The sequence below is a fragment of the Nelumbo lutea genome, chromosome 6 (genome assembly GCF_056320005.1).
Source record: "Nelumbo lutea isolate HS-2025 chromosome 6, American lotus-T2T, whole genome shotgun sequence".
Lineage (NCBI taxonomy): Eukaryota > Viridiplantae > Streptophyta > Magnoliopsida > Proteales > Nelumbonaceae > Nelumbo > Nelumbo lutea.
This window is the reverse complement of record NC_142689.1, coordinates 6,122,457-6,242,954: the sequence shown is the minus strand read 5'-3', so window position 1 is coordinate 6,242,954 and position 120,498 is coordinate 6,122,457. Positions and strand designations below refer to the sequence as shown.

Here is a 120,498-nt window from a genome sequence, read left to right as displayed (position 1 = left end):
ACCTCTCTATTAACAAAATACTAGAAAATGACCCTATACTAAGTACGGGGCTAGTATTTTTTGATAATTTTTATTTTGTTTAAATAAAATTTGTCTAACTTTTTATTATTATTTCTTTATTTCTTAAAGATTATTTGTATTATAATATTTAGTTAATTAATTATTATTGTTATTATTAAGTATTTAATTAATGATTTTATCATCATAATAATTATTATAATTAAAAGTTTTACTCTAAAAATTTAAAGATTAATCAAAATGTAATATTTACTTAATTATTTAATTAAAAGATTAATATTGGTAATGGTGATGATTATTTTCTTATATTTTTATTAATATTCAGTATTTAATTATTGAGTATTATTGTTATAATAGAATTTTTAACTACACTAAATTCTGGTAATTTAAAAACTTTAATGCACAATCAGTTTTTGAAGCTTACTATTTAGTTATAAAAAATTAAATTAAAAAAAATAAACTAATATGGGTCTTATGTCTTTGTACTTGACAATCTATTATGACCTATTTTATTTGAAACCCACTATTGATTTATGTTTTTTTAATTTGATTTAAGATATTAAATGAGATCTTATTGGTAAACAACAACCCACTTTATTTGGTATTTACTATTTATCTAATAAATCTATTTTGAGTTATTTATTTTTAAAAGTTAAATTAAGTTGATTCCTAAAAGTTAAATCAATTTTATAATTAATAAAGTATTTTCTTTGAAAAAAAATCATTTAAAAATAAATGTGGATTTATGGTAATCTTTTAATAGGTACCACAAGTTGTATTTAATAGACTATGGATAAATATGTGTTAAGCTAATAAATAATTGTATATTGAGAATGTTTAAGAGTGAAACTACCCACTTTTTGAATCCTATTTCTTGAATTAATAGGATACCACGTGTCTGAATGGTGGTAGTGGGTTGTGGGATTTAGCACCAACTTTCAAGAAAATGCCATGTGTCTAGCTTTCCAGAAAAACGAAAAGGCCACATGTTTGAATGGTGGGGGGTTGTAGCCTAGTAGTGGGTTATGAGCTTTAGTAGGAATTTTTCAGAAATTGCAACATGTCTAGTTTTCCAAAAAACGAGAAGGCCACTTGCTTGAATGGTGGTAGTTGGTTGTGGGTTTTAACAATAATTTCTTAGAAAAATTCCACGTGTCTAGATTTCTAGAAAAATGAAGAAGCCACATATCTGAATGGTAGGGGTTGTAGCTTAAAAAACCTTCCTTTAATATATATACTAGTGAATGACCCTGTGCTAAGTACGGGGAATCAGTAATGTTAAATTTATATTATTGAATCAATAACGTTAAATTTATATTTATTAATATTTTAAATGTTTATTAAAAAATTCATAAATATTTATTTCAAAGAATAGTTTTTCAATAATTATTAAAATATGGATAGTTTTCTTTTGTTATGATACATAGAGGGTTAATGATTAACCGAGATTGATAGAATTTAAGCAGAAGTGGTTATAGATAACCACTTTTGCATTTTTTTAGGAATGTATTGAGAATGGTGATAGTGGGTTACGGGCTTTAGCAGCAACCTCTCAAAAAATGTCACATGTCTAATTTTCCAGAAAAATGAGAAGGCCATGTGTCTGAATGGTGGAGAGTTGTAGCCTAGTACTGGGGTGTGGGCTTTAACAAGAATTTTTCAAAAATCCAACGTGCATAATTTTCTAGAAAATGAGAAAGCTATTTGCTTAAATGATAGTAGTGGATTGTGAGATGTAACAACTTCTCATAAAATGTCATGTCTAAATTTGAATTCCTTATCTATATATATATATATATATATATTAGATGTTTAAGGACTTATCTTGTTTTTACGGTTAAAAACATAGTATTCATAGAGGTATTTTAACTACGAAAATGAGACAGGTCCCTAAAATAAGGATTGCCAAATGTAGCATGATCTTAAAATCCAAAAATGCCAAAAGATTGAAAAGAGAGAGGAATGACAAAAAAAATACATGTTATATATTTTTCCATTATATAAAATATTATTGGGGCAATTTTTTTTTTTTGAAAAAACCCATCCTGACCCAAAATTATCGGGCCTGAACCTGAACCTTTGGGTCTAAACTCTAAAATCATGTCAAAACCCAATAAAAAATGGACCGACCCGAACCATGAACAGGTCTAATAACTCCAAAGCGATTAATCACCTCACCAACACGTCGGCTTCAAACTTCTGATCGATCTCATTCTTTTCTTCAATGAACTCCATTTCTACTTCTGGAAACCAGACAGCCGTTTCTAAATAAATAACCGAATAACTCTCAATAAGCTGGTCCAATCTTCAATGTGGTGGTTTAATCGGTCTGAAAAACCCAGGAATATTCTTTACACGTGGCAATGTTATTGGGTCCCCAAGGATATATTTATCTTTACCTTCCCCCACTCGATCTAGAAGGAAGCTCATTATTGTGCCATGTAGAGATAGATACTGCATTGAAGGCCCATTGGATAAGCAATATCTTAAAGCTTAAAGCCAGGTCTTGTTGTCGTGTCGATATCAGCCTACGCCCACATGATACAGAATTTATGCATTGAAATTGGAGACATACTTCCTTGTACAATTTTGCCCGAATGCAGCCTTCGAGACATTAATTTAAAATTTAGCAATTTGCAATTTTTCCTATACAACCGATATCACATTGGCGCCCCACACATCACATCCAAACCTTGCGATTTGAACGTGCAATTTTTCATTGCACGTTCAAATAAACGTAGGCCCCAATGTGTGGGGCGCGCAGATCGATGTGGATTCCATACAACTCCCCCTGTTTCTCCCGTGTAGAGACTAGAGATACATGCGATAGAATCTTCCAACAGGTAACATTAAGGAAAAGAAGACAACAAAATCAAAAGCGACGATACAGGAAAAACTTTGTTTGTACGTAAAAAAACAGCAAAGCCTTTGCAGCTGCAGTGAATCAGACATATCATAATGAGTGTGGATAAATTAGTATTTATACAACCAAAATTAGCTAAGACGTCATGTGTAGAGCAAGGTTTTTAAAATCGAACCGTATAATGAACCGATTAGGGATCCATTTTCGGGTCAAATAGTCCAACCATTGAATCAAACGGATGGTCCGTTCTAATAAAAAAATTTTAAAATTAAAATAGTTAAAACCGTTGGACAGTTCGAAAAGTTCGACTGCCCGGGTCAACGGTTTGTTGACCAAAGCAAAATAACAATTATGGGGTAAAACAAAATCGATCACCTGATCGGTCCCTGATTTTTCAGTCCAATCATCCAGTCTAATTTGGTTTTGAAAACCATGGTGTAGTGGCTCCCAAAATAGCCCAAGCTATTGATCTTAACATGAAATCTAGGCTAGGCCTTTCTGTATTTTGTTTGAAAGAAAAGGTAGGGAAAGGAAAGGAAAGGTAAATAACCCTACAAATCTCGTATAAGTTTTTCTTACCTTTCCCTACTTTTTCCTTCAAACCAAACACAACTTAAGATTAAGGGGGTGTTTTGTAGTATGGATGGGATCACGCCACACCACAGTCCATAGTTGTTCTTAACTATGAACAGAGTGTGTGGATTGGTCTAGTCCACAATTATTCTTAACTACAAAGTGATATATATCGATGATCATAAATGTCTAATTTGTACAATTTAGATGGTAAATAAATTGGAAAAATGCATCAACAATTGAATATTAACCAATAAATATTAATTTTAACAAAAATGGCAATGAAATAATTTAAAAATAAAATAATTATTAAAAAATGGAGCTTGCAGAGGTGTCGCTTGCAGAGGATAACCCGTGCTTGCAATGCTCAATGGTGGAAAAAGAGAAGCAACGGAGTAGGAGCAATGGAGTGTGGACTAACCACAAATACAAAAAATTGTTGTTATTAAGATTTTGGGGTGTGGATAGGGTCGATTTATGATATAATGTGGATACGACCAATCAAACAACATGTTCACCCCATTGCGTGGACCAAAATAGTCTATGACCAACCAAACAACATGTTCATCCCATGGCATGGACCAAAATAGTCCATCCACGAGATGAACTTGCTTCCGAACACCACCTAAAGCGGAGAATCATATGCAGCTTCACCAAGAAACTTGCTCCATATTCCCTTGGACATTTCTTACGAGTCATATTAAATGAAAAATAACCTTCCCTGAGATGGCTTGATCTAGGGAGAGTAAATTTTAATAAGTTTTAGGGTTCGGAAAAAAGAAAAGATGACTTGATCCGAAGCTTGCAAGTTGCAACACAACTTTTTTTTTTGTTTATCCTTTCCTTATTTTTTTGGGTTTTGCTCCTTTGAATCATGCGATGAACCTTGTTTAAAAAGTATGAACTTAACTTTATTTCAAGATATGCTAGGATTGATGCCTTTGGCATATATGGATAAAATGAATAACAATACCTCCACCATTGTTGGAGGAGAAAGCCAGAGAGATTTGCTTCAAATTTCTTAGTTAATTTCAAGATGACCATTCCTCAAGTCAGATCTTCTTAAAGATTATTCATGTTCGATGGAAGCTGCCGGAGAGTGAAGGGATTAAAACTTCAACGCGATAATTGATGCGATTGGTGGTAAGTAGGGAAATAGGTGAGTGCTCCATCAACATGGTAGAGGCTTGGGCAGCATTAGAAACGCATCAAGTAGCAAGGAAATTTCATAATCATAGGATTATCATTGAAGGAGTTTTCAGGATAGTTATCAACGGACTAAAAGGCCGGGAGGAACCTCCATGGAAGATCACACCTATTCTTAGTGAATGTTACGAGGTTTGTTGATGTTTTATTTAACTATTTGTTCCAAGCATGTGTTCAGAGAAGCAAATTGGGCTCTAGACTGTTGGCAAGGTTTGCACATTCATGCAGAGTGGCTAATTTGTTTCTTGATAATTAATAACTTGTCTGAATATATTTGTCTTTGTGATTCATGGGAAAAGTTAGCTCTGTATTGTGTAATATGTCATTTGTTCCCAATATATCAAAAAAATAAATACTTGATTATGTGTATAAGTACTAGTGGACATATGCATGTATGCATGTTGCATGTTTTTATATATATAACTATGAATCGATATATGTATATATGTATTTATATATGTATGTTCTATGTATACATATACCAATAATTTGAAAGTATAGAGGCAAAATTTGTGAAAAGCATGATGATATGTCCCCTTACCTATAATAATACTAAAACTGAATTTACCTCAACCCTTTGAGTCTAGATTCTAGAAAATAAAAACATTTGGCAAAAATAAATTGAGAAATCGAGCAGACAATTGTCAAGGTTAAGGGTTCTACAGCTTTGGATTGGGCTAAGTTGAGTAAGGGTTCCACAGCTTGGATCGAGTTAGTGTTGACCTTAACCCGACCAAGACAGCTGTCAAAATATTGACTGTTTTCAATGTGTTCATAAGGGTGTGCCTAGTAGATCTATTTTAACTCTCAAGTGATAGTTTTAAGATCCATTACAATGTTCCAACTGCCTTTTTTTTTCAAAGATCGAACTCCAACTGAAGTGCTAAGAAAATAATGTTTGACAATGACATAGTAACTAAGATCGTCATTTAATGGCTTATATGGTACGGTCAGTCCCCATCCCTTGATCCCTTTGTAATGTGTAAATATGTAAGACCAAATAAAATAATAATAATAATAATAATTATAATTACTATTACTATTACTATTACTATTACTATTACTATTACTATTACTATTACTATTACTATTACTATTACTATTACTATTACTATTACTATTACTATTACTATTACTATTACTATTACTATCACTATTACCACTACTATTATTTTTATTATTATTGGACAGTTTCTAAACATGTCATCTAATGATAAATTCTCGATCACCTGATTGCCCAAGCTGTGTACATGGACTATTTATGCTGAGGTTAAGAACACTACGAATCAGAGAAGTGTTTGGTATGGTGATGTTACAGAACTGTTTTCTGTTTTCACTTCCATGTAGATGCCACATATCCAACTAAAATGCTGTTTGGTTAGACTAAGCAAGTACACCATTTTGATATTTTCTGCTTTAAAGGGTATCATGAATCCTATGTGGCATCTATTGTTGTTTATACAGTATAAACAATAATAAATAATTAAACATCGAAAACCATAAAAAACACTTCACTCTACTGGTTTCCGATGCTTAAATCCAGGACAAACACAACACTTTTGCAACAAACACACTCGATAAGTCCTAAGGTACACAATGAAGACAATCCCCATCTCAACGAACTTTGCTTTATACTTCAATTTTATGCACCGCAGTTTATTTCAGAGTTCTCTTCAGCGAACAACTTCATTGACCCGATATGTGAAAACATGTACCACGTATGTGATCGAAACTCTGTATGTCAAATGATTTGATAAGAGAGAATCATCTATTCCTTTTGGCAATAGGTATTGGGATTCACATATGAATATTAAAGAAAACCCCACATTGAAAAGGAATGAGAGGTGAAAGGACTTATATGCAAGAATTGCCCATAACCCAATAACTTAAACTTTTGAGTTATTGGGTATATGAGCCCCTGGTTTTGATGACTTCCCTCAATGCATACATGTCAGTGGTATCAAAGCCGAAGGTTTGGTTAGCACAGATGCACATGTGATGGAAAAAGATTGTTAGAATTCATATACGAGTAATTGAAGAGAATCTCACATCGGAAAAAAATGAGAGGTGCAAGAAACTTATATAGAAAAATAACCCATAACCCAATAACTTAAGCTTTTGAGTTGTATGTGGTATCCCTCTCGTGTGTAAGTCCTATGCGTGTGTACATGTACGAGCCCTGGCCCTCACTGCATAACAGTAGGAGGCAGACGTTTTAAAATTTGAAGGATCTATAGCATGCATCTTACAAATAAAAGGGGCAGAATTGCAATATGAAATATGAAATCTTGAAAACAACCTGGAGGGATCAACTAGTTTATTGGGGCCACAAAATTCAGAAGACCAACAAAGGGACCCATAATGTAAAATTGGTAACAAGATTTTCTCATTGATTACTTTGGTAGCGCCTAAAAATATGCTACATCAATCCTGTATTCCCAATAAAAGACTAAAAAAGTACATGAAAGGGAAAGTTTTTCCAGTATCATAGTTGAACCACTCGGGATTTCATAGAATTGGAGCCACACCTCTATTATGAATTGAGAGATGTGTGGCTGCAATTCACGGCGGGTCTAGTGGGTAGAAAACGTGAGTAAGAAATCTGGGCTCTAGTCGAACTCACGAAAAAAACAGCCCAGCCCACTTTTTTAGTTTTTAATTACATTTTGGAAAAAACTGTGGCTGCACATGATTCACACGGTATACATGAACGAATGCCTCTCTCTCTCTCTCTCTCTCTCTCTGCCACTCTATACACTGACAATATCAAGAAAAAATAGAGGTGAAAAAATGGAAACGAAGAGATTGCATCGAACTATACCTGGTCAAACGAGTATCACCGTCATGACTGCCAAAACAGGTCTGGGTCGTTACTATACAATGAACGATCTTGTATCTCTAGATTAGCAACATGCCAATTGGTAAGTCGTGCCTGGATAAGTTTACAGAGAACAAGTCCAGTAGGAAGCATCCACCATCCACTTTCGTCCCTGCACCAACAGAAAACACGTGTGGAAACACATAAAAATGCTACTACAATTGCTAATATTATTAATTATTCCACCATGAAAGTGTCTAAATTTTAAAAACTTTTAGCAGATAAAAGATAAGCTCACATGTTAAAATTCCAGGGCTGAAAGTTTGGATGTCTTCTACTTGATGACGATTGAGTCTTGTAATGGACAAATCCGCAAACGAAGACAACCGCCTAATTTTACAACATATATTTGTAACCATAAGAAAATCTTGAAGAGCATATAGTGCTGCTTGTAAGAAAACTAAAGCGAAATCACCAAGTCAAGTGTGTACACGTGTACCAAGACAAAGACATGAGTAATGGATAAGAGGTTAATTAAAAGCAACTTACAACATTAAACAAGGATGAAATGTTCCACAAGGCATATACACGTCCAAGACCTGCTGATCGTCTTGAACCATGACTGAATAAAGCATTAATTCCAGCAGGAAACGGAAAAAGAATCCCCAGAGGAAGAAGAAGCAGGACCAGTAGGAAGTCCACCAGTGAAATAGAGTACAATTGAAGCAAAGTAAGCAACACTAAACTGAAATCTCCTAAAAGAAGTATTGATATGACCAAACCAACAAGATCCTGCAGCGACATAAACCCATGTTAAGAAAAGCTAACTTCAGGGCAAAGAATATATATAACTAAATCTTACAGGTACTCAATGATTGACCAAAATCATATGCAACGAAGAAGCTTATAATGCTGAATCATGAGAAATCTACCTGCTGGCCAACGGGTTTTGTATTATGTACTATAAATGAGAAGGGGTAAAATATATCTTTCCTCTCTTGAAGCATTTGTATGCTGTAAGTATTTAAAATCTTTCCATATAACCTTTTATGTATCATAATATTTTCACTACTCAAACAACTCGGGAAATTGTCTCTTTGGATGCTGTTTGCACTGCAAAATACAGATAAAGATTTTGAGCCAAATTCAATACATATGGGACCAACAACACATGTTAAAAGGAGTGTTAGAAGAAACTTCTACCGTGACTGTTGCTCAGTTCTCATTGCTCCATCTACAACTTCAGTAGATGCCATCTCAGATTCTTCTTCAATGGCATATACAAGAAGTCCAAACTGGCAATAACCACAAGTTGTAGCCTGAAACCATGCAAGATCAACACGCACACCATGGATGCTCAAAGCAGGATTGGCATGAGTTTCAAGCCAGCTGAGGACAGGTAAAAATGTTATCCTCAGGCGCCCATGGCGAACTAAGCGCAGGTGAGCATTCAGACCAGCCACCAGCCGATACCAAATTGTAGATGGGACAGACTGCATAGCAAATCAGAAATATTAAGAACAAATATCTTTTCCCACAGATAAAAAGTGAATGGAAGGAAATATATGACCAGCAGTTGGATACTAGATATCTGAACCCTAACTAAGGGTGCCCTCTATCAGTGTCAGAGAAAGAATAAGAAAATAAAGAAACAACTAAACAACCCACCTGACTCATAAGACTAGTCAGAACATTATCACTTTGAAGTGAGAAAGGAGCCATATAACTTCCATCACCCCCAAAAACTATGGGCATTGGAAATCTTTGATGAAGACGAGGAGGAAGATCAGTTCTCTTTTCATCTCCACCAAGAAAAAAGTCCACATATGCCAGCATTAAATCAGAAGTTGCAGCAACCTGCAGGCATAGAGATCAATTCCAGTAAAATGAGTTCACAATGACATCTTTAAGCATGTTCACCATCTTTCATTGGCATGTATAGAATTCCTAATCTCCTCTATACTCTTATAGTAACTACACAAACATTCCTCAATTTCCTATTTCAAAGAGGCCCTTTAGTTGGCTGTAACCAATGGTAATCAGACCTGTGTTTTTGTAAAAAAATAGCAGAAAAAAGGAGAAAAGAAAGAGAGAGCAATGGAAAAGAAGAGAAAAGACAGAGAGAATGAAGAAAAAAGGGGTGCATATTCTAATGGTTCTGCCACCCCAAAGAATTGCTATTTATATTAATCAAATAGAAGAGGTGAAAAGACAGGAATACCCCTGCTGCCTATATGAAAGAGAGGAACAAAACAAATAATAATAAATCAATAACAAATAAGAAACAAATAGTGGGACACTGGGACCACAAAGTAAATAGCCGTATCTCTACACCTTTCAATGAATTACAGTCCTTATGTCAAATTTCAAAGAACAGCAAAACCTATATCCAAACTGATTGGATAACCTGCATGTGCATGGCCAATGCCAAAAATCAGTCTCCAAAAGCTGACTGAACCAATTTGTAGAAATGCACCTGCAATACATTCCCTATCTCAAAGCAATTACTTGAGCAGTCTGAAATCAATTTCACCATCCCCTTCCAGAAGTCCACCCCAGGAGAATAATATTTTTCAAATTTCTCATTAAAAGCTAACCATCCATATTTCTTCCCTACTTGTATCCTTAAAGGTTATTCTTTTTCAAGTGCTACATCAATGTTCCAAAGGCTTCCTTAAAAGATGTTCCAAATTAAAGACTTTGGCCTAAAAATCCACTTCCACAAGGTTAAAAATATTTTCACTCTTCATCTAATCTAATGAAAATCCTATTTAACTAGGACCTAAGAAATATTCCTACATGTGATAGTACAAAGGTGATTAGCATTCCCCTAGAAGAGCCCTCCATGTAATTGAGTTTCCAAGAGCATCCGAGAATGAGATTATTATAATTGTACCTCTAAGTACTTCAACATCTAAACATGCTCAGACCCTGTTGCACCAATACAAAGAAAGGGCACATTTCTTTTGTTTCTTCTCTGGATCAGCAACACAATCAAAGAGGGTTTATTAATAGGAACAAAAACTCTTAAATTTGAAAAATCAGAAAAGGTGAAGAAGAATGAAACTGAGTTGCTCCCAGTAGGCTGTAATCAGGTCAGATGCAGATTGGGTCAAGCCACGAATAAATCCGATCCAATTATTGAAACTTCAAATTTGGATCCAATCCAAAATCCAATATATCAGACTCAGATCAGATTTGGATTGATTCTAAATCCACTTAGAGAAGATAATGCAGATCAGAATAACATATAGGTCCACGATCACAAGGACTACAAGAAAACAGGTTCTTGTGATAGACAAAGGTGGAAGCAGAAAGTGTACTAAATTTCCACTAGTTGATAAAATGAAAATGATGATAAATATTATGCTACAAGTCTGAAATAGTTCAACTATGCATGAACAGAATACAACAGAACAAGGATATATGTGGAATATAAATGAACATATTGTTTTGATAATATATTAAATAAATGCAAAAACAAAACATATAAAAAAAGCACGTAATCATAGTATTGTATTTGACATGTAAAGATGGGTTTAATGGAAAAATGCTATCAACCATGCACCATAGGAAGTTTGAACTGCATAAGGAAAAATTAGAAAGAGTTCTGCTACAATATCTGAAAAATAAGTCTAATTCCAAGATTTTTGTGGAAGAATACCTTAAGTCCTTCATAGAGAGCACGTGAACGGCAAGACCGTAAACAGGCATGATCATATTCTGATCGGACAAATTCACGCAGTTGTTGTACTTTCTTTTTACGGCGCCATTGCTGCCATGACCAGGCAAGGGGATATGCAAGAAGAGAAAGAATGCTATAAGCAGCTCCTTCCCACCACTGGTAAGCAGCCAGAGCATTAATGTCATCAACAAATCTGTTGAATGCATCTTCATATCTGCCATGACAGATAAGTAAAAGAGACTAGTTATTTAAATTAAAATGATATACTTGCTTGATATGTATATGGGAACAAAATCACTAAATTTACTCCCAATAGCAGAGAAAACATTCAAAGAAGATTGTTCAGCACGAAACATCTAATTGCATACTACCTATCAAGGACACTTACACAATCTCCATTACTTGTTCTGGAGGAGAGTGAGGAAGATGCCATGGTTCACTAAAAGTATTAGGGCCCATAAAATACATTCTGTGGACATGATTCTGGGATTCCTCAGCTCTATTAGTTTCCAGGACCTGAAAGATGTCAGAAAATAATCAGCTTGCAGATTATCTAGCAAAAGAAAGTTGTCACAAATTGAAAATGAAAAATAATAAATTCTGACGAAGTGTTAATAGTGAAAAGAAGATGATTGGAGGGAACACCTCATTCAATGACTCCAGGAAAGGGAATGAATGATTTATTTGAGAACCATGTTGAGTGGGAGCTGGGCCAGGCAATTCATCAGTGCCAACAAATTTCATTCGCGCAACACTGAGAACCAGAGCTAACAAGATAAGGAGACCCAAGAGAAGAAGACTAAAAAACCATGGACCACCAAAAGTGTAGACCAATTCTTCGAGAGCCGTGTAGCAGTGAGGCATGTGATATCTGTCAGATATGCATTTGTAGGGGCATGGAGTTTCAGAAACACCACCTATAGAAGAAAATGACTGATTTAAGAACAAATTTACTAAAAGAAGCAACTCAGAAATAAAAAAAAAAAAAAAACCAGTTCTGTACATAGCATTGCTCAGTAGAAAACAGAAATGTAGCTAAATTATAGAGTACATTGTTAACATTATATCATCCTTTCTTGTACTTAAAGATAGCAAGGGCACTTTTGTAATTTCAGTTCTAAAAAGCCTCTTATGAATAAAATGAGTGAGGCATGTGCCTCCTACTTATCCCAATTCTCTTCCTTTTCTTCTACACACCATCTACTCTTTGTTCTTTCTATTTGTAAGCCCTCTCTTTGTAAGTCCTTGCAGGTTAACAACCTGGTATCATGACACACCCACTGAAAGATTTCTACTTCTGACATATATTTTTCTCTCAAACCTGTTTAAAGAACAGACTGACATCACCATGTCATACATGTGGTGTCAGATCACAGATGCTGTACAGTCAGCATCTGAGAGGAAGAATATGAAGATTGCATATGATTTTTTAATGGAGAGAGCTGACTTCTGACATCACAATATCACATATATGGCATGGTGATGTCAGTCTGTTCTTCAAACAGGTTTGAGAAAAAAGTATAAGTAGAAATCTTTCAGTAGGTTGATCTTTGTAGATTGGTTTTGGAAAGAGTACTGCATATTTGTAGAGATACAAGAAATTTTTTCAGGTCAATCAGAGCAATACTAAATCTTTTAGAAGTGATTTTCCCTCCACATATTACCACTAACCATGAAAAATGCTTATACTTTGAATGTTAAGAAAAACCATATAGGAAAGTTTTTTTGAGAAAAAGTTAACTGATTATATTAAAAAAGAAGACAGGTACACGAGGAAATGTACACGCTACAGCTGAACCAACAAGAGGAAATTACAGGGGAGATTTCTTTCATTGTACATGATTTTCCTAAGGGTACCCGATTTAGCTAAACCACCAGCTGTAGTATTTAATTCTCTGGAAATCCAGATTAAATTTACAGTCATGGTGTTCAGAATATCTCTGGCTTTGGCCAAGTAATGAGCTAGTCTCCAAGGGCCTCCTCCCTCCTTCTCCCCTAACCATCTTATTGTATTTGCAGTCTCCTTTAATGGTTAGAGCAGACCAGCCCTTCTCTTTAGCAATTTGAAGACCTGAGTGCAGCCAGGATTTCTGCTTTTGAAGAATCAGCCACCCCGAATGGGCCACTATATGCCCATATGATGCTTTCCACACTCCCTCTAAAAACTCCACCAATTCCAGCAACTCCAGGGTTTCCCAAAGCACTGCCATCAAAATTTAGAGTCAGCTCTGATAACAATCTTGCAGGTGTAGTGTTTGCCCTGTTAGAAGGTCTTGGTGAAGAGAATAGAATTTCCCCCAGATTTCTTTCCAAACTATTCAGAGGTAAGCCTTTGAATTCTGCAGAAATGGAGACCCAAAGATTGCCCAGAAAAGTAATGTGAGAGAGTAAATCTTCAATAGATCTGGTTTTGTTTTCAAAGAGGCGGCTGTTTCTTTCTTCCCAAATACACCATAACACTGCTTGGGCAATTGTGCACCAGTAAAATTCCCCCTGCTTCCAAGACCACTGCCCCTCCATTGCCATAAGAGATCAATTAAGCTTTTAGGAAATACCCAGCTGTAGCATACAAGATTAAGGAAACAGTACCAGTTGACTCACCTTCTTTCAGACATAAAGGGCAAGCATTGGGGGAGATAAACAATTTTCCTTTGTTCTTCCAAATTGACAGGTACGAAGCAAGATTGGTAAGAAACAGATTTACTCAAACATAAAAAAATGACTACCAGGAAACCTTTGCACTTGTAGCAAAGATGAATTCATTTTGAATAGTTGATGTAGGATGTGAATGAATGGCCTTTGGTGAGAAACTTATGGCTGTTGATGACTGTAATGACTTCATGAAGGATCATGAAAAAAAAAAAAAAACAGTGAGAAAAAAAGATAGAGGAAAGACAGAATTACTCGAAGAATACCTAGAAGCACTCTAGGGCATGGGAATGACTCATCATAAGTAGCATAAGCAGGAGTTCAAATAAGCTACATTTTTTTTTGAGTCAATTCAAATAAACTACATTGATCCTTGTTTAAAACATCCATACATATTTAAAGACTGTAGACATAAGAATCCTAGGTCTCAAAAATATAAACTTAGTAAATTTCTACTATCCTATTTCAGCTCAAAGAAGACTTAATAACTCTTAAACTACTTATTTAATAACTCTGAAACTTTAAACACAAACCATCCATACTAGAAAAATCAGATCCTATCTTGGATCCCATGGAAATACATAGAAATTCTAAAAATTCCAATTTTGACTCTTCTCCTCCTGCATCAGTGGCTCTCTGGCCATTGTACTAGATAGATGTAAAAAATGTCTTCTTTAAATGCTGAACTTAAGAAAGAAGTTTACATATCAATGCCAATGGAGATTAAGTTGACTGGTAATAAAAAATGGATAAGCAGGTTGAGAAAGTCTATCTAGGGGCTCAAGTTTACTGATAAAAAAAACAAAACAAAAACAAAGGCTATCTATGGGCTCATGTTTACTGATCAAAAAAAAAAAAAAAAAAACCAAGAAAACAAAACAAAAACAAAGGCTATCTATGGGCTCAAACAATCTCCTAAATACATCCAGTAGGTGAAGTTATTCTTGCCAAGAAACTTGAAATCAAGGATTTGGGGCCTTTGACATACTTTCTATGACTTAAGGTTGCCAAATATAAAGCAGGTATTTTCTTTAACAATGCAAGTGCATTTTTTATCTCCTTTAGGAAACTAGGAAATTTGGTTCAAAACTAGGATATATGTGGAAATATGCAATTATATTCTGTAAAATGTTAAAAGAAGCATTTATACACTTTTCTAGACTATTATCTTCCATTTAAAGGCTTGCTATTGTGATGGCCTATAGACTTTAATAGACCATCATGTACTATAGCATGTCTTTAATAACATAAACTTAAACGTTTAGGATTAAGGGTTGAAATTTTGAAGATTACAAAAGATGCAATGACGCAATGCAAATAGTGATGACTGCAAGAATTTCAGGAATCCGAAGATGAAGATGAAGAAATAGAAGATGAAGACAAGCATTCTCCTCAACCTCAAGTACTCAACTCCTTATCTTCTTTTTTTTTTTCTTTTTCCCTTTATTTTTCATGGTTATTCACTGAGAGGAAAATAGGGATAGCATTGCATACCTGAACCGAGACGAGACTTGAAAGTGAGATGAGAGCAATTTCTTTAGAGTTTTAGATGTCTAGTATCCTGCTTCTTGTTCAAAGAAGGTATTTCGGTGCATGACTGAGGGTAGAAGCCACTCTTGTGCCTATTCGAGCCTGAAGTTATAGTTCTTCCAGCTTCATGTAAGTAAACTAAAAACTTCTTTTTTCCCGTTTAAACTCTCTCTTTCTCTTTTTGTTTGATATGAAATTTGATTCTCTATTTTCAAATATATGCTGAGTTGTTGACATTTGGATGAAATATTTCAAAATATTATACTTTTTTTTTGTTTTTTCTGAACAACATAGGCAACATTTACCAAAGTGATCAAAATATCAACTGACACTTTGTATTTTTTTAATTCAAGAGTTTATGCTAGTAGGTCTTGACATTGACATATTTTGGGCGACATTACTGAAATGTCGCAACATTTTAAACCATGATCTCATGAGGAAAATCTTCATGCCAGTCGTCCTTCAAGTACCTCTTAACCTTCTCCTTATGATATTGACCTTCCCATTGCTCTTTGTAGTAGGACTTATTCCAAGTACCCTATTTCCTTCTTCACTTCTAGGGATAGCAATTTTCCCCATAAAACCAGGGAAAATATTTTTTCCCCGAACCCAATGGTAAATTAGTAAAATATGCCTAGATTTAATATTGATTTTTAAAATATCTCAAAGTTTTCTCCAAATTCTTAAAATCTTAGGATCCCATAATCCATTTCTAAAGTACCCCCAAATTGCCATAATTCAATTCCTAAAATACCCCAAAATTCCCAGTCCTATTTAAAAAATATTCACAATTTAGATTATTTTTAGGTGGCTGCCTTGGGGTGGGGAAAATTCGGGGATTACCCGTCCCTGATGAGGAATGGCTGCCTCACCCCAAATCTGCCCCACCACCAGGGATGGGGTGGGGATGGGGAAGAGAATATTGACTATGGAGAAGGGATGGAGAGGGGGTATCCCTCCCTGATCCTGCCCTATTTCCATTTCTATTCACTTCCACAGCTCATTTGTCTCCTAGTTATCGTGCCTTCATTTTTAGTATTTGTAGTGTGTCTATCCCTAAATGTGTTATAGAGACTTTGGACTTGAATGGAGAAATGTTCCTTCATAAAAATCATACGTAGGACCTTGTTGATCTTCCAAAAGGAAAGATGCCTGTAGGTTGATGTTGAAGGTGAGTGTTTACAGTAAAGTGGGTATATTGAAAGGTATAAGGCGAGACTGGTAGGAAAGGGGTTCTCCAGACACATGGTGTCAATTATAATGAAACTTTTTCTTTGGTTGCCAAGATGAACTCTATCTAGGTGCTCTTATCCCTTGCTATCAATTTCTCCTAGCATCTTCATCAATTGGATGTGAAGAATGTGTTTTTGAATGGTAACCTTGATGAAGAAGTATATATGGTCCAACCTCTTGGATTTCAGGTGCAGGGCAGTGAGGATAAGGTCTTTTGTTTGAAGAAATACTTATATGGCCTAAAGCAATCCCTAGAGCATGGTTTGAAAGGTTCAACAATGTTGTCCAATAGGTTGGTTTTGTGCAGTGTCAAGCTAATCATACATTGTTTATGAAAAGAGGAGGTAAGCTGGTTGCTATTCTGATTGTGCATGTGGATAATATTGTGATTACAGGAAACTAGGAGGAAGAAAATCAAGAGTTGAAGAAGCCTCTGGCTTCACAGTTTAAAGTTAAAGATCTTGGACCTCTGAAATATTTCCTTGGTATTGAAGTTGCTCAATCTAACAAGGGTATCTTCATCTTCCAAAGGAAGTATATCCTTGGTTTGTTGAAGGATACTTGGAAATTAGGGTGTAAACCAACCGATTTTCCTATGGATCCAAGTCATAAACTTGGAAATTGTGAGGGTGAGACAGTTTCAGACATTCATTGGTATTAGAGACTCATTTGGGCCAAAGGAGTAATCTGGAAGAGAATGAGGAGGATCAAGTAATGGGTTAATAAGCAAGAAACCGCATAATCTGAGATCTCTCAACATAGTTCATGTGACAAAGGTATTTTCAAGACTAAAACTAGGCTTAGCAGGGGCAGGACCTACAAAAAAATACAAATGGGTTTATAGAAGGAAAAGAGTGAGAGGTAATGGGACTCCTGAAACTGGTCAAAGGAGGGTGGCATTGCAAGTTCAGTCATAGCCTCCCCCTACTATGAAGAATCAACAGGAAAACAAGGTGGGTGGCATTGATTCGGAATCTAGTGGAATCAAGATGCCACAGGATACTGTTGTTGTTGGAAAAGGCTCAAGTGATGCGGATATACAGAATTTAGTTGACAAAGAGGTGATGGTTGGGAAAATCTTGGGTCTGTATTTTTTGGGGTGGCAAAGAATTTTCCAGGAGGGCCTTTGAGAAATTTGAAAGAACGAAAAAGGAAGAGAAAGAGAAGAAGAAAGCTTTTAATCAAGGGAGCAAGGATTGGGATGAGGGTTACTCAAATCGGGAGGATGAGTTTATAGATGAAGACTGATGCGGGCTTCAGAAAGGCTCGCGTGTGGCTGGTTGGTGGTAGTTTTATTGGGTCTTGTAGTGGGCTTAATTGGGTTTTCCTTGGGTGTAAGCAATGGTTTTCTTAGGCCTTTGGGAGTTTAATGGAGCTGCTAAAAGGCTTGAGGTAATATCTTATCATCCTATGTTGTACTTATGCCTTTTTCTTTTATTTTAATGAATTTTTCTCTTTATTCTTCAAAACAAATATCTTTCCATGACTAGACTGGATATTGCTTTTTCTGTAGGTGTTCTGAGCCAGTAAATGCACTCACCTAGACCCACTAACTTCAACGCTACTAGAGGATTGTAGTTTACTTGAAAAAACACCTTGGTAGGGGTCTCCTCTTTACCAAGCATGGTCACACAAAGGTGAAGGTTATACTGATGCCAATTAGGCTGGTTTTATTGATGATAGGGGATCCACTACTGGTTACTGCACATTTGTAAGAGGAAATTTAGTCACTTGGAGTAAGGAACAAGTAGTGGTGGCAAAGTTAAGTGCGGTAGTTGAGTATAGAGCCATGTCTCAAGGAGTTGCTGAATTTTTGTGGTTGAAAAACGTCCTCACTGAGTTTGGCATGTGGAATTCAGATCCTATATCATTAAACTGTGATAACAAGGCTACAATCAGGATTGAGATTGATAAGCACTTCATACATGAAAGAGTGGAAAGGGGTGAAATTTGTATACCTTTTGTTAAATCAAGAGAACAAGGGGTGAACTTTGTATACCCTGCTCATTGAAGAGCAAGAGCTATGTGTCAAGTTGATGCATGATATCTACAACCCAACTTGAGGGGGAGTGTTGACGTGTTGTAAGGGGTGTTTTTATGAATATTTCAAGCATAGGGGGTTTCCTGTTATTTTCTTTTCTTCTAGGGATCACTCTATAATTATTTATATTTATCAATATATTAGGGTGAAATGGGAGTCATTACTAACCCGTTCAACTTTTCTCCCCATTCTGTATGTTGCCTTCTTTTGTTCTTCTCTTCCTCGAACTTCTCTTCTATCCTAGGTTATTCTATGACTGACTACAAAAAACAATGGCCATATTAAGGTGAAAGTGTAGATTAATGCTAAATAGGCTAGCTTAGTGGTTGGTAGGAAGTTCCTTTGTTGGTGGTAATCTAGTCACTTGGTTAGAAATCGGATTTAACCTCACAAAACTGATCTTCACACCCACCTCACAGCCCTCGCACCGGTGTATTGCGAACATCTCCCCTTGAATAAAATATACAAGTACAGAGATGTTTCTGTGTGTGGCTACAAGGGCTGTGGGTGTGAAGACCAATTTTGTGAGGAAATCCGAACTCACTTGGATAAGTAAAATGTAGTTAATGATGGTTCATTTTAGTGCTGAAGCTAAATATAGGGCAATGGCTCATAGGGCTTGTGAATTACTTTGGTTGAAGAGTTGGAATATCCAGACTTCTACATGAGTTGGAATATCCAGTTGTTAGTCTAATGAACTTATGTTATGATAATAAAGCTGCCATGTGTATAGCACATAATCCAGTCTAGCATGATAGAACCAAACACATTGAAGTTGACCAGCAATTTATTTAAGAGAAGGTTGCTTCAAAGAAAATTTGTCCACCTTTTGTGAAGACTGGTGATCACCAAGCTGAAATGTTGACTAAGGCAACTGATAAAACACAGCTGGAGGGGGTGTTAACAGTACTGAGTTTTACAATATTATTATAGCCCCTCCTTGTACTTAAAGCTATAAAGGATATTCTTTAAATTTCGGTTCTAATCAACCTGCTGTTAATAAAATGATAATGAAGCAAATGCCTCATACTTCTCTCAAATCTCTCTATTTTCTTCTTCACACCATCTGCTCTTCTTTCTTTCTATTTGTAAATCATAGTAGATTCACAAGTCATAAATAATGGAGAACAGTTGCCTCTTGAAGGATGTAAGTAATACGATGGGAAAACCATAAAATTTAATATTTCCAGGCAATCCATATTCAGTTGAAAACATTGTAAATTTTCCATTCAGTAAACAAAAGACATTAAAGCATAAATTTTTAGAGATACCTCGAACATTCATGTAGATGGCGCGATGTGGAAGTTCATATGGTGGGCACTGATGACAAAGAGTTTTATCAGACCCAACAACATTCTTAAAAGTGCCAGCCGGGCATTCCTGCAGTAACACAATTCACTTATCCTAAAAGAAATTTTGAGAAGAGATCCAAACTACACAAAAATATTTACTAGAAAGCTTCATATATGCTTTACCCTAACTTTTATCACCAACATAATCTGTTTATATCCTAACTGTTTTTATTGGTAGCATAAGTCCTGTTTGGGATTTCTATACTTCTAGGAAATAGATGCAAATAAAACAATCAAATAATGAGGAAAATAAATGCTGGCATAAATGCACACATTTAGTGGTACACAGGGAAGAATGTAACTTTCAATTCAATAATATTTCCAAAGATTAAGGGATACATAGGACTAGTAAATGTTCTGTATGGGTCACATAAATTCCAATGGCAATTTCCAGAATTCAGCTGGAGAAAACTAGAAGTCATGAATGTTGTCAAGAATGGATCAGACAGTTGAACCAGCAGATCAGTGACCCAGTGAGCTTTTCAAGTCTTAATTTTTTATGGTTTTCATGGCTGAAGGACTATATTTCCAGTTAAACTGGTAAAAATCCAGTGAGCTTTCCATTTTCCGACTGATCCAAGCCTGACAACACTGACCAATCCTGGAGTTATGAATTATCACAACCATAGTTTTTAAGGTGCCAAGGTGAGGCTAGGCAACAGGGGGCGCCTTGTCGCCTAGTTGCCTAGGCGATGGATTTTTTTTTTTAAGTAAAAACATATATCCAAGGGTAGTTCCCTAGGTTCCATAACCATCTTTCCTTAATAACTATCCATAATTTTCATAAAAGAAGTATAAATTTCACGTTTTAAGTTTAGAAAATCAACATTTAATGAGAAGAAAAGGAACGAAGGAAGAAAATTCAAAAAATATAGCAGCTGAACCCCTACTTTTGTTATAGGAAAAGAAGAAAAGAAAAGGGTGGAAGAAGAAGAAGATTTGTAAGAAGAAAATATGTTGATTAGACAAAATTTTAAGTTCTTCCCTTGCTTACTGGTTCAGGTTCTGAAATCTTTGAGGATTCAATCAAGGATCAAAACTTCAATATGATACGCCCGGTATTGGGTGTATTGTGTTGTATCTTTGGCGCCCCAAATCCAATACACATGTTTACAGGTGTTTCCGGGAACCCTTTTTTAAAATAATAATATATGTATATTTAAAAATGAAATTGAAAACCAAAGAAATAAAAAAATAGGGGGAGTATCTTTATAAGTACTGATACACCTCTGCCGATACACAGAGGTGTATCGATACTTTGAACCATGGGTTCAATACAGCAGTTAGAAATGTTTGTGTTGATTAAACCCTAACAAATAAGAAAATAATAAAAGGAAATTAGTACATAAACACATAAAATGAATATTCTAGTTTAATAATGCCTATTTTATAATGTCAAAAAATTAAAAATATAAAAGTATTTTATAACATAGTGCAAAAAACTACTTGGCGGCTGGGTGAGGCAATCCTCCAAGGGCGCCTTGTCGCCTAGGCGTCGCCTTGACAACTATGATCACAACTGCATATGCATCAGTTCCAGTGAGATATAGAAGGACTAAAATGGTTTAAATTAATAACTGTAAGAGTATCATGAGAGGAAAAGGTTGCATAAGTTACCTCACAAAAAATCCCATAAAGCCCTTTTGGGCAAGCCTTACCAGTAACTGTTCCATTTTCTCCTGTAAGGCCTTTATTCCTCCCCAATCCTCCTCTGTCATAAAAACAAATAACTCAGCATCCATATGCTTTAAAAAGACCACTAGTTGCATGATTTAGCTTAAAACTTAAAACAAAAAAAGAATAAGGTTGACATTAAAGACAAACTGGACACAAGTATGCAGAAATTACAGAAACATAATGAGGTTCGTTGATGTAAGAAGGGTTGTTCCTGTGGGCTGTGGCAGCTAGGTGGAGTATCAAAGATGTGCAATTTGACTATAAAGGCTTTTAGGTCAGATACAGATTACAGAAATCTATAAGTTTCTCGCCAGAACAATTAAATTTTCAAGAACAAAGAAAATATGTGCAAGAATGGGATTTTTCTATGATATTTTGTGTGCAAACTCAGAATAATTGGCTGAAAGAGTTCTGAAGAGTTTGGACACAGGGATCTCAGTTGATCTTGCAAAACAACAAGGAGAAAAGGATTGGGAAAATCTGACACCAAGAAATCTTTAAGAGAGATGGGAGACATTTTGAGCCTTGTGAAGAGTTGGAAGAAATGCTAAACAGAAGGTCTTGATTAAACCTGTAACAGAGAATTAGAATAGAAATGATAGAACATAAAAAGAATAGATGAAAAGAGATGAGGGAACAGGGGTTCATATTGAGAATAAACACACAAGATAAGATATCACAACAAGGAAGACAGCACATATTTGGTGAATTAGACATTTAGACAGTCAGAGGTTATGAGGAGACAGGGATTTGAAGTAAGGATGTGGGAAGATATGATGCCAACTAAAAAGTCACTTGATGCCTAGAAAACATATTGTATACATCTTTAACTTTTGCAGTTACAACAAAGATCCATGAGAAATTGAGAATTGAAGAGTATGTCAGCAAGCTCCATCATTTGGCTACAAGGTCTGACATACAACATGTAATATTGTTTTGCTATGCAGGTCTAACTGGAACAGCTAACTCCCTCAGGACAAAACTTTTAGCTCTTCCTCATGAACTGAGATCTGCATGGGAGTGAGACTGGAATTTTATGCCTGTTAAAAGAGATTGTCAAGTTGTGATTAGTGGGTTTCAATCAAGTGCTGAAGGACCTTGGTGTTTAAGATCTCAAATCAGAGAAGCATTGACTTTATCTTCCAATCCAAACTGGTCATTCAGTTGGGTTCCTATGTCTTCCAAAAGTCTAGCAGATAGTAAAGTAGGATGAGGGTTAGCAAGAGAGATCTAGAATGGGGGACAGGGGCACATCTGTAACCCACTTTATCATTGTTTTTGTTGATGCTGTCAGCCATTGGCTGTTCAAGTATCATCTTGCCAACCTCTTCAAGTATCTTGAACAGCAAAGCTGCTTTGTATGTGATACAAGAATCTACTGTTAGTCACAAAAAAAAAGTTACATCTGAACAGTCTAGTGACAATATATATTTGATGTCTAATGCCACTCAGGTTGTCTACCAGATTAAGGGCATCCCCATAGAAGATCTACCTTTTCTGAGAAATGGTTGATTTCATTAAAGAAAATATAATAAGCACTGCTGAGGGAAAGATTTCCTCAGCGGCTGGTTATAAGGAAGGAAGAGCCAAGAGGCAAAACATTACACAGTAAAATCATTATCCTACAGAATAGCTCCCCAATGATCCACGAAGTGACTAAAATGAAAACCCCTTAAGAGAAGATTAATGGAAACCCATTTGAACAAGATGCTTTCAGCAATTGCGCACACTCTCTGGAAGACAGGCTTGGTCATCAAGCAGGCAGCTGTTCCACTCTTTCTAGTTGCACCAACAAAACACCATGAGCAGCTCTTTCCACAGCACCTTACCCCTCTTAGAGAAGGCCTGCCCTCACCAAGAGGACGTTAGGGAGGCAAGGTCTGGGGAATCACCCAACTCGTCTCAAACAGTCTTAAAACATGGAAGATGAAACCTCATCTTGTATGTGATACAAGAATCTACTGTTAGTCACAAAAAAAAGGTTACATCTGAACAGTCTAGTGACAATATATATTTGATGTCTAATGCCACTCAGGTTGTCTACCAGATTAAGGGCATCCCCATAGAAGATCTACCTTTTCTGAAAATGGTTGATTTCATTAAAGAAAATATAATAAGCACTGCTGAGGGAAAGATTTCCTCAGCGGCTGGTTATAAGGAAGGAAGAGCCAAGAGGCAAAACATTACACAGTAAAATCATTATCCTACAGAATAGCTCCCCAATGATCCACGAAGTGACTAAAATGAAAACCCCTTAAGAGAAGATTAATGGAAACCCATTTGAACAAGATGCTTTCAGCAATTGCGCACACTCTCTGGAAGACAGGCTTGGTCATCAAGCAGGCAGCTGTTCCACTCTTTCTAGTTGCACCAACAAAACACCATGAGCAGCTCTTTCCACAGCACCTTACCCCTCTTAGAGAAGGCCTGCCCTCACCAAGAGGACGTTAGGGAGGCAAGGTCTGGGGAATCACCCAACTCGTCTCAAACAGTCTTAAAACATGGAAGATGAAACCTCATCTTGTAAGAGTAAGTGCAATGAACAAGGAGATGCTGGATAGTTTCTTAATCCTCCCCACACAAACAGCAGCGGTTGACAAGGATCGTATCCTTTTTCCCCTCAAAACATCACTGGTGGGAATTTTGCCCTTAAAAGCAGCCCATATGAAGAAGAGAACCTTCAATTCATGCTTATTCTTTTACATCTAAATAGTACTGTATTATCTATTGAACTCAAGTACAATGTGGTTCTATATGTTCAAAGCCTGCCTCAACTTCTCCAACTAGGCCATTTGTGTCTGTGGTTAATCAAGACAGTGTAGGAAATTCAGCTGCAACTAACTCTAGGAAGGATTTACAATACTTTTATTGCAAAATATTTTGTCACTTTCTCTTCTCAATGTCCAAACAAAGTTGTTCTCACTAGTTTACAAGAGGAGGTTGTTTATACTTGAGACCAAAGTCATAGAACCTGAATTTGATTTTACAGAGGTTGTTGTTTATGAAACAGATGAGGATGACCAGGATCCATGTCTAGTATTGCGACCTTTATTACAATACTCAACCAGTAATTGAGAATTGTAGAGAACACTGATGTGGACCCCCACTGTGTCCGTACAGTTAGTAGTTATATTAGTTATTTCAGTTTGTTAGTTAGTAGTTATTTCAGTCTTATATTATTAATTTGTTTTATTTTTTGTCATGTAAGCAATAAGGGTAATTCAGCCCTTTTGCATTTATTTGGATATGGGTATAAATACAAGTAGAGGGGCGGCAATTGCTAGCTTTCTCACTTCTTTTCTGAACCCAATCTTCGAGTCCTCCTTCTCCTCTCCTTCTCTTCTCTTCTCTCCTTCTTCTCTTCTATCTTTGTCTTTTATCATCAAATATTTAAAACAAATTATAGTCTTGTTCAACTACTAGAATGAAGACTGGAAGCAAACTAGTAATTTTCAGATGCCTAACAATGCCAAGGAGAATCGTCTCATGATGATAAATAGTGGAAGATGTAGTAACATAGTAACTAATGAATCATGAAGAAACTAGATATGAAAGTAGAACTAAACCCTGAACCATGTAAGGTGCATTGGGTTAACAACATGAACCTTAAAGTGGACCAGCAATATTTGGTTACTTGTTCAATTGGAAATCTCAAAGACATAACACATTGTTACTAATATGCAGTGATTGATTTATGCAATAAACAATGAATTTTTAGATTCAAGAATTGAAGCTTTTATGGTAATCCTAAAGTTCTGTTCATTTTTGGAGAAAGAATAAGTTAAATGCAATTAATGCCAAGCACCCCAAAAGTGTAGTCTAGCTTCTTCTGCCTGCCCCCTTCCGTAATGATTGCATTTTTTTGTTTTTTGATAATTTCCCTAATGATCGCAATTACTGATTTGGTGTTTGTCCCCAAAACAATTGAGTCCTATTCACCCTCTGTTGGGACAAAGCATCAGCCAGACTATTTGCCTCTGAACCCATGCCAAGGTAGTTCCCATTTCCTTGGCCAAGTATCATATCTCTCTCATGATATTTTGGTATTGTCAGTCATTGACCGCTGTTCTTCAGCCATCCCACTATCACCCACCATTATGTTCCTAAGGTTGAGCAAGAATTGGTTTTCTTCATGGGCTTCTATTTCTTTTCCCCTTCTTCTTCTAGAGTTAGATCTAAACCTTCCTGCTTGTTTGTTGAATTCAGATCTAATTTCCCTTCACTCTTTCTTGAATTTTGAGACTGTTCTTGGTTCTTTTCTTGATTCCTTGCATTCTTGTTTGATGTTCTTATGTATCTTTCAATCTTCTTGAATCCTCTTGATTTCTCAGAAGTTCTTGCTAGAAAATTTCTTCTTTCTTGAAATTACTGCTTACCAAAACCTATTTTGCCACCATATTCTTTGATTCTTGCAATCTTGCTTCAACTTGACTCTCAAGATTGGTCCAAAAGGATAAAAAGAGACCTGTATGAAAGCTTTGATAACCAAGTTATCTATTAGTTAGAGTTGATTACATATGCCCCAAATCATCACCAGGGACAACTGACCAACCCAATGTTTTAAAAAGGTGTAGGAGGCACATGCTTGGAGGCACACCTTTAGGTGAGGAGCCCCCAAAACACCCTGAGGTGTATACCAAAGGCATTGATACCTCTGAGGCATACACCTCATACGCCTTTTTCATGAGGCGTGCTAGAGGCATACGCCTCATGTGTCTCACACACACCTCATACAAAAAGATAGAAAAAAAAAAAAAAGAAAGAAAAAGAAAAGAAAGGAAGATGGCACACATAATTCCAATAGGACTCAAAATTTATTTGTTCATTGTAGCTCTCCTACAATGTAAAATCATAGATCCTAATACACAAACATAATGCAACTTAACACATAGAATAAAAGAGAAAAAAAAAAAATGTGAGTAAAAATTATGGGAAGCATAAGATGGCACACCATATGATCAGAAATTGTAAATGATTACATAAATCTTTAAAACATATGGCAAACTATAAAAGTAAATGAAGACAGGTCAGTTTGTTTCCTGCAAGTTCATGAAAAAGCACATTTGATGCCTTTTCCTGTCCAGGATTCAAGGAAATGAGACAAATTTAAGTGTGAAAAATACTTCATAAAAACATAATGCCGAAATGTTGATTAGATACAGACCCTGTGCATATGCTGCCTTTGATGCTTGCTATGGGCTGATACTCATCACCTGTCAGAATGTCAGACCAATCAAAGTGAATCCTACCGCCACCACCACCTCCACTACCATTTTGACTACCTTGTCCTCCAACACTTGAAATAACAGCATTGTCTCCAAGGGCCAGTGCACGCAAAAATAAAAGGATAGTTCCACCAGATCCACCCCCAGGGCTTCCACTTGAACTATCTAAGCTTTCATAGCCATGCTTTCTAATGCCTTGTTCAAAACTTTCTCCATCTGCCTTAAGAGAACCATAAATGGACAAGCTTGACAAGGAATGCTCCAACGAACCCATCACTGTTCAACAGAGACAGAGAAAACTTTTTTTTTTTTGAAAAGGATAAAGTAACTTTACCAAAAGAAAAGAAAAAAATATAAAAAGAATAAATATCAGAAGAGTAATGAGTGTGATTAGAAAAGAATATGAATAACCAGAATATCAGGTTCAAGAGATTATAAAAGGCTACTATGCACTATTGGAATAAGAGACCTGTTTCAAATCAGACAGTTTAAACAAATGGAAGATATAATGCCTATAAGCCATAAGATAAATCCCTCCAACTTCCCATGCCAAGTATCCCTTTTTAGTCTTCTAATCAACTAAGGCCCAGGAAAGTCAACTTTAGTAAAAAATGGATAAATATAAACCAATATCCTTGATTACCTTGCCCTAAAAAATCGACAATATCTTCATATCAAATCCAAATATCCAATATTAACAATAGACAATGGACTGTGTGCTCTAGAACCTAGAGATGCCTTTTACTCCATGAATAATGATGCAAGATTTTACTAATGATTACACACAGAAACTGCACCACTATCAAGGCCAGAATCTCAGTCCAAACAAAACAACCACTAAGTGGAACATTGACATCCAAAACTATTTTTCCAAGTCATAGTCAAAATAGCACTTAATTTATTTAGTATGCGATTTGGTACTTCACTTTTTTTTTTTGATAGATCCCATTTAGTACTTCACTTAGCATGCACATATTCAAAGGTATTTCTTTTTGGTCTGGAAGGCAGGAAGAGACGGTGGCTTCTTGGTCTAGGGTGAGGTTGAAAAGTCTGGGGAAGAGACAGTGGGTTCTGAATTCCCAAATTTTTTACTATTCTGATTCCAGTAAGAGCAACCATCACCTCAGCCTTTGTGGAATCAGCCAATCCAATTGGACCACTGAAAGTCCAGCATATGTTGCCCCCATCAAAGTTTAGGGTCACCTTTCCATCACTGAGAACAACCAGTTGCCTCGGAATTGCTTGTTGAGGGTGAGGAAGAAAAAGAAAAGGAATTCCTTCGAACAACTCTGAATTGACTGTCCAGAGGTTACAAAGGTACATTATATCTGAAATTAATTCTCTGAGGGGCCTAAATTTATTTATTTATTTTTTTTGATAAATGAGTAAAATTTTATTAAACCAGCAAATAAGAGTTACATGCAACCCGTGGAAAGGCACGAGATGCGACCTTTCCTTTAAAGCTAATTACAGAATTATAAGTACAAAAAGAAATTACACTGAAGCCCAAAATAAAGTATCCCGGGAAACCCCTTGTTTTGCAAGTGAATCAGCCAATGAGTTTGCTGATCTGCCTACCCACTGAACTCCGATTGTCATATTCCTTGTTAACCATTTAACCTTTTTGAGAAGATCTCTAAAACCCCAAATCACAGTGTCTGGATCCTTCAACCAACCCACTATCACCTGGGAATCCCCTTCGATAATCAGATGCTCTATGCCTAGCTGATTTGCAAGCTGGATTCCTTGTACAGCAGCCAGTAAATTTATTATCAAAAAGGCATTTATTTCTTTCATCCCAAAATCCCCACATCACTGCATGAAGCACAGATTGCCAATAAATTTTCCCCTTTTGCTTAGTCTTATTCCTTGCCACTGATGCAAGAACTCTTGAATGTGCTCTGATATAACCCAGTTGTAACCTGTCATTCTCAAGAAGTAAAACCAGATGTTTTGGGTGAATTTGCAGTGAAGGAGGATGTAATCTGCTGATTCACCTTCACTCAAACATAAGATTCAGACATGAGGAGAGAGAGTCTTCCCAAGTATTTCTTCTGTAAGAGATCATAAGTGTTAATCTATGAAGACAAGCTTCCCATACAAAAAAGCAGACTCTAGTTGGGAAATGGCTGCACCATATCTTTTTGAAAGGGAAGGAGGAGTGATGTTTACCTGCAGTCAGGGCCTTGAACATAGACTTAGAAGAAAAACGCCATTTGGGTGGAGAGTCCAAACTCGGGTATCTGAGGAGGAGGGGGAGATGTAGGCTTCTTTAAGGGTCTGAAAAAGAGAAGTTAGTTCAGAAATCTCCAGGTCCCTTAGAAGTCTTCTAAGGCAAAGGTTTAGGGTGTTTTCAGCAGTTTGGTCTGGAAGGTAGGAAGAAATAGTGGTTTCTTGGTCAAGGGTGAGGTTGAAAAGTCTGGGGAAAGAGGCAACTAAGGTAGAATCTCCCCACCAGAGGTCTTTCCAGAATTTTATTTTTGAGCCATTTCCCACTTTATATCTTATAAAAGGAAAGAACAAGGTGTGAGTGGAGACTATACCTTTCCAAAGATTTGTTGTCTTTATCCTGTTCAAATGGAGATTGTTATCCCACCCGTTTGTATTTGATTCGTATTTGTTTGTGATGACAGCTGTCCATAAAGCATTGGATTCTTTAGGAAACATCCAAAGCCATTTCCCCAAGAGAGAGGAATTTTTCTCTTTTAAGTGCCTAATTCCCAAACCTCCTTCCTCTTTAGGCTTGCAGACTTGTTCCCAACTGACTAGGTGGCTTCTTTTCTCCCCTCCTCCTTCCCAAAATTTCATTGAAGCTTCTCAATCTGATTTTTGACTTTGGTCGTTATCTGGAAGACTGAAAGGAAGTAGACTGGCAGATTTGCTAATGAGGCCTTTAAGAGAGTAAGTCTTCCCCCTTTTGAAAGATAGCACTTCTTCCAAGATGCTAATGAGGCCCATAAAAGTTGAAGGATTTTGGATTCCCTCCAAGGGGCATCCCTAGATAGGAGATAAGAAGTTTCTCCTCTCTACATCCTAACAAAGATTTAAAATTTTCTAGAAGCTCCTCTTCCATTGCATTTAGTGCTACTAGACCACTTTTGGAGAAGTTAACCCTTAATCCAGTGATTGATTCAAAGCATTCAATTACCTTCTCTGTGTTTGTGATGTTGATTAGAGAGGCATCCAAGAATAAAATAATATTATCAGCAAATTGTAAATGGGAAATGTGACTCTTGCCTCTTCCCACTTCAAAACCTTTCACAAGATTAAGAAGATTGGCCTTTTCAAAAAGATAATTTAAAATTTCCATTACCAGGGTGAAGAAAAAAGGGGGAAGCAGGCAACCTTGTCTGAGCACCCTGCTAGCCTTGAAATAGCCCTTAGGTTCTCCACTAATCAACACTGAAAGCCAAGAGGAACAAATATAAACTTTCCTTTGATAGTTGAACGAATACAGCCTTTTATCCACCTGATCCATCTCTCACCAAAGCCTCTCATCTTTAGGCAGTCTAAAATACAATCCCAGTCCACTTTGTCATAAGCCTCTTCAAGGTCTAGTTTGACTAGGACCCCCGGTTTCCCAGAGACTTTCCTATCTTCCACACATTCATTTGCAATTAGAAGGTTGTCCACTATTTATCTTCCTTTTACAAATGCAAATTGATTTGGGGAAATTAGGTCTCCTAGGACTTCTTTGAGTCTTCTTGCCAACACCTTAGCCAGAATTTTATAAATGCTCCCTATCAAGCTTATTGGTCTAAAGTCTTTAACCTCCAAGACTCCCCCTTTCTTTGGGATGAGACAAAGAAAGGTTGAGTTTAATCCTTTATTAACAATGGAAGAGGAGTGGAAGTCCTTGAAAAACTCCATCAGATCTGTTTTAACAATTTCCCAACATTTTTAAAAGAAAAATAAGGGGAAGCCATCAGGCCCAGGAGCCCTGTTTCCATCCATACTAAAGACTACCTCTTTAATTTCTCCCTCTTCAAAGATTCTTTCCAACCAAGCTTTCTTGTCAGCTGATAGAACTGTACTTTCCCATCTGTTCAAGGTGAAATGGTTATTATTGTCCCTTGAGTACAGACTTTTGAAGAAGGAGAGAAAGGCTTCCTTAATTTCCCCAAGATTCTCCACTTCCCCTTGGTCCACTTTTATCTTAGAGATTAAATTTTTTCTACACCTTCCCAAGGCATAAGTGTGAAAGAATCTAGTGTTATTGGCTCCTTCTTTCAGCCATCTCACTCTTCATTTTTGTCTCCAGTAGATTTCTTCTCTTCTAACCATCTTCTCCCACACCTTCCTCAAATCAGCTCTTCTACTCCTGCTTGAGTTATCTAGGGTACCATTTTGCTCTCTACTATCTTTCTCCTCTAATAACAAGAGAATTCTTTTCTTCTCTTCTTCATGAGCTTTAAACTCTTCTCTTCCCCAAGATTTTAGATTTCTCTTTAGGTATTTTAATTTCTGTAACAGCCTGAATCCCATCCAGCCCTCTACTTCACATTCTTCCCACCAAGCAGCAGCCTTCTTGTTGAATGATTACCCTATTTGTGTTTGTGTTGTTGATTAAAGAGATATCCAAGAATAAGATGATGTCATCAACAAATCGTAAATGGGAGATGTGAATCTTGTCTCTTCCCACTTCAAATCCTTTCACTAGATTAAGAAGATAGGCTTTACCAAAAAGATAATTAAAGATGCCATTACGAAGGTGAAGAGAAAAGGGGAAAGTGGGCAACCTTGTCTGAGTCCCTAGCTAGCCTTGAAATAGCCCTTAGGTTCTCCATTAATCAGCACTAAAAACCATGAAGAGCCAATACAGCCTTTGATCCACCTGATCCATTTCCTACAAAAGCCTTTCATCTTCAGGCATTGTAAAATACAATCCCAATCCACATTATCATAAGCCTTTTCAAGATCTAGTTTGACTAGGACCCCCGGTTTCCCAGAAACTTTCCTATCTTCCACACATTCATTTGAAATTAGAATGTTGTCCACAATTTGCCTTCCTTTTACAAATGCAAATTGATTTGGGGAAATTAGGTCTCCTAGGTTCTTTTAGTCTTCTTGCCAGCACCTCAGCCAAAATTTTATAAATGCTCCCTATCAAACTTATTTGTCTAAAGTCTTTAGCCTCCAAGACTCCCCCTTTCTTCGGAATGAGACAAAGAAAGGTTGAGTTTAAACCTTAACAATGGCAGAAGAGTGGAAGTCCCTGAAGAATTCTATCAGATCTATTTTTACAATTTCCCAACACTTCTGGAAGAAAAATAAGGGGAAGCCATCAGGCCAGGAGATCTGTCTCCATCCATACTGAAGACTACCTCTTTAACTTCTTCCTCTTCAAAGCTTCTTTCCAACCATACTCTCTTGTTAGCCGATAGGATTGTACCTTCCCATCTGTTCAAGGTAAATTGGTTATTATTGTCCTTTGAGTACAGGCTTTTGAAGTAGGAGAGAAAGGCTTCCTTAATTTCCTCAAGATTCACCACTTCCCTTTGGTCCACTTTTAGCTTAGAGATGAAATTTTTTCTACGCATTCCCAAAGAGCAAGTATGGAAGAATCTAGTGTTATTGTTGTTAGACAGTGTATGCCCTTAGCTCCAATCAGCATGATGTACATTATGACATTTACTGTAAATGATTAAAGTACATATTTGATTCATGTTATTATAGTGTGTTTCTGTGTAATACCCTTAAACTGGACACATATGAGACTCATGTTAGTTTAGAATCTTCACAGTCGTTGGATAGATCTAGGGAGATTTATCCTGCCAAGGCTGACACTGGTGTACTGCCAAGTTGGTTGGGGTAGCTTGTTTCAACTGCCAGGGTGAGACCTGAGGTACATGTAGTGTGAGTTTTCTTGAAACCCTGAACCGGACCAAACTGTAATGTTACACCTGACCCATAGACTCGATTACGATACTGCACTAGGTGTCGGATTGGGTTGTCTTTGATATGCCAATCAGTGAGATCCTTAGAGGGGGTCGAAACCTGGGTATGATGGGACAGTCCGAGAATTCATCTGAGTGGGTGATCATAGTGATAAGATCAGCCCCTTTGTCGGACAAAACGAATGATCGGGGATGCACTCTCTCTGATGGAAACCTAAACTGTCGGCAGTTGATTTCAACCGTTGAAATTTGTTTTGCAAAATACATTTATATAGAGATATACATATATATTATGGTTTCAAAATGTTTGCAAAAGGTTTTAATTCCCGAGATCCATGTGAGTAGAGAGTGCAGCACTATACCTTGCAGCCGAGGGAGAGGTCCTCTCTTGTCGGGCAGTGTTTGATCATTATGGGCTGAGAGGTCAAGTGTAAGACCATTGAGGATTATACCTGATGGGCTAATCTTGCATCTACCCATAGTCCTTGGGCCTTCATAAGATGGCTGGACCCAAGGACCATTTAGTGTAAATGTCGGACTCATTGAGAGCCCACAGTGATGGACTCAGGGGTTCATTGTATTCAGCAGTGAATTCGGCTAGGCCTTGTAATAGAGGCTAGGCTAAACCCATGTGGTTGATGTGTAGATCAATGATAGGGTCCCACGCCATACAAAGAGAGCCAAGCTAGCCAGCATTAAAGTGGAAGTGAGCCTAAAAGCTTAATGGGCCTAAAAGCCCATTTCGAACTAGGTTAATTAGATTAATTAAATAGGGGCAGATCTGGGATTTGGATCAGCAGATAAGATAAGGGATTATCCTTATCCACTTAAAGAATCCATATCCAAATAAATATTTGGATCAAAAGAACTCCTAATTTGATTAGGAAGGCTAATCTTTATCTGCAGATAAGACAAGGGATTATCCTTATCACTTAAAGAGTCCATATCCAAATAAAAGATTTGGATTAGGAAGCTCCTAAAGGGATTAGGAAGTTGTCTCTTTAAGGCTATAAATAAGAGAGCAGGGTGAACCTCCAAAGACACATTCGTTGAATACAGAGAGAAGACAACACAGTTAGACTGCTCTTGCCTTTTGCTCTTTTTCTTCCTGCTCTTGCCGCCCCACCTTGTTTGATCTCCAGTTCTTGGATTGGATCAAGATTTGATCTTGATATTGTTTCTTGCCAGAAGAAACAATCTAGAAGTTATGCTCACTGTCCCATTCGATTCTTGCTGAAGAATCACTAGTTCTTGGTGAAGAACTACCTACTGATCCTGCTTCACCCTAAGCTGTGTCATCTTCAGTGGAGGGAGGATTTGGTACTCTCTTTGGGCGTGAACACCTACGTTGGGAGGAGCATTCTTGCATGGATTCCGTATCAGGTATATCCCTCCCTCTTTTGGTTTCAGATTTGGTCCGGTTTGGTTACAAGAACGAACCTTGAAAATGCAATTTTCTAAATTGGGAATAGGATTCCCATATGGGAGTAAAGAAATTTTTGAAATTTCGCCCAACCTTCCTGTAGGGTACAGCCATCCATATGATGGATCTCCCATCCCTTCAATTGTCTCCAATATATTTCTTCTCTTCTAACGATCTCCCATACCTTCCTCAATTCAGCTCTTCTACCTCTACTTAAATCATCAAAGGTACCATTTCGCTCTTCACTATCTATCTCCTATAACTTGTGAGGATTCTTTTCTTCTCTTCTTCATAAGCTTTAAATTCCTCTCTTCCCCAAGATTTTAGATTTCTATTTAGATATTTTAATTTCTGTAACAGAATGAATGATGAATCCCACCCAACCCTCTACTTTGCATTCTTCCCACCAAGCAGTAACTTTCTTGTTGAAATTGGTAGAGAGATTGGGTCGAATGGGCCCTAGCCCATTAATTTCTTATTATTGTAGTTCCTAGTTGCTTTGTTTGTTAATGGGCTTCTTTATGGGCCTGTTAATACTTTTTTATGTTTTTTAAGTAGACCGATGAGTTGGCCGCCCACTTAAGGGCAGACTTGTAATTTGATTAGTTTAAGTAAGATTAATAAAAGTTAAGAGAGGTAGAAGAGGAGAAAATTGAACTCTTCTTCTTTCTCCATTCTTCTCCATCATCTTCTTCTTCCTTGTTGTCTTTCTCTTTTCTTTCTTCCCCTTCTTAAATCTGAAATTATTTTGCAGAACTTCATTGGATTAAATCACATCTTGGTATCAGAGCAAGTCTTCCTTCCTTCTCTTTGTTTCATTGTTCTTTCTTTTCCCATACACCCTTTGATTAGAAGAGTGTATGGAGAGATAAGTTGTTGATTGTTCAGAGAGCTTTTATGCCTAGTTGGTAGAGGGTTTGGAGAGTTAGAATCTGGCTGTAGACTGCCAAGAAAGTGAGGCTGCTGTTTTTTGCCCAAAACCCTAGCCCACTAGAGAGTTTCCAATTACAGGTTAGAGAGATAGTTTGAGTGTGACGCTTAATGCTTTGAGGTTCCTTTTTATCTCTAGAAGAGGGTGGTTGCAGTTGGAAGAAGTTTAGGAAGCTCTGGTAGGAGCGGTTGCTTAAATTCCAAGTGCAGTGAAACCCTAGATTTAGGACCTTCAGGTACTGGACTGACCTCAGTTAGGTCCATAAAGACTAAAAACCTTGTTTTTGGAAATTCGTTTGGTCAATGGAGCAAGTTGAGAGTTTGTGCATTTCAAAGCACATGGAGTTTCTTCTCAAAAGGAACAAAGTGGAGAAGCATCCTCCAAATGCTAATGAGATAACGTGCAAGTTTGACACTATCCTTTCCACTAAATGTGTTAAAAGCAACTACTGAGATGTTAGAGGTAACAAGACAAAGTAGGAATAAGTCACTTGTTATCTCATTTTCAGCCAAGAAAAGTGGGCAGAGAACACTATAACATACTAAGAACCCATCGGGATTCCAGTCCGAGTTTCTTGCCTGTATTTAGAAGCAATGACCTACCTTCACAAGTTGTATTGCTGAATGTTGAACCACCAGAACCACTTCCCAAGTAGTACAACATTAAGCATCCATAAGTTTTCAACCACCCCAATGCCACTGACTTTATTTCAACTACATACCATTTTCCAACCAACAAGGTGGAACTTAGAGTCAACTTTCCAACTCTTCCATAGGAAATCTCTCATACTTCTTTCTAACTGTTAGAGTCGATAGTACAAGGGTATTTTGGTCATTTGTCCATCTAGTTGAGAGTGAATGATCTGTTTTGTTTAAGTTTAAGTTATGTGTCCCATACTTAATGAAGGACAATACTGTCTTTTGTAATTCAACTTATATAAAATATAAATACAAGTGGGTCGGCTAGGAGAGAGTAACTTTTCTTCTCTAGACCGAACCCTTTCTTCTTCTTGCACTAGGAAAGAGGAATACATGATACATGGGGAGAAAGACAAAATGCTCTTAATGAGCACCAACTTACCCCTTTTAGATAAATACTAGCTCACACTGTCAATTTATTAAGGGCTACAACAATACCAATAAACAGGAAAGGTGAGAAAGGTCACCTTGCCAAATACCTTCGAATTGTAAAATCTTCCATGTAGACTCCCATTTATTAGCACTGCTAAAGAAGAGGTTACACACACCTTCACCCATTTCTCCACCTTGACCCGAAACCTATCCAATCAACTCATGTAAGGAGAAGTCCAATACTCCAGTTCACTTTGGCCCGAATGTACACTTTGCAATTTTGATATTATTGAGCTCATGATTAACACATTGGCCATAATTTTGTATATATCCCTGATTAAGCTTATCGGTCAAAAGTCTTTGAGCTCGACAGCCCTCCACCCTTCTTGGGAATTGAAGTCAAGAAAGTAGAGTTTGAACTTCTTTCCAAATAAGAACTGGTGAAATTTATCAAAAATCTACTTTAGATCTTATTTGAGGGGCTCCCCTCCTTTCTCAAGGAAAGTCATCAAGAAGCTATTTGGACCAGGTGCTTTGTCCCTTCCCATAACATGAATAACCTCACAAATCTCCTCCTTCAAGAAGTCCTTATCCAATTGCATTGTCTATACGTCATGCCCATATCCATATGCATGCCCATGCCCCCATGCCCCCATACCCATACCCACTTTCGCCTATGCTTCCATTCCTCCTATGAGTTTTTGTAAAATGTAATGATGACCTCTATTCTCCACTATTCTCCCACCACCCTTTTTGGTAGGTAAATGGGCTACACAATGGGGTAGCCATCCCCCAAACCCCAAGAGCCCGGAGCCCCCAACCTGGTGAAGGTGGGATTCAAACCCAAGTCTTTGCTACTGCCTGCTAACTGGCCAAAAACCTTAACAGCAAGCTATCTGGCATCTTGTCTTCCTCCACTACCTGTCCATTGACTAAGAGCCTTTTAACGGTGTTCACTCTCCTAGCATTTGCCACCTTATGGAGAAAGGAGAATTTCCGATCCCCTTCTTTCAACCAAAATACCCTCAACCACTGTCTCCATTTTATCCCATCTTGAATGGCTAGGTTATAATAACTAAGTTCAGATGCAGTCATCTTTCTATTATCCTAATTTGCCTCACCCCTTTTCTTCTTTCTTATTTACCTCTAAGATAATATTGACGCATTTGTTTTTTCTTCATTTCAATCACCTTGAACATTTCCTTTTCTGTGTTTTGATTTTGTCCTTATGCCTTTTCAGCTTCAAACTCATCACATGGCTAGTTGATCTATTAAAATTCATAGACTGCAACCAACCCTAGACCAGATCCATGGAACCATCTTCTTCCAACCACATATCTTTGAAGCTGAAGGGTGAAGGTTTGCTAACGATTCCTCCATAATCCAGAATGATAGGCATGGCATGAGATAAAGGCCTTGGCGTTACTTCTTGTGCCACTTCTGGAAACTTCTCCTCCCAATAACTTGATATTAAGAATACTTCCAGCTTCACTAGTGTAAGCTAAGGCCTTGGCCCCCATACTCCTAACTATATTCGAGTTCAATTGTTGCATCTTAGTCTCTTGGAAAGAAAGAAGCCTGGTTTAAAATATCCCCTTCTAAGTTTGGCTTGATGGGCCCAGTACATGCTCCAAAATAACCAGATCCACAACATTGGTATCTTAGTTTGCCTCGAGTATCATAAATCTATGGTTCTCCACTCGCCAAGCCATTAAAGTCACACACTGTCCGAAAGTAACTGACTTGTTCGAAGACTTTTCAGTAGAGGATATCCTTAGGGGATGGTCGGTAGTGGCAAATTCTTCAACTACACAGTCTGGTTCAGCATTATTGGACACCCGCAGCACAACAAAGGGTAAAATTGAACTTTGACGGAAGCTCTTTGGGTAATCCAGAACCCTCTGGAGATGGGGGAATTTTCAGAGATGTGGAGGGCAGGATGATAGCACCATATTCTGGCCCCATAGGTGTGGGAGATTCTCTGAGAGCTGAAATTATGGCCCTACTACAATGTTGGGTGTATGGACTTTTAGACAACAAATGAGGGAAATACTTTGCTTGGCAAGGGATGTTGGACAGTTGGAGTAATTTTCAAGTGGGTAAGGAGGTCAGCCAATTCTGTAGCCGATACTTTGGCAAAGCAGGGGACCTTCAGGGAAAACCTTTTTTTGGGCTGTGTTGTAATTATTGAAATTGATTGAGGTCAACACTTATAGCCTGAGTGTTGACAGTGTATAATGATTAACTGCTATTTTTAATGAAAGTTACCGTTTCCAATAAAAAAGCCTCTTTACTGTTCTCTTCCTTAGAGGTGCACTGACCATCCACTTTATCAGGAAAGATCCTCTGCAGACATGTCATGACTGACTATTTGATGGTCTGCCTGTTGTTCAAATTTTGAAACCTCTCTCTGACCTCCCTTCTCCCCAATCTACAATTCACTTGGTTCCCTTCTTTTGATCTACGCTTGTGATTGCTCCTGCATGACACCACGACCAAGCTTTAACATGGTAACTCTCTGCTTCTCGACTGCCACATGTCTGTCTGTCTGACACAGTGTCAAGCCCCTAAGAGATCTGACTCCTCTGCCTCTGGAAGCTACCTCCCCCTCTGCCCTGTTGGGGTTGCAACAGGCCATGGTGTCCTTTTTTTTTTGTTGAGAAAAAGCAGTGTAATTGTGTTTGTGAAGAAAAGGAGAGAACCTCCCTTTACAGTGTGTGACCATACAGGCCATGCTGTTATCACTCTAGACCTTGCCCTTCATCACCTTCCAACACTTCACACGATATGGTTTCCTTCCAACACCATAGAGTATCAATGAGCTTTTGCAGCCACAGACATGCAAAACTCTTGGGAGCTTTTGCATGTTTGTGGCCTGATCTACAGCCTAGAGTGACAATATACATTGTCTTCACCTCAACCATGTCAACCAATGTCAGCAGGAGACCTTCCATCTCACCTTCACAAAAAGTCACTCAGTAACTGAAAAAAACTTAGGAGACCTTGAGAGTGAAAGTAAAGCAGAAGCACTTGCTGTTGATCTCAGGCTCTCCAATATAGAGCTTAAAAAGGAGTGCAACATAGATGGTTGAGAACTTGTTAAAATTTAAATGAGCCCGGTTCAAGGACCTGGGCCCAAATCAGGGACCCAACTTACACTAGATCCAACTACCACATTAAGTACAAAAAGAAGGGTTTGAAAAATAGCAGCTTTGCAACATTAAAAAGTAATAATAGTGTGCAGAAAATGGTCAAAGTTAAGTAAAACCATAGGCTTACCTATGATACCACCACCAGCAGTCGAACTGCCCATGCTTTCATTTCCACTTCCACTACCAAGCTCACAAGGCAGGCCAGCATTTCCATAAGCAGCACCACCCTCAATAAAACTGCCATTACAATATCCATCGCCACCTTTACCCCCATGCCCACCACCACTGCCCACCCCACTGCCCAGAACTATACCTCTACCTACACCACCCGTGCATCCTGCAAGCACTCAATTAAAACTTCATGTAGAAGTTAATTCAAGTCCAAAAAGTGGATTGTTTGTCAGATAATAAAAATAAAGTATTCCTTCAGTCATTCTAAAAAAAATGAGAGCCAGAAAACATACCAAGCCCAGATGTGGTTATTATACCAGAGGACTGGACAAGTACAGTTCTTGCCCTATGGAAATGAATAACAGAGCCTTCTATGAGGCCTTCAACAATAATATCTTCAACTCTGCAGATCTACATAGACAAATTACCATAATGAATAATTTCAACCATCTCAAATTGTGTGGCTAATTATAAAACCAATAGTACCACCTGAAGGGTAAAGGACAACGAAGAGTTCAAATTACAATCTTCTGGTGGATGAAGTAGTTCTATAGGGCAATCTTGGAATTCACAGTAGAGTTTTGGTGTCCTACCACATATCAAAAGAGAAAAATTCAGTTAAGAAACAATGAAAATAGTGCATGAAGGATCATATAACTCCAAACCTACAAGGCATCAGAGGTTGCATTTTCCAAAGGACCTCGCAGAACAGATCCAGGTCCAACCTACATGAGAAACAGAGAAGCTCCATTCCATGAGCATGTGCATAAGGTACTGCAAACGGTAATTCCGCATGTCACATACAATTGAGTAATAGCATTTTCAGAGTCCAAACAAAAAAAATGGTAGATATCATACTATATTATCAAGTCAAGAAAAAAGAAAATGACCTATTAATCTTTCTAAACATCAAAATAGCCTTTGTGTTGATGATCCATTAAAGAAATTTGAGTTACCAAATATATCTCTATGGTTGCACAAAATTTTGTTTCTTCTGGAGGTCTTTTTTTTTTTTTTGTGGAGAGAGGGGGAAATTAGGAAGCTGTAGCAAGAAGTTCTGTTAGGAAGGATAAACCAATTACAGTCTGGACCCCCCCCCAGGAGAAGGTTTTATCAAGGCAGCATTTGTTTGCGATACAAACGCAAACCGGTACATTTATGTACTCCGGTTCAGGTTTGTAGGCGGTTGTTTGCAATACATCTCTGCATCATAAAATGGTGGGAAATTGTACTTTCTGACAGCTTCGCTTCGAGAAATCGAGACATTTCCGTAGTTGATTTTTTCGATACAAATATTTGCTTTCTTCAAAGAGAGAGTAAACAAGCTTAATGGATGCATCGATCATCATGGGAGGTGGTCACCATCACTGCTAAACCCTACCACAACGGTAAGTTATCATCGTCTATTTCCTGCCACGGCAACAACAGATCTCACTAAAAATCCATCGAATATGACCAGTAAACATGATTTCCCATTTTTTTACTGACCACTGCCTTATTTTTGTAAATTTGTGCTTACTATTTTCTGGTGTTCTTCGTTCTACCCATCGCATACCAGTGTTGTCCACTCTAAACCACTGCCCATCGGAGACAGTGACCTTCCTCTCTGACATAATCGGTAACATATCTACCACTGTTTTTGGAAAATCTGAGTTATGTATCAATGGTACATAACAAATCTAACTTCGTTTTATATTTTTTGCACCCAGGTACACTTCAGATCTTGCATTATCTTCTACTTTCAACATTTCAAGTAAACCCCATTTGCAGATCTGAAAGCATATCCACTATTTTTTTAAAGCATATCCACTACTTTTAATATTTCAGGTAAACCCCATTTGCAGATCTGAAAGCATATCCCCATTTGTAGAGCATTTAATGTTTGCTCTAATGCTTTCTTCCAAACGCCAGAAAAAATGTACAGGTGTTTGCTTCAATTAGAAACAAACAGCAACATTACAAAATGGGCTCAGAAATGTTAACCCAGTTTGCATTCGTGAACTGATCTGGGGGCCTTTTTGCACTGTACATATTTGTGTTTGTATCGCAAACAAACGCAGCCTAAAGGGCCAGCTGACATTGGAGGAGTTTTTAGAAATTCTGATGAGCACATTCCTGCTGTTTTTTCAGGCCCTGTTGGAGAAGGGGATTCGGTGTGTGCTGAATTCAAAGCTGCCTTATAAGGAGTACAAATTGCTAGGGTGGCTGAAGGAACCAGAAACAGTGGTTTGGAATATAGGGATTTTATGAAAAGATTTAAATGGCTAATCAGAGATATGACAATTATTGTTCAATGGAAGGGAGGTCAGCAAACAGATTAGCTGATTTTTTAGCAAAACAGGGGGTGCATAAGTCTGATTTGTTTGTGGCTCAAATGTAATTCTGTTTGCAATGGGGGCACATCGAGCCTCTGTTTGAAAGATGTCACTGTAACTCCTTTTTTCTATTAATAAAATGTTCATTACTTATCCAAAAAAAATATATTAAAAGGAGGGAGAGGTTCCCTCAAAATATAAAGCGTACAAAGAAAAGAAAGAGCTATACCATATAAATACACAACTATATGCTGTAACCAATCTATTAAATATTAAAATAAAGAAAGCACAATATGTTTAATTTTGGATATCCTGATCCAAGAAAAAAGTTCAATGTCATGACAACTAAAAAATTGCTTCCACTTAAATTGTTCACTCATTTTCCAGGTATTATAGATGCAATAATTCAACTTACAACTGAGTAACAACATGTCGAAGGCTTCCAGTCATCATAAGTAATATGCATAAATAAATTGTGACAGAAGATTCAACTTACATGGATACTATAGAATAATGAAAGAATGAGACGTTGTGCCTCAATCTGATCTCCAGGTCCTGATAAATTCAGTAAGCCTTGTCCATGAACTCCCAAATTTGCATTAGAGTGTATGACAGATGATTCCTGCCATATAATATGGTTAAACAGGTCAGATGTTAGTGCAGTATCAAAAATCTTCTGGAGAAAAATGGCAAACATGGAATGGACAAATACCTTGAGAACAATCAAGTTGCTAGCCTCAAGTAAGGATGTGGCAACTATTGCAGCTCTACCACCATCTATGAGCATTTTAGAGTTCCACATCAAGAGCATTTTAATAGACATACGCAAAGCCCCATAGACCTACTCAATTGAAAATGGTGACAAGAAATCATCATTAATTAGTTATAATAAAAATAGAAGGAGAAACATAACAATCGAAGTTATATTAAACACAAATACACAATATAGAGGAAAATATGTTGAATACTCATGACAATAACCAGATTAGAAAGAGTGTGAACAAGAAATATGCAAGTCTAGGAAGGAAATACCGTTCAGCACTACAGATGATATAACTGTATCCTGTAAGAAGGATACTTGAAATAACAAAATAAAGAAGAAATTTTAGTAAGAAATAACAAATAGCACAATCAGTAAACATTAAACCAGAGCTAAAGAAAAATAAATAAATAATTTATTGATCAGTATAGAAGAACCTAGGCCGATTATAATTGTGAGCCATAGGAAAAATATAAAGACAAGCTAGTTTGATTGTGACAAAAGAAAATGAATTGGATACATCAAATTTGAAATTCTGCAATTTCTATTTGCCAACTTTTCTGCTACATTTTTTTTCGTAATCCTTGTCCCGACATAGTTTAGCAAACGAAGGAAGAAAATGCATTTACTGAAGGAACTGAAGCAACTAAAAATCAAACACTGACAGTTTTTTTTTCTTTTCTTCCCTTAATGGTTAACAGAGAACAGTTCTATTGCATATTTAAAGAAACTGCACAAGGCAGAAGAAATTTTCTATAAATACAAAAGAATAACAGGCAAAAAATGATTTTGTACAATACTGTTAACATCTCCAAAAATAAATGCTGAATCCTTCCAATTAGATGACCTATCCTTATTTTCTGAAATCTTTCAAACTGGAAGGCTAATCAAAACAACAAGAACCAATGTTGTAATGATTTTTTTCAAGAATAAAGATAAAATTTATTAAAAATAAAAGAGATACATCAGAGAGGTGATAAGATATCACCAAGAGAAGAAAAACAGTCTCGAAGACCCTTTGAGAGCCCACTACCCACACGACTTACTAACAAAATGGACACCCAATCAATTCCAAGCTAGGGCCCCATACAAATCACCATTAATACATAGACCAACAGTCCGTCAACTAACCAGAAAACAAAAACCCCTCCTTGCTGCGGCCATGATTTCAGTCTTCCTCTGTGATCGTGTCATCCTGGATTGAAATGTCCTCATCATATACCTTGTCTCCTTTCGAACGGACATTTTTGTTCAATTTCTCTTCCTTCTTTCAAAATCAATGAAAGACATTCTAGAAAACTCCTCACCACCCCAAAAAACAGACCCAAGCTTTCCCAACTGTAACCTCTCTATCCACTATTTTCTGGAGGGTCACCCCACCTGATTCCATCAACTCCATTATTATTTCACAGCAGCTGTCTCGAAGCAGACTCAGAATCAACACCACTCAATTTGTTTTCCTGAGACATTTAGTGAAAACTACATTTGCTCTTTAGAAAACATACTAACCACCTTAGAATAATTTTGGTCAAACTTTTGTCTTAAGTTAAAATTTATATTAGAACACAAAATAGAATTACTACATCAAATACATTAAAATAAAATAAACACGGTATAATATATTTTAGAGAAAATTCCATTTCCTTGTTTTCCCTATCTCCTAGGTATGTACTATAAATGTTGGACATATTTTCTTGTCTTTATTAATATATGAATTAATAAAAGTACAATACACTTATTTTGATTGGTGAACAAATAAACATAGATTTTGGTTGAATTAGGAAATTTTTTATCAAACCATTAAATTACAAGGAGGAATTCTGGGTAAGGAAATAAGCAAGTAAATGTGGATGAAATATAGCACTGACACTTGAATACCTGCATAATGTGCATTGTATTTGTGCAGACCCCACCCTAGGTGATCTAGATGTGTATTTATGGTATAATTGGATTTGCATATCATTCACCAACAAAAAAATCAAGCTTCTTAATCAGGATGTGATTAAATTTACATCACTTAACTACTCATGTAAGAACATGATGTACAAACTAAGATTTGCAGCTTACCTTGATTACTGAATCACTCATTAAAAGCTCTTCTGCCATAAGCTCAAACTCTGAAGAAGGATAATGTGCTAGACCAAAACTCAAAACTCCACCAAACAATATACTAAGTTGCCCTTGCACCTATAAAATGCAACAGCAAATAAAGATTTTTTTTCAGAAAGATAAACTATGAAATAAAGAAATTTTATTCTGAAAAAGACTATTATTTGGTGTGACTAAAATGATTGCAAGGAAATTATTAGTTTTTGTATTAGATTGAAAGTAATAAATCCTTAATACTAACTTACTTTTTTGTTCTCTGTGATGTGGAAATTAAAGCATTGTAAAACATCTATGTAGAGAAGATGGGCCGAATGGCCCATAGGCTGTTTATCCTTTTTTATCTTTTATGTTCTTTGCTGTAATGGGCCTTAATCTGGGCTTTATTCTTCCTTATGTTATGTCTTTTTATTTTTCTGCCCAACTAGGGGCTTCTCTGTAAATAACTAAAGTTTAACTTAATGAAATAGAATTAAGGGAGTAAGAGAAGAGATTATGTTTGAAAAATCTCTCTCTAAACCCAAGTTGCCGCCACCTTCTTCTTCTTATTCTCTCCTCTTGAACTCTGATTTCTACTACTTTCTTTTGAATTTTTGCAACTTTCTGAACAGTCATTTCTTCTCAAAAGGCTGTTTTTCTTCTTGGTATCAGAGCAGGCTCGTTTTTCCCTTTTCACCTTTTTTTCCCATACACAATGTGTATGGAGAACTGAATCGCATGAATAGTTAAAGAAACCTATTTCAGCCCAGTTGTTAGTGGTTTCTAGAGAGAAGAGGACTGGTTTTGTCATCCTCTTAACAGATTCAAGTGTGTTGCTCAAAACCCTAATTTTCTGGAGAAATCTGATTGCAGGCCCTACAGGGAGTTTGACATGGGCGCTCAGTGACTAAAGGCCTTCTCATTCTTATTCTTGAAGATCGAATCAAGTGGATTGGTGTTCTGTGAAGTCTACAAGGAGCGGCTGAGTTTTCCCTGTTTCTCCCAGCTTCCGGGTGTGACGCAAGTTATTGGTACGGCTGCATAGAGGTTGGCTCACAACACAGATTTTGTTCTGTCTTCATTTGTTGTTATTCAAAGTTGTTTGAAGCCATTTTTGAAGTATTCAAGAAGATGAACTCCTCAGACTTTGAAAACAAGCATGTTGTTGAATCCGGACAAGTTCCAAGAGCCTCTGTAGACTCTCTACTGGCTGTGACCATAGTCAAGTTGGATGGAACTAATTATCTGGCTTGGTCACAATTAGTAAAAATTCATATTTGTAGTAGAGGCAAATGGGGTTTTATCTCCGGGAGCAAAAAGGCTCCTCCGGAAGATGATCCATCATATGAAAAGTGGATGCAAGAAAATTATACTGTTATTGGATGGCTTGTGAACTCAATGCAGCCACAGATTAGTCAGCACTATTTATGGATGAATTCAGCAAAGGAAATTTGGGATAGTGTTGCTGAAACATATTCCCAAAAATTAAATGTGGCCAGCGTTTACAAGTTGAGAAGTGATGTGAAGAATTTGAGACAGGGGGAGAAACCATTAGTCGTATACTTCTCAACACTGAAGTCTTTATGGCAAGAAATAGATTTGATAGAAGTTGTAGCCTGGGACACCACTAAGGATGCTGAGACCTACAGAAAATTGGTTGAGAGAAACAGGGTGTTTGAGTTCTTGACAGTGCTAAATCCAGAGTACGACATTACAAAGCAAAATATTTTATCCAATGATAGTGTCTCACTGTCTCAAGCATATGCCTTGGTAAGTAATGAAGAAAGCACAAGACTTGTCCAGGTCTAAGGGGCTGGTCTAAATGATCACTTTGCTAATATGGGAGTGAAACCAAGGGGGTTGCAGGGACTCCTAGTAGCTCAAGGAAGAAAGAGATTATCTGTGAGTACTGTAAAAAGCCAAAACACACTAAAGACAAGTGCTAGAAATTGCATCCTGAGCTCCTACCACTTTGGTTTTAGAAGAAGTCTGATAATATAAAAGCAGGGAGTGTCAATGTTGTTGTTGATCCAGATAGTGACAGATACCAAACTAAAGAGATGATGGCTAGTGAGCAGTTAGCAGCTATGAAGGCAGAATATGAGAAGTTTGGGAGGATGATCAATCACCTAGAGGGTGTGACCTCTTCTTCCAACCCTCCAGGAAATTCAACCTCTTCTGCATTTGCTCATTCAGGTATATACGAGCTTCTGCCAATCATACAACCATTTCAGGTAATCGTAGGATCCCTTGGATTATTGATTTTGGTGCTTCTGATCATATGACCAGCCTTTCTACTTTGTTTGTTTCATATGATTTACTTCCTGGACGTGACAAAATCACCCTAGCCAATGGCTCTCTTGCCCCTATCTCTGGCAAGGGAACCATCAAGGCTACAGACTACTTGGTTCTTCCTTCTGCTCTTCATGTACCTAGACTAAATACAAACTTGTTATCTGTAAGTAGCATATCTAAGTCATTAAACTGTTGTGTAACCTTCTTCCCTTCCTACTATGTTTTTCAGGATCTAAAGTCTCAGAAGGTGATTGGGAGTGGTTGTGAGGCGAATGGAATATATCTGCTGGATACTCCTGGACAGTGCCATGAACAACCTGAAAAAATTGCTTTTGGGTCTACATCTACATAGTCTATCAGTCGAGTCATGTTATGTCATTTTCGTTTGGGTCATCTTTCTTTTTCTGCATTAAGTCATTTATTCCCAGAACTGTTAAAGGGAATTAGTTTGTCCAGTCTTCATTGTGAGTCTTGTGAATTGTCAAAACATTGTAGAAACAATTATCCTCTGAGTAATAAAAGATCTTCTTCTCCTTTTAATATTGTGCAATCTAATGTGTGGGGGCCTTACCACTTACCTTCTATGGGTGGCTACAAATATTTTATCTTGTTCATTGATGACTTTTCTCGACTCACTTGGATATTTTTTATGAAGTCCTGTGATGAAGTTCCCAGACTTGTGAGGCAATTCCATGAATTTGTCCTAACCCAGTTTGATATCAGAATTAAAATTTTCAGATCCGACAATGCAAAAGAATATTTTGAGAAAGACCTGACCTACTATCTCACTGATTTAGGGGTTATTCATCAAAGCTCCTGTGTTAAGACCCCAGAACATAATGGAGTTGTTAAAAGAAAAAATAGACATACTGTTGAAGTTACAAGAAGTATTCTATTTGCCTCACATGTCCTACAAAATTTTGGGGTGATGTTGTTCTCACTGCTACCTACCTTATAAACTGTATGCCATCCAGGGCTTTAGGGTTTAAGTCTCCTTTCAGTCTTCTTCATCCGGACAATGAACTTTTTCCTATTCCTCTTCATGTCTTTGGCTGCACTTGTTATGTACATATCCCAAGTGTCCAAAGACATAAATTTGAACCAAAAGCCCACAAGTGTATCTTCCATGGTTATTCCCCCACACAAAAGGGTTATTGTTGTTTTGATCCGAAGATTGGCACTCGATATGTCTCAATAGATGTCACCTTTGATGAGCTTTCTTCCTTTTATGGTTCTTCTCTGGCAAGACATTGTCCAAAGGGGGAGGATTTGTCACAGGTGTTTGTTCTTCCTCTTCTTGTCCCAGTTGAGTCTTTTGCTGAATCTCTTCCTCCTTCAAATGAGTCAAGGGAGGATCAGTCACTTCACTCTCATTCCAGTGTTCCTATTCCTCCTCCTTTACCTCCTCGCCCTCTTGTTAATCCCAGGTTGTACCAACGGCAGAGAACTAGAAATGAGCATATTGTTTCCCCTCCAACTCATGAGCCTCATGCACTTCCAGTTACAGATGAGACAACAGGTACTGTTACAGCCCCTTTGGAGCCATCCTTCCCAGACCTTGATATCCCCATTGCTATTAGGAAAGGAAAAAGGAAGTGTACTGCACATTGCATTTCCAAACACCTTTCTTATAGTTTGCTCTCTCCTTCATATTTTGCCTACCTTTCTTTTGTTATTTCTAACCCAGTTCCCAGGTCTGTGTCAGAAGCTCTTACTATTCCAAAATGGAGGGATGCTATGAGAACAGAAGTTGATGCCTTGCACAAGAATGACACTTGGGAAGTGGTTGATTTGCTTGAAGGGAAGGATCCAATAGGCTATAAGTGGGTTTTTACTACCAAATATCATGTTGATGGCACCACTGAAAGGTACAAGACTAGGCTGGTTGCAAAAGGCTATACACAAACATATGGGATTGATTATCTGGAGACCTTTGCCCATGTTGCCAAGATGACTTCTGTGAGCATTCCACTATCTTTGGCTACATACTCAGACTGGCCACTTTATCAACTAGATGTAAATAATGCATTTCTGAATGGAGAGTTACATGAGGAGGTCTATATGTCTCTTCCTCCAAGGATGTATGAAAAAAGATATGAAAGAAAGGTCTACAGGGTGAAGAAATCTCTTTATGGACTCAAATAGTCTCCTAGAGCATGGTTTGAAAGGTTTAGGGCTGCCCTTGTTAGCTTTGGCTTTGTACAGACACAGTTTGATCATACCCTCTTTGTGAAGAGGAGAGGATCCTTGGTCGTTTACCTGATTGTGTATGTTGATGATATTGTTGTGACTGGTAATGATGTCTTAGGGATTAATGATCTCAAATCTTTCCTTCATACAGAGTTTGAGATCAAAGATCTGGGGGAATTGAGATACTTTCTTGGCGTAGAAGTTTCTAGATCCAAGGATGGGATCCTTATCTCTCAGAGAAAGTATGTTCTAGATTTGCTCTCTGAAACGGGGAAGATGGGTGCTAGTCCAGTTGCTACTCCTATCGATATGAGCCAAAAACTCTCTACTTCATATGGAATATTGTTAGAAGAAAAGGGAGTCTTCCAAAGACTACTTGGAAAACTTCTTTATCTATGCATGACTCGGCCAGACATTGCATATGCTGTCAATTGCATCAGTCAGTTTATGCGTGCTCCCAGGGATACTCACATGGCAGCAGCAGAGCGGATTCTATGTTATTTGAAGCGCTCCCCTAGAAAGGGAATTCTATTTGCTAAGCATGGCCATATGAAACTTGAAGCCTACACAGATGTTGACTGAGCCGAAAACATTGATGACAGAAGATCTATCTCTGGGTACTGTAGTTTGGTGGTAGGTAATATTGTCTCTTGGAGAAGCAAGAAACAATCAGTTGTTGCTCGATCTTCAGTCGAAGCAGAATACAGAGCCATGGCTCATGGAGTCTCTGAACTATTGTGGCTTACATCCTTGATGGAGGAACTAGGTATTGAGCATGATAAGCCAATGATGTTGTACTGTGATAATCAGGCCGCTATCGACATTGCTCACAACCCAGTGCAACATGACAGAACTAAGCATATTGAAGTTGACAGACACTTCATTCGAGAAAGAGTGGCTTCTGGAGAAGTGTGTCTACCTTTCATCACCTCTGAAGGACAGTTAGTTGATTTCCTCACCAAGGGCATTCCCAAGGCTAAACTTCAACATGATACTGGCAAACTTGGCATGATTGACATCTATGCTCAGCTTGAGGGGGAGTGTAGAGAAGATGGATCGAATGGACCATAGGTTGTTTATCCTTTTTTATCTTTTATGTTCTTTGTTGTAATGGGCCTTAATCTGGGCTTTATTCTTCCTTATGTTATGTCTTTTTAATTTTCTGCCCAACTAGGGGCTTCTCTATAAATTACTAAAGTTTAACTTAATGAAATAGAATTAAGGGAGTAAGAGAAGAGATTATGTTCGAAAAATCTCTCTCTCTGAACCCAAGTTGTCGCCACCTTCTTCTTCTTCTTCTCTCCTCTTGAACTCTGATTTCTGCTACTTTCTTTTGAATTTTTGCAACTTTCTAAACAGTCCTTTCTTCTCAAAAGGCTGTTTTTCTTCTATCTAAAAACAATTTCCTTGTTCACTAATAAAGCAGAAATAAATAATTATGGAACTATGTAGCCCTCTGAATTAAGTAGTCTTAGGCTGTTTACTACATTTTACAGCTGTTTTGAGTTCTTTTAAAAAAATAGAAGATTTGAGGCAGAAATAAATAATTATGGAACTATATAGCCCTCTGAATTAAATGGTCTTAGGCTGTTTACTACATTTTACAGCTGTTTCGAGTTCTTTTTTAAAAAATAGAAGATTTGAGGCATATATTGATATTACAAAAAGAAGAGGAACCCTTAACTTATTATATTTTAGAGGTACCCATGTTCTTAAGAGCTCTTTGTTGTGTCCCACCTCCCTAACTCAAAAGAAATATGGTGGCATCCATAATTGGTTGATATTGATCTTCTGAAACACAGAAACACACTTCTCATTTTTTAAGTTCAGTTGGATCTGTATTTCCTTTCTTATAGATAGCCATATCCTGTTCATCAAAACAATTAAAAGAAGCTGATAAAGAAAAAAAAATTATAAGAAGCTTATAAGATACATATCTCCTTCAAGCTATAAGAAGTTTATAAGTAACAAGGCACTCAAAGACTTGGAACGAAATGATTTTACTATAGCTTTCAGTTGCATCTAAGAAGTCCAGCATCTACAATGGAGACATATTCAATTGTTTAAGAAATTATATAAATGAGATCATTTAGGATCTCAAGAAATGAACTAATTTATATCTTCTTTTTCACCTACCAGTCTAAGATGGAGGGAATTCAGGGTTCAAATGCTTTTTTATCAACTCAGGGTTCAAATGTTGGTGATAAATAAAATAAAATGATTCACTTCACTTGGTATCTCAATCCCATAAATCCAATGTACCCACTTTACACAAAACTCAATGAAAAGCAGAGTTATTAGACAAGCCATCCTTTAATGTAACCAGATAATGAAGTAAAATCCATCAAAGAGATAGTAGGGACTGACATAAAAGTTATCCTCACTGACCTGAACACGACTCCAGAGCAGCGGAACAGTAGCTTTAGCATGATTTCGGACATAAACATTTGTCCAGAGGGGATGATTGGGAAACTCTAAAAGAAGCGTATCAGTGTTTGTTGACATGTTGTGATTGCTTATAATAAGATTCCGAGGAACAGTGTCATAAAATGTCCCAGCAGCCCCAGAGTTATCTGGACAACCAAAGCTTCTTCCTCCTGCAACCAATGGAAAGAATTGTAGCAGATCAGAACAAATCAAAATGATGAAAAGGTATCTCTGAACGTAAACAAGAAAAGACCAAATATGAAAAACTCTTTGATCAAATAACCAGCATCCAGTAGTCAAATACCCAGAAAAGGATGATTAGGACAGCACATCATTGTCAATGATAAAGTTCAGACTTGTGATGTTCTTAGGTTCGAAATGGTAAGGAGAGAGAAATAATGGTGAAAGAGTAGAAGAAAGAGAAGAGAAGAGAATAGGAGAGGAGAGGAGAGGAGAAGAAGAGAAAAGAAGGTCTGGTTCAAACTTGAGAGATCTCTCTCTAGTCGGCTAGTTTTATTTAAAGTTTTCTAAAGCAATGCACAATGACTATTGTGCCCCCACTTAAGTGTGGGACACATCACTTAACTTAGGATCTACTTGTACCTACATCAAGCATATAAAACAATGTAAATTGACTATACTACCATTCTACAGCCAACTCTAACACTCCCCCTCAAGCTGGTGAGTATATGTCATATAGTCCCAGTTTGTTACATATGTAATCCACACTTCCCCGACTCAAACCTTTGGTAAACAAGTCTTCCCATTGATTTCCTATGTTCACATATGTTGTACTTATCACTCCACAAAGCACCTTCTCTCTTACAAAATGGAAATCAACTTCTATATGCTTTGTTCTTTCATGAAACACAGGATTAGAAGAAATATGAACCGCAGCTTGGTTATCGCAATACAGCTTCATAGGAGTGTTAATCAAGTACCCCATTTCCTCCAAGAGATGCTTCAACCACACTAATTCACATGTTGTGTGTGCCATGGCTCTATATTCAACATCTGCACTGCTTCTTGCTACCACTATCTACTTCTTACTCCTCCATGTCATCAAATTGCCCCTGAAAAACATGCACTACCCTGTACTGAACCTTCTGTCAGATATGGAACCGGCCCAGTCAGCATCAGTGTATCTCTCTATCTCAAGACTTCCTCCACTTTTATATAAAAAGCCACGACCTGGAGCTCTCTTCAAGTACCGTACAATCCTTAGAACCACATCCTAATGTGAGATTCGAGATTCTACATAAACTAGCTCACTACGGTAACTACAAATGAAATATCAAGCTGAGTGATCGTTAGGTAGTTCAACTTACCTACCAATCTCCTATACCCTCCAAGATCTTCAAACTCCTCACCTGCATCACTACTGAACTTGACATTCGGTTCCATGGGTGTGTCAGCTGGTCTAGCACCTAACAAACATGTCTCCTCTAGCAAATCAAGAACATATTTCCTCTTACACAAATTAATACCATGCTTGGACTTCGCTACCTCTATCTCTAAGAAGTATCTTAATTTTCCAAGGTCCTTTATCTAGAAGTGACCATGCAAGAAAGTCTTCAACCTATCAATCCCCAACTTGTCACTGCCAATGATAACCAAGGTTCAAAGTATCGATACAATACACCCCGTATCGGGCATATCGTCTTGTATCTTTTGGTCTCAATACACCTATTTACAGGCATTTTGGGATCCCCCAATTATTTCAATAAAAAAACACTTAAAAAACATCTCCAAAAATCAAATTTTGAAAAAAATAAAACTAGAAAAAACATTGAGTGGTGAGTTTTTAGTACCGATACACGGGGGCGTATCGATATTTTGAACCTTGATGATAAAAATACCATCTACATATACCACCAATAAAATCTTACCAACACTGGACTCATAGTTGAATACGGAATGGTCGACCCGACACTGCTTCATGCCAAATTTCTTCACCACTTCACTAAATCTGCCAACCTATCACTGCCAATGATAACAGTATCATCTACATATACCACCAATAAAATCTCTCCAACACTGGACTCATAGCTGAATACGGAATGGTCGACCTTTCACACCAAATTTTTTCACCACTTCTCTAAATATGTCAAACCATGAATGGGGAGAATGTTTAAGCCCATAAATAGCTTTCTTAAGTCTACACAACTTACCATCATCCCCCTAAGCAGCAAACCCTAGTGGTTGCTCCATATACACTTCCTCAAGGAGATCACCATGTAAAAAGGCATTCTTGATGTGGAACTAAAACAAAGGCCAACATACATAGCAGCAAGGGAGATCAAAACACGAACGGAGCCAATCTTGGCAACTGGGGAGAAGGTGGTTGTGTAGTCTATACCATACATCTGTAAATAACCTTTGGCAACCAACTGAGCTTTCAACCTCTCAACACTCCCATCAGGTAAAAACTTAACAGTGTACACCCACTTACAACATAGTTTTCAAGCCGCCAAGGCGAGGCTAGGCAACTAGGGGGCGCCTTGTCACCTAGTCGCCTAGGCGATGGACTTTTTATGTTAAAAACATAGATCCTAGGGTAGTTCCCTAGGTACCATAACCATATTTCTTTAATAATTATTCATGATTTTCATAAGAAAAGTATAAATTTCATATTAAAGCATAGAAAATCAACATATTCATGATTTTCATAATTATTCCCTAGGTACTATTTCTTTAATAGTTTCTGATCCTCTTTTCTTCCTGACCAAGAATTCTTCAAAGTTCTTCCCTTTTGTTTTCCATGTTAAGTGGATATATTCTTCTGATCTTTCACATTGACTGATGTTATTTATGACCTCTTGACAGAGTGCAGTTTATCCTTTGGAAGAAGTAAGGATGAAGGCAATACGTCTGGTAGCTAACAAACTTTATCCTATATCATCAATTGCTCAACAAATAGAAGACTTTGCTAAGAAAATGATGCGCTCAGTAACAAATGGTGTTAATGTTATGGAAGGAACAGATGCAGAAGAATTGCCTAGTGAAGTGCAAAAGGATTGCCTAGTGAAATGCTGCGCTCAGTAACAAATAGTGAGGTTGATTGAGCTGCCTTTCCATCTTTGGAAACATGATGTAGCTGTCTCTATTAAACATGGATACATGTGATGTGCTGAGAGAGAGAGGAAGATGGAGGACGAGAGAAGGTTCAGAGTAGTAAGAAGATGGAGGTCTGAAGTGTCGATCGAAGCCAAGACTTTCAAGTTCGAAGAGGAAAGGTTCAAAGGTAAGGATGCAATGAAAATCAGAGAGAATAACAGGGCGACTGTGTTGGTATCAAAGGAGGTCACTGTCTGGATGAAAGGTTTCATAGATGGGGCTATCAACTCTGGTAAGGTGAATGGCTGGAAAAACTCCATGTCAGCTCTAGGTAAGAAATATGTAACAGAATTGAAAAGAAACAGAAAGGGATGGTTCATCTCTGTGGTGGAGTTTTTTGGAACAAATGGAAAACAAATGCTATGTGTGCCGGAAGGGAGATTGCGGAAAGGGTGGATGGATTTTGTGAAGGTGATATAGTCTTTCCTTGTAGCCTCGAAAGATAAGAGAGTGGATGGGGTGAAGAGAACTGGTCAAAAATCCAAAGACCAGGGTCAAAAAGTTCAGGAAGGGGCAGTTTCGATTAGTACCTCTGGGAGTGTAGAAGTGCAAGGCCTTCCGACTGAAATGGTGGTTACTTGCTCTTCTATTCATCGAAGATTATTGGCAGGAGCAGGGAAGGATGAGTGGAAGAAAAGAAGGGTGCCAGTGGCTGATAAAGGAGTGACAGATTGGATGAGGGTTCTGAGTACAGTTGCAGGGGAGATAGGTATTGGAAGTGAAGCTATGTTGTTCCCTTTTGCAGAGACAAAAGCCGTGCTTGATGTAGGCGACCAGGAACTAAGTTTTAAAGCAGTTGCGGTGGATGGAGGTCTGATACAGGTTCAGAACTGGAGCCCAATCTGCAATGAAGTTGAAGCCCAAGATGGGTGTGTCCGGCTGAAGCTTGTAGGCCTTCCATTTCACCTTTGGCAAGGCCTTCCGACTGAAATGGTGGTTACTTGCTCTTCTGTTTATCGAAGATTATTGGCAGGAGCAGGGAAGGATGAGTGGAAGAAAAGAAGGGTGCCAGTGGCTGATAAAGGAGTGACAGATTGGATGAGGGTTCTGAGTATTGCAGGGGAGATAGGTATTGGAAGTGAAGCTATGCTGTTCCCTTTTGCAGAGACGAAAGCCGTGCTTGATGTAGGCGACCAGGAACTAAGTTTTAAAGCAGTTGCGGTGGATGGAGGTCTGATACAGGTTCAGAACTGGAGCCCAATCTGCAATGAAGTTGAAGTCCAAGATGGGTGTGTCCAGCTGAAGCTTGTAGGCCTTCCATTTCACCTCTGGCGAGACTCTGTTCTTGAGCACATCGTGCAGGGTCTGGGAGGCATCTTGGTGAAAGCTGATAAACGAAATCTGGCTGTCGTGGAGTTACAGGTAGCTGGTGTAAGGCATGAGAACTTGCCGAGGTTCTTTGAAATCTGCTCGGATGAAGCTTGGTACAATGTGTGGGTGGCTTCAGAAGTTGAACAGTCGTGGTGGGAAGGTGCTCCTATGGTAGAAGATGATGAGCTGGCTGGGTGGTGGACACATGGAGGGCAGAGGGTGGGAGATGAAAAGTGGAGCAGACGAAAGTTATTTTTGGGGTTACTGAGCCGGCTAGGGAAAACCAAACGACAAGCAACCTAAATAAGGAAACTAATTCAAATGGGTTTGAATTAAACAAATTAATGGCGGGCCCTTCTTATGCTGACGTGGCAAAGAGGCAGGATGGGTTGGGGAGCCGAAAGGTTTGGTCCGAGCCGTTGAAGGTGGCGGGTGGGTCATGCAGGGTGAAGTTTGAGCCAGGACAGTGTTCGAAGGGCCCACGTGACAACTTAAAAGGTCACACGGGCGGGTCGGGTGGGTGTAACACCAAAAGGAGGTTCCACTTGAAGGACCCACGTGATAACTTAAAATGTCACGTGGGTCGGGGTATGGGGACTCTTCTTGGGCCATTGATAGACGATGATAATGGTCTATCATCGTCCCAAGTCGCGAGAAGGGGGAGGGGAGGGGGGGGAATGCGCGCAGCAGCAGAAAATGGAGAAGAAGGTGGATTTGCAGTGGGTTTCCCAACGAAGTCTGGAGGAGCTTAGCGCCCTGCGACGCTCCTTAGAGAGGCCGAATCCAAGATACACTACAGAAAGAACTGAAGAGAGGGAAGACAAAGATGAAGGTTGGGTGCAGTGCAGTGAAGGAGATGAAGAATCGGAGGACTTTTCTTTTGATGGTACTAGCGTGGGCAATGTAAATGACGAAGGTAGTTGTGCTGGAGGTGACACGGACGGGTGGAACATTGCAAGCTTATTTCAGGGTGAAGATTGTAATTGGCTTAACTCATTCCCAAGAATACAGAGTGTGCAAGGAATAACAAAAGGGGCAAACCGGGAGAACCGGAAGCAGAGCAGGAACACACCATCTAGGGGTGAATCAGGGGTAGAGTGGAAAGATCACCAGGACGACCAAAGGACAAAAGTATTTTCCAACCAACTCAGGGAGATAGACGTTTACCAACCTCTGGAACAAGAGAGGGAGGCCTGGAGCAGTCTTTTTCTAGCCTGTCCATCAGTCCCAAGTAACCAAGTGAATTCGGTTTGTGCTACTAATGTGTCTCTGTGTCTTTGGTTCCAGATTCCGTTCCAGTTTCATGTCCTGTAGCCCATGAATATGCAGCCAAGCTAGTTGGCGGGCTCTCCGAGGAGGGGGAGAGGGGAAGAAAGGAAAGTGGGAATGTGCGGGAAGGTATAAGAGTGAAAAGTGTGGGAAATCATTGAAAGAGTGTTTAAGGGAGTGGAAGGAAAGTTGATCTGGAGGAGGAAAGGGGAGGAAGGAAGAGGGGAGGGGTTAGTGGAGAGGAGGGAAGGGAATGAGGGTAGAGATGGAGAGGATTACAGGGAGAGAATAGGGAAGGAGGGAGGTAACGGGAGAGGGAGGATGGATGGAGAGGAAAGAACAGAGGTGGGACCAGAGGAGAGGAAGAAAGGGCAGGTGGACAGAGATGGAGAGGATTTTGTAGGAAGGGTAGGGGTGGAGGACTCGGTGAGAGAAGACATGATAGCAAAATTTGTAAGGAAGTTGGGTTGTAGGTTGGAAGATTTGAATGTGTTGAAAGAAAGCTTACAGAAGAGGAAGAAGGAGATCAGAACAAAAAAGAGGAGATTGAGTGAAGTAGAGAGACTGAAGAGAGATGTAGAAGGTGACAAGAAGCTCAGGGTAAAAGGAGATAGAAGGAAAGGGGGAAAGTAGTGGGTAGGTGGCAAGGGGTTTAAAAAAGAAGCGGAATGAAGATTCTTAGTTGGAATGTGAGGGGAATTGGGAGTGCAAGGAAGAGAGCGACAATAAAAGAGGTAATAAGGAGGTATAACCCAGATATTGTGTTGTTGCAAGAGTCTAAGAGAATGGAGTTTAATAACAAATGGGCAAGGAGTGTATGGAAAGCTAGGGGGATTGGTTGGGTGGCTACTCCCTCGTGGGGTGCTTCCAGGGGGATTGTAACAATGTGGAAGAGGGATGTGGTTGAAGGTTTAGAGGAGTTGATCAAAAAGTACTCGGTTTCCATGAAGTTTAAGCAAAAAGAGGATAATTATATGTGGGTGCTCACAAATGTATATGGACCAAATGACTACAGACAGAGAAAGGAGTTATGGGAGGAATTGGCTGATGTTAGAGGGTTGTGGGATGGGCCCTGGTGCATGGGTGGGGATTTCAATGTGATTAGATTCTCAGAGGAATCCAACAAGGTTAATCAGAGGGTGACAAAAAGCATGAGGAAGTTTAACAGTTTTGTGGATGCCTTTGAGCTTAAAGAGATTCCCCTAGCCCATAAGACATTTACATGGTCAAATCTCCAATCTAGACCCATTTGCTCTAAGCTGGATAGATTCTTGTTCTCTTTGGATTGGGAAGAACATTGGGGAACCTTGGCTTCTAGAGCTCTCCCAAGGGTGACATCGGATCATTGGCCCATAGTGTATGTAAGGAGGAAAGAAGGTGTGGAGGTCCTACCCCCTTTAGATTTGAAAATATGTGGTTACTTCATCGAGGGTTTGCTAACAAAGTGAGGGAGTGGTGGTACGAGTGTAACCAAATGGTGGAATGGGAGGGATGAAATTCCATAAGAAACTACAATTCTTGAAAGAAAAAATCAAGGAGTGGAATTTGGTGGAGTTTGGGAGGATAGAAGAAAGAAAAGGAGTTCTGATGGATAAACTTGAAAGCCTTGACTCTAAAGAAGAAAAGGGAGAATTTGGAGAGGAAGACGATGAACTTAGGAGAGGTTTGAGAAGACAGATAGAGGATTGCCTACACAAGGAGGAAATTAGCTGGAGGCAAAAATATCAGTGTAAATGGTTGCAAGAGGGAAACAGAAACACTAGGTATTTCCACTCTTTGGCAGATGGCAGGGGAAGGAAGAACTTTATCTCCAAATTGGTAGTAGATGGAGTTGAGTTAATACAACAAGAGGAGATAGTCGGGGCCTGTGTGTAGCACTTCAAATCCATTCTAAGAAGGTTTGTGAGTAGAAGGGTGTGGGTAGAAGGATTGGATTGGCCAGATGTAGGGGTGGAGAACAATGGCTTTTTATCAGGACTGTTGGGATATTTTGAAAGATGATCTTTTGCGGGTGTTTGAGGAGTTTTTCAGGAGAGGAACTGTCAATCCGGGTGTGAACTCTACATTTATAGCCTTAATTCCAAAAAAGAAAGATGCATCACATCTGAAGGATTTTAGGCCAATTAGCTTGGCAAATAGCTTGTATAAGATCATTGAAAAAGTGTTGTCTTTGAGGCTGAAAGAGGTATTGCCAGGTATCATTGCACATTATCAAGGAGCTTTTGTGAGTAGAAGACAAATTACTTATCAAATTTTAATTGCTAATGAGAGTGTGGAGAACTTTAAGAGGGAAAAGAAGAAGGGAGTGGTCTGTAAGTTGGACTTGGAAAAGGCTTATGACTTGGTGGACTGGGATTTCTTGAGGAAAGTTTTGACTAAATTTGGGTTTGGGGCTAGATGGTGTAAGTGGATCATGGGTTGTGTCTGGAATTGTCATTATTCAGTGCTAGTGAATGGGACAGTGGTTGATTTCTTTCCAGCCAGTAGGGGTATAAGACAAGGAGACCCCCTCTCTCCTTTCTTGTTCATTCTAATTGCGGAGGTATTGGGGAAACTGATTCACAGAGCAGATTCTAAGGGGCTCATTACAAGCTGGAGAGTTGGAAGGGTGAAAACCTCCCTCACTCACAATTTGTTGATGATAAGATTCTGTTTTCTGAAGGTAGTAATGCGAGCTTTATCAGGAACTTGAAGTCGGTGATACAACTATTTGAGCAAATGTCCAATTAAAAGTTAACCTTGGGAAAAGCTGTGTAGTGGGGGTGAATATGGAGGGAGAGATCAGGGAGAGTGCTGAAGTGTTGGGGTGTGAAGTCTCGTGGTGGTCTTTGAACTACTTAGGGTTGCCATTAGGTGATAATCCTATGAGAGAGAGCTTTCGGAACCCGGTGGTGGAAAGGTTTGAAAAAAGATTGGTATCCTGGAAAAATAACTACCTCTCTCTTGGTGGGAGAAATACACTAATTAAGGCCACGCTTGCTAACTTACCCATCTTTTTCCTATCGGTGTTTAAAATCCCAGTGAAGGTTTCTAACAGATTGGAGAAGCTGATGAGAGATTTCCTGTGGAAGTTGGGAGAGGAGAAGAGGGATCATAGAGTTAGCTAGGAGATAGTGTGTAGGAGTAAGACTTGTGGTGGTTTGGGGCTTGGGAATATTAGGAGAAGGAATATGTCTCTTTTGGGAAAGTGGTTGTGGAGGTTCCCTATGGAGAAGGAGAAGTTATAGGCTAGAATAGTGGCAAGTATACATGGGCTGGAGCACAATGGATGGGACACTGGAATCAGAGCTAGGATCACAAGCAATTCTCCTTGGAAGGCCATTCATGATCTGCTACCAGTTTTCTCCCCTAATATCAGGTATGATTTGAATTTCGATAACTCCATAAAATTTTGGGAACAAACCTGGGTGGGGAGTGTCCCTATAAAGGATCAGTTTCCTTCTTTGTATGCTCTATCTAATTTGAAAAATGAGTCAATCTCATCTTTCACCACCCTGTCCTCTTCCACTTCTGGGATTGGGTGGAACTTGGGTCTAAGAAGGGATTTGAGGGACTAAGACTTCAACAATATTTCGAGCCTTATTGCACTTCTTGATAACGTTGTCTTAGACCCCACTAGGGCGGATTCTAGAATTTGGACACCTACCCCCAATGGGATCTTTTCTTGTGCTTCCTTCTTCAAAGTCTTAAGTCAGTCCACCAGTCCTACTTCCCCCCTTTCCCTGTTGATGAGGTTTGGTGCAGAGCAATACCTCCTAGGGTTGGTAGTTTTTGTTGGGAAGCCTATCTGGAAAGAATCAACACTAGTGATCTACTCCAAAGGAAGAGACCCAATACTTGCTTGTCACCTCATTAGTGTGTTCTTTGTAAAGCGGCTGGGGAAACTGGTTTTCACCTACTGGTGTCTTGCCATCTTGCAAGGTCAATTTGGGTTTGGGCTTTCTCCTTATTTAGATGTAGTTGGAATCCTGCATCAGACTTGCAAGGCCTTTTTTCCCCTTCTTTTTTCGGGTGGCGGATAAAAAGGGGAAGGACTATGTGGAGAGGACTAAGGGCTGCAATATGTTGGACACTTTGGGAAGAAAGAAATTCCAGGATATTCTCAGAAGCTAAGAAAAGAGCAGCAGATCTGAGGGCTATCATACATATTAGGGTTGTACAGTAGCTGAAATCTTTGGAGCTATTCATAGATTACACTGTGGATGACATGTTGAGGAAGTGGGGTGAAATTGCAAATTGCACACAGACCAAGTCAGTAATGAGTGTGTCTTGGACCCCTCCACTTGTTGGATACTTGAAATTAAACTTTGATGGGTGCAGTAAGGGAAATCCGGGAAAACCGGGGATTGGGGGTGTTTTCAGGGATGAGAATGGGGTCATTTCTGCCATGGTCTCAGGCCCAATTGGAGTGGTGACTCCCTAAGAGCTGAGATCTTTGCAGTTATGGAAGGAGTCCAGAAAGCTAAGGAGTTGAACATCAGGAAACTCATAATTGAAGGGGATTCAAAGGTGGTGATAGGGTGGCTGAATAAAGATAACAATGGCTTATGGAAGTACAACAATGAGAGGAGGAAATTTAAGTGGCTAGTGCGGGAGGTGGAAGTTAAGATATATTGGGTTAAAAGATCGGCTAATTCCCTAGCTGATGTTTTAGCTAAACAAGGGGCAAAAAGGGATTCACTATTTTGGGCTAAGATGTAACTTTAGTGTTTTTTCCTTTTCTTGAGGTCCTTGTTGCTCTTGGAAGATAAGTGTGTTTGTCTTCCTCTTGTAAATCTTCTATTGATGATTTAATGAAAGTGTTATTGATCAAAATAAAAATAAAAATAAAAAGGAATAAGGAATATAAAATTCAAAAAATATAGGGGTTGAACCCTTATTTTTTGATATAGGGAAAGAAGAAAATAAAATTGGTAGTGGTAGTAGTAGAAGAAGAATATATAGAAGAGGAAAATGTGCTGATTAGATAAAATTTTTAGTTCTTCATTACTTATTGGTTCAGAAGTCTTTGAGGGTTCAATACAGCATTTAGCAATGTTTGTGTTGATTAAACCCTAATAAATAAGAAAATAATAAAAAGAAATTATGACATAAACACAAAATGATATTTTAGTTTAATAATGTCTATTTTATAATTAAAATCTCAAAAAGAATGAATAAAAAAGTATTTATAGTAGGAAGTAGAAAACTGCTAGGCGATTAGGCGAGGCGAGCCTCAAAGGGCGCCTTGTCGCCTAGGTGTCGCCATGACAACTATGACTTACAACCTACAACATGCTTACCAGGCAGAAGAGTGGTAAGGTCCCACGTATGATTACGAGCTAAAGCCATGAGGAGTTCCTCCATTGCTTGGCACCACCTTGGAGAAGGGTGTCCTAGACATCCTTAGGAACAGAAACAGAGGATAACATAGAAACAAACTAGCGATGGGAAGCAAAAAGGTTAGATACAAAAACATAATTAGAAATTGGATGAAGAGTGCAATTGTGTTTACCTTTCCACAAAGCAATAGGGAGATCAAGGTCAGAAACAAGGGGTGGGGCTGGGTTGGGAACAACTACCGGATCTGTCGACAGTGACGAAGCTGGAGGAGCCAATACATGACGATGTGTATACACTTGCCGAATGGGTGGTCGTTCAATAGGAAGCTGCACTGGAGGCGAATACTTGTTCACAACTGGAACAAGAGGAATGGGGTCCTTAACGGGAACAAGAAGTGGAGGTGGAGGAAGAGAAGAGACATCCAACCCAGAGAAAAAAGGAATAGACTCAAAGAACGTAACATCAAGGCACACAAAAGAACGTTGAGAACTGAGGTTATAACACTTATACCCTTTCTGAGTCCTGCAATGGCCAAGAAAGATACACTTAGTGGATCGAGCATCTAATTTGTCCATCCCAGGACCAAGATTATGGACAAAACACACACACCCAAAAACCCTAGAGGTAAGAGGAAAAGGTGACAAAGTAGGAAACAAAAGAGAGAATGGAGAATGACCTTCAAGGATAGACATGGGCATGCGATTAATAAGGAAACAAGATGTAAGTACAGCATCACTCCAAAAGTGTTTAGGAACATTCATATGGTGCAAAAGGGACCAAGCAGTTTCCAAAAGGTGACGGTTCTTTCTCTCAGCCACTCCATTTTGTTGAGAGGTGTAGGTACATGAGATTTGATGGATAATGCCATGTTGTTCCAAATATTCCTGAAATGGTGTGTAAAAATACTCTCAACCATTATCAGAACGAATAATCTTAATGTGTACACCAAATTGATTGCGAATCTCAGCATAAAATTTTTGAAAAATGGAAAACAATTAACTTCTTTCTTTAATAAAGTAAAGCCATGTCATCCTTGAATAATTATCAACAAAAATTACAAAGTACTATTTTAGACCCCAAATGTCCGAATGGACTAAAGAAAAAGGACTCGACATACGATTGTCAACCCTAGGACTAAAGGGAACACGATGATGTTTCTCAAACTGACACAACTCACAATCCAAAGTAGAAAGACGACTCAATGACGGAACAAGTAACTTAAGTGCTTTGAGGGACGGATGACCAAGTCTGCAATGCCACTGAAGAGGAGAAAGAGATGTTTGATGGCCTATCGTCGAACTACCTCCATCAAGGTAATACAGTCCACCAGCTTCATGCCCTCCACCAATCTTCATTCTAGTCTTGAGATCCTGAAAAACACAAGAAGAAGGGTAAAAATTGATAGAGCAATTAAGAAACTTGATCAATTTACTAACAGACATAGGGTTAAAGGAAACTTGGGAACATACAAACATGGGACAAGGATAAGGAATCTATGTCAACATACCAACACCACATATGGAAGATGTGGAACCATTAGCAAGAGTAATAGAGTGTGTTGTGGATGCCTAAGAAAGGGAGGAAAACACACTTGGAGTCCTAGTCATATGATCGGAAGATTCAAAATCGATAATCCAATGGGAAGGTTTGGATACCAGACAAGTCATACCTGAGTGTGCAAGGATAGTCATGTTCTGCTAAGATGTAGCTTGAATGAACCGCTCATACTCATCACTGGGACACTCATCATCTCCTTTCCAGAGGAATCCATAGATGTAGAGGGTACCTGATCAGTTTGTTCACTTTCTTGTCTCGAACCACCACTAGTAGCCATTGCATGATTTGCCTAGGTTGAAGGTAGGCCATGTAGATCATAACAAAAGTTGATAATATGTCCCTCCATACCACTGTGTGCACCTCCTTTGACCATTACTACGTCCTCTGCCATGGGCTCCCCCAAATCTCGACCTCCAATACGACCACCACCACGACTGTACATGGGTCCACCACCACCACGACCAGGCTGAACTTCCAGAGCTCCTCCTCTACCTCCATGGCCTCCCCTTCTTGTTACTGCAAACGCAGACCTATTTGATATAGTGGAGTTCTCCCTTGGTCCAACTGAGATCCTCCAAAGACGGGCAAACACCTCTTCAAGAGAGGGAAGGGCAGACCCACCTAGTATCTGTGCTCTCACCGGTTCATATTCAAACTTCAACCCTACTAAAAATCTGGTTACATCCAAGTGCTCTCTCTGTTGTTGCTGAATTTTGACATCAAATGTAAGTGGATGATACACATTCAACTCATTCCACAGATTTCTTATACTAGCATAATATTCCCCGAGACTCTGATTACCCTGTTGCAGATTAAAATACTCTTGGCACAGTTGGTAAACCCTAGTAGTGTCGTCTTGTCCCGAATAAAGCTTCTTTGCATGATCCCAAACCTCCTTGATTGTATCTAAGAACATAAAGTTCACACTGATCTTGGGTTTCATACTATTCCATAACCATGTCATAATTTGTGCATCCCTTGCTCCCACTCATCGTACCCCTGAGAATCAGCCGAGGGTTTATCTTCCTTCACATGCTTCACTTTCTTCTTAGCTTTCAGTAAACCTTCAACAGATCTAGCCCAAGGCACATAGTTCTCACCATTCAGTTTGAGAGATGTCATTTGCACATTCAAATAATCAGGGGGAACCATTACACTAGACTTGCATTCACTGTTGTCTCCCATAGCTGCCCAAAAAAAGATCATTAGTCAGTCACTCCACTACACACCAATGACTGATTATTGCTAGAGTACCAACTGTCAAAGGTTTCAGCGACAACACTCACTGTTGTTCACCACTTTCAACAACAACACCACTGCTGTCTTCCACTTTCAGCATCCTAAACCACCAGAATACACCTCACATATATAGTACTATGTCCTGCTACACATCAAAACTTATTCTGAAAGAATGGTAGGATCCATCTAATGGACGCCATAAAGGTTGCGGAATGGGTGGGCGAATTTCAAAAATTTCCTACCTTCTCTCAACTGGGAATCATATTCCCTAAACTTAGAATACAATATTCAAGGATCCTACTTGAACCATAATCAAACCAGATCTGTACCAAAAGATAAATGGGAGGAATATACCTGATCCGGAGAAGCAGTATCTCCCAAAGTTGGTGTTCACGCCCAAAGAATGCTCCAAGATCCGTTCCTGCTGAAGATGACACAGCTGTGAATGGAACAGAACCAGCAGGGTGCGTCCTACACACTGGATCCTTCACAGGAATCCTCTGGAAATACTAAACACTGAATCTTTTTCAGTCTTTCTTGCAAGACTGATGTCAAGAACAGATTTCTTGACTTTCTTTTCTGCAAAGATCTAATCTTGCAATGGCAGATGGCGGCGGCAGGAGGAGATCTCCAAAACGAAAAAGGCTGAACTGCTTTTTCTCTTTTTCTGGAGAGTATGAGATCTGATCTGAATTCGCAGGAACCTTTCTTGCGATTTTTCTTGGTTCGAAATCTCCTCCTTTCTTCTTGATTAAGAAACCTCCTTATTAGGAGTTATCCCAATCCAAATCAGTATTTGGATAGGGGATAATCTTAATCCTTTCTGCAAATAGAGTTAGCTTACTCCTGATCTTATCAGGAGGTTACCAGATTCAAATCTAATTTGAATTTGGTCTCTAAGAGTGGATAAGGCTAAAGGCCCAATCCTTTTACTAACTTTAATCTCAAATTCGCCCCATGGATGGGTGATCATATCAGCCCACCTCGAAATGGGCTTTTGGCCCATTAAGTGTTCAGTGTCTAATTACTTTCCAATCTACTGCCCAGTTGGGCTTCTTTGTATGGCGTGGGACCCAAGCATTGATCTACACACCAGCCACATGGGTTCGGCCCAGCCTCTAAAACAAGGCCCAGCCGAATTCACTGAAAAACTCAATGAACCCCTTGAGTCCATCATATGGACCCTATGAGCCCAACACTTACACTAAGTGGTCCCTGGGCCAAGCCATCTTATAAAAACCCAGGGACTGTGGGCAGGTGCAAGATTAGCCCATCAGGTATTATCCTCAATGGTCTTACACTTAACCTCTCAGCCCTTAATGATCAAGCACTGCCCGACAAGAGAGGACCTCTCCCTCGGCTGCAAGGAACAGTGCCACACTCTCCTCTCACATGGATCCCGGGAATTAAAACCATTTGCAAACAATTCGAAACCGTACATATATATATAAATATATTAATTTTGCAAAACAAAATTCCAACGATTGAAATCAACTGCCAGCAGTTTGGTTTCCATCAGAGAGAGTGCATTCCCGATCATTACCCTTTGTCCGACAAAGTGGCTGATTCTGTCACTATGATCATCCACTCAGATGAATTCTCAAACTGCCCCAACATACCCAGGTTTTGATCCCCGCTAAGGATCTCACTGATTGGCATATCAAAGGCAGCCTGATCCAACACCTAGTGAAGTGTCATAATCGAGTCTAGGGGTCAGGTGTAACTTTCCAGTTTTGCCCATCTATCTCCAAGGTCTAGGGCAATACTGGAAATCTGGTCCGGTTCAAGGATTCAAGTAATCCCATACTGCATGTGCCTCGGGTCTTACCCTGGTGGCTGAGACAGGCCATCCCAACACTTGGTGGCACACCAGCATCAGCCTTGGCAGGATAAATCTCCCCAGACTTATCCAACGGCTGTGAACATTTAAAACTAACACGAGTCTCTATAAATGTCCAGTTTTAGGGTTTTACACAGAATTAAACCAAACAACATGAATCAAACATGCACTTTATTTATTTCCACTAAATAACAAAAGTACATCAAATCAGATTGAAGCTAAGGGCATACAAAATTGTCTAACATATTCCTCACTCCAACACCCATGCAACCTACCTATTTGAACCCCCACAAACCAGACTTGCACTGTCAGTCAACTACACCACTGAAATCAGCCCTCTTCAAACCATCGAATAGAGGGTTTTCTACCAACCACACAAAACAGCCACAACACCACCCATTGGAGGCATGAAAACCTCCAGATAAAAAATGGTCACTCCTTTTCAGCCCTTCTGTGAAACTCCTATCGACCAGTGAGAAACCTGCAAAAACCTAATAGGATGGGCACTAAAAAGAAGAAAAACTGGGCTGATCTGAACTGATTATATTGGCTCTGATACCATGATAAAGTTCAGACCTGTGATGTTCTTAGGCTCGAAATAGTAAGGAGAGAGAAATAATGGTGAAAGAGTAGAAGAAAGAGAAGAGAAAAGAAGAGGAGAAAAAGAGAAAAGAAGGTCTAGTTCAAACTTGAGAGATCTCTCTCTAGTCAGCCAGTTTTATTTATAGTTTTCTAAAACAATGCACAATGACTATTGTGCCCCTACTTAAGTGTGGGACACATCCTTAACTTAGGATCTACTTATAACTACATCAAGCATATAAAACAATGTAAATTGACTATACTACCCCTTTACAGTCGACTCTAACATTCAACATGGCTGCAACCAGTTCTAGAGGTGTTCAAGGATTTGGAAGGAGGATTATAGAGGTATTCTCTTGGTGAACTCATTCTACAACTTGGTTAGGAGCTTAGTGGATCGCATCAGCATCATGACCAACAGTATATAGTGTCTTGGAAGTGAACCATCTTAAGAACCAAAGTTTCCAACTGGATAATTGGTATATCATATACAAATGAAATAGAGAATGTCTAACCATTTATTCCACCACCAGAAGATTGTTAGAGACACTTGGAGCTGGAAAAGGCATGCCCTCAGGAACCACAGGAGGTATTTGCTTCAGCTCAACTGAACTCAGCCTTAAATGCAACCATTTGGAACTGGCTACATGAATCATATCCTGCCGTTGTGCTCTATCAAGACCCGTGTTTTCTGTCAACTTGTCAGCCCTTAGATCATTTCACTCCACCTCTTGCCTATGTTTTATTTGGTCTTTATCTTGCTTTTGAGATCTTTCTACTTTCCAGGAGTTAGTTGTTATTAGTAGCTTCAGCCCAACTTTCACTTTTTAGTAAAATAGTGATTGCTCCCTCTCCGCAACACAAGTATCTTCTCTATACTGCAGACTGCCCTTACAGTTCCTTCTTGAACAAGGAAGGAAATTGTTCTTTCAAAGGCACATCTCCCACCCAAAGAAGTTTCCAAAATTTTACAGAGTTTCTAGAACAAAGGTCATACCTAATAAAAGGCAGGAAGGAAGGTAGGATAGCATGAATGGATCTCCAAGTCTTTTAGCTTCTCAATTCAACTCAGCCTTAACCCAACTACTTGTGTCAGGTTGGTAGCCAACATAAAAACCCTTTACTATTGAATCTTTATGAAAGGAAAATGTAATCCTTCCATCAAAATGATTGAAATGTTAGGAAGTTTGGCCCAAACCAGGTAATTTTAATAGTTTGCTGACCTTTTATTTCATCCCCAACTGGATCCAAATTATTTTGGTCAAAAACAATTCAACTTTGACAAAAGTTTGAAACCATTACTGGGGATACTCCTGGATTCCCATGACTAATTAAATCCTTCCTAATCTTTTTTTTCTTTTATCCACAAAAGTACCGAAATGTTATTGAATAATGTCTATAGAACCTCATTTCCATGGATATGGATATTAGGACCACTAAAATAGAAACATCCAACAGCTGATCCAATATCCAACCATGGTTCAAAGTATCGATAAATATCTTACCGTATTGTACAATATGTATTAGTTTTTGAGATTCTCGATACACTAAATTGAAGGAATTAGGGTTAATACATATCTTCACAGGTTAATACCTACCTTAATGTCTAGTTGACACCTCTCAAACCTTTTCTCTTAGGAAGTATCAAAGCTTTGACATGCTTGATATGTGAAAAATCAGTATTGGCATGTCAATACTTTGATCCATGTATACAACTGTTTTCTCCACAGTTGATTACAAAATAACCCCCAGTCCTGGAGTTCCTCCCAAACCAATTCATCCCTTATAGCCCATCTTACTAAGAATTCGCAGTTGAATAAGCAGCTCATGTTGGACACCATTGTCTGCCTCTATAATTAAATATCAGAGAGTCCAAGGGCCTGTATCTGTCATAGAGAACCAAGAGATAACCCACTTGGCAGTCATCTTCCTAGTTTTTCTGTTCATCCAGCTTAGCATCCTAACTTTTTCTATACTTATTTCATAGATATATTGCTTCTTGAATCTATGAACTGCTCCATATAATATTACCAGCCTTAGAGCCTAGCTTATAAAGTTTCCATTGTAATCTAATCGGTTTGTACCAATCACATAACACATCAATACTACAAACTTAACTCCACTTCATCCACCTTGCTCTAATTCTATAAGCAACATCCTCTTCAATTTTTCCCTCACTAGGGATAACCTTAGTAGTAAAAAGGCTCAAAATACTTCATTATATAAACAAGAAAATACAGAAGGTGATACAACCAGGGAATGAGTATAAAAAGGCTCAAAATAAGGTATAATCTCAATTGCATTCTCACTTCTACTTATCTAACTTTGCATTGTATATATACTGTTATATTATATTTATCTCAATTCTCAAGGCCTTTTGGTCCTAAAGTATTTCTAAGATTCTAACTTTTCATCTGATAGCATTTCAGATTTCTCAATCAAAAGATTCAAAACTATGTTGTCAGTAATCGAGTGCAACTGTCATACCTAGACATTGGTAATCTCAATGAAACACCCCAAGCTGTGCTGTGCAAGAGAACAAAGACTCCCTCAGGAAAATACAAAATAAAAAAGGAATAATGGGAAGAACAAGGTCATTTTTTCCATTAGCGTATTCAAAAAATGTTATTAACTAAGAGGGAACAGCCTCACACTAGGGTTCCAGGAATCACTCCAAGAGGAAGAAAGCATCACAACTTCTAAAAGATTCAATAGACATCTGACTCACAGTAAACAGACATTACTTGATTATTTCTTTCAAAAGAACAAATATATAAGCATGTATAGACTTGGACTGAGAAATTCCTTCATAAGCAAGTAATTCCAATTTGCTACTTGTCACCTGCTTGTTGTCTCTTTCAATTATAAATTGTACTTGCCACTTACTCATCACCTGCTTGTCAGCATATCATGTTGTCACTTACCCATCACCTACTTGTCACTTAGAGATGACAACATATACATTCACCTTCTTGTCACCTACTTAGAATTGAGTTCCTTACAACCTAAAGAAATCAAAAAGAGAATAGGATCTAAACTCTAACTAAACTAACGACTAACTTCTTCTCATATCCAAAGCTCCAAACAACCCTAAACAAGAGCCAGAATACATATATTACTCTTATATGACTCAATTAAGCACAAAGTAAACAACAATTAATCACCAAAACAGATAGCCCAATCTGACCACAATCCTTGAAACAACAATTAACTGCATCAACCACATATTTCAAAGGTCACAAGAGTATCAAGAGGAGTCATTTGTGCCTTACAAATAAATCTCTAGAAATCTCAAAATATCATAGTTATCAAACTTTATGCCCATCTAGATTTTCAACTTATCATCTTACTTTGAACTATCTGATTACATCACCACCAGCTATTTTTCTATGTTAAGAAGTTCTTAAATACCATGAGTGATTAACATTATGTTGACTAGCTAGCTACTCGATGAGACCAAGATTGCGTTAGCCCAGAAGAACAAAGTTATGATCACTTTTCTCCTAACAACTTGTGGCAGTGTTTGTGTTTTCACAAGTCATAATCATGTATGACAACAAAATAACTTTTCAGCACTAAAATGGTTAGAGTTTTCATCTCATCATTAAAAAAAAAAAAAAAAGGACCACATGATAACCACCAAGAACACCTGGAAACAGCCAACGAAATTCCTCTTTCAATAAAATAGAAATTCCCATCAGTATATAATAAAAAGTAGTTAAACATTAATTTATCTCCAAACAGTTCATTCAAATGATTACTTAACCCATAATTTCTTTTTCTTTATAGAGAGAGAGAGAGAGAGAGAACCTACCATGAACCAAGATTTTCGGGTCATCATGCCTGCTGTAAATGTTGATAGAAACTCTTCCACCACCACCTCCAGCAAAACCATTGCCCCCGGAGGCACTTATCTTGCCATTTCCATTCCTGCTCTTTCCAAAAAAGACATAAAATTTATCAATATAAGGGAAGTGCCTAGATATGTGTGAAATGCATATGCATGCTTGAGCTGATCTTTGAAAGTATAGAAGGTTTAAAATGTCAGTTTCGGTGGAAATGTTGACCACTTAAGATACCGTTTGGGAGGGCTTCTGCTGTGCTTGAGCTGCATTGACAGACTCTTACAAGAAGCTACCTATGATAGCTTCACCAGAAAGTCAATTTTTAGGCTCCTGAAAGGCTTCGGCTTTCCAGATTTTTACCAACCAGAGCTTCACAATTTTCCAGGTTTCTTGGCTCATACAACGCTAGAAGCTGCTCTGTGAAAGCCCTCCCAAATGGGCACTAAATAAGAAATATGTTGGAGTATTGGAAATTTTGTTAGATTTATTACAGACAACAACAAGACATATATGGAAATATTTATAGTCCCATTTGTTACACCCCAGAAACCATCCTCCCTAGCCACTCCTTCATATGTCAGCTATCTTCAAGTGAGTTTGATGATGTTAGTACACACCTGAATGAGCTATTTCAGTGCAATGGCTAGAGAGTAGAGACCTGGCCTCCCTAATGAAATGTCTCAGGTACCAAGATCTTTCAGAATGGGATTGCATCTATGCAATCACTACTTAAGAGTCCTTTCTACCATCAATTTCACCCAACTAGATGCGAATCCCAGTCTCAGTCCACAAACCAGTCTCATCACTTAGAAGTCTTTATCCAAACAAGACCCATAATATTCCACAAGGGCCTCACCATTTGTTGAAGGCATTTTTTAAATCAAATAACAAATAATTTATAACCCAAATAAGTGGGTTGGCTAGTCTGCTAGCCAAATCATCAAAACTATAAAAAAAAGTATCCCGTATGGGAGTTCCCTCTCTTTAAGTGGGTGGGACAGGTATCCTTCACCTAGGGGGAGGAGGTAGTTACATAACTACCCCACTCCCTATTCAAGCTCCTCAAGGAGAAGCTAGACCCCCCTCTTCAGAGAAAATTGTGTCTTAAAACATATCACTCTTAGAAATTCTTAAGAAAAACCAAGAAAGAGAGAAAAAAAAAACAGAAGTTCCAAGGGAAGACAGGGAAGGAAAAGAAATCTCACTAATACAGATAGTAAAAGGAAAGTCCTCTCTGTGAATACTTCCTATATATGTCTTCTGCTATGTATCCTTCTTTCTCTCTCTTTGATTTTTACTTTTGAGAAAGGAAATAGAGGGAAATAAACCATCTACAATCAGGTGCTTCTACTTGGTTGGTTATGGTCCCTCTTTCAAGACAAAGTTAGGGATTAAACCATCTACACCCTAATTCTCAAATCTCAAGGGCTGATTATGGTTCCCTTCAAATGAAAATGAAGAACAGAGGGATAAAAACTGTCTACAATCAAATATTCAGTTTGATTGACTACGTTTCCCTCCTTGTATGCAAAATCCAAAGGATTAAGGCTATTTACAGTCAGAATTTCATCTGATTGACTACAGCTTATTGTGAAGAAAGGAGTGAGAAGGAAATCTTCTTTGTATCAAAAAGAAAAAAAGAGAGAAATATATTGTTGTAGAGTTTCTCAGTTGTATTTTCTTTTTTCTTCTCATTCTTGTACACTTGATGTAAAAGAAATGCAAATGAAAAGTTTTTTTGGAAGTACTCTATTGTTCTTTTCTTTTGTTCCATGCATTCATTTCTCTAAGTCAGAATCAAAAAGGTGTTCTCTACTTTATTGTGGAGATGTAATTAAGGGGAACAATTCGTATGACTCCCTGAATGGGCCTTATCCAAAATAATAAAAACTCAATCACTTAATTGAGTGAATTATGTTGCATGAGAATTTATTAAAATTTTCACAACAATACCATTATAGTTTGTAAATGCTCTTCCAACACCTGGATTAGTGAAAGTCATCAAAATTTAAGTTTTTTATCAGTAATTGAAATGTCTTTGTTAATTTGTGGAAAAGAATTTGTGTTACATACAATGGAATATGCCAAGCATCCCACTGTTTTAGGCTAGCCCTGCTACCTAACTATTTTCCCTTTTACCCACTTTTCTAGTTTTCTGTGTTACATTATCCATCAGTTTCCCTAGGAATGATCCCCAGTACAATTCTGACCTGTTCACCCCTTGCTTGGCCAGTGTATCTGCCATAAAATTGCATGATCTTTGAGCCCATATGAAAGTAGCTCCCTCTAATTAGACATCCAATATATCTTAGGATGCATCTGTTCATCCAGACTATTATTTTTGAGGATCCCACTATAATTTCCGAATCCCCCTTTATCATCAAAATTAACTTCACTGTACCTGGTAGTGGAAGCTTCCAAGCCTGTTGTACGGGTCATCTTTCAAGAAAGATGTCACCCATGGTGTGTCAGCCCCCAATGATAAATTATTGATACTCCTTTAAAATCATCTATTAGACACCCAGTAAGCCACTATTTCTGTAGCCAATACATTTATTGTTTGAGTTCTTCAAGACAGAACCTTATGCTCCAATTACTCTTTCATAATCTACACCAATGAGAATATGAGGTGCGTTGTTAATTAAATAACTTTCTGCTTTTCTCTAGAGCCTTGGAATCATATAAGTTCACTAACTGGGCACATGAAATACATTTAGTTGCATTTGCACAATATATCACCAAAAATATAATTCCCCATATAGTTGGGATGAGGCATGGATGATGATGATCACCAACAATATAATGAATGGATATTCTCACTATAGAAGACACTGATAAGCCACATTTGTACACTGGGGAATTTCTTGTGCCAAAATTTCTATATTCAGTAGAAGACACTGATGGGCCACATTTGTACACTGGGGAATTTCTTGTGCCAAAATTTCTATATTCAGTTAAATATGGTTGAAAAAAGAAGAGAAATTTTCTTCACACAAAATCATCTAATATATGTACTTGAGTTTTTTGGTCATATGAAGAGAAATACAAACCAACTGATAATAGTGGATTCATTTTAGAGGTACTACAAAGGAGACTACATCTGATGCAACTATTGTCACAGAACTTCCTTGAGGCCACCCCGCCCCCAAATTAAACATGGGCACGCCAGCTCTTTCTTAAAATTCAAATTTTTTTGGTAGTAAATAAAAAAGGAAATTTATTAAGAGAAGAAAAAAGAACAATATAGGTGATAAGATATCACCCAATAAGAATGGCAAAGCACCCAAAAGAAGAACCAAAGTTCCCAAACCCAGAAACAAAAAAGAAACTTTGACCTTGAAAATCTCAGAAAATTAACCCACAAACTTGCTTCTGAAGCACACAACCCTCAGATAACCAATGCCAATATGCCCACCCAACAGAAAATCTCCTTAAACAAAAAACCCAAAAACTGACACTAATCATATCAAGGGCTTTCAGTATTCAGTGGGTACTGTAGCTCTAACTCCCGAAGTGCTCTTCTAGTGAATTATTCTCCTCCTAAAACCAACTGACACCCCTTCTTTTGCCAAAACCTCCTCGGTGAGGTCTGCTATTTATCTCCCTTCTCACCACCAACTAATAGATTCTCAACAATAGTGTCTCTGATCAAACAAGTTTTGTCTTTCAATTTTTTCCTTATATACACCCTCTTGAATTTGCTACTTGGGCCTACACTTGTGAGCCCATCTTTCAGCGTGGAGAAGGCTTTGGTAATGTGAATTAAATGCCCAGTATTGGTGTTCTTCATCTTCTTAGAAATTACTGATGAATTCAAGAAGGAAGTATGTTGTTTCAATAACCCAAGTTTCCTTGTTCCCTGCGTCTTCCTACCAAGACCTCTTCCTAATTTCCCCACAATGACGTCTGAGAAAACTCTCTTCCTATTTCTGAAATGCCGCCCCTGTATTAAGTAGAGGAACTTTGCACAATCCAAAGCCCGTAAACTCCTAAAATCTCTCATCACACGTTCATTTTCTCTCCATTATTCTGTCTCCAATTATCTCACCTTCTATATTCTCTCTATGAGCAACTTGCATCATATTGTCTGAATTCATTTATGCCCTCCCTCTATGTACATTTCCAGGTTTGAGAGACTTGCCACTCATATACATGGTATGTGAATATGAAGGGGCATAAACTTTTATGTGCATTGCAGTATGGTAGGTTCTATCCATCAAGATAAGAAAGCTTTCCAATAACATAAAATACTAGGAGCCCACCACATCTAGTATGTGAAAATGGGTAAGAAATGCAGCAAACCATGGTTTGCAAAGCAGAAAAAATAGCTACAGAGGAAAAACGTTCTGTTGATTACTTAAACCAAAAGGTAGACTAATAAGCGTTTGTCAGAGAATAGAAATGAAGAATAAAGAGGAAAAGGCAATCAGTTAAGTACGTATGCATTAACGAGTGGTTGTTTAAGTTACTTAAGGTTACAAGGGAAGAGGTTACATTTTATGAGCCTTGATGTAGATACTGCCACCGGATCCACCTCCACCTTTGAAACCGGCATCACCTCCATCAGCTAAAACAGTTCCTCTAACATCAAGAAAATTAACTATCTCAAGCTTAATCCGTCCACCACCACCACCACCATAGTCCTCCTCTTTACTGGTCGTGCCACCCTTGCTACCGTAACTCCAGGGTAATGTGAGTGATGACCAAGAGTAAGCATCGCCGCCCCACACATCATCCGGAAGCTTCGAATTATCCGTCGAGCAACAAGCACCCCTGCCCCCATGCCCCCCACCTGCACCATCAATACCCTGCGGAGTGCCACTGGTCTGCGCGGGAGGATCGCCGGCCAAAGCTGTAGTATTGATTGTGGATCCATTAAGCAAGCTTGCATTGTTCGCTTTCAAAATAAGCGTTCCCGCCACGATGGACGCATTCTCGCCCAAACTAAAATCTCCAGTAATGTTGATGGTAATTGAGCATCCAGCAATTGGACAACTGAAGTACACACCTGGAAAGATTTCTAACCTGCCTTTCCCTTCTATGTATGAATCCTCCTCGAGCTGTAAACTGTTAATGAGCTGACAAGAAGTATTTAGCGACCCAATTCCCTTGAGATCTTCCTCACAAGACAGTGATGGCGGTTGCAGGGGCGGGTCCGGAGGAGGTGGTGAGGGTGGTGAATAATCGTGACCGAATAAATCGTAATCCAAATCAACAATTGAGAAACCGTCCCCTAAAGCGGAAACAAAACCAATTTGGAATAAAAGGCTAGGGCTGATGAAAGCGATGAATCCGTGAAACACAAACAAATAAACGACCCATAGAAAATTTGCCGCCATCCACAGGGGCAGTAACAACTCATCACAGCAAAACCCCCGATTCTGAAATGTACTGAATCTAAACTCCGGAGAGCAACAATTTAACCAGTACCAAGACCAAAACCCTAGAAATCCAATAAAGGGAACCCGGCAAACACCATAGAAACTCTAGAAATCTGTCTGTTAATCCTATCTGCTCGCCACGAATTCATAGTACTAATGAACAAATGGAACGAACTGAAATCCTACCTCCGAATCAGAGGAATAAATACTAAAAATGGTCGAAATTTGTAAATCACTGCCTTTTCAGCTGATCAACTGTTTTACTTTCGAATGGGATTAAAGAGGCAATGAATGAAGACTGAAGAGTGTACTAACAGGAGAGAAAACAAATACGGAGACGAAAAGGAGAGTTCAGACTTCAGAGGAGAGGAAAGAACGACGGCATCGCGGCAGCTTCGTGATTACGCCGTTACGGTAACTTCAAACCATCCGTTAAGATCGTAACGGTGAATGATGACAAGGATGTCTTCTCGTCTATTTTTACACGTAAGATTCCACACGTGTACGGAAGCGCAAGCCATCCAGATGACACGTTGAAGACCTTAACCCTCTTTTTGTTTTAAGAAGACAGGTAGCTTTTTAAGATGCAAAATACAAGACACGTGTCAGTAGGATTCCCGAGTGCTATTTATGGACATTAATTTTAGGGATTTTTATTGCAGTCCAAAAATCCCTTAATTTTAATTCAGAAAATTCCAAAATACAAGACACCTATCGGATGCGGAATTAATTCGGGTCCGTTACAGATTTTCTAAAGTAACAAAAATATTGAAATTTTATTTACTTTTTAACCGTTATATATAATAAATAATATAAATAAAATATAAGTTCACATATAATATGATATACAATATTTTTTGTAAATAAACAATAAATAATATAAACATAACCTTTATATATAAATAATATAAATATAACATTTATATTTATAAATAAATAATATAAATATGAATATAACATACTAGATTTATTATATACATAAATTCACATATAATATGATATACAATACATTTTTATAAATTTAAATATAATTATATAAATTTTATATATGAAAAATAATAAATGTTATATTATAATCGAATTTATCAAATAGGTGAAACCTGATTCCGATCCAAATATTAATCGGACATAGATTGTAATATATATATATATATATATATATACATTTGAATCTAAGATAATCGAATTAAATGTCGGGTTGTATTTAGCTTTTCGGGTACTATCTAGGCCGTGTGTTAGGACCCTGTGACTGAGTTAGCATCACTCAGCTGCACGATCTAGATACTCCTAGCTGGAAGATGATCTGAACTCCAGCTGCACGACGAGCTGGACCAAGCTGCAAAATAACAGATCAGAGAACCCGGGGTGGCTATCCCAACGAGGTCACTCCGATGCTTAAGTCAGTTCTATACTGTGGATGCGAGCTGAATACTTGAATGCTAGTGAGTAAATAATCACGCGTACCTTTGCCTTGGGGTTTGATGTCCTTATATAATGGAGTAGTTGTGGGCCTTACGAAAGAGCTCCGGGATCTCCTGTTTGTGCGGATAAGATATGTTCCGATTTTGAATGAGAGCAATGCGTTAGTTGATAAGGTTTATCATTTTCCTCCGGTTCAAGCGGAGCTAGGATGAGTCTCGTTGTGATCCCGAGAAATTTGGGGTCCGTTGGGGAGGCCTTTAGAGTCGATTATGTGGCATTTTGGCTCTTTAGCTTCGAACTGGTACTTCGGTTCTTTAGTCCCAAACTGGATTGGGTGTCAAAGTGTGTCTACGCTGAGGTGAATGAATATCCGAGCTCCAAATGTTGCAAACTAGGTTCCTTTGGCTGAGTTGTCACCCCTCGAGCAGATCGCGTCCACGTGACCCCTTACTAGGTTGTGCCAAATCACCCTTCATCACTAAGCACCATGGTTTTAACTTTTAAATTTAGAGAATCTTTTAACATTTTCTTTACCATTTAGCATTTTTTTTTGTAAAGAAAATGAACTCTAATGGTGTTCGAGGCTTTGATAACCATGGAAGTAGGCCGGAGCTCGTGCAACTCTCCAATCCAGTGCATATTTTAAGCATTTTTGTGGCATGGGGAAATAACAAGGAGAAAAAATCAAGGGCAATGGAAGCCACATTGGGCTGCAGTCAATAACTAGGCAGCAGAATGCGACACTTTTGTAGAGATAACAAGAACCAAAGCAAGAAGAGTAGCCATTATCAAGATTTCAGATTTAGGGTAAATTGTAGAAACCTCCCCTAAGTTTTTAACTGTTGTTGAAATCTTCCCAAAAGTTTGGTGATTGCAATTATCTCCTCTAAACCGCAAGTAGACTCTCTATGTTAGAATCCTTTAAGAAGTGGCACGAAAATGACCAAAATCCCCATGCAGTTACTGTTGAGGTTGGTTTCTACATAAAAAAAAAAAAAAAAGAAAACAATATAAACTTTATAAACAACCAAAAATAAAAGAGAAATTGAAGTTGTATCTTTACCTTTGAGAGATTGATATAAAGGGCAAATTTGAAAAAATAAATCAATTTCAGAAAAGATATTGAAAGGGTTTGGACTAGAGATTTATATGAAGAGAAAATTTGGAAAACAAACATTTTTGTCAATAATAACTACATATATATTTTGGACATTTTCATGCCTCTTTTTAGAAGATTTTAACAAAGTAGTCAACTTGCAACTATATGAGACTGTTTAGGGGAGATGATTACAATTATCAAACTTCAAGGAGGTTTCAGCAACAACCAGAAACTTGAGGAGAAATTTAAACAATTCACCCTCAATAATTTATCTACCTTACTCCATTATTCTTTAAGGATGTAATGATGTATATGTTAGCATTCTATTATTCAATGTTTTAAAAAACCGATTTAGAGGTTGAACCATTTTTGCCTCAAGGTTGTGGGGCAATTGTTGAACCGCCCAGATCATATAGTTTTTTACCAGGTCAACCTTTTTGATCAAATGGTTGATTTCAACATAATCGGACCCAAAATCAAGGCTGGGTGATGGTTCAAATGATTCACCGGCTAGGTCAATAATGGGTTGAAAATATTACTATTAGGTTATTTCTTTAAATTTTACTTTCCCTCTCTCTCTCTCTCATATATTCTGATGGAACCACAGAATATGGATATCCCATCCTCTATACCCATAACCCTGCAGCCCCGATGGCAGCTTGATTTGACCCTTAAGTCTCCACTACAACTAACCATATAATATACCAACTTACCACCAACTATTGGTAAATTGTTTTTACATGACAATTGTTTTGTTTTAGAAAACAAAAATCATTGTTAATGGTGGAGGTTTTGTAACTTCTGATAAAGTTTAAGGCTACGTTTGTTTGCGGTGTAAAAGTACATCAATGAAGTTCAACACCGATCAATTTAAAATTTGTGAACCGTTGTACTTTGAAAATGTAATTATCGATGTAAAACTCTATTGTAAGTGGAGTTTTACATTAATTTACAATGTAAAACTACACTCAATCCAAACACCAACAAATAAGAACTAGGAGTGGAGTTTTACACGGACCCTTATTTACATCACAAACAAATGCCAACAAATGTAGATAGGAAGTAGAGCTTTACACCAGCCCTTATTTATATCGCAAACAAATGCTAACAAATAGAACCAGGAGTGGAGTTTTACATTAATCTACATTTACACTGCAAACAAACGCAACCTAAGCGAAGGATTAAAATTTGCCTTCATTGAACAACTAGCTTTACCAATTGCATGAAGGGTAAGATTTAAAGGAGAATAAATTTTGCACTTTATTTTATTTATCAAATTTACTATTACAAAAAACAACATTTTGGCTCAAAAATTTAGTCATGATTCTGGTTGAAATAAAACACACAAATAAGTTAAGTCTACCAAATTGATTTGTGGGTGAGTGGTGATGGGTGACATTGATGTCATGATATCAATCAACACCATCACATCCCTAGGGATAGAAATTTTTTTGTCCCATTGAACATGTCACTCACTCCCAAATAAATTTGAAACTGATGGAGTCCAAACCTAACGACAATCTAGACTCCAAACTTCAATCAAATACAAATTTCTCTCTCTATTTTCTTCCCCTCCCTCCCCACCACCCCTCATTCCCTCTCGATTCTTCCCCTCCCTCCCCATTGGTCTTTCACCCTCACCAGCACACAGTGCGAGCCTCGTTGACGTTGCCGATACATAGTGCAAGTCTCACCGCTGTCAAAGATGCCATTGCAACCCTCACCCTTGTAGCTAGAGACCCTCTCTCTTTCTTCCTCCTATCATTGCAAGTTGTGTTATGTGCCTTAGGAGAATTCACCCCTAAATGCTAGCTATTAGAGGGAGGGAACTCAAACACATATATATCCCACAACATCATCCCATACTACTGATATGGGATACTTCACATTAGCATCCTATAGTACCAACAAGGAACAAATGGATCGTAACTAATGAGGATGGATTTGGCCCTCCAATCATATTGTGACACATGGCACCTCGGAACAACTAGGTGACACCTAGAACCACCTTGGCAACAACTTGCCTTAGCCAAGTTGATGGTGTCCCACCTGGCGGCCTGGCCCTGGCGCGACTTAGCAGCTTGGCCCAGGTGCAAGCTAGTAGCCTAGCACAAGCACGACCTGGCTGCCTGGCATAGGCACTGACCTGGCAGCTTGGCCCAGGCCCGACCTGGCGACCTGGCACATGTGCCGACCTGGCGACTTGCAAGACGTGCTCGCCGACGAATTCGACATGCATATCCAAACACTCCCACCATCCTTGGAAGTTGTCCCACGTGTCGAATGATTTGGAGGGTGGTCAATGTGCATGGCGGTTACCTCCAGGAATCTCGAACCACTTAGATGAACTCGTAGAAATCTCGGATATGGTGCGTGAAGCCCATGCCAAACAATGCCTATATAAAGGCACCAACCCCAATGGCAAGGAGGCGAGTAAAAAAGTAAGCAAGTAGGCAAATTCTAGCTCTCATACTTTGTGATTTTTAGCTCGCAGTCTACTATGAGAGTACTGACTTAATCATCAGAGCGACTTCGCTGAGTTAGCCACCCCGGGTCCTCTGACATTTGGTTCCTTGCAGGTTTCTAAAGAGCAACGAAACTCATCAATCCAGCTTGTCACCAGGCAGCCCTGCACCTGGTCAACCCAGCGCCTCACAGGCAGCTCGCCACCTGGCACCTCACAGGCAGCTCTGCACCTCACAGACAGCTCTGCACCTGGTCAGCCCGACGCTTCACAGGCAACTCGCCACCTGGTCATCCCAGCACCTCACAGGAAACTCGACACCTAGGCAGCTCGACACCTCACAGGCAGCTCGACACCTGGTCAGCCCGACACCTCACAGGCAGTTTGGACTGGTCAGCTCGACATCCAAGTCCTCATCCAACAAAAGTTCTCCACTTTAGCCTCTAAGTCATCAGCTACTTGGAAGCAGACCAAATGACGAGGTACTTAGCCAAAAGATTGATATATGACCAAAAATCGATTCATCAATAACATTCCACCATGCTCCGCATTCTCGATGCCCGCACAGGCAGGCTTTGCACCAGTCCACCTAGTCCTGGCCAAACATTGCAATACCGACGTCACCACCTACGCCGCACGATTATAACTAGGATGCATAGTGTAGGCTCTAATACTATTTGTTATGTGCCTTGGGAGAACTCACCCCTAAAATCTAACTATTAGAGGGAGGTAATCCAAATACATATATACCTGACAATAACATCCCATACTACCAATGTGAGATACCTCACATTAGCATCCCATACTACCAACATGGGACAAATGGATCATAACAAGTTGCAACCGCTGACAACTCTGCTCCACCAGCAGCATGAGAAGTTCTAAAAGAAACATAGGCTTGCTTGTGGAGATCACTAGAAAGAAGTGTGGGCCAAGTGTCTTCCTGACCTTCCTCTACTACAGGAGAATGAGACCCTAAAGCTAACAAAGATAGCACATTTCAAAGCCCTAGAGACTTAAAAGCCACGGGGTGCCTTTCCAAATACATAGGCAGCCATAGTTGAGTATAAAATGAGAAAAGGAGAAAACAGTAGAAGAACCTAAGCTTACGCTACCCCACTCCAAACTTTGTAATGGAGAGGCCGGGAGGGGGGAGGAAAGAAATTCTTGGTTTCCTTCCTATCCACATCCACAAAATTCCAGCCCTGAATCACCCTCAAAGGTCGACTAATCAACTGAGAATGTATGGGGATTAAGCCTTTACGAGAACTTCTCTATGATGTACTTAGAAATTACTTCATGTCAGAATTAATGACATCTAAGTTTTCTTGTCCAAAACTACTATTCTTTTGCAGATTAGTGTATATAGAATATTAGGCAAGCACCATAAATCTCTTAAGGCGAGGTTTGATCTATGTACTTTCGCTCCAAACCATATGAGTTTGATTTATCGCATTCTTTTGGATTATTAGGAAACGTAAGGAAAAGAAACACACTCTTCTAGATCCGCCCTCTGGACATGTATACTGTATTAAGTGAGAGATCGATTGACCCAACCAAATAGACCAGATCATTAGTTGGGAAAAAAACCCAGATATTGCTGTGTTGGTATTGTGAGAACGCCGGTGGAGCAAAGTTTTCCGCGGTTGCAACGACAGGGGAGAGAGAGGAGGGTCTTGAGTTACAATGATAATGATCGCCGATTAGAGGGAAGAAATGGAGGGGTGGGTTGCAGAAAGGAGATAGGGAAGAAGAAAGTGGAACGAGAGATGGTGGGAGAGAGAGAGAAGAAAGAGGCAGAGACGGGTAAGGGCAGGTTAACAAAAATTAAATTTTTTTGGAGTCCAAACTACCATCAGGTCTGGACGAATCCATGTTCTGTGAACTCGTGGGTTCACGGGATGCGTGAACCCACCAACCAGAGAAGGACACGTTGATGGGCTGGGAGATTCAAACGTTAACGGCACATTGGACATTATCGGAGATGTCCGGTTGAACCGGACGCAAAAAGACAATGAACCCGAGTTCACAGTCTCTCTTCCTCATTTCGAACCACATTTCTCACTCACTCCCATTTTTTGAGATTCTCCTCTACCCAACCCAAGCCGAGCAGCACCAACGTCCTCACTCCACACCGGTGGTTGTGAATGCGGAAGTCACCGATAGCGAGAGCATATCATCCGGCGAGCGCACGGGCTTACTACTGGGAAGAAGGGAAGGCATCCTCTAACCACCTCTCCTCTTGGAGGAAATCATCCATCCTTCCCGGAAGGGGCGAGTTTAAGAGAGCTTGCAGAGCGTTTCCGGAAATGGCGGATGCGTCGAAGAACGTCATCTTTGTATAGAGCTTCGGAGGTACGAGAGGGTTTTAGATACAAGTGGGTTGTGACTGGGTCCTTAGTCTCTTGATCTTCTCCGACTGTTAGAAAGCCATGTTTCTTGTCGATCCTTTGCTCTCTTGTTGTCTTAAGCTTTGTTCTTCATGGTCATGTTTTACTGCATAGGATTGTAAATTTGGATGCATTATTGGCATGTGTAACTGTTTGTGAGAAATGAAGAATACTAAATCGACTTTTGTTGTTTAATTTGGTCGTTTCTCTTTTATCGCTTGATTACCTTTTAACTTTATTCTCCTGTTTCGGTGGAAACTTATTTGTTTTCTTTCTGTTTGTTGAAATGTGTAAGAGGCAGTAGAATTCTACTTGATCTATGACGGATGCCTTTGATATAGATAGTGAATAGTGAATAGTCAAGGAGAAGATTCTCTATTTACCATCGGATTGCCGTCGTGAATTTTGCATCCACAAACATCGGTGTACAGTGAGATTGTCGGTAGACCTGGCAATTGGGTTGGGTTAAGACACTTCAGGTTGACTTCGGGTCGGGTTGAATTTCGGTAAGGTTGTCACATGCTAGACCTTAACCCTAAATGCTCGGGTTAGGGTTTGACCCATGGGTCAATTCGGGTCATCCCAAAAATAATTGAAATTTAAAAAATAAAGAAAAAATACATGAAAAATGTCAAAATTAAAGGAATTAACCTTAAAATTCCAAATATTAAATAAAAAACTTGAACATTTAACAATTTTTTTTTTATAAATGAGAATAGTTTTATTAATTCAAATAACAACAATACAGTCATCCTAGGAGGAGGCACGAGGTGTTACCTCCCCTAGGACTGAACCATAAACACTAAACATACACAAGCATAAAGCGTAGTTACAAAGTGGCCCAAAACAGATCTCCCCTTGACACCCCTTCCTTGGCCAGAGAATCAGCCATTTCATTTGCTGATTTGCTAACCCACTGAAACCTGATTGACATATTTCTTGTTAGCCATTTAACTTTCTTTAACAGATCCCTGTAGCCCCAACAAGTTGTTTCTAGACTTGTCAATAGTAGAAGATCAAGACTGTAATCAGTCTTGAATCCTAATAGGTTTTAGGTTTACAAAACAGAAGAAAAGGAGAGAAAATGAGAGAGAATAGAAGAGAAACAGGAGAACACAAGTGGTTGAAAGGAAGGACAAATTCTTACTGATCTGCCGCTGCCACTTTCTTATTATTTATAGGTTATGTTTAGTACATAATGGAAAGGACACATCTGCCCTTAGTACTTACATAATAAATAAAGTAAATAAAAGCTGAAATAAATAACAACTGAATTAACAAACTGATTCAAACTGACACTACTATAACTAGAACAAATAACTACACATGCTGTCCTACGAACACAGCGGGACCACTGACGTGGGGCCCACATCAGTGTTCTCTACAGTCCCCCTCAAGTTGGGAGTAGATATCTATCATTCCCAACTTGGATAGGTCTGTCTCTAACTTCTTCCTTGGTACAACCTTGGTGAGGATATCCGCGAGCTGCATATTAGTGTGATGTACGAAAGACACTTCTTGTGATGTGACCCTTTCTCACACAAAATGTCGATCAACTTCGATATGTTTAGTTCTGTCATGCTGCACTGGGTTGTGGGCTATATTAATAGCTGCCTGATTATCACAATACAACATTAAGGGCTTTTTATAGTCAATACCCAACTCTTCAAGTAGTGACCTCAGCCATAAGATTTCAGCCACTCCATTAGCCGTTGATATGTATTCCGCTTCAGCACTGGAGCGAGAAACAATACTCTGCTTCTTACTCCTCCAAGAGACAAGGTTACCTCCCACAAGGGCACAATATCCAGAGGTAGACCTTCTGTCATCAATACTTCCAGCCCAATTGGCATCTGTATAGACTTCCACCCTCATGTGATTATTGTTCTTGAGCAATATACCTCTACCCGGGCATCTCTTCAAGTATGTTAATATTCTCTCTGCCGCAAGAAGATGAGAAGTTTTAGGGGAGTGCATGTACTGGCTAACAACACTAACTGCATAGCTGATATCCGGCCGAGTGAGGCAGAGATATAGGAGCTTTCCAACCAACCGATGGAACATAACTTTGTCTTCAAGAGGCTCCCCACCCTTTGCACTAATCTTGTGATTTTGTTCGATTGGTGTATCAGCCGGCTTAACACCCAACTTTCCAGTTTCCGTCAACAGATCTAGAACATATTTTCTCTGAGAGATAAAAATCCCTTGCTTGGATCTAGCAACCTCAATACCCAAAAAGTACCGTAGTGCACCAATATCTTTCACCTCAAACTCTTGATGAATGAGCTGTTTGAGGGACTCAATCTCATGACAGTCATTTCCTGTCACCACAATATCATCAACATATACTGCAAGTAGTGTCAGAGAGGACTCCGCCTTTTTGATGAATAGTGTATGATCTGACTGGGCCTGTACATAACCAAACTTTCCAAGGGCTAATCTGAACCTATCAAATCATACAATGCCTTGTTTAGTCGGCAAACCTTCTTACCTGTCTCTGTATCATAGAGTCCAGGAGGCAACTGCATGTAAACCTCTTCCTGTAAGTCTCCATTCAGAAATGTATTTTTAACATCCATCTGAAACAGGGGCCAAGAATGATTTACTGCAAGGGATAACAGAACTCGGATGGTGGTCATCTTGGCTACTGGGGCAAAGGTCTCCAAGTAGTCTATACCATAAGTCTGAGTGAACCCCTTTGCAACCAGCCGGGCTTTGTACCTTTGAATAGAGCCATCAACATTATGCTTCACAGTGAACACCCATCTGCATCCCACCGGTTTCTTTCCTTTTGGTGGGTCAACCAGTGCCAAAGTATTATTCTTCAACAGGGCATCCATTTCGACTTGCATTGCATCTTTCCATTCTGGAACTGATAAGGCTTCTTGCACTGTTCTTGGAATAGGGACACTGGCAATGGAAGTGAGATAGGACCGGTAAAATGGAGACAAACGATCATAGGATAAGAACTGTGAGATGCTGTGAGCTGTAGAGGTGGTGCAATGGCGTTTCCCTTTGCGAATGGCAATAGGGAGATCAAGGTCATCCACAAGAGGGGAAGTGGCAACAGTGAGAGGTATCTCAGTAGGCTCTGGATCTGGAGCCGCAGAAGGAACTGGAGCTGGCCGGGACTGTTGATGACTAGGATCAACCTGCCTGCATCGCCTGTGATAGACTCTCAACTCCGGCTCCCTCTGACCACCCTCACCACTACAACCTTCATTATCCAGTCGAATAGGTAAAGGAACAACCCCACTTCTACCAGCCCCACTTCCACTCTCACTGCTCTCCCCCTGAGGAAAGAAACTCAAAACAGCCCCACTCTCACTGCTCTCCCCTTGAGGAGAAACCCTAGGATAATAGGGTGTCTCCTCAAAGAAGGTGACATCCATGGAGACAAACCGTTTCTCTAAAACCGGATCATAGCAGCAATAACCCTTTTGAGTTTGTGCATAACCAAGGAAAATGCATTTGAAGGCCTTAGGTTCAAACTTGGAATGATGAGGCCCGAGAAGCTGAACGAAATAGGTACAACCAAAGGTTTTAAGGGGAACAATGAACAACTCCTCGTCTGGATATAGAAGGGAAAAGGGGGTTCTCATATCAAGAACCCGGGAAGGAACTCGATTAATGAGATAAACTGCCGTGAGGATAGCATCACCCCAGAAGTGAATAGGTATATTGGAGGTAAACATAATGCTTCTAGCCACCTCCAAGATATGCCTATTCTTCCTTTCGGCAACACCGTTCTGCTGTGGTGTATAAGGGCAAGTGCTCTGGTGAATAACTCCATGGCCAAGAAGGTAGGAGGTCAATGGCTGAGCAAAGTATTCCTTTGCATTATCAGATCTAAGAACTTTGATTTTGGTCCCAAACTAAGTGAGAACCATCTGATGGAAGTTTTGGGTCAGAGCAGGAACCTCATCCCGAGAACGCATAAGATAGACCCAAGAAAAACGGGTATGGTCATCAACAAACAGTAGAAAATATCTGTACACACCCATAGAAGAGATATGATATGGCCCCCAAACATCAGTATGCATAATATCAAAAGAGGAATTACTCCTTTTATTACTTAAAGAATAAGAAGTTCTACAATGTTTGGCAAACTCACAACTTTCACACCTCAACTTTGATAACTCAACAGACTCAAATAAAGCAGGAAACAGACTCTTCAAAGACTTAAAAGACAAATGACCTAATCGGTTATGCCAAAGCATAACCGAACTCACAGACTGGGAAACAAAAGACTTCTTATCCATTGACTCCTCCCGACGAGAACTCTCCCCAAGCAGATAGATCCCGTTCTTCTCACGGCCAGTCCCAATCACCTTCCTCGTCTCCAAATCCTGAAAACACATCGGTCAGGGAAAAATGTTACTGAACAGTTCATGTGTTTGGTAATACTACTAACTGAAAGCAGATTAGTATCAAGCTTAGGAACATGCAAGACAGAAGATAAAGAGATAGTATCCGATAGCTTGATGTCCCCCTTGCCCGAAATGGGAACAAGGGAGCCATCAGCAATGGATACTCTATCTCGGCCAGAGGACAAATGATAAGAAGTGAACAAAGATGGCAAGGTAGTCATGTGGTCAGATGCACCTGAATCTATTACCCAGTAGTGGTCAGTATTACCTGGAGCTGAAGCATGGTAAGCTGAGGCTCGAGTACCTGAATGTGCAAATGCAGATGTGGCAGGAGCTGATGGTGACTGAGATGGCTGAACTGAACTCCCAACTTCCTTTTCCAACTGTATGAGGGCAGCCCGAACAACAACTAAAGTCTCTAGGGATGTGCTGGATGAGGATGTTGAATCAGTGTTCACGGCCACATGAGCATTACCCTTCTTATTTCTTAGTTTTGCTGGGACCAAGTGAGGATGTAGCTTCCAGCAAGTATCTTTTGTGCGCTTGGGTTTCTTGCAATGTTCACATACCAGATCCCGTTTATCTTTCTTCTTTCGGTCCCTTTTTGAGTCACCCCCTGGCTTAGGTTTAATAGCTGTTAAGGCTGGGAAAGAGGGATGAGGCTGCATCATGACTTTCCTTCTGGTCTCTTCACTATGCACCAGGGAGTATGCTTGAGAAAGGGTCACACTATCTCTTGTCAATATTTGTTGTCGCACAATGTCATATTCTGAATTCAAACCAGCCAGAAACTCAAATACCCTATTCGTCTTGACTTGCTTTCTGTGAGTCTCTGCATCTTTGGGACTTTTCCACTCAAGGGTCTCTAGATGGTCAATCTCATGCCACAAGGATTTCAAGGTAGAGAAGTAGATAGAAACTGGCTTCTCTCCTTGTTTAAGGTTGTTCACCTCAAACTTCATTTCATAGGCTCTGGCAACATTAAGGGGTTGGGAATAGGTTTCTTTCACAACATCCCATATCTCTTTGGCTGTCTTTGCCCAAAAGTAATTGCGGCTGATATGTGGCTGCATAGAATTACACAGCCACGCCATAACCAAATAGTTCTCTTGAACCCACTTGGTGTATGTTGGGTCCTCCTTGGAAGGTTCTTTCACATCTCCCAAGAGATAACCCAGTTTTCCTCTTCCTTCAATAGCCATCATGGCTGATTGAGCCCACTCCAAATAATTTGACCCATCAAATCTCATAGTTGTAATCTGAAACCCGGTTTTAGATACACTACCAAACAGTGGTTTCCAAAACTACTTTCTCCCTGACCCTTAAACTCCATCTTTGATCAAGACAAACTGTTAGAGTCACTATACCAGAAAACAGAGTCAAACAAGCAGGTCTGAAAACTGATCCAAAACTAACACAAATCTATCTGATCTGAAATCTGATATGAAACCAACCCAAATCTGATCTGAAATCAATCGCCTATCACAGTATAGGCAAGGAATAAACTCAAATCTGATCTGAAATCAATCGGCATGCACAATACCAGGCAGCCTGTGAATCTGAGATGCTATTTTCTGAAATCACTACTGTGGGGCCCACTGTTGCGAGAGCAAAGTTAGGGTTTCAACTGTGGGTCTGAAATAAGTGCTCAACTGCACTCTCCAAGCAGTCCGCACAAGTGGGACTTGTTGTAGGGCAATATGAAACCCTAAAAACTAATCACCTCTGAGAGGGAAGGGGTTCGACCCAACAGTCAACCCTAGAAACAAACTTAAACACAGTTCGACAAGTTAAACCCTAGAAACAAACTTGAACACAGTTCGACCCCTACTTCTAGATAGGTCCAACCTATCTCGACTGATTGCAATCTCTGAAACTCAATAAAAAAAGCCTTACTTATGTACCTCGGTTTACTGTCTTCTAGGGTTACCTGAACCCTAACCTTCGCTGCTTCTTCCTGATTACCAACTCTCTGCAAGCTGCGGCAAGTCTTCAACTGCTGTGGACCTCTCCTGGTAATCTCCAAGATTCAGCCACCAAATACTTCTTCAAAGCTTCCAGCCCTAGCTAGTCCTCATGTGGTTGGCTGGACTAGACACACATGAGAAGCCCTAGATAGGCTCTGATACCAAGTAGAAGATCAAGACTGTAATCAATCTTGAATCCTAATAGGTTTTAGGTTTACAAAACAGAAGAAAATGAGAGAAAATGAGAGAGAATAGAAGAGAAACAGGAGAACACAAGTGGTTGAAAGGAAGGACAGATTCTTACTGATCTGCCGCCACCACTTTCATATTATTTATAGGTCATGTTTAGTACATAATGGAAAGGACACATCTGCCCTTAGTACTTACATAATAAATAAAGTAAATAAAAGCTGAAATAAATAACAACTGAATTAACAAACTGACTCAAACTGACACTATTATAACTGGAACAAATAACTACACATGTTTTCCTACAAACACAGTGGGGACCACTGATGTGGGGCCCACATCAGTGTTCTCTACATCAATCAGCCCACTACTGCCTTGGAGTCCCCTTCTACTATCAAATTATTCACTCCAAGATGACTGGCTGCCTGTATACCTTGTACCGCTGTCAGTATCCCTGCCCTTATAGAATCACCAACACCCATTGGTCTTGAAAATAAAGACAACATGTTGCTGTCTTTGTCTCTCAAGATCCCTCCTATTCCGAATGGCCCTAGGTTACCTTGGCAGCTACCATCCAAATTCAATTTTACCACTCCATCCGATGGGGGTTTCCATTCAGCTTGTGATTTGTTCTTTGTGGAGATTGTAGAATCCAGTGTTGCCCAGTTTCTCCTTAAGTCGTCAAAGGAGTAGTTTGCCAAGTGATTTGTTCTTTGTGAAGCTTTCATCCACAAGACTGTCCTTGTCATTATGCATTCCTTGATTTCAGCAAGATTTCTTTCCTTTTTTTGAAATATTTTAGCATTTCTCTCCTCCCATAACGTCCACAAGGTAGTGACTCTGATACATTTCCACATTAGTTTCCCTCTTTTTGTTAATCTCCCAAAGGCAGCAGGAATGAACAACAACTTTACTTCGTAGGGCAAGGTCCACCTGCACCCAAATAGTGAAACAACGCAGTTCCAAATATTGGCAGCAAAAGAGCACGATATCAGCAAATGATTACAGTCCTCACCCTCCACTTTACACATAAAGCACCAATTTGGGGACAAATACAAGTAAGGTTTCTTCTTTTGCAAGTTTTCCACCGTATTGATCTTACCTAAATAGGTTTCCCAACAAAACACTACTATTTTAGGAGGAATTGGCCTTAACCAGACCTCTTTAATAGGGAAGACTTGAGAGGAGGGGTTGGAACAAAAGGCTTTAAGGAAAGAAGCATAAGTGAAGGAGAGGTTAGAAACCAAACCCTTTTATCCGGGTTAGGGGTGTCCAGGCACACCAAGTCTATAAGCAACAAGAGCTCTGCAACACAATGAAGTTCTTCATCCCTTAACCCTATTCGAAACCCAAAATTCCACTTTAAAGCCAAAAGGATGAACAAAGGGGGGGGGGGGGAAGAAACCATGAAATGGGTTTCTTTTTAAAGAGGGAGATGGAATAGAGGGAAGGAAGTGGTCTTTTAGGGGTTGGGTGCTCACCCAAATATCTTCCCAAAAAGGAATGGAGTTTCCAGAACAAGCATCATACTTTACAAATATGAGGAACTTTGGGAGAACCTCCAAAGCCCTTCGTGATCCCCCATGTCCAAACCTGATTCACAACAACCATGGATACTCTTCACTACTTCATGCCACAACCTTTCCCTCTCTAAGGGCTACCTCCAAAGCCACTTACCTAAAAGAGCTTCATTTTTACTCACCACATTTCCTAAGCCTAGGCCTCCTTTTTTGCTTCGACTCACCACCTCCCACCTAATCAAGTGATCTTTTTTCTCTTCCCTAAGTTCACATAAGAAGTCCCTCATCAATTTTTCCAACCTCTTTGCCTCCCTTTTAGGAATTCTAAAGACTGATAGAAAGTATAAAGGCAAGTTGGATAAAGTTGTTTTAATCAAGGTAACTCTACCCCCCCAAGGAAATATAGTTTCTCTTCCAAGCTGCCAATATTTTTTTTTGAATTTTTCCACCATTGGGTTCCAGAACCTACTTTCCTTTGGATTTGCGCCTAAGGGAAGTCCTAGGTAGGATAGAGGCCACTGAGACCAAGTGCATTCTAACAAGGCTGTTATAGACTCCATCTCCTCTCTGTTCAAATGTATTCCCACAATACAACTTTTCTCAAAATTTATCTTCAAATTTGAGGCTCTCTCAAAGTGAATTATCAAATCCTTCAGATTCCCTACCTCCGTCGGATCACAACCTTCACAAAATATTATTATGTCATCTGCAAATTAAAGATGGGTTACTGAAATTCTATCTCTACATATTCTCCACCCTCTTAAAGATCCGGCCCTATTCGCTTCTGAGAGAAGTCTACTATAAGCATCAACAACTAAAATGAATAGGAAAAGTGACATGGGATCACCTTGTCTCAAACTCCTACTAGGTGGGGAAGAAACCATTAACTACCCCATTGATTAGGATGGAGTAATGGCAAGAGGAAAGGCAATTGTTTATCCATTAGCACCATCTATCCCCAAACCCACACTTCCTTAGCACGAGTAATAAGAATCCCCAATCTACTAGGTCGTAGGCCTTTTCAAGATCTAGTTTAACAATTCAAAGAGTAAACAATAAAGAGTAAAGGTTAAATAGTAAAAATTATAGAGTTAAGCTTCTAGCAATGCATAAATAGTCCCAATTAGACCTGACAATCGAGTCAGTGGGTTGACCCTGACCCAACCCAGTTTTTTTCGGGTTGGGTTGGGTCACTCTCAAATTCAGGTAGCTAAATATGAGACCCTAACCCTATTTTTTCAGGTTGGGTAGGGTCAGGTTCGCAGGTTGGCTCAACTTTTTGCCAGGTCTTTGCCGGTGGGATGTGGGATGTTTTTGGGTTAGGACTTGGCAGAGGAGGGGAGGAAGAGGGAGTTTGAATGAAATCTTTTGTGTTCGGTTCAATCAGGTTCCAGCAGCTGATTGTAGAAAGTCCGTTAACTAAAGCCCAAAAATCAAATTACAGACGTGGTTGCTTCTTATTGGTGGGTTTACAGAACACGGACTCGATTAGACTCCACCAGTTTCAAATTCATTTGGGAGGGAGTGACGTGTTCGGTCTTACAGAAAATTTTGTCACTAGGGCTTAATTTGGAAAGAATACAAATATAAATATGTACAGTACAATATATGCAAAATAATACAAAATACAAGGTTTTGCCTTCTACCTATTTGTATTTGTACTCCTTCCAAAATGAGCCTGGACAGACGATGTGATGTGGGGTCAAGTTCAATGGTATACTTTGTGCATCCCATTGTCCATCATTCCTTTTTTTTCAAGTTTTCCATTTTGTTCTTTCCATCGTGTAACTTATTATCTCCCCTGGCAACTTTAAACCATCGTTGACTCAATGGTTTTGCTTATACCGCTTAGGCAACGTTCTCGCTCAACACCAGTTCTTGCTTATCAGTCGCTCGATGAAATGTCTCAAGTGGACAACTTTGCCAATCCTCTCGGTAGAAGAAAGTAATCAAATAGTCAATTAGGCGTGGCAATTCAGCTGATACATTGTGGAATTGCGGTCAAAGTACTGTGGTGCAAACTCCCGTTATTTCACCTGTTTACCCTTTTTGTATTTCCTTTCCCTCCTGTTTAAACTTTAAACTGGACTGATCGACGCTTTCGGCTAATGAAAAAGAAAAAAAAAAGAGCTAGTAACTCCATCAACTTTACCAACACTGATTATTGATTAGCGAAGTCATTCTCATTCAGTCGAGCTCGTTAGTTGAATTAAGTGAGATCTTTAAGTTGAGGATCTCCCTTTCGGATAAGGCCTTCTAGATAGCCGGGATAGGTTTGGTTGACTTGGTTGTCTTGTAACTTTGGCATGTTAAGCTTCGAATGATTTCCACGTGTTAATAGGAGTAGGACATTCCTATCTGTCTATTCTATAATACATGGAGCTTCTTATGATCTTATCTCTCTTGGCTTTCTCAGTTCATAAATGGTGTGGCTCTTCCAGTCTTCCCTACCTTCTCTTCAGTCTGTATGAAGATGTGAATATGAAGATCCAATTTCTCTGTGTATTTTAGCGTTTCAAGCCATCATTTCTATTCTCCTTTTTAATCTTAACGACTATCATATGAAGCAGTTGTTTATATTTCCATCTGTTGCAGAGTTAAAGTTAAAGTGCCATTTGGCATTATTGTCCACGGGGGGCACTGGCTCAGAAATGCTGAACTCATTATTTGTTACGTCTTTCCATTTGATGCCACGCCTTCACCATACTGATTTTTCTGCAGGTGGAGATTGGGACTGCAATCAATGTGACCATCTCTCATGCTGTCAAGAATCCAGCAAGATGATAAGAAAACTGCTCAGGTAATTCTGATTTTTCTGCTGGTGGAGATTGGGACTGCAATCCATGTGACCATCTCTCATGCTGTCAAGAATCCAGCAAGATGATAAGAAAACTGCTCAGGTAATTCTGATTTTTTCTGCAGGTGGAGATTGGGACTGCAACCCATGTGAACATCTCTCATGCTGCCAAGAATCCAGGAAGATGACAAGAAAGCTGCTCGGGTAACTGGTATGCAATCGTCAAACTTAATTTTGTTTTGGGTTTATCCTACTTTCTCACTCTGAAAGCACACTCTCACAGGTGTGAGATATTTATTCCTTCGGCCTATCGTTATCCCTTTTCCTGGTTGCCTATTCTTGGTGAGGTATGGTCAAATCCTTAGATGGGATCTATTGTTTAAGAACCTTAGTTTCAAATTTTGTACGATAAAATCATGGTTACAGGCTACTTTCCTCACCCAAAGATCACATCCTTCCACCTAATTAATTACTTGTCCCCGATGAGTTTTTGTTCATAAATATGCTTGATACCACTTTGATTTTTATAGACGGAAAATGTATGCAAGTCAATAACTCTTTTGAGAAAAGTATGAGCTGATACCTTTTATTTTATTTTTAATTTTCAATTTCCAATTTCTCAGTCAGGTATATCCTCAATATGTACTTATGTAGTGACCCTGTTTTCTCAATCAATTTCACTTCTCTACTATAATGCTTGTGATTGTGAAGCTTGTTTATTTTACATTCCTCTCAACCTCTGCAATATCCTCTTGCTTATTGATTTTAATGAAGCATAGAGAGTTGAATAATGTATGAGAAACATTAGAATTATTCTTAAGAAGTAAAGGATACATTTACTGGAACTGCAAATACATTATTATTCCATACAATATTTGACCATATATAGGACGGAAAATCTCTCTGAAAACTGAAATTTTGCTATCCACTCAATCACATTACTGGATGCTAAGTTGGTGTGATGACTTTCTGTATCCATTATACTTTAAAGCTGAACCTTCACCATCTCAGTTTTGCCGGGAAGTACTGCAATAACATTCCTTTTAGTAAGAGAACATACAGAGAGAGAGAGAGAGAGAGAGAGAGAGAGAGAGAGACCTTTTCAATGAGAGACAGATAGTATGGCTTGACCTTCTCAACATCAATTCGGACTTTGCTCTTACTATATAGGTCATACTTGCTGCACATGCAATGGAAATGTTAAAAAACAATAAAATATAGTAAACCCTGTTAAAAAAATGTGATGTTAAGAAAATTGGCTTTGGGGACTGGGGTATTACTTGAAAATTTTAAGCCACTTCAGATTCTCGACATCCTCCTCATTCATTAGGTGTTTATATGCATCACACCTATGTAAAGCTGTAAGACAACCAGTTGCAAATGCTTTCTATTATAATAGGAACACTGATAAGAAAAATAAGATTTTTTTTTTTACTTATTCTTGGGAGAATTAGAAGAACAAACAACTTCACTACTTACGGTAAAATGAATGGTATCTAATAATGAAAAGTGCAGCTGAAGGTAAAGTTGTCTTGTTCTCTTTGGCCACCTACACAGAAAACTACAGTTGGCATATATTGTCTTCTTGGGCAAAATGATTATAAGTGAACAAACTGCATTCAAGTCTTGACCTGAGTCATGCAAAGGGTTAAAATGGGATAAAGGGAGTACCAAGTACATATAGTCATCATGTCCCCAGGACATCATTACATTGTCCAGCCCGCATCCCTCTGAGTAAACTCCATACTTGGTGTTGTAGGCAGGATTGTTGTAGTCTGGGTTGTCCTTGAAATACTGTAGCAATACCACAATATTTCAGAAAAATTTATGTCAGCTTGTTGGTTGCATTTGCAACACTAAAACGCCTAAACAGATTTGCTATATGTGCATGTAAGAGTAAGGACCTTGTAATGAACGTTTGACTCATCGAAAGCGCACCCAACAGGGAATGTGTCACCTGCAACACATATTCCATTTAGGTAACTTAAAGAAACGGAGATAAACAATTGTACTTGATGATAGTAAGCCCATTGAGGTAAGTGAGATGTGTTTCTTACCTACAACAGCCCATTGAGGAAGAGCCCCAAAGCTAGGATGAAGAAGAACTTTCCCTAAATCTGACATCAATACATTGGTTAATTTCAGTCCTTGGACAAGTTTAGACAAAAACAGGGGAAAGAGGACTCAGGGAAGAGTTCAAATCAGCCCCCTACAAGATAGTTTCCCACAACATCCCACAGCACATCCCCGCTGTGTATTGGGAATATCTCCCGATGATAATATCAGAAATGATGAGGCATCATCAGGAGATGTTCCCAATACACGGCGGGGATGTGCTGTGGGGCATTGTGGGAAACTAGCTTGTGGGGGGGCTGATTTCAACTCCTCAGGGAATTTGATGGGGCCTGCTGAACAAGCTCCATTATGAAGCAAGAGTTTAGCCAAGAAATTCGAGTTGGGGTGTATACCATGGATAAGGCCTGTCAAGTGCAGCCAATCTTCATTAGGATAGTCCTTCCTAATAGCCTCAGCTGTCTGCAACAGGTGCTCAATCTGAGGTTCATCCAGGTCTGGATCACTCTCATCAACAAACTCGTTGAGGAGTTCACAACATTCCCATATGCTCATTTCTACCCTGTTTAATTTGCCATATTCTTCCCTCATTTTCCTTACCTGCAATACCCAGAGTTGGTAAAATGGAGTCAAAATTATGACTAAAGGTTATTACTTATTAGACTAGAAGAGAGGTGGTGGCAATCGATAAATAGTTTCATCAAGGCTTGCTTACAAAGCCAAAAGATTGGTTAATGTGATTCATCCGATAAAACTCCTCCACAGTCTTCTGTCTCTCACTTTCTGCATCATAATCCCTGTTGAGCATATATTATATGTCAGCTTTGTCCAAACAATTAAATATTTCATGAGGTCACTTGTTTGACTCCAACTTACAAATGTATTCCTTTTCACTTTTCTCTTTTGTTCTTATTTGTGTGTATGTGGGTGGGGAGGGTCCGGATCTACTACTAGTTAACATCGCCAGGCATATCACTGTTTTGTAATACCTGTCCTCAATACCAGATCTACTGCTAAAAAGAATTGCAAAAGGAAGAATTGGTGTTTCTTGGGGCTGCAACAGCAGGATATCAGTATGTTGCTATTGGGCTCTTGGGGTAAGCTAAATCAATTGACCTAAGGCCCACTTTGTGTTTATCCAGGCCGAAACACTAATGGGCTTAGGAGTTGTACTGAGCTCCGGGCCCCAAGAACGTGAAAACCGAAGAACCACTTATGGACCATAAGTGGTCCAGGGTTTGGTGCACATGTTTCGAGCCGGACCACGTGTCCAAACAGTTGCTAATGGTACTGAATTCCACAGAAATCAAGATCCATTTACAATAGAAATCAGCTCAGTATAAGGATTGTAAAACGAGAGACAGACCTAAATGTGTGACCAAATGAATTGGTTTCAGGCGCCACAAAACCACCATCCAAAACCAATTCATTGGCATCACTCGAGGGGATCTTCTTGTTCTCTGCCTGAACTCCTGAAGAAACAAAAACATCTCATCATTATCTATCAAATTCCTAGCAAGATTACAAAAGAGGCAAAAGGGAATGGAAAAGAGCAAGAATAGAAAAGAGGGAGAGAGAGAGAGAGAGAGAGAGAGAGAGCACAGAAAGGATACCAAATTCAGGCTGCTCAATGATAACCGTCATTCTCTCTAGAAAAGATAAGAAAAAAAAAAAAAAAAAAACAAAGCCCAAGTGCACAACACAAAAAGGGGTAGTGAGGGAGATGGGTTGGGATGATTGGAAAGAAGGTATTTATAAGTGGAGTAGAGTCCTTCCTTGAGAATTGGAAAGGTTCCGAGTCCTGGCTTGACAATCCTAGATCCTTTCTAACTATTGTATTACAGGAAAGGACACGGTAGGTTGTTGGCATTTGGGGACTCGAGACCAGAAAACTGCAGCTGGTAGGATGAAGCTATTAGTTGGCATATTAAACTATTAACAATACTGAGATAAGGCACAGCAGAAAAATATTTTCTTACTCTTTCCCCCGAATTCAATATTTTATATTGAAAATGTGTCCGATCTTTTTGATAGAATGACTCAGCTTTACGTGGAGGTCGTATCGTATCACGTTGTGGACGTTTTATAGTCCTGTTGACGCAAGAATACAGCAGGATGTGGGCCTACTTGACGTGGCATCGAGTCAAGACCATGACTTGTCCCAGGCCACATTTGTTTTGGTAAGTGTTTGCTATTTTCTTACGAGTGAAATGGGTCCTTAGCTGTGAGTCCTTGAGTGTAACAGGCAGGAAACAAATATTTCACGGGGAGGACCTAGCAAGGAATTGACGGCCTAGACGGTGCCACGTCATTTACTACGTGTAACAGCTACCTTAAAATATCTTGGAGAAGAGTTATGCGTGTGTCTCGACCTACCAAATAATTTGGTTTCTATGTCTGACGTCTTAACCAAATTCTAAAGCCCCTTCTTTTAAGGCCTGAAAATGGTATCGGATTGTTCGCTCCGAATTCGATCCATTTACAAATGGATCAAATATGGATCCATCACTGTCCAATCTGTATAATTGATATTTAGGGTCCCTTTGGTTTATAATTGGAATTGAAATCGAAGTTTGTCAATTGGTGAATGATTTATTTTCATAGTCTTTTTGATTTAGACAGGAAATTGAGTGAAAATTTGAATAAGCTGAAATGCAATTTCATCCTCAAGGTAGGAAAAGAGAATGACCATTCCTTCAAATAGGAGTTTGCCATTCCATGAAGAATGGAAATGGGATTCTGATTCCACTCAGCCAAACAATTGGAATCTCTTTGAAGTAAGGCATTTATAAATTTGATCCATTTATAAATAGATCAAATATCGACCCATCAGCTTAAAAAATGATCCAACATTATCCAATCCCATATGATAAGTTTTATAGAATAAGTTTCTATATGATCTAAGTTATAAACATATGTACTTGAAGATTTATATTGTAATTTGAATTTTATGTTTTTATTAAATTTTCATAGAACAAGTTTCATGCAAATAATTTTAAATTCATTTTGTTCATGATATACTATATAAAAGTCTTTTTTATTTGTTTTATTGATAATACGTAATATATTGATCATATTTAGTTTAATTTATTTATACTAGTATTCAAGATTTGATTATAATTCAAATTCGATATAAATCCAATGGATAAGATCTGATTTGAATTGGATTAAAAAAAAAAAACAAATTTGGATCTACTAACCTATTAGATTTGACCCATTTACAGCCCTACTAGATTCATAAGTTGGAAAGAGGTGAGAAATGCCCTGTAACCTGGTTACAAAATTAAGCTTAAGGACAGAAAAGCAACACGGGGCACAATGATGATTTGGCATAATTTTCTCATGGAAGGAGGACAAAGCTTTTCATATTTTCATAGAAATATTGGAATTAAAGAATGAAAAATTCGTTTCATAAAGTTAATCCATTTATCCATTTATGGCCACAGATATGTACTAGCATGATTCAAAAGCAAAACCAACCATGTTGTTGAACACCCCCTCTTCTCATATTGCTTTAAATGCCTGATTCAAAGGGGTAATACTCCCTAATTTTTAGGATACAACTATACAAGATGTTAACCTATCCCTAAATGTTATACTTGGAAATGATATTAAGTTAATGATGTATATTATCATATATCATATGTAGAGACAGTGAAATCTAGTTGTAGGGCTATTTTTGTACATTTACTTTTCTTTTTTGTACATAATTCTTTGTATTATCTCTCTACTGTACATTAAGGGCAGATATGTCCTTTTACAACTTAATATAAATATTTCTTTTAGGGTGTCGACTAACACAAGTCGTCACACCCACCATTCATCTAGGTTGTCTCTCTCTCTCTCTTTCTCTTTCTCAACTTTTCGATCTAACTTTGACATGGTATCAGAATAGGTCACGATCTAATCTGCAAGTGACTACTTCCTCACCCCTTTCTTATCTACTATTTAGAGTTCTCCCTAACAGTATTTGGGAGACTCTTGAGTGTTATTGAACCCTATTTTTGAAGTTGCATTCAATCAGAACTCGACAAACTCTTTTCCTGGATTGCTGCACCACCAAATTTCTATTTTGGATTGGATCTCCCTCTAAAAGCATTGGATTAGGTTGAAACTTTAGATCTAGTGTCGCCCAGGGCAGATCTATTGTTTCCAATTGGTTTGGTTTGAATCGGATTTGATTTGGAAGGGTTTTGAGCCACTTCAGAATTCAACAGACCCTTACAGTTTCCTTTTTTGGACATTGATTGAAAGGTGCTCCTTTATTCTACTGTTTTGAACACTTATCTCTATGGTTTTTCTTGCTCTTGTGATTCAATGAGATCAGAAAGAATGAAAATTCTCCCCATCAAGTTTAATGGTACAAATTATGCATTTCTAAAATTCAATTTCCAATTTCAAGTGGAGGCAAAAGGTCTCTGGGAATATTTGGATGGATTAGTAGTTAAACTAGATGATTCAGACATCAAGGGTCTTAATCAGTGGCGAATTAATAATGCAAAAATTGCATCATGGATCTTAAGATCCATTGAAACTGACATTGCAATTCCTATGAGAGGATACATGACTGCCTTTGAGATGTATGAATATATCGAAAAAGTATATCAACAATCAAATATCTCAAGACAATACCAGATAGAGGTTGATATCTTCTCCTATTATCAAGGAGAAAGATAGGTCCAAGAGTACTATGTTGGGCTTATTAACATTTGGACCAAATATGAGCTCGTTCACATGGGGAATGATCCTTCAGACTGTTGTGTGAAGTATATGAAGGAACATTTTGATAGAAAAAAAATTATGCACTTCCTAATGCATCTCAGACCTGAATTCGAAGTTGTTAGATCTAATATCTTGAGTCGAGGAACACTTCCTGGCTTAGATACTCTTCTTGGGGAAATTCTGAGGGCTGAAACCAGATTTGCCACACAGACTACCCTAGATGGAAGAAATGAGTCTAACATTGATATTGTCTTTCTAGCAACAAAACCAAAAGGGAAGAATGGCTTATCTAAAATACAGTGTTATGAATGTAAGAAGTTCGAACATGTTGTTTCTCACTACAAGAAAATGAATACATGCACCTATTGTAAGTAAGTTGGCCATATTATCACTAAATGCCCTATTCGGCCTTAGAAAAGTAGTGGATCAAATCAAAAGAAAGGAAGCTACAAGGCTTATCAGACGAGTGTAGATGGATCAGATGCAACATCATCAATTACTTCTATGACTGGGCAAAATGATACCTCAGGTAGCATGTCTGAAGAACGAATTCGACAACTCATGTCCTTTGTTATCTCTTCAGCCTTCTCTACTATGAGCCTATTTCGTAAGTCTCCTACCTGCTATCCCTCACCGAACCATCTATGCTACATTGAATCATGAGCTTTTAACCATATGACAGGGGCCACTCTTGGTCAGTGCCCTAAACCCCATCTCCCCAATAAACACATTGTTACTATTAATGGTGAGAAATTAGATATACTTGAATGTGATGATTTATATTTATCTACTTCTAAGTCATCTCCGTTTCATTTGTTTAAAACCCTATTTGTACTTAATCTTACAACCAATTTAATTTCTATTGGCCAACTTGTAGAATAAGGTAACAATATCTCATTTACCTCTAATGGCTGTTTGATATAGGATTGACAAACTGGGGAGGTGAACGGGAAGGGGCATAGACTAGGAAGACTCTTTGCTTTAGAATTTGAGAAAAATAAAACTATGCCTGCTTCTACTTCATGTTTGATTTTTACTACTTCTAATTTTGAATTTGTTAATTGTAATAAAGGTTGGTAGTTGTGGCATAAACGACTGGGCCATCATTTTTCAAAGAAACTTGATCAGTTATTTTCCTTTGGTAGTTTACTTGTTTCTAATGTTTCTCTTAAAAATGTGAATAAAGACTGCATTACTTGTGGCTTATGTAAGAGTCATATTTTGCCTTTTCCTTCTCATTCTGAACATGCAACAATCCCTTTTTATTTAATACATAGTGATGTTTGGTCGTCTCCAGTTGTCTCACAGATGTGTTTTAAATATTTTGTAGCCTTTATTAATGACTGCACTCGTTTCACTTGGGTTTACTTTCTTCGAAGGAAATCTGAAATGTACTCCGTATTTTAGCACTTCCACACCTATGTTACCACTCAATTAAATGCCCAAATTTGTGTGCTACGATCGAATTCAGGGGGAGAGTATATTGATGGGGATTTTCAAAACTACTTAAAACAACATGGAATTCAAACCCAAAGGTCCTGTCTAGGTAACTAACAACAAAAACGATTGCAAAAAGGAAAAATGGGAATATCTTGAGTGTAGTCAGAACTCTTCTACAAGATTCCCACGTACCCTCTTGGTTTTGGGTGGAGGCGGCTAGCACTGTTGTGTATCTCATAAATCGTCTTCCATCATCAATTTTGAACAACTCTCATTTTCAATCCCTCTTCCACAAATTCCCAGACCTATCCATGCTCAGAGTATTCGGATGTGCTTATTTTGTCCACCTTCCATCCCATGAACGCACAAAGTTAACTACACAAGCAGCTTTGTGCGCCTTTATGGGGTATAGCTCTGAACATAAAGGGTATTGATGAAGGAGATTTGGCCCAACCTCACAGTTATGCGACACGTGGCAAAAGCAACAGCTCGACACAAAAGCAAGCCTAAGGTGCGAGCACCAAGGGGAGAAACCAACAGTCCGAACTCCCTACTAGGGGCCCGAACTCACCCTTGGCCCCAAACCAGAAAGTAATCCGAAGTGGCCCGCCTTGCAACAGTTCGGGACATATTTCACCGAACTGGTCCGCCTTGCGACAGTTCAGGATACACCTCGCCGAACTGGCCTGCCTTAACAGTTCGGGATACACCTCGCCGAACTAGCCTGCCTTGTAACAGTTCGGAATACACCTCGCCGAACTGGCCTGCCTTGTAACAGTTCGGAATACACCTCGCCGAACTGGCCTGCCTTGTAACAGTTCGAAATACACCTCACCGAACTGGCCTGCCTTGTACATACCTCCGAACTCAAGACTTTGCCTCGCTCACCACTCCACCACATCACCTTCAGGGCACCAAAACCAAACAAACCGTACTATGCCTGACACTGAGGAAGTTCGTACCCAAGGGCGCTGCCCTTGACTGACTTGGGATCTGATGCTTGATGGTCGCACTCTAAACGGCCACCTGCCACCGCCTCCGGGCACCGCCATCTCCCGTTAGAGAGACGGTTAGGCAGTGGCGGTTCTGTCCCAGTAGAAATGACGACGGTCGAATTGACAGATGCAAGGGTAATCATACCCGACCTGACAAGGGCCTCAGAGCGAGTGCGCGAAGTGGTTATAAAAGGCCCCCTGCCCCCAACAAACGAGGTATGTGAATTTTGCGCTATCTAGTCTACACTTTGCCTTTGAGAGATTACTGACTTGAGCTTTGGAGTTATCATACCGGGTTCCCCCCGGAGTTCTCTCATCTTTCCCATTTTAGGCTCCCCGACGCTCCAGCTCACCATCCCCCCGGAGTTCTCTCATCTTTCCCATTCATGTTACGGCGGTGTGCATTGGGCAGTTCACCATCCCCCTTTCAGTGGATGGGATCCCAAGTTTGAATGTGCCACAGGCGGTGGCACCTCTGAACACTCCCTCGTTGAACATTCCCCTTCCACTCCCCATCGAAACGAACTTCGCGGAACCAACTGCTGTTCCACTAGCAGCCCGCCAAAACCAGCTAGATGACCTCATGCAATGTATGCGGGCAATGCAAGCCCAAATGCAGCAATTCCAACAGCACCAACTCCAGCAACACCAGGTGTTGCACCACCTCTTCCAACACCATTATCAACAACAGTTCCCTCAGCTACCCTTGAACCAACCACTGCTTCCACCCCGACACCCCGTTTTAAGGCCGGTCAAGGCCTCCCCTCAAAGTGGACGACCTCACCAAGGAGAGGCTTCCCGACCACAGAACCCCCCTAATAGTCAGGCCTCATCCCTGGGCCGTAAGCAAAGAAAGATCACCCCCGCCTCGTAGCTCGCGGGTGGGTTGGGAACCTCGCCCACGAAGTCACCCCAGCGCTCAAAGCTCGGGTTCCCACTCACGAAGAACCGCTTCAGCACCTTAGCAGCAGGCCAACATTCCGGGCCCGTCGAGCTCGGAAACACGGAGGCTAGTAGCGCCAACACTAGGCCCACTCAAAGAAGGCACCGGCGAAGTCGCGGAACTGCTACCCGTGTGCTACCCGAGCTCAGAGGCAAGGAAGAAACGAGCTCGGGTGAGGTAAAAACCGTCCCCATTCTCTCAGTTCCTTCCCCCCCTTTCAGCAGAACTTTTGGCAGTCCCCTTGCCTAGAGATTTCAAACTCCCTTCTCTGGACAAGTATGATGGGTCCTTTGACCCCAACGACCACGTCGACGCGTTCCAGTCGCAAATACACCTTGCTAGGGCAAGCGAGTCGTGCATGTGCGTGGCCTTCACCACCACCTTCAGAGGGGTGGTCCACACCTGGTACCGGAACCTAGCTTTCGGGTCAATAAGAAGCTGGCCCCAGTTCGTGCAGATCTTCACTATGCACTTTGTTACCAGCAAAAGGTGTCCCAGAACCGAGGAAAGTATCTTCGGGGTAATCCAAAGAGAGGGAGAACCCATCCGGAGCTACATCAAACGGTTCAATGAAGCATGTTTGCAAATCCCTCGGTTAGACCCCGCGGTACAGCTCGCCGCGGCCAAAAGAGGGGTGACGCACAAAGAGTTCAAGTGGCACATGGTGGCCAGCCAGCAAGCAACCGTGGCCGACTTCCTCAAGCTCGTGGACAAGTTTATGAGAACATAAGAAGAGATCAACCAGAGAAACGAAGGCGGAGTTGAAAAAAGAAAAAGAGAAGACGAGCCCTCCAACCCCAGCGACAGAAGAGGCCAGAACCGAGAGGCGAAGCCAAGCCAGCCATCCAGAGCTCCCTTAGCAGTTCGGACGGATTACACGCCATTGAACACAAGGCGGACCGAGATCCTAATGACGATCAAGGACGCCCCTTACGTAAAGTGGCCACCTCGCCTGAAGAGCAACCCCAACGAGAGGAACAAAAATTTATATTGTAGTTTTCATAAAGATCATGGTCATAGCACCGAGCAATGTAATAATCTCCGCGACGAGATGGAAGGACTCATCCGTCGCGGGTACCTAAGAAATTTTGTACATTATGACAATAGTAATAAAGTAGGTTGGCAAGGGGAACACGGGAAGGATGTCCCCGAACCGAGCAACAGATCGGCCGAAGCCTTGCAGCGACCTCCCCCAGAAGAAAGGCTAGTTCGGGGAACCATCCACGTGATAGTGGGCGGTTCGGTGGTGGCAGGATGCACTTCGGCGGCGGCAAGGATGTCAGTTCGCGAAGCAGCCCGAGAGGAGCAGAACCTTCCCAAGAGGCCGAAGAAGAAAGAACCAATCTTTTTTACAGAAGAGGACGCGCGAGGTGTTCACTACCCCCACGACGATGCGCTCGTCATAAAGCTAAGGATTAGCGACTTCGAAGTCCGGCGCGTACTGGAAGACTCAGCCAATTCGGCGGACATCCTATTCAAATTGGCGTTCGACCAATTGCAGTTGCAGAAAAGCGATTTGAAACCCGCGCACATTCCTCTGGTGGGCTTCATTGGAGAGGAAGTCAGGCCCCTGGGGAAGATAATAGTACCTGTGGAAGTCGGCTCATGGCCATGTGTGGTAAGACTCAACCACGATTTTCTGGTGGTCGCGACCCCCTCCCCATACAACGCCATAATAGGGCGACCAATTACGCATATTCTGCGTGCTGTAGTCTCCACCTATTATCTGGCAATGAAGTTCCCAACGGACTTCGGTGTAGGGGTAGCGCGGGGTGACCAACTTGAGTCCCGCAAATGCTATGTCGCCGCACTAAAGGGAAAACCCAAGGCAGCCGACGACCTCGAACTGGAGCAGCATGCGAAGTAGGGCGAGGAACGAGCTTCGCCCACTAAGGAAACAATCGCAGTCCCAACCTCGGCTATAGATCCGGTGCGAACACTCCAGATCGGTGCCTCCGTCAAGGAGCCTTTGCGAACTGAACTGGTAAGTTTCTAACTCCAAAATTTAGATATTTTTGCATGGTCCACGGCAGATATGCTTGGTATTGACCCTGGCCTTATAACTCACAAGCTTAACACTGACCCTGTAGTCAGACCCATTAGATAGAAGAAACGCAACTTAGCCCCGAAGCGCTGGAGGGCGGTCGACGAAGAAGTCGAAAAGCTCCTCGCAACGGACTTCATAAGGGAAGTTCATTACCCGAGCTGGGTAGCCAACCCAGTGCTGGTGAAAAAAGCCAACGGCAAGTGGCGCATGTGCGTCAACTACACCGACCTGAACCGAGCTTGCCCAAAAGACAGCTTCCCCCTGCCCCGAATTGACCGCCTAGTGGACGCGACCTTGGGACATGAGTTGCTAATCTTCCTGAACTTCTACTCAGGCTACAACCAGATCAAGATGGACCAGTCTGACCAAGAAAAAACCAGCTTCATTACCGAGTTCGGCCTGTACTGTTACAAGGTCATGCCCTTCGGGCTAAAGAATGTTGGTGCGACCTTTCAAAGAATTGTAAATAAACTTTTTCAGCCTTTAATTGGCACGAAAATTGAATGTTATGTAGACGACATGGTCGTCAAAACACAGTTTTCGCGAGAATTAATAAAAGACTTGGATTCTGTCTTTCAAATTCTGCGTCAATATAACATGAGACTAAACCCAAACAAGTGTCTTCGGTGTCATCTCGGGTAAGTTTCTAGGGTACATTGTCAACCGGCGCGGTATTGAGGCGAACCCTGAAAAAATAAAGGCCATCCTTGATATGAGACCACCTCGGAAAGTAAAAGAAGTTCAAAGGCTAAACGGCAGCATAGCCGCTCTGAGCCGCTTCATGTCCAAGTCGGCAGACCGCTGCCTGCCTTTCTTTAAGGCAATCAAAGGAAAAGGGTTTGAATGGACCCGAGATTGCCCGCTCGTGTTCAATGAGCTAAAGACTTACCTTGCCACCGTACCAACCTTAGCCAGACCCGAGGAGGGTGAGATCTTAGAACTATACCTCTCGGCGAGCGACGAGGTGGTCAGTTTGGTATTAGTAAAACAAGTAGGCCGGGTCCAGTGGCCCGTCTAGTATGTTAGTAAAATTTTGCAGGGAGCAGAGACGAGGAACCCGCAGATAGAGAAAATAGCCTACACACTGGTGATATCAGCTCGGAAACTCCGCCCATACTTCCAAGCTCATACAGTCGTCGTCTTAACCGACAAACTCCTAAGGCAAGTCTTGCTGAAGCCCGAGGTCTTCGGTAGGCTGACGAAGTGGGCCATCGAACTCAACGAGTATGATCTCCAGTACAAACCACTGACCGCAATTAAAGCCCAAGCTTTGGCAGATTTTATCGCCGAGTGCACTTTCAACCACGAAGCCCAACAGGTTGAGTCCAAGGTCCTCAATTTGGGCGAACCCGGAACTCCCGAGCCAATAGAGTCTGAACCCCGTGAAGTAGTAGCCAGTGTGGCATCTCTCCTGGTTAGGCGAAACGCAAACTGGGATGAGGAGCCCTGGATCCTTCACGTAGATGGTTCCTCGAACCAGCAAGGCAGCGGGGCTGGAATAGTCTTATGCGGCTCGGATGACACAAAATTGGAATACGCACTATGCTTTGAGTTCGCGGCATCTAACAACGAGGTAGAGTACGAAGCATTGATAGCCAGGCTGAACTTAGCGCAAAAGGTAAGAGCAAAGCACTTGGTCATCTGCGGCGATTCCCAGCTTGTGGTCAACCAAGTCACGGGCGAGTATGAAGCACGCGAGCTCTCTATGATCACATACTTGGCGAAAGTAAAAGTGGCCCTGCTCAACTTCAAATCACACTTCAACAGGCAAATCCCGAGGTCAGAGAACACTGAGGTCGACGCTCTATCCCGGCTAGCCAGCAAAAGTCACAACAACATGAGAACTGTGTACATAGAGAATTTTCCTCGGCCTAGTATTCTCAGGGGGGGGGCAGAGGAGGTCGCTCCCGTCCTCGAAGCAGAGCCGAGCTGGATCGACCCACTCGCGAGCTTCTTGATAGACGGAACCCTCCCTGCAAAACGCAATGCGGCCATAAGGGTGCAGCGCCAGACAGCCAAATACGTCATAATTGACGAACGGTTGTACCGACGGTCCTACACGCTCCCCTACTTGCGTTGCCTGTGACTTGCCAAAGATGAGTTCGTACTCCGCGACACTCATGAAGGCCTATGTGGCGGACACCTGGGTGTTAGAGCACTCGCCCAAAAAGCACTTCGACAAGGATATTACTGGCCAACAATGAAGGCAGAAGCAGTCGAGCTCGTCAGAAAATGCGACAAATGCCAGAAGCATGCCAATATCTACCATCAGCCTGCTTCCGACCTCAAATACCTCGCCAGCATGTGGCCTTTTGCACAATGGGTCATTGACCTCCTGGGGCCATTCCCGTCAGCAACAGGAGGGAGAAAATTCCTAGTTGTGGCAGTGGATTACTTCACGAAGTGGATAGAAGCCGAACCTCTGGCAATAGTTACGGCCCGAAACATACAGAATTTCTTTTGGAAGAACATAGTATGTCATTTCGAGTTACCTCAGGTACTAATTTTCGACAACGGCAAGTAGTTTGAGGATATAAAGTTCCAAGAGTGGTGCCAGAACATGGGGATTCGACAGAACTTCACATCAGTCACGCACCCGCAGGCAAACGGTCAGACGAAAGTTATGAATGGAGCCATCCTGCGCGGACTGAAAGCACGTCTAGATCGAGCTAAGGGATTATGGGCCGAAGAGATACCAAGCGTTTTATGGGCCCACCGAACTACAGAAAAAACCGCCACGGGAGAAACCCCCTTCAACCTCACCTACGACACTGAAGCAGTGATCCCGACGGAAATCGAAGTACCAACATTGCGACTACAAACATACGACGATCGGACAAACGAAGATGAGTTATGGACCAACCTTGACTTATTGGACGAGGTAAGGGACCTCACGCACATCCGGACAGCGGCCTATCAGCAGCAGGTAGCTCGCTACTACAATGCTAGAGTAAAGCAACAAAGCTTCCGGGTCGGCGACCTGGTCCTTCGTAAGATTATAGTGCCCGAACCCGGCATAGGCAAATTTGGACCAAACTGGGAAGGGCCCTATAAAGTAAAGAGAGCGCTCGGAGGGGCATACGAGCTTGAAACCTTAGAAGGCAAACAAGTACCTCGAGCGTGGAACATTGTGAACTTAAGACGATACTACCTATAAACCGCCAAGCGGAGTGGATGAAATCGCTTCAAGGGCCTAAGGGCCATGATGCAGAGCCAAGAGGAACCTCGGCGTAAGCAAGCAAAGAAAATTCAGGCATATTATCAACTCGGCAAAAAAAATCAGTTCGCTACAAAATCCTTAGCGCCGAAACAGGTCGCGTAAGTACAATAACCCGGACGAGAGTGGCATATTATCAGATCGACAAAGAATCAGTTCGGGAAAAAGAACACTTAGGCAAAAAGATTGTCTATTCCGTTGCAAGAAACAGAAGTACATTGGCCATCAGAAGGCACTTAAAAAAATCTTTACATGCCTGGAGCTACTTCTTCCCCATCAGAAGGCACTTCAACAACACCCGAAGGCCCTGCCTCTCCTTCAGAACCCGGATCGCCATCGACAGCATTGGCCATCTCCTGAGTTATACGCGAAGTGGATATGGCACTAACATCAAGGTTGGGGTACGTGTTCCGGATCATCCACCGGCTCAGCTTGAACCCCCTTCTGTAAGAATCCACCATCAGATCGTCAAAACGCGGAGAGGGAATATAGTCTTCAACAACCTTCTTCTTGGCGTCTTCAATGCCTTGGGAAAAAATCTGTGTTTTCTCCCTGATGTCCTCCTAAAGATATTCGACTTGATGCTGCAAGTCCAACTTCAAGTCCGCCATGTGTTTGACGACTACCCCATGGCCTCGGCATCACGCTGAGACATCGCCTGCCTGGCCATAGCAATGCGAGCAGCTTCTTCGGCAGCATAAGTGGCCGCCTCAGCAGCTCAGGTATTCGCCTCGGCGGCACAGAAAGCCTCTTCAGCAGCGTGGGCGGCAGCCTCAGCAGCTCGTGCCTGTCGCGAGCTCCTCTCCACTTGGGCTGCTAAGGCGTGAATTGAAGAATTCACCTACCAAAAGAAACAAGTGAGCAACAACAACAAAAGCGATAGAAAATGTAGGCAGACAAAATCTGACTTACCACCATAGCGTGTGTTATGGCGCGGCAGGCGACCTGATTCAAAGGAAGATCGGTCCACGCTGCGATCTCCTCGGGGAAAGTAGCCTCCCTACTCTTATGAAGAGCGTAGTTCAGCGTCAACACGCTCCTGAACTCCCCTTGAGCTCTCGAGCCCGAGGGCCCAGCTCGCGTATGAGCGGACCCAGAGTGAGCAGGAGCACTGGTTTTGGGTGGAGGCGGCTAGCACTATTGTGTATCTCATAAATCGTCTTCCATCATCAATTTTGAACAACTCTCATTTTCAATCCCTCTTCCACAAATCCCCAGACCTATCCATGCTCAGAGTATTCGGATGTGCTTATTTTGTCCACCTTTCATCCCATGAATGCACAAAGTTAACTACACAAGCAACTTTGTGCGCTTTTATGGGGTATAGCTCTGAACATAAAGGGTATTGATGAAGGAAGATTTGGCCCGACCTCACAGTTATACGACATGTGGCAAAAGCAACAGCTCGGCACAAAAGCAAGCCTAAGGCGCGAGCACAAAGGGGAGAAACCAGCGGTCCAAACTCCCTACTAGGGGCCCGAACTCACCCTTGGCCCCAAACCAGAAAGTAATCCGAACTGGCCCGCCTTGCAACAATTCGGGACATACTTCGCCAAACTGGCCCGCCTTGCAACAGTTCGGGATACACCTCGCCGAACTGGCCTGCCTTAACAGTTTGGGATACACCTCGCCAAACTGGCCTGCCTTGTAACAGTTCGGTATACACCTCGCCGAACTGGCCTACCTTGTACATACCTCCGAACTCAAGACTTCGCCTCGCTCACCACTCCACCACATCACCTTCAGGGCACCAAAACCAAACAAACCGTACTATGCCTGACACTGAGGAAGTCCGTACCCGATGGCGCCGCCCCTGACTGACTTGGGATCTGACGCTTGACGGCCGCACTCTAAATGGCCACCTGCCACCACCTTCGGGCACCGCCATCTCCCGTTAGAGAGACGGTTAGTCAATGGCGGTTCTGTCCCAGCAGAAAGGACAACAGTCGAATTGACAGACGCAAGGGTAATCATACCCGACCTGACAAGGGCCTCGGAGCGAGTGCGCGAAGTGGTTATAAAAGGCCCCCTGCCCCCAACAAACGAGGTATGTGAACTTTGTGCTATCTGGTCTACACTTTGTCTTTGAGAGATTACTGACTTGAGCTTTGGAGTTATCATACCGGGTTCCCCTCAGAGTTCTCTCATCTTTCCCGTTTCAGGCTCCCCGATGCTCCAGCTCAGAGGCGAATTCGTTGACAGCTAAGATCGGCCGGATTGCGCTCCATCATGTATCTTTGCTATGACCCTTTGGTTTGCCGTTTTCAAATTTCTCGTAATGTTGTTTTTCTTGAAAGTGTCATTTTTTGAACATATTGTGAAGTTCCCAGCTCCTTCTGTTTCCTTGATGCATAGTTTTGATTCTGCAGGTACATCAAATACTCCTTTGTCACCTTTGCAACAACTTCAGACCTACTTCAGAAGCAACGAACTTCTTCAGTCTCCATCCCCCTTCTACTCTGCCTCTAGTTGCTGATCTGGTCACTCCAACTACTTCAATAAGTGCTCAAGTCCTTCCCTCTGAACCTATTGCTCCTAGTTTGTTCCGTTCCTCTAGAATTTCTCGTCCACCTATTCGTTATGGTTATTCACCAGACCATAACTCCTTTTCTATCATTTTATCTACCACAAACATTCCCAGATCTTATCAGCAGGCTGTAGTAGAATCATACTGGAAAGATGTAATGGATTCTGAGATTCGAGCTCTTCTAGAGAATGACACTTGGGATTTGGTCAAAGCTCCACCCGAGACATCTCTCATAGGAAGTCGGTGGGTCTATTCTGTGAAACTAAAATCTGATGGAAGCCTAGACAGATACAAAGCTAGGCATGTTGCATAGGGCTACAAACAGGAATATGGGATAAACTATGATGAGACTTTTGCTCCTGTAGGTAAGATAACCACTGTATGACTTTTGATGGTTGTATCTACAGTTAACCAATGGACAATTCATCAGATGGGTGTCAAGAATGATTTTCCCCATGGGGAATTGAAAGAGACAATTTACATGAAGCCTTCTCCAGGATATTGTAAAGATCCACAACTTGTTTAACGTCTAAAGAAATCACTTTATGGCCTGAAGCAAGCACCTAGGGCCTGGTTTGAGAAGTTCAGATATGCCATCACTGATGCTAGCTTTATTCAGAGTTCTTCTGATTACTCCTTGTTTACTCTAAGGCAGAAGCAAAGAGTAAGATGATATACTCATTACAGGGGATGACATAGAAGGAATTTCCAGGCTACAACAGTTACTCAGTGAATCTTTCAAGATGAAGGACTTAGGGCCGTTGACATATTTCTTGGGCCTTGAAATGAACAGAAATTCTCGATGCTACTTTGTTAATCAACAGAAGTATGCGGCTGATCTATTTAAACTAGAAAATCTTAGTGATTCTAAGATTGGACACTCTAGTAGAACTGAACCTGAAACTCATCAAAGATGATGGGTCTCCCCTTGAAAAAATGGAGTATTTGATGGCTATTTATCAAGGAAATAGAAGGAAAATAAACCCTTATTTACATTGTTGCGGAAACCAACAATGAATAAGCCCTTTCAAAAAATGGAGTTTTTTTAAGTGCTTATTTACATTCGATGGCTATTCATCAATGTAAATTTTAAGGCTGCAACTTGAGCTGGCTTAGCATGAACCCAACTCGAAAAGGTTGGGTTGGGTTGGGTTATGTTGATGTTCGGGTTAGGGTTAGGGTTGAAATTTATAAATCTGACTTTACTTTGGGTTAAATTAGGTTTGACCCCTTGGGCAACCCCAACCCAATTTGAACACGACTCTATATAGTACATATCATATATAAATATATGTTATATATATGGTCATACATTAATTTTTTTAGATGCATGATAGTTGTATAGTCACCACCACATACTATCATTTATTTCATTTAAGATAATAACTTCACTTAATCCTAATTGAAAATACTAAAACCTTGATAACATATTTTATATTTTCTAAATATTTTATTCTTTATCTCCTCTTTATTGTTTGCCGCCCATAGCTTGCTACCCATAAAAGATCTATTATAAGTCCTGAAAATAAACTATTGTCATTTCAAACACTTTTTTTTCTGAATTTTGTACTTGAATAACCAATAAAAAAATCAACAAACAAATACTAATAAAGCATAGAATTAATATATATAATGAAATTTGAATTAAGATCTAAAATTAAGAAGTTCTACAAGATTTTAAGGGATGGGAAGAAGATTGGGTTAGGCCCAACCCGAAGTTGACTTTGGATTAAATTGGATTAGGGTTTAAAGAATTTAATTAGAATTAGGGTTGAGGATTTAAAACTTAGGGTTGAGCTAGGATTGATATCAACCCAACCTAACCCGGCCCAATTTGCAGCCCTAATAAATTTGAATGAACACCAGTCGACAGTATCTCGTTTTTCAGCTATCATACCTTTTTTAGTACCATAGTGGAACTTAATTAAAAAGACAACTTGAGCAAAATCAATGGTGCCCTTATTTTACATTATCCTGTTGAAAAAAAAAGTCAGAGATTTACGTTTACAACCAACCTACCATATTTAATTTAAGACAATCTAGTGGAAATAAGAGGACATTAGCCGTGGATAAAGCTTACTTTAGGTTTCGACGTCAAACATGAAGAATATTATATTAAACACGATAACGTTAATCTTCTGACCCAGTTGTAAAGAAGGTAAAAAGAGTAGGACTTATAATGGTAAATTTAATTCCACATGATCCACAATATAATTTTCCAACACCATATCTGATGATCGATGCAAATGTAGAATCTGATGGTTGACCAGCGGCGTTACCTGAAAAATCACATATCAGCCCTACAATACCGCACAGCACATTCCCGACGTGTATTAGAAACATATCCCGATAATAATACCATCGGATCATCGAAAATTATTCTTAATATAGAGCGTTGTGGGGTAGAGATGTAAGCTCGTTACGTGAACTTATAAATAAGCAAGAGTCGTGGTTAAGTTTGCTGGAAGACCATAAATTATATAACGTATTTGACTTAACATAATTTTTTTCATTATCATAAGCTAAACAAATATCTATGGCCCCCTAAAATCAAATTTCTGACTCTACCATTGGATGGAGACAAACAGTTGTCTTATTATAATATCAGATTTTGTTAAAATCCACTTTGTAGCAACGTGCATGACAAAGTAAATGCAAGCAGCTGGCGTTTTTCAGCAGGGGCTGAGGTGGACGACTGTCAGGATACTTCTACTCATCTGTCTTATTTGTCACGTGGCGTACTTATTCGAAACTGATAGTAATCCGGACCAACAAAAAACTGTTCAACATGATTCACATATCACTATAAAACTGGAACCCACCATATATGAGATGTATGGACACACATCTTGTATGAATGTGGTGAACAGTTTATTTGGTGGGAGGGGACCGGAGAGGTCTACAATGTCACATGCATGCATCGGAAAGATCCAGTCAAGGCTGTTAACGGGTCAGGTCTAGGGCTGTCAATTGCACTGGATTTGGTCCAATTCGATCCAGTCCAATGAGAGTCCATTATAAATGGACCAGGTCCAATCTAGTCCAATGAATACTTTGGACCATTCTAGACTGGTCTAATTTAATGTCTGAACCATTCAATTTGTTCAAATTTGTTTTGATTTAGATTGGTTTATGATGGAGTGCAATTCGATCGGTCCTAGCTGTCGACGACCTTGCCTCTGACTGGAGCAACAGGGAGACTGAAACGGAGAAGATGAGGAAACTCCAGGGCGAACCCGGTGAGATTGCTCCGAAGCTCAAGTTAATATTCTCTTAAAGGCAAGATAAAACCAGATGGCACAAAGTTTGCATACATTGTTGTTGGGGGTAGGGGGCCTTTTATAACCACTTTGCGCACTCACTCCGAGGCTTTTGTCAGGTCGGGAATGATTACTTCTGTGTTTCTGCCAGTTCGGGTGTGATCCCTTCTGCTGGGACAGAACCGCCACTGCTCCTTGCTGGAGCCGTCTCTGTAATTGGAGATGGCGGTGGTAGGTGGCCGTGGCAGGTGGCCGTTTGAAGTGCGGCTGTCAAGCGTCAAATCCCAAGTCAGTCAAGTGCGCTGCCCCTGGATACGAACTTCCATGATGTCAGGCATGGTACGGTTGTTCAGTTTGGCGTTTTGGAGGCGAAGTGCTGGAGTGGTGAGCGAGGTGAAGTCTTGAGTTCGGAGGTGTGTCCCAAACTTCCTTAGGGCAGGTCAGTTCGGAGAGGTGTGTCCCGAACTGCCATAAGGCAGGCCAGTTCGGAGAGGAGTGTCCCGAACTGCCATAGGGCAGGCCAGTTCAGGTTACTGTCCTTTGAGTGGCTCGAGGCCTAAGGGAGAGTTTGGGCTCCTAGTAGGGAGTTCAGACTGCTGGTAGGGAGTTCGGACCGTTGGTTCCTCCCTTTGGTGCTCTCGCCTTAGGCGCGCTGTTGTGCCGAGCTGTTGTCTTTGCCACGTGTTGCGTAATTACGAGGTCGGGCCAAATTTTCCTTCATCAATTGCCCCCCACTTCTCGTGCTAAGGGTCCTGCCCTGGTGCGGGGAGTTTCGCAAGGTGGTAGGTGGGTTTGTCCCGTACTTCGAATCTTGATAGCGCAAGGTGCGTTGTCGGGGTTCTTTTGTTTTTTCGAGCGCAAGACGCGCCTACCTGCTTAAAAATGCTGACAGACATGGTGGCGCGCGTTTATTTCAAATTTCAAGAAAGCGCCCCACTGGGAGACGTGACAGCGGGTCTTTTCAATTTTGAAAAAACACGCCGCTGTCGTTTGAAAGGCGAGGAAACGTGCGCTGGTCGTTCTGTCAGTTTCAGAAAGATGTGCGCGATGTTTTGTTAGTTTCAGAAAGACGTGAGCCGATGTTTTGCCAGTTTCAGAAAGACGTGCGCCAATCACGTCTTGGTCTCAGGGGACGTGCAGTCAGCACAAATGTGGGCCGTCAGATTGGCACTGATCTGCACTATTGGTTCTCGGTTATTGTGGGTATAAATAGTGGGGGACCCCAATCGCTTTGTCACTTTTGCGTTTTGCTTCTTGAGCTCGTGTCCAAGTTTCAGCACGCGTCTAGGTCTTTTAGCTCGCGTCCATGCTTTTTAGCTCGCCTTCAAGGTTTTTTGCTTGTTCCAGTTTCTGGAGTCTGTTCAAACCTTTTTTGGGTGAGTACTTTCCTAGAATCCACCTTTTCTCCTTGATGTCTAGCTTGGATAGCTCAGATGATTCTTCTAGAGGATCTAATGCAGGTTCTACGAACCGAGTTGCATCCCCTGATGGCCTTAGTGAACCTGAGGTAGAACTTGAGGACGAGTTCGAACCCGTAGGCCAAGCCACTTTGGACAGTTTGGCATCTACCTCTCGTCGAGGTCGGATGCTAGATAGGTTTGGTCCTTCAACCATGACGCCCGAGGGGCTCCAATCCCTTATTACCTCTTACAATTTGCCTGGGGAGTATGCCTATTTCATTCCTTCGGGTAGCTTTCCTTGGGAACACAGTCCTGATGAGATCGTGATATTTAGGGAGCAGCTCGCTACGGGGCTACGACTGCCTTTCCACCCCCTTCTTGTCGAGGTCATAAACCACTTCAGAGTTACCGTCGGCCAGCTTCACCCGAACTCTATTCGTAACTTGGTGGGGATAATCTCCCTTTTTTGCGAACAGGGCTTTCCTTTAGACTTGGAGATATTCTCCTCTATTTTAATGCTTAAGAAACAAGCGGGTCCTCTTCCCGGGAGTAGGCGGGCGTATTACTTGTCTCCTCGCCCGGGTTTTAAGCTCTTGCACGAACTTCCCAACAAGGTCCCGGTGTGAAAGCGGGACTACTTCGGGGTGCGAAGTGCACAAGGGTGGCCTTTTCAGACCGGGTAGGGGATGGCCGCCCCTGACTCTGGTGTCACTCTTGATAAAGAGACGGTGAATGGCCTTTGGCAATGGGCATGGCTAGGGCTAAAATGCCATTAGTACCTGACGGAGGCCAAGCTCATTGCGCCGAACTGAGTTCGGGTAGGTTCCTTGCTCAGAGGTTTTGTTTCACTTTGTTCTTTCATTTTTTCTGATGTCAAACTCTTTTTTTTTAGCAGGTGTGATGGACTCAGAGAGGACTCACGGTAGGCACCTGTTCCAAGTTATGAAGCGGAGGAAGTGGGTCACCAAGCGAACTCGTGCCGAGCTGCCCCAGGATTCGGAGCCTAATGTACCAAACTACACGTCGGAGGATCCGCCCAGGGAGCCCGAGGTGGCTCCTTCAATGCAAGAAGCGGCAGGGGCCCCTTATGCCGAGACTACCCACACGGGCGCCCCCGCCTACTCTAGTGCTCCCTCTTACTCTGGGTCCGCTCATACACGAGCTGGGCCCTCAGGCTCGGGAGCTCAAGGGGAATTTAGGAGCGTGCTGTCGCCGAACTACGCTCTTCAGAAGAGTAGGGAGGCCACCTTCCCCGAGGTGATCGCAGCGTGGACCGGTCTTCCTTTAAACCAGGTCGCCTGTTGTGCCGTTACCCATGCCATGATGGTGAGTCAGATTTCTTGTCGGGCTTCTTTGTTTTTATCCCTCTTGCTATCATTCTCTTAATCACTTGTTCCTTTTGGTAGGTGAACTTTTCTATTCATGCCTTAGCGGCCCAGGTGGAGAGGAGCTCGAGGCAGCCATGAGCTGCCGAAGAGGCTTTCCGTGCCGCCGAGGTGACTACCTGAGCTACTGAGGCAGCTGCTCATGCTGCTGAGGAGGCTGCTTGCGCTGCTATGGCTAGGCAGGCGAGGTCTTAGAGGGATGCTGAGGCCATGGGGGTGGTTGTGAAGCATATGGCGGACCTGAGGCTGAATCTGCAGCATCAGGTCAAATACCTTTAGGAGGATATCAGGGAGAAAACACAGATCTTTACCCAAGACATCGAAGATGCCAAGAAGAAGGCCGTTGATGAGTGTGATTGGAAGTTGAGCAGGGATAGGGCATCGGCCTTAGTGTTCTTTGACCTCGGGATTTGCCTGATGAAGTGTGATTGGAAGTTGAGCAGGGCCTCCTTTACTTTTGCCAAGTATGCGGTCATGGAGAGCTCGCGTGCTTTGTATTCGCCCATAACCTGGTTGACCACGAGCTATGAATCGCTGCAGATAACTATGTGCTTCGCTCTTACCTTTTGCGCTAGGTTCAGCCTGGCTATCAGTACCTCGTACACTACCTCGTTGTTGGATGCCATGAACTCAAAGCGTAGTGCGTATTCCAATTTCGTGCCACCCGGTCCGCATAGGACTATTCTAGCCCCGCTGCCTTGCTGGTTTGTGGACCCATCTACGTGAAGGATCCAGGGCTCCTCATCCCAGTTCACCCTTGGCCTAACCAGGAGAGATGCCACATTGGCTGCTACTTCACGGGGTTCAGACTCTACCGACTTTTGAGCTCCGGGTTCACCCGAACTGGGGATCTCGGGCTCAACCAGCACAGTGGCTTCAAGGCTGAATGTGCACTCGGCGATAAAATCTGCTAAGGCTTGGGCCTTAATGGCAGTTCGTGGCTTGTACTTGAGGTCGTACTCACTGAGCTCGATGGCCCACTTCGTCAGCAGACTGGAAACCTCGGGCTTGAGTAAGACTTGCCTCAGAGGTTTGCCAGTCAAAACGATGACGGTGTGAGCCTAGAAGTATGGGCGGAGTTTTCGAGCTGCAACTACCAGTGCGTATGCTAACTTTTGTATCTACGGGTATCTCATCTCAACTCCCTACAGAATTTTACTAACATAATAGACGGGCCGCTGTACTCGATTTACTTCTTTTATTAGCACCGAACTGACCACCT

General features: G+C 40.2%; 2 protein-coding genes and 1 long non-coding RNA gene across 6 annotated transcripts; 1 reads left to right on the top strand and 2 right to left on the bottom strand.

The window, feature by feature from the left end:
• Positions 1-5,925: 5,925 nt before the first annotated feature.
• Positions 5,926-77,401, bottom strand: LOC148847043 (uncharacterized). 4 transcript variants are annotated; one of them, XM_088951628.1, is made up of 23 exons: positions 76,163-77,401; positions 71,638-71,753; positions 51,548-51,756; positions 44,657-44,776; positions 42,542-42,670; positions 42,326-42,451; positions 40,184-40,239; positions 40,004-40,103; positions 39,808-39,925; positions 39,471-39,680; positions 26,810-27,146; positions 21,586-21,679; positions 19,888-19,996; positions 11,809-12,080; positions 11,552-11,679; positions 11,143-11,377; positions 9,147-9,335; positions 8,682-8,971; positions 8,411-8,591; positions 8,028-8,270; positions 7,777-7,868; positions 7,482-7,650; positions 5,926-6,394 (listed from the first exon to the last, which is right to left on the bottom strand). In XM_088951628.1, the coding sequence occupies exons 1-22, from the start codon at positions 77,005-77,007 to the stop codon at positions 7,503-7,505; spliced, it is 4,347 nt and encodes a 1,448-aa protein (XP_088807754.1). In that variant the 5' UTR covers positions 77,008-77,401; the 3' UTR covers positions 5,926-6,394; positions 7,482-7,502. The 4 variants fall into 4 exon arrangements, with proteins under 4 accessions (XP_088807754.1, XP_088807753.1, XP_088807755.1 ...); XM_088951627.1 differs by lacking the exon at positions 5,926-6,394 and adding an exon at positions 6,657-6,849; XM_088951629.1 differs by lacking the exon at positions 5,926-6,394 and adding an exon at positions 6,657-6,849 and having other exon boundaries at positions 71,638-71,758; positions 76,163-76,298.
• A 5,735-nt stretch (positions 77,402-83,136) lies between these two features.
• On the top strand, positions 83,137-95,958 carry LOC148847042 (uncharacterized). Its single transcript, XR_016100917.1, has 4 exons — positions 83,137-84,389; positions 95,192-95,270; positions 95,393-95,478; positions 95,551-95,958. It is a non-coding gene; the product is annotated as an uncharacterized LOC148847042 (long non-coding RNA).
• A 92-nt stretch (positions 95,959-96,050) lies between these two features.
• LOC148847041 (putative inositol oxygenase) lies at positions 96,051-99,317 on the bottom strand. Its single transcript, XM_088950539.1, has 11 exons — positions 98,954-99,317; positions 98,707-98,812; positions 98,056-98,137; positions 97,736-97,940; positions 97,325-97,384; positions 97,172-97,224; positions 96,939-97,061; positions 96,747-96,816; positions 96,548-96,626; positions 96,366-96,447; positions 96,051-96,293 (listed from the first exon to the last, which is right to left on the bottom strand). The coding sequence occupies exons 1-11, from the start codon at positions 98,982-98,984 to the stop codon at positions 96,267-96,269; spliced, it is 918 nt and encodes a 305-aa protein (XP_088806665.1). The 5' UTR covers positions 98,985-99,317; the 3' UTR covers positions 96,051-96,266.
• Between the last annotated feature and the right edge of the window lie 21,181 nt (positions 99,318-120,498).

Coding starts and splice junctions, on each gene's coding strand:
- LOC148847043 (XM_088951628.1), bottom strand. CDS start 77,007: ATGGCGGCAAATTTTCTATGGGTCGTTTATTTGTTTGTGTTTCACGGA. Junction 39,681..39,807: donor AATAACCACATCTGGGCTTG/GTATGTTTTCTG, acceptor GAGTGCTTGCAG/GATGCACGGGTGGTGTAGGT. Junction 12,081..19,887: donor CATCTACATGAATGTTCGAG/GTATCTCTAAAA, acceptor TTTCTTCTATAG/GTGGTGTTTCTGAAACTCCA.
- LOC148847041 (XM_088950539.1), bottom strand. CDS start 98,984: ATGACGGTTATCATTGAGCAGCCTGAATTTG. Junction 98,138..98,706: donor TCATTTGGTCACACATTTAG/GTCTGTCTCTCG, acceptor TATGCTCAACAG/GGATTATGATGCAGAAAGTG. Junction 96,448..96,547: donor AAGTGGCTTAAAATTTTCAA/GTAATACCCCAG, acceptor TTGCATGTGCAG/CAAGTATGACCTATATAGTA.